Source organism: Diceros bicornis, unplaced genomic scaffold (genome assembly GCF_020826845.1).
Source record: "Diceros bicornis minor isolate mBicDic1 unplaced genomic scaffold, mDicBic1.mat.cur scaffold_256_ctg1, whole genome shotgun sequence".
Taxonomy (NCBI): domain Eukaryota; kingdom Metazoa; phylum Chordata; class Mammalia; order Perissodactyla; family Rhinocerotidae; genus Diceros; species Diceros bicornis.
In genome coordinates, this window is record NW_026691133.1 from 1236 (window position 1) to 145414 (window position 144179).

The window sequence follows — 144179 nt, forward strand, 5'->3', positions numbered from 1 at the left end:
GAATCCTCTTCCACATGATGACTTCATGCCTCATCTTCTTCACTATCTTTAATTCTGTGTTCAAATGTCATCTTGGTGAGGCTGTATTGACCATGTCATTTAAAATATAAACTATCCTCTTGTCCTGACACTCCCTATCCAACTTGTTCCCCTTTCATTTTTCCCCTTAGCACTAATACCCTATAAAATAATATATAACGATAAGAATCAGTGTTCAATCAGGACACGGAAACCAACCAATAGATTGAGCAGGGACAGTTTATATAATGAACAATTAACCATAAACCTTTAAAGGGAACTATAGAGAATAGCCCAGAATTACAGCAGAGTAGTTAAGAAAGAAACAAATTTGGGAGAGGACCCCCTCGCCAAGGCTGCCTTCAGGCCTTGATGGAGAAGGAATGATTGCAGCACAGGGATGGTGGAGAAGATTGTCATGTTTCCCAAGGCCAGTACCGGTCCCTGGTCAGGGCAGAGCTCAGCAGGTAGGGAACAGCAGGCTGAGACTGGCAAACAGGAAAGCCCTGTCTCCTCCCAGGGGCAGGTAGGCTGAGGCTGGGATGCCAACTGGATTCACTGGGATTCCACTTGCAGGGGTGCCACTCATTCTCCTTATTAAGCCATCCAAGGGGATCCACTGAATCCACTGTGGATCACCCAATGTGGTTGAGTCCCTGTAGACACCCCTGAATTGTGACACTGCTGGTTGTACTGCAGGAGAAAGAAAAAGAAAAGAATGGAAGCACCCTGGAATTAGGAAGGAAGGCCCTTTGTCCTAAACCTTCTCTGACAAAGCTTAACCCCTGCCAGGTGCAAAAGAGAAATGTCTACTGTGTGCAGCTCCATTATTGCAGAACAGACAATAGAGGCAAATACTCTGATGTTGTTACACAGGGGCAATCCATTGATAACTGGCACCATAATTCCCTTATTATTTTGTTTATCTATTCCATGCTTTTACTTCCAACTTGCCTCTATTGCTTTATTTGAAGTAAGATTTTGAAGACAGCATATGGTTGTATCAAGGTTTCTAAAAAAAGGTATTTTGACCCCCCAAAATGCCATTATTAGATCAAAACAACACAAGAATTAAAAGTACAAAGTAGCTATACTATCAGTATATGCCTTAAGTAAATAGTTTACTGTCAAATTCCTCTTATATAAGAAAGCACCATGCAGTTTCATTTTAATGATGTTAGCCTCAATAATCTAGTATAATAATAAACTCCTTTGTAATGAGTAACTATATACAATGAAGTTACAATAATTTACAATTTACGTCTGTGACATGACCCAACTACTCTCTACAAGCACCACTGAAATCTTGATTGATGCTTGGCTACCTTGTTCTACTAGAACTAACGGGAATATTTCACTGCCAACAAATTCTGTTTACCTGCTGTGTAGTTTATAAGGGTTGAATTCTTCTCTACTTGAAAATCACCATTTTCATATCTCCATATGGATACCTGTTTATCGGCAGATAGCTTTGCAGCCAGTATAGTTTTTTTCAGGAGAGTCTTATATAAGAAGTCATAAAAAATGAGTATAAATAACTTACACTTAGGCAATTTTTATTTTTCTTTTTTTTTCCCTGCTTGGAAAGATTTGCCCTGAGCTAACATCTGTTGCCAATCTGCCTCTCTTCTTTCTCCCTTCCCAAAGCCCCAGTACATAGTTCTATATTCTACGTGTAAATCCTTCTAGTTCTTCTACATGAGCCACCGCCACAGCATAGTCAATGAGAGACGAGTGGTGTGGTTCATGCCTGGGAACTGAACCTGGGATGCCGAAGCGGAGGGTGCCAATCTTTAACCGCTGGGCCATCAGGGGTTGCTCCAGGAAATTTTTCCAGAAAAAAATTGGAATCAAGATGTATGCTTTATTTCTAAAAATTTCATAACATACTTTAAAACATGAAATGCTCAACATGTTTAAAAGCACTTTACCACTCAGTTTACCTTAACAAAGATATAGCAAACATTTTGAGAAATGTACTTTCAACAGGAAAGTCCAATTGTAGCTTTGTGCTTTTGTAGACCACTCCCAATAACGTGGCTTAAAAAATATAACTGTAAGATTCTCTCAAGAAAATGTATTTCATTTCTATAAAAATCGTTCTTTACAGTGTCTCAATGTTTGTTTCGTAGTGAGCTTCTCAATGTTCTTTAGGCTTAACAATATAGTAGAATCAAGCTCCTATAATCTAGCTTTTAATTCCACAATCCGGAAAGCTCTATCTCAAGGTCATCAATGACCTCTTAAGTCACCGAATAATATTATTCCCATTTCATAAGTGTGAATACTAGGTTTTAAAGAAGTCAAGTTCATGCCCAATATTGTTTAGCTAGTAAGAGGCAGAGCCTAGATATGACTGACTCCTGCTGTCTGATTCTAAAATACATAAGCATAACCTCTAGATATACAGCCAAACATAACACTCTGTATTCTTGCAACAGAATAAATGCATTTGCTTTTTCCTTAATGTCTGTAACACGGTTCTTAACTATTCCAATACATTGGTTTCTCCCTTTCTGTAAATGAGAGTGTTCTTCAAAGTACCTTCCTTCCTCTCTGCTCTTCTCTATACATTCCCTCCACTCCCAGTGCTTGAATTCATTTAACAAGCATTTATTTTATTGAGTCCATACAATTCCAGACCCCATGGAAAAACAATGAAAAAAACCCAGTCCCTGGCCTTGAAGGATTTACAGACTACTAGGGGAGAAAGCCCTATAAGCAAGTCCAATACTATTTTCCAAAAAAAAAAAAACAAGTTTGAATCTGCACAAACACAGAAGGCTATCTATGCCACACAGCACGGGTTTTCAAGCCTTTTCTGAGGAGGACTAAAGTTTTTTAAGAAATAGCGTTTAACATTTCCAAAAGAGCACGCAAGACCTAGAACTTCCCTGATCCACTGTCCCATTCCCACTACAAGCCATGTTTTTTCTAAGACTCTTAAGAACATCGTTTGAAAACCACTATATTCTAACATCTTAATAGTTTTGCCTTTCATGCCTAGGTCTTTAAGCTACTTGGAATGGATTTTTGTGTACGGAGTAAAGTAGGGTTCCAATTTGAATTTTTTCCATACTGATATCTAATAGTCCCAGGACCACTTGAAGAAACGCCCCTCCTTTGCCCTCTGCTCTGTAAGAGCACTTCTATTAAAAGAAATCAAGTTTCTGGATACACGTGGAATTGGATTTGGGTTCTCTACTGTTTTCCACTGGTCTAACACTGTGCTAATACCAAAGTGCTTTAGTTACTATAGCTTTATATATAATACATCAGGATATCTCATAGATCAAGTCTTCTCACCTTGACCTGCTGCTTAAAAAATATCTTGGCTATTCTTAGTCCTTTGTATTTCCATATGTATTTTAGAAAACACACGTAATTTTGAGCTCTGTAATTTCCTGGCAAACTGGTAAAATACCCACAAAACAAATCTAGATCAGTGGTTCTCGACCGGGGCAATTTTAACACCCCCACCTCCCACCGCAGGGACATTCAGCAACGTCTGGAAACATTTTTGGTTGTCACAAAGAGGGGGGTAGGTACTACTGGCCTCTAGTGGGTTGAGGCCTGGGAGATGCTGCTAAGCATCCCACAGTGCACAAGACAGCTGCCACAACAAAGAATTATCCCATTCAAATTTTAATAGTGCCACTTTTGAGAAACCCTGACCCAAATAAATCAAGGGGCAAATTTGCATGGGCCCATTAAAGGCCAGGGAACGTCTACCAAAAACAATAATTTAGTTTTAGAAAAACCAAACTGCCCTGTGCCAAATGAGATTTACCCCAATTCATTAAAAAAAAAATCACATTATTTGCATATACCAAAAGGCTTATCTTCCTGTTCTCTATAGCAGGGACATTTGCAGGAAGCTTATTGGAGGGGTTAAGTCTTTAAAATACAAAGTTATAAAAAAACAAGACATAGCCAGAAGGTATTAAAAAAAAAACTCATAGAAATCAGTAAGAAACAACCCAATAGAAATATGGGCAATCTGAATAGACAATTCACTAAAAGGAATATTCAAATGACCAATAAACATATATAAAGATTCTCAACCTCATTAGTCACCAGAGAAATACCAATTCAAACTCATGAGTACACCATCCATGCACCAGAATGGCTAAAATTGTAGAAGACTGGACATATCAAGTGTTAACAAGAATGCTGAACAACGTAATTCCCATATACTACTGGATGTAGTGAAGGGGTTGCATAAACTGGTTCAACCACTTTGGAAAATGTTGGCAGTCTCTACTATAGCTGAACATATCCATACACTATGCCCAGCAATGCCATTCCTAGGGATATAGCCAACAGAAAATACTTACCTATTTGCAAAAGAATGAACAAGAATGTTCATAAAAGCATTAAAAGCCTAAAGGAGAAACCATCCAAATGTCTAATAACTGCAGAACGGATTAATAAACTGTGATATGTTCATAGAAGGAAATAATATACCACAACAAGAACTACTACTATATGCAACAACACAAATGAATCCCCAAAATACAATGTTAAGCAAAAGTACGCAGACTCAAGAGTACAGATATCACTCCATTTCTATAAAGAGGCAAAACTCATCAATGATGACAGAAAGGAGGAGAGCAAATACCTGTGCAGAGAAAGGACAGTGACTAGAAAAGAGCATGAGAAGGGGCTGTAGGGTGTTGGGAATGTCCTATTTTTATCTAGGTGGTAGATACACGAGTGTGTTTACTTTTTGAAAATTCATCAAGCTATACACTTAGGATTTGTATGCTTTTCTGTATTTAGCTTATATCTTATTAAAGAATTCGCTTAAAAATATAAAGAATACAACCCTGATTTACCGCATCTGATGCTTCAAGAGACTATTCTAAACAGCCCTAACCCAAGATGATGTTAAAATGCAAGTTGTGTATATATTGACAACTGATTTTTTACCAAGGCACAAAGGCAATGCAGTGGATAAAGGATAGCCGTTTCAATAAATGGTGCTGAACAATGAGATATCCATAGGCAAAATAAATGAACTTGGATCCATACCTCACACAATATACCAAAAATAACTCGAAATGGATTTTAGACCTAACGGTAAAACCTAAAACTATATTTGATAGAAAAACACTTGTATTCAAAATATACAAAGAACTCTCAAAACTTAACAATAAGAAAAAAAAACAGGCAAAAGATTCGAACAGACATTTTATCAGAGAAGATATACAGATGGCTAATAAGCACACGAAAAGATGCTCAACATCATAAGTTATCAGGGAATGCTGATTAAAACCACAATGAGATACCACACTACATGCCTATTAGAATGGCTGACAAGACTGACCATACCAAGTGTAAACAAAGGTGTACAGAAATGGGAACTCTTGGACACTGCTGGTGGGAATGTAAAATGGTATAATGTATAAACACTTTGGGAAACAGTTTGGAAGTTTCTTAAAGAGTTAAACATAAGTGATCCACTCACTCCACTCTTAGGTATTTGCCCATAAAAAGGAAAGCACATGTCCATAACAAAGACTTACATACAAATGTTCATAGCAGCTTTATTCATAATAGCCCAAAACTAGAAACAACTCACATATACATCAACACGTGACTGGATAAACAATTTGTAGTATATCCACAGAACAGAACATTACTCCGCAACAGGAACAAACTGTTGATACACACAACATGGGTGAATTTCAAAAGAATTATGTTAAGTGACAGAAGCTAGACAAAATCAGTGTACAAATGTCTGATTCCATTTATATAAACTCTCGAAAATGCAAACTAATCTATAGTGATAGAAAGCAAATCAGTGGTTGTTTGGGGAGAGTAAGTCACAGAGGGGTGGGAAGGAGGGATAACAAAGGTGCATGAGAAAACTTTTGAAGGTAATGGATATGTTCACTATCTTGACACTGACTTAAAGTTTCATGGAGGTACACCTTATGGTGGAGGTCATAACTTATCAAAGCATACCATTTAAATAAATGCAGTTTGTTTTCTGAAGTATATTTCAATAAATCTTTTCTAAAAATAATACAGGTTGTATATAAATATTGTAAACCAGAGTTCTTATAATTAGCTCAAAATCAACTCCATTCATTCACACAACAAATATTTACCTAGCACCTACTATATGCCAAGCACTCTGCTAGGTTCCAGGGTTACAATGGTAAGCAAACTGACATGGTTCCTGACCTCATGGAGAACACAGTCTGCTAGGGGAAGCAGAGATTATTAAAAGATGCACACAGACACATGGATAATAAAAACTTCACAGACAATTGCTGTGAAGGAGACAAACACAGTGAGATGACACAAAATAACAGGGAAACCAAATCTGATCTAACGGAAAGGTGAGTATGGCTCCCTCAAGGAAGCGACATTTAAGCGACACCTAATGGAAGAGGAGGATAACAAGTTGAAGATGTAACTTTCCTCAGAAGAGACACTAACACAAGCAAAGGCTCTGAGGAAGAAGAAAGCATGACCCTTTGAAGGAATGGAAAGAAAGTCAAAAGGGCTAAGGGTCAAAACAGTGTAGACAACACTATTGGTCACCTCTCCAGTAACTATTCCATCTCCTCTTCCTCACTCCTAACAGAATCACACTTGGGTTCCAGCAACCACCCTCCTCCACACATAGTCATGTGCTTTAGAGGAAGATGACTCCATTCTTGATTTTAGGAAGTAGATAATGTTGAGACTTAAGTCAGTCATGGCCACCTCTTTTCTCCCTGTCAGTGATTAGTTAAAGAATGGCATGAGTGAAAGCAGGAAAAGAAGTTATTGCATGCTCTAAACAAGAGATGGTAGTTTGGACCAGGGAGTTGTCAATGGAGATAGAGATTTGCACGGAGAGATAAGGTAGAGCAACATGTACAGGATGTCTCCTAGGTTTCTGGCTTAGGCAAATAACGATCAATCTTTTCCATATAGTCAAAGCCAGAGAAATATTTTTTAAAAATGAATAGTCTTATGTTATTCTTAATATATTTCTCTTAAATAAACCTAATTAGAACTACTCAAGGATCATACCTAAAACATATCTCATCCTCATGCAGGATACTGGCTTCAGAAGTTCATGCAAACTTATCAAGAATGAATGAGGCTAACTAGATTTTGTCTTACAATACAAATCAATGTTTTCTAAAATTCTAACCTATAATTAACAATCCTGCCTACAAATAACAGCAATTTCTGAATATCATTTATTTTGCCTTGCCTGCTTCAAAAAATGATTTAAGCTAGCAAAATGTCCAAATCAATTAAAAGCCAAGCCAAGAATAAAGTAGTCCAAGGATTTCTGACCACTCTTGTGTTATCTAAAAATAATTCTAGAGAAATTAGACGGAGGTATCTAATTAATTATGCTCATCCAATTTATCAAATTAGGTCTCATAACAACAGTAATGAAGGTTCCTATTACAGATACAACAGACCCAGGCAAAAATATAACCTACCTTGACAAGTTGATGAAGTGCCATTTCTTTCAGAAGGTGGTATACTTGGACTGTTGAAATGACGTGAAGTTCCTCGGTCCTCGCCATCGTTTGTAAAATTCTTTGAATGGCACGTACAACGACGTGACAATGGTACTTCAGCTTTTTTGCTTAAGCTTTCATCCGCTGGCTTCCCTAAAAGTGAAAGAACCTCTATTTATAATATTTCTAATTCAAAAAACATTAATCATCCTCTGCAGCTACAGTGAGCAACCACTCGAATTTGCCCTGGATTGGGAGGTTTCCCAGGCTGTAAGATTTTCAGTGCTAAACCTGGGAAAGTACCTGGCAAATCTGGACAAGTTGGTCACCCTATCTGTAGCATGAAATTAGGACAGGAGAGAAACACTTATGATGTCAGAGACATTTACAGAGAAATTATCATCAATTTGCATAATTTACAAAAAGATAATAGTCAAAGATTAATAATGTAATAAAGGCACAACCACTTGAGTATTCGTTTATATTGAGACATTAAAATATCAAGCAGGGAGGATTAAAAGAAAGACCAAAAGTATATTCTTAGTTACTGCTATTTCTTTAAATGAATCATTCTGGATGAAAAGTACTTTATTATATTTTTTTCAAGTCCCAATAATCAAGCTGAATATATCAACCAAATACTCACCACGAAGAAGAGACTGTTGCCACGCTAAAGCAGCACAAAGTAAGACTAAGCTGTTCCCACTTTCTGTAGGGCTCTCCAACAAACAATGCTGCTTACTTTTTAATCCTCGGACAATCTATTGACACAAAAACAATAAAAAAAAAATCAGTAAACAATTTACTTCATTAAGGTCTGTCTCCATCACAAGTACAAACACAACAAGTAAGGTTGTACTTGAGGGAACATAGCAATAGCAGAAGGGAGAATTAGTATTTAGTTCAATCTAGACCTTATTCCTTTATCTTTCTCCCTAAAATTATGTTGGACTTAAAAACATATGGGCATAAAAGAAATGAACAAAGCTATTTGTGCCTTAATGATGCAAGCACCGTCATTTCTGTAAAACTAGAGTACACTAATATCTTGGATGAAAATTTAATGGAGGATTCTGTTAGGGGGAGTGTAAATCACTACAACCACTTTGGACAGAAATTAACAATTTCTAGCAAAGTTGAAGATATCCAACACTAGGAAGTCCAGTCCTATGTATATATCCAAAACCTTTCCCACAGGAACATAAGGAAACATGCATAAGAAAGTTCAGAGCAACATTGTTTAGAATTGCAAAAGAATGTAAACAACTTAAATGTCTGTCGAAAGGAAAATGGATAAAAAATTCTGGTATATTCATACAATGGAATACTACACAACAATTAAAATAGATTAACAATCAATAAGGCTACTTCTTAAAAATAATGTTAAGCAACTAAAAACACTTCTGAACAAATATAGGTACAGTATCATATCATTGCACAAAGTTTAAAAACAGGTAAAGTAATGCTCTATATTGTTTACGGATACATACATATGTAACAAAAGTATAACAACACGTCTAGGAAAGAAAAAGAATAAATTCAGCATAATAGCAATGTTACTTGCAAACAAGGTATAAAGTAAATATGGCAAAATATTAAGATTGAACAACTCTGGAAAGTTTGCTTACTCATTTGTCTATTAATTTTCTATATGATTGAAACATCTCAAAAGATATGGTGAGAAATATAGTATTCTGTGTAAAAGACAGTAAATACTTTGTAGAAGGTAGTAATTCCGTAAAGTAAATAGAAGTGCCAAATGAGCTGAGAATAGTTTTCAGAATATTCTCCTTTGCCTCCTAACCATATACAGTTTATAGTGATCAGGATTATTTTTCGAAAGGTGACATGTTCTTCCATGAACCCAGCAAATATTTTCAATCCATTTACTATCTGAGAAAATGAATGTAGTCACAGATTCAGTATACGTTATTAATTATCAGCATCTTTATCTTAATGAAGACTTAACTGCTGAAAGATACTTGCAGAATTCATTATAGCAAGCTATGATGGACAAGCTTTACAAGGAAAGTTCATCTTCACCCCACCAACTGTACATTCAGACCATATTGAAGAGTCACGCTTTCTTGTTTACTTAGATTCCTAACTGCAGCAGAAACGAAAATCAAGGCTGAAACAATGCCATTCAAAGAAAACCAGATACCCAACTAGACTAGGACAGAAGTCTAGAAATAAAAAGGGGATTCCTAAATGTATCAACAAAACAAATGCAAGTAAAAGAATTTCCTAGTCTTAACCATCACACTGGTTGAGAACATGTCTCGGAATCTGACAAATCCGGATCTGTATCCCTACTCTGCCAAAGCTGTGGACCAGGAGGTAGAAGTACGAGTTCTAGATCAGGTTCCCACAACTCAGATGTGTTTCCTTGATCATGTCTTCACTTCTCTAGACTAAGATCCTTATCTGTAATAATCCCTAATTGAAAAACTGTTGTAAGGGAGAAAATGCCTTGGCACACAGTAGGTGCTTGATAATTCTGATTTAAAGGTCAGAAGGGTATAATGAAAAGAAGATGGGCTTTGGAGTAAAGCAAGCCTAAGTGTGAGTCCCACTGTGTGAATCACTGAACCTCAGTCTGTTTCTTCATCTGTGCAATGGAGATGAGATTATCCACCTGATAGAGTTTTGACGAAAATTAGCCAGGCATTGAGTTAAGAATTAAGTAAGGTAATGGATAGAACGTGCCTAAACTCCAGTACTTGACACAGAGGAGGTGATCTACTTTAATCCCCACCTCTTCTAAACCACCTATGCTTAAACTAGGATCCAGAGACGCAAGTCTGAGACTGTGATCTCTTGCCATTGCGTGCAGAAGTCTTGGTACATGACTGCGTTTCTCTGAAGAGAAAGTCCATGGATTTCTCATTCCCAGAACTATATCCTAATAAAATAACTGAAAACAGAGGGGAGACTGATATGCACCGTTATTAACTGAGGACTTCCTTGCAATAGTGAAAAAAAACCGGCAAATTCGACCTGGGGATGGAGGGATGGTTAAAAGAGCAATTCAACAGCTTATGAAGGCAATTATACCCTGACCCCTAGCCTGTGTGTTCCAAAACAAGCTAAGAACCACTATTCTGAGGTATTTCCCAGTTCTAATATTCTGTGATTCTCTCTGTGCAACTCGAGAAGAGATTTGGTGGCCTCTAACCCCTTCACCGCAGCCAATAACGCAACGCCGGCTAGCTCCTCAGATACAGCCTAGAAATCCATCCTGCCCGCAGTCGCCGCAATCCCCCAGGGGATAAAGGACGAGCCTCGATCCGCCTCCCGCAGTCGCCCCCGCCGCCACGAGTCAGCGGGGACCGAGGGGGCCCGGGCCCTCTCACCGGGGGTCGGGACAGGCTCCCTCCGGCCTCCGCGTGCTCAGACCCCCGAGGCCCGGGACGCGGTCACCCCGACGGCCCGCACGGCGGCCAGGCGAGAGCAGAAGGCTCCCTTCGGGCAGGCTGCGCGCCGCCCCACGAGAGACAGGCTGGCCTGTTCTGAGGAAAACCGAGGCAGCGCTGCCTGGGCTCCGAGTCCCGGGAGAAAAGGAAATGGTATCCGCGAGCACACACGGCGGAGCCTGGCAGAGAGGAGAGGCCCCAAACCTCTCGCCTCCTCACCGGGCTGCCACTCCCGGGCCGAGCGCGGACTCCGGCGCCTCACCCGCTCCCTCCTCCGCTCTCTCCAGGCCGCGCGCCCGTGCGCTCCCGGACGAATTCCCGCCTCCCGCCCCCTCAACTCCCAGCACCCAATCACCCGCCAGAGCAGAAACCAAGCAACCAATCCCGGCGTGAGGTTAGGGGGCGGGAACCCTGGCCCCCGAGGGAAGCCTCCGCAATAAAAACCCGCGCAAAGTATTTCGTGGCCCGGAGGCGAAAGCTGGAAGAGCGAAGGATGCTCGCAGACCGCAGGGTTTAAAGGAAAAGTCTTCTCCGTTTTGAGATTTTGAAACCGGCGACTTAACCCGTGCATCCGTTCCCTTGGAAACTCGCAGTCTCATTCTTCAGGTCTGTAGACCAAGCGAAAGCAAACCCTTTGAAGCCTTGCCGGGTTCTTCCCAGAGCGCCCGTCAGCGCCGCTCAGCTCACGTTTCCGACCTTCACGGCGGCCTGGGTGTGGCACAGACGGAGGCGGGAACTGCCAGACGCCTGAGCCCGGCCAGGCGACAAGGCTGGTTGACGACTGGCCGCAGAACCTCAGGATGTTCCAGGCTTCCCCATGTACCGAGTTCAACCAGAGCAACGCTCTAGAGCGCTCCCGCCCCGGTCACTTCTGCTCCATCAAGGCTCATCCGCCTTCTGTCCCTCCTAAAACCGGGTTGTTCTTCTTTGCCACGAAGAGCACTTCAGCTTCCTCGAAGGTAGGGAGTTAATCGTGATCTCTCCAAATTGTGATTTTGTCAATTTCTGAATAGCCTAAGCTTGGCTCCGATACTAGTGTCTCAAAAAAGTAAAACGTGAGACATTTTCTCAAGTTGGAGCAACTAGTGTGGGGAGAGGTTTGCTGCAGGGGGAGCAGCGGGAGGAGAGTGGATTTGTTTGCTTCCCTTTCAGTTTTACTGCATCTTCCCCAATTGCAAAATGTACAGTGCTAAAAATAAATTCTACCTTTTAATTTAGTAATCTCAGGCTCAAAAATTTACCCTAAAAGAGTAATCCAAAAGAAAGAAAAAGTAAAAATACCTAAATTGAGAACATTGCCTATTGTAATCCTGAAAAAAGTCATCAACCTCCCGGTCTAGTAATAGCACCCTATACGGTTATGATATATCAGTTTGATCATTATGAAGCCAATAAAATAATTATCAAAAGTAAACAACTTGCAAAAAAAATTTCATATAAAGTTAAATGAAAGAAAGCAGACTCCCTACTGGGTATTATGAATTCCACTATGTGAAAATATATGTGCATAAGCAAAGATGGAGGGAAAGTATAAAAAGTGTAACTTACTGTTAAAACAGTGGAATGAAGGATAATTTATCAATACTTAAAAATATCTTCAAATTTTTATTCTGCTTTTACAATTTTTTAAATATCAAATCGTTTATGTAACTGCTCCAGGGAAACTACTACGATTTTCCTCTGCTCAATTCCTAAGGCTCTCAACCGACTCTAGCCTTGTATGGCCATTTGACGTGTGTGGCGTTAACAGAAGTGGATACACGTAGGCTCTGGAGTCAGACAGTCCTGGATTCCAGTCCCTTGTACTGTTCCTTTCAGGTGAACAGTAGTGAAAGAAAACACAAAAAACTACAAGTTCATTTGATAAAGAATATGAATGTTTATAAACCAATATTCAAAATAGCTGCACACTTCTGTTTTCACTTGAATAAAAAGATCACATTATGACAAATGTTGTAACCTTAACTTAAAATACATGATTTCCTTCATTAAGTAGTAGATAATAACAACAATAAACAAACACATAGAGACAGAGATTGGATTGGTCGTTACCAGGGGGGAAGGGGCGAGGGAGGAGGGTGAAAGGGATAATTCGGTACATGTGTGTGGTGATGGGTTGTAATTAGTATTTTGGTGGTGAACATGATGTATTCTATGCGGAAATAGAAGTACAATGATGTACACCTGAAATTTTTACAATGTTCTAAACCAATGTTACTGCAATAAACAAAAAATTAAAAATAAAATAAAAAATACATGAATATTAACATTTACTAATATAGTTACACATTTTGTTTACATCATCAACAAATGTGATGAAAACCAGCATGTTGTTATTTAAACACAGCAGGTTTTGACCAGCCTTTGAAAACTGATCCAAGAATGTGTGCTGCATTGAGTTAGAAACCATTTATTTCAACCTTTTCTGAACTCCTAGAGGTTTCCTACTCACATAAAATATTCCAAAGCCTCAGTTTAAAATAAAACAAAAGAACACAGGACCGCTGTATTTATTCTTAGAAGACTACAAAACTGCCTTTTTTAAAAATATGAAAATTCTTACAGTATTTTTTAAGTGTATGCTTTTATTTTTCACATCGAAATTACTTGATTGAACATTAAGCATCTGATATCTCAGGGAAGGCCAGCCCAGTATCCTGTTTTTCAGAGCTGACCGGGTGTTTCTGATGCAATCTATGGACCAGCAGAGACCCATTTGACTAAAGAAGAAATAATTAATCAAGTGTTCTCTAAACATTGCTGCATAATGGAATCAACTGGGGAATCTTAAAAAAAAATACTAATGCCTGACTCCCAACCGCAGACATTCTGATTTAATTGGCATGGGTTACAATTGGGGATCAAGAGTTTTAACAGCTCTCCAAGTGATTTTAATGTGCAGCAAAATTTGGAGCCACCACAATGATGCAAGACACAACAGTGATCTAAGTCACAATTAGCCACAAATGACAGATGCCTATACAGGAGAACTCACTTTTAAAGTTTCTCAAGTAGGAAATACTTTATAGTTTCTCTCTGTTTCTTAAGATCAAATTTATGCTTTTTCTGAAAGTTATAATGACTCTTTAATTAGTAGTCTTCAGAGGGGATTTATATTGTTAAACACTCAACAATTTTTTTCAACCATTAAGTTTAGGTTATTGTATATAATCACTGCTATACACTTATCTATTACGTGTAACAATACACTGAAATTACCTTCTAGGCATCACGGTATTAAGAACCATGCATAGTTTATTGACTGTTTGAAGCATTCTCCACAGAACCCCTGAATTCAATAGCTGGTTCATATTGGATGTTAATACTTCTGCATATGGTATAAGTTCACTGGCAGAGAGTAGAGTCAAGCGTTCTAGAATCTGTATCGTTTCCATATGTCTTACTGGGACAGCTGAAAATGCTAAAGGGGAAACTTAGCAGTCATAATCTAAATTCTATACAGCTTACCAAATAAGAAGTAACATTGCTCTCTCAGACTACAGGCCAAACAAATCAAGAAAATAATGTTGCTCTAAATGTAAAACTTTCAATCCTAGCCATAGTTTTGGCCATACTTAAAATAAGGACTTTAAGAAAAATTCATTTAGGTGTAGTTATTTCACAAAGAACAAAACCTATCTCATTTAAGAAATCACATTAGTGACCCAAAGACAAGGTTCATTTCCTTGGTGATTCAGAAAGATTTTAAAAATGGATTGAAATATGAAAATATACCCAAATATTGCCTTTGGTAGTCACATTCATTTGAAAGATTGGAATTTGTTGACCCTTTATAGGTTATAAGCACTCAGCAGATCGCTGTTATTCAATAATATCAATCCTGTGCTCTTCAATAGAACAGACACTAACCACATCTGGCTGTTGAGCACTTGAAATGTAGCTAGTCCAAAATGAGATGTGCAGTAAGTATAAAATATACACTGGATTCCTAAGAGTTAGTATGGAACAACAGTAAAATATCTCATTAATCGTTGTTTATATCGAGCACCTGATGAAATAATATATTAGATATATTGGGTTAAATAAAATAATTATTAAAATTAATTTTGCCTTTCTTTTTACTTGAATGTGGCTATAGAAAGTTTCAAATTATATGTTAAAATTATATGTGTGTCTTGCGTCTTATTTCTATTTGACAGTGGTGATCTAGAACACTATCCAGTAACCGCAAGTCCGTTGCTCTATTCCGTGGCACTTATTGCTGACTTCTTTCTATCGACCTTTCACACAACCTGTTCAGTGATATAACGTAGGACCTATGAGGTAACAGATACAAGCATATCAGAAATAAATGGTTAAAACTCCTTAAACTCAAAGAGAAATATTAAAATTATATTCACGAAAACGTTAGTATATCCCCAGGGAAATTCTGCATGATTTTAAGATTTCAATGAGCCTAACATCTCTTTGCACTACTAAAGGGGTAAAAGGAGTACCAATCTACTATACCTTCTTGGAGTTGTTTAGGAGAGTGGTTTTTGGCATTATTAGTCAGGAGCATTTCCCTTAACAGGGCGTGAGTCCCTGTGATGTTTTCTTCACAGATCCAATCTTTCACAATGCATAAATGCGAGTAGTTAGTTACAAGGAGACATAGTAAAGCAGAATGCGACCCTTAAAAATTTACAGAAAGTCAACTGGATTCTTCATTCTTAAACACAAAACTCATCTCTCTCCTCTCTCCCCCTCCCTTCTCCCTTTCACTATCAGCAATCCAAAGGAAGTTGCACTTCTTGTGCATGCATACTAGAGTTTGAGAACTTCTGTTAGGTAGTTCAGCCAGGGAATCTGCTTAGATAAAGATCCCCAAGTGATCTGATACAGGGAAGTTGGAAACTACTACTTTTATCAAAAGTTCTCAAGCTTTCTTCCACTCTATCCCAACATAAAAGTCTTTCATCAGGAAAAGTTGTTTGACATAGCCATAGTTCAAGAGTTGAGAGGGGGAGGAAAGAAAAAGATGAGAAAAGAATGTCCATTTGGGGGAGATCATATATGGTTTTAAAAAGGCCTCACTCAGAAATTCTGATGACTAGTGGTATAGTGATTTGCATGCTCTGCTGCAGTGGCCCCAGGTTTGCAGGTTCGGATCCCGGGCACAGACGCACACACCACTCATCAAGCCATGCTGTGGCAGCATTCCACATACAAAATAGAGGAAGATGGGCACAGAAGTTAGCTCAGGGCCAATTTTCCTCAAGCAAAAAAAAGAGAGGAAGGTTGGCAAAGGATGTTAGCTCATGGCCGGTCTTCCTCACCAAAACAATAAAAGAAATTCTGATAGGCTTCTATAGGAGAACATGTCATCTCCTCCAACCCAGTTGACAATCATTGCTATACATGGGTAAAATTCAAGTTGCTCACTTTAAATACCTAAAAGTTCTCAGGCACTTTATATTTTCTCATTTCACCCTAACATTCCTACAAGGTAAGCAATATTGTCTCCATTCTACTGTACGGAAACAGGCTGAAAGACATTTATTAATATCCCAAAGTCACACAGCTAAGTATGTCAGCCAGTCGAAGCAGTACTGGTGATACCCACAAGAGGATGCAATTGTCTTCCTTCAAGAAGTGTTAAGGAAGCTCCAAAGGAATGGGAAAGCTTCCTTTTTGTAAATCAAATGCTTGTTTCTAACCTTTTGCTTATACCATGGTTTGACTATTCGTGACTATTACTGTGTAATATCAATAATGAGAAAGTAAATGATGATATTGTAAAAATGCCTATTTAGATATATGAGATACCACTATGCTAAGTGCTTGGCACATAAATACTTAATAAATATTTTTACTATATTACTAGTATCATTATCAGAGTTGTAAGTGTAGTAGTAATAACATTAGTAGCAACAATGGTACTTTAGATACAATCATCAACTTCTCATGCAACTTAAATCAAATCATACCAGTGCTTAGTCCCAGTAGGGATGGTATCTGCTTCCTTTCTCATAGAAACTGCTTAAAATTGATGTTTCTGTTTGAAAAGACACTGTAACAATCAAAAGTGGTATGATTTTAAAGTTCAAAAGTCTCAATGCACAAGTATGTGTACAGTGAAGACTATCCGAAGGCCGGTACCGCAGCATAGTGTTTAAGTGCGTGCGCTCTGCTGCTGGCGGCCTGGGTTCGGATCCCGGGTGCACATTGAGGCACCACTTCTCAGGCCGTGCTGTGGCGGCGTCCCACATAAAGTGGAGGAAGATGGGCATGGATGTTAGCTCAGGGCCAGTCTTCCTCAGCAAAAAGAGGAGGATTGGCATGAATGTTAGCTCACGGCTGATCATCCTCACAAAAAAACAAAACAAAACAAAAAAAATCCAAAAACAGTCATACAAGTGACTGCTTACAATAGTACAAATCAGTCTACATTTCATAATCTCTTCAATAAAACAGTTCCCAAATGCTGCCAAATACAACATAATTTCTTTGGAATTAGATTATGCAAAGATACGAGTAAATAAATGAAGACACCTGGCTGAAGATGACCAAAGAAGGTTCATGTTCCTCCTTGAAACCAACCACAACACAGAAAGAAAAAGAAAATTCCGACTTCAAGGAAACAAACAAAAAAACCCACACTCAAATGTTATTAAAAAAAAAGAAAATATTATAAAAAAATTAAATTTCAAAAATATCACTATTTCTATGGCAGTTTTACACTAAAACTATTATAGTAATTCTATGCTGTGGAATATTATAGAGCAATTAGAAACAATAAGGTAGATCCACATGTACTGACAAGAAAAGATTTCCAAGAAATATATTAAATCTCCAGACCAAAAGGAAAACGACAAGCACCCAGAAATCAACCCTGAAAGCACAGAAATGTATAACCTTAATGACAGAGAATTCAAAATAGCTATCACAAAAAAGCTCAATTAAATATAAGAAAACAGACAATTCAATGAAATCAGGATTTTTTTCACAAAAGAGATTGAAACTATAAAGAAAAATCCATCAGAAATCCTAGAGCAGTCAGTTAGTCTTCACGAAGTGCTTTCCGACATTTGATCAGTTTTAGAACAAGTAGCAGGGTTCTTCCTATCGCACACCCCCTCTTTTCCCAGAGTGTGTGTGGCATGAGGGTGGAGGCTGCACGTGCAAGCCGGTCATGGGAAATGTCACTTCAGCACTGGTTTCTGGGCAGAACTGCAAGATTTAGGGTGGAGTTATTTCCTTCTTTCCTCCTTGTCTTCTGGGGTGACTCCCTCCCCCCACAGTCCCCCAGGTGGGCTCAAGCACCCAGGATGGCAGCTATGGTGATGGGTGACCCGAGTTCACTTTTGGTTGGAGAGGCCTACAAAAGGCCAGCAGCAGCCTTTTGTAGCCACATTTCACAGGTGGCGCCTCAGAGAGTCTTTGGAACCGCAGCAGCACAGAACATCTGATTTCGCTTGTTTTAGTCTCAGAGAAACTGATACATGTTGTTTTGCATGTAGGAGCATCAAAGGGAATTTGTCCTGCAGTTCTGAGTGTGCCCTGCCCTGCCTGGCTCTCGACTCTTCATTTTTCTTGCCACATCTGCGTCTGTGGGTGCCATCCACCTGTCTTTCTCAGCACCTGAAGCTCAACGAGAAGCGCACACTGGCCTTGCCTCCTTGGAGTCTTCAAGGGCGCCCTGCTCTATGATCACGTACTTTGGGGCATTAGCTCTAAGCAGCCTGTCCATGGTGGCTATCTGGCTGGTGGCTCACCCTGCCTGGATGCCAACCTGGTTTCCACCCTTCTCCTTGAGCGAGTAGTGGACACCCACCCCAGCCTGCAGCATCTCCTGCCTGGGCTCTGCCAGTGAGCCTGGGGACCACCACTGTGAGTTTTGCAGGAGAAAGAGAGGAAGAAGTCCAAGCTCATACCCAACTATGTCTGGCCGTTAGTCCCTTCCAACCTCTTCAGATACTTAACCTGGTCATTTACTGGGAAAGTAACAGGTTTAAAACATGATTCCAGGCCGATGCCCACACCAGGGAGCAGAAGAACAGAGTCTGTCCCCATTAGTCCTGTTACCAGAGGGGCAGGAGCTGGGCAGGGAGCAGGACAGAAGGAAAGACCAGTGCTGCTGCAGCTGCTGTACTTGTCCCTCATCCACGCGTACCAGGTTTCCAAATGAGCCTGTGGGGCCAGCACAGGCCACAGAGGAAAGGCTAGAGAGAAGCAAAATCCTTCTTGACTCTTCTTTTGGGTGCCCACTGGGCTCAGTGGAGGTCCAAATGCTTACCCCATTTCTAAGGAAGTGCTTTTGTGGGTCTTCAGCCCTCCCCCCAGCTGATGGTCTCTGTCCTCAAGCGCCGGACAGAGGTGATGGTGCTCTGAGCTGACAGCTTGTGACAGCCCTTCAGGCCTGGCCTCTGAGGTCCACTCTCATAGTAGGCAGAGGCCCCCTGAAGACAGCTCAGCCTGGGCCTCCTCCCAGCATTCACGCCTGGTGCTTGGGAAGCATGCACAGCCTCACACAGCTCCCTGTGGCCCTGAGGACCTGGGAGTTGGCCAGTCTCTGCCTTTAGAGCCTTGGGACAGGTGTCGGGTACCAGTCTCTGTGAACTTTGAGCCCCAGGGATGCTCCACATGCCTCAGCTCAACCTCGCCCGGGGAAGACAGAGGCAGAATGCAGAGACACTGACAACTCACTCAAAAGACAATCTCTCTTTTGGACTTCTGAACCCATAGGCAAGGTGGGACCCCACAGCAGAGGAAGCTCTCCTGGAAGGAGGAAACACACTACTATGGTCTGGTAGCTTGACAACACAAGAGTTATCTGGAGGGGAGAAAAACGTGGAAAGATCAGATGAGAGTGACTAAAAGTTGGTGTCTAATGCACAGCTCATACACGTTTACAAAATTAACATGTGAGAACAAAAATAGCCTTGGTTCTCACAGCTCCTCACCTCCTTCTGGGATTTACTTGCTGCTGTGGGATCCAGGTGACCATCCAGAGCCCAAACGCAGCCTTGCAGGCTGTAGACTTCAGACTGGAAAACCCTGCACCCTGGCATGGGAGGGCCACCGGGGGGGGATTTGGAGCCCCTGGAGCCATTTAAAATTTAGGAGAAACCAGCCATGAAGACTTGGACACCATCCTCAAGGGCAGTTCCTTGCCTTGGTCTGTGTGGATGCACGGTGAAGGAGGGTGCTCCTAGGCTCCAGTGGCTGTCAGAGTCCCTGGCCCACACCAGGTGTTGTCCAGCCCGTCCCCAACACCTCCACTCGGCCTGATGGAAGAGGAGACCAGCAACCAGTGGGGTGCTTACCTGCTCCCCAAACCTGCTGGTCCAAGTTGCACTGCAGGGATTCCAAAAGAACAGAGGATGTTTTGGGGGGGAAAATAACATCTTCCATCTGTCATTCATTGCTCCTGACTAGACACATTTCATCTTTACAACTGAGACCAAATGGATGGTGAAGGAGCCCTGAGAGGAGAGGGGATGTTGGAGATGCATGACAGCTATTGCTGGGTTAGCCGGTGTCAGCAACACCAGAGCACACTTCCTGTGACCCCATTCACTCCCATTCAGCTCTGGGCTCTCTGAAGTCCCAGGGAGCAGGGGCCAAGGCTGGGGCCTTAGGAGTCAGACGGGCCCGACCAGCTATGTGACCATGGGCCAAGTGCCTCCTGGATAGGGGGACTCAGGGAGACATAGTATGTGCCGATGCTCACTTATTATTATTCTTCTGATTGCTGTTGTCTTTCCCCACCCCAGACGAGACGCTGGGCTGGATTCAGTGCACCTGCATCTATAGAGTGTCTGCCTGTGGCAGGTGCCAGAGGGGCAATGATGAAAAGGATGCTAAGGAATACTTTAGACCCATCGCAGGCACCACTCAGGAGGCGTGGGAAAGTAGAGGGTGGAGTTCTCAGGAATGGATTGAGTCTTTAGAATATTTGTCCCCAAATGTCCTTAAATAAGACAGACTTTTGGTGCTAACGTGCCGCATTATTAAAACAAAATGACAAAATATCCCTGTAGGAATTGTGTTCACGGGTTTCCATATCTGAGGGTCTCATCTTTGCAGGGCCTTGATCGAGTGCCGGGCCTGAGAAATGCCAGTGGTTGAGGACCCAGATGGCAAGATGTGGGGCTCTGAGCCTGCTGGCTGGACAGGACACACTGCTAGCACGGGCTGTCTATGGGCATCCGATCCTTTCTTGACCTACTTGATGTCAATGCCCATAGTCTCTAGTTTTGGGGTGGGACTTTTTCTAGCAGTGACAACTTGGCCCTCAGCTTCAAAAAGTATGAACCAAAGCATATGCTTGCCTTTTGAAATGCTGGGGCCGAAGGCTCTGTGGCCGCCCCATTTGGCCGCACTCTTCATTCCCACACTGGAACATTCATGCTATGTCTGCAAGCACAAGCTACTCCCTACACATGCAATACAGCAAAGCCTTTTTTCCAGGAACACACATGACATCCAGAGAGCTCATCATGGAGACACTGGGACCCCAAGGGGTTTGACCATGTAGAGTTCATCTTTCCTGCAGGCACAACATTTCTATTTCTCCCTTTCTACTCCTGGCGCCTTTTTTTGGTTTCTTACTCAGTTGGGTCCTTTGGGAAGTGGCTGCTGAGCTGTGTAGGAGAGCGAGAGGGGTGTGGGGGCTGATGCCTGATATGAAGGAGAAGGAAGCCCAAAGAGGCAGGAGACCCTCCCAGGAGCCTCACTGGCCCAGCAGGGAGGTGGGAGCCATGGCTGCCCCTGGAGGAGCCTACAGAGTGGAAAGGCCAGCCCAGCGCCCTCCACCCCAAATCTCCCCATGTGCTCCCTCCTGGAGCACTGCCACTGGTGGCCTTCAGCCAGCTGCTGGTCTTGCAGCTCAGTGGCGAGCTCTCTTCTGAAGAGGCTCTGAGCGGTGCTCTGTGAGGACAACACAGCCCATCTGCCGTGTCATGTGTGCAGGTAAATGCCCCTGCTCACATTTGGGGAGCAGATTCTCCAGGTCCAGGAAATGTCCCTCCTGAGGGGACACTCAGAAGAGGGAGGTCAGTGGTCAAACCACGGCCCCGACCTGCTGCAGCTGGTCCTGGGGCCAGTCTGACTGTCACTGCCTCCACTCAGCTGTCCCTTCTCAATGCTACTCTCCCTGAGACCCCCTCATCTCAGTAGTTCCCCGGGTGGGTGAAGCGAGACTTCCTCCTGCTCACACGCTGGTCAAGAGGGCGGTGCATGTCCACTCATGATCACGATGCCTAGGAGCAACTGGTCTGCACATACGAGCTGCCTGCCCACTGAAGTCTAGTTACGAAAGTGTTGGGAAGAACCATCTGGAGCAGGAGTCACGCTGGTCTCCTCCCGGAGGAACTCAGTTTGAGTCTGCCCAGCACTTCAAAGGCCCTGCCATCCAACTCAGCAGAAGTAAATGACCCACAGCCAAGAAGCTGGCCCTGTGGGGGCTCACTGACCTCAACCCTAACCTTGCTGGGGTCAGCCTTGAGGGGTCCCAGCCATAGGTGGGGGTTGCAAAGGCCACTAGGCCAGCTAAGGTCGCTGATCACTGCACTTTTGCTCCACATCAAGTTCAGAAACTCCACTCAACTCCTCCACTCCCCTTCTGAGAGGCGCAGATCACCAGTTTCAACAGACCAGTGTTGTTTTTCTAATTCATGCAGCTTCCCTCTGGAGGCTCTGGGGAGGATCCATTTTCTCACCTTTTCCAGCCTCTAGAGGTCACTGCATCCCTTAGCTCCTGGGCTCTTCCTTCAATTTCAAGGCTGGCAGTGTCCAGCAGAGTCCTCCTCACATCACTTCACTCTGACTCTGCCTCCGTCCTCACGTCTTCTCTCCTCTGACCCTCCTGCCTCCCTCTTCCACTTGTAAGAAATATGATTACTCTGGGCCCACCTGTGCAGCTCCCTGCACTGGGTCCTGCCCCACCCTGTTCTCCCTCCTTCAGGCATTAAGAACCTCCCCAACTGCATGAACCCCAACAAGTCCAACATGGCCCTAACCCATGTCGCTTCCAGGGTGGAGACCCATCATCAACAGCTGGTTCATCCTGGAGAGGGACCATAGCATCGCTTACTTCCAAGACAAGATGAATAACCAGGACATGCAGATGATGAAGCTCTTCAGTGGGGGTCTCCACAGGGCAGGAGGAGCCTTAGAGGCAGTGGTGTGGCCACACAGAGTGGGCTGCCTACCTGGGCCAGCACATCTAGCAGCTGCACTGAGCCTGTGGGTCAAACTGCACCCTGTGCACTGATGGGGGAGTGTATGTCTGTGTGTTCACCTGTGTGTGCACTTCGAGGTGTGGGTGTAAGGCCGCACTGTCTGTCTCTCCACCACCACTGTGAATCGACCCTTTTGGTCACTCTGCGTCCACCCAGATGATCTTTCTGACATCCTGGACCCTTAGGCCCTGTCCTCCGCCCACCTTCCCTCAACCCCCACCACCCACTGCCCTGGCATCACTCTGCGCATTTAACCATCTCCACCATGACCGACACCCCCATTTATGGCCAGCCCACTCTAGCCAGTACCCACCAGTGTCTCTCCAGCCCACCCACTGGGGGTTCCCTCCCCTGATGAGTCCTCAGCCCACTGGGTCTCCGTCTGCCAACCTTGCTCCACGTTCGCTTTCCTTCCCCTATGTCACGTCCTTCCTTCCTCTGCACACACTGAGCTCCAGGACAGCCCCACGCTCCTGTCCTGCAACACTTTCCTGTTCCTTCCATGGTCCTGGCAAGGTAAAATCCATCCTGGGACCCATTCTGCACCTTCTCTGCACCTGCCCCAGCTGTGAGAGTGGCAGAGGCTGGTGCAGAGCGAGGGCTGGTCCCACCGTCACATCATGACGGCAGACCACAAGGCCCCTCGGTACTGCCCACACCCCTCCCAGTGTCCCCAGGTAACCTCACTCCTCCCTGCTCTAGGTGCATTTCACATGTCCATTCTCTCCTCACCATCCACCCCTGCTTCCCTGTGCAGGACAAACCTTTACCGCAAAGAAGGCTGAGTGCACGGATTGTGCACACTGCAGTGTGCACGGCTCGGTGGAGCAGGTTGTGGGTATGGTGTGCACACATGTTGCCAGCTGGGAGAGGGCTGAAGTGCAGCTTCTGAGACTCAGACTCCCCCAGGGAGAGGTCAGGCCCTGGTGGCTGGGAGGGGCAGACACCCTGGAAGGGACAAGGGCCACACCAAGGGACTGTCCCCTCTCCAGGATGAACATCTCAGGGGGCTTCAGGTTCTAATGGGCCAGGCTGGGAAGATGGGACTCCACTCAGGAGGGGCTGGGGGCTGATTCAGGTGAGGGGGAAGAGTGTGTAAGGTCACTGGCTCCTGGAGGCCGGGCACTGACAGCTTGAGCCCCCTCCTCTTGGTCTGGTCCCCCTGCAAGCCATCAATTGCAGGCATGTCCCTCATGGAGGGGCTTTAGCAGGGTGGACAGAGCACCCCTGAGCACAGGGAGTTCCACACCATCCCATCCACAGAGGGCAATTCTCTGCTCTCCGGGTCCAAGGGTACCCTTTCATGTGGAGTCTTCAGATAAGGGGACCACCCCAGGGGCCACAGCCACTCAGGCGGCTCCTTGGCTCAGGTGGCTCCTGTCCCAAATAGAAAAAAGTACAATGAAGAAAATAGGCAGGACCCATAATCCCACCACTATATCCACCTCCCCTAACTGCCAGGTCTGGTCCTTTGGGTTTGAGTGTGGATCAAACTGGGAAATTCGTTTTTGGCTTTTCATGGCATTTCCATCACGCTGCCGACTCTCCAATGTCCTCGCTGGAAGGACTAACCAGCTAGAGATCACCCGGTTAGTTAAACTCCTGTATTTATAGAGGGGCAGGAACTGAGATGGGGAAGGAAGCAGGAGCCCCAGGCCTTTGACCCTTCCTCCTGCACCTCAGCATCAGCTCTGCTCTGTCCCCACACCCTCACCTGGAGCATGTGTCTTGACTAGATCCCCATCCTGCTCCTCCCTCCACCACAGACCATTGTCCACCAGCTCCCCAGCCCAAAGAGTTAAGCATGGCAAGAACAACTACAAGAGCCATTATTTATGGAGTTCTTGCGCTGTGCCAGCAAGGAGTTAATTATCTCACTGAGTAAGAGAGAGGTTCCAAAAGTAACCCATTTTACAAATGAAGAAACTGAAGCCCCGAGAGTTAATCTCATGGCCCGGGTCTCTGAGGTAGGAAGAGGTTACATCCAGGATATGAATGTAGACCCATAAGTCTGGAGTCTCGCACTAACACGTATGCTTTGGGACTAATCAGTAAAAAAGTTTATAATCGTGAGATTGGATTTGCAAGTTGGAGCATAGCATACATACCAGCAAGTACAGAAATCATATTTGCATTGATCCGTGAATTATCCAAAGGAAACACAACTGCTAACCAGTACCCACAAAAGATAGAACATGACTAGCCCTCCAACGACCCTCTTATGTGCCCCTCCCAGGTCACTGACCTCTCTCCCCCAAGGGGAACCAATACTCTAACTTCTGAATTTGTTTTTCTTGTCTTTGAACTTTATTTAAATGGAATCATACAGAGTGTCTTCTTTGGTGTCTGGCTTCTTTCATTTTGCTTGTAAGATTCATCAATATTCTTGAATGTGGCTGTACTTAATTTTTATTTCTGTATAGTATTCCACGATAAAACATATAACCCATTTTATTTATCCATTCCACTACTGATGCGGGATGAGTTGTCTACAATTTGATGATATGCCAAAAAATGCTGCTCTGGACAACTTGTACATCTTTTGGTAAACATATGAACATATCTGTGTTGGGTATATACCTAAGCGTGGAATTGTTGGGTTATAGAGTATGTGTACGTCCACCTTTAGGAGATACTACCAAAGAGTTTCAAAGTGGATTAAACAGTTTGCACTCCCAGCTGTGTATAAAAGTTCCAGTTGCTCCGCATCTCCACCAACGCTTGGTGCCGTAAGAGGTTTGATTTGAACCGTGTTGGTGTATGTGTAGTGGTAGCTCATTGTGGTCTTAATTTGCATTTTCCTCCTGAGTAATAACGTGGAGCCCTTTTCCATTTCATTGTTCCCATTTGGTTATCGTTTTTTTGAAGTGTCTTGTAAAATCGGCCCTTTTTTTCTGGTGGATTGTCTGTAATATTTTTATAAATTTATGCGAGTTAGTTAAATATCCTAGATAAGAGTCTTGTGTCAGATAAATAAATGGCAAGTGTTTATCCCCTTTGTGCCTGCCCTTTTTCCTCTCTTAAAAGTTTCTTTTCACTGACAGTTCTCATTTTTAATAATTTCCTGTTTATCTTTTTGTTCCTTAGGTTTACTATTCTTTGTGTTCTGCGAAATCTTTGCGTGCCCCAAGATCTTGAGACTGTTTTCCTAAGGTACCTACTAGAGAAGTTATTGTAAAAACCCCCATTTAGATTTAAAATACACCTGGAATTGATTTTTGTTGATACAGCCGGTATGGAAAACAGTGTTTGTCAAAGATTAAAGATCAGACTTTTCTCAGAAGATTACCAATGGAACTCTCATGTGATGCAGCAATCCCACTACTGGGTATAGTTCCGAAGGAAATGAAATCAGTATCTTCAAGTGATATCTGCCCTCCCATGTTCACTGCAGCACTTGTCACAATGTTACCAAACCAAAATGAGTTCCCTATTTGGTGAGTTGAAATCAAAGCCTTTACCAGAAGTAGTTCTCACACAAAGTACAATTCATTTGCCGCAAATAAGGGGACCACAGGGAATCACTTCCAAAGCTGTGGCTCTCTCAGCAAGGGAAAACAAGTGCCTTTTATTTTTGGTAGGGAATAAATATTCAAAAGGAAAGTTTCGTCATCACGTCTAGAGGTGGGTACAAGCTATCCCAGGCGTAGTTTGAAAACATGCTTTCCCGTATATTTCATGTTATGCTAATAAGGCTTAAGCTCCTCCTGGGGTGGAGATCTTAACATTAAAATGAAGCAAAAGTAACTTTGGAGACTTCTTGGCCCATCTGTGCAGGCGTTGCTTTTGCAGTGGGGTTTGGACTGGTTCAGGGTGGTTGGTGATTGCGTCTCTTAACGTAACTGAGAAACGACTTTGAGAAAGAGTTAAGGGGCCGGCCTGGTGGCATAGTGGTTGGGTTTGGGCGCACCGCTTCAACAGCCTGGGGTTCGCAGGTTCAGATCCCTGGCGCCGACCTATGCACCACTCATCAAGGCATGCCGTGGCAGGCGTCCCACATATCAAACGGAGGAAGATGGGCACAGATGTTAGCTCTGGGCCAATCTTCCTCAGCATAAAGAGGAAGATTGGCAACAGATGCTAGGTCAGGGCTAATCTTCCTCACCAAAACAACAAAAAAGAAACAGTTAAGTGCTTTCGATACTGCCTTTGAATTACTCGGGGCAGTTAGTTGGTGACAACAATAGCCAAGATATGGACACAACCTAAGTGTCTGCTGATGGATCAATGGATTAAGAAACATTACATGTATCTACAATTAAATATTATCCAGCTTTAGATATGAGAGAAATACTGTCTTTTCTGGGAACACGGTTGAACTTGGAGGACATTATGCTAAGCGAAATAAGTCAGACACAGAAAGACAATCACTGCATGATCTCATTTACATGTGGAATCTAAAAACGTCAAACTCGTGGAAACAGAGAGTGGAATGTGGCTACCAGGGATGGAGGTTGGTGGGTGCGAGGGCAATGGGAGATGTTGTTCAAAGGATACAGACTTTCATTATAACATGAGGATGTTCTCAAGATCTAATATAGAATGTGGTGACCAGAGTTAATAATAATGCATTGTATACTCAAGAGAATTGATCTTAAGAGTTCTTAGCATTAAAAAAGGGGGATTATTACAAGAGGTGACGGAACTGTTTGTTAGCTTGATTGTGGTATTCATTTCACAATGTGCACATACATCAAATCATGACATTGTACACCTTCAATGTATACAACTTTTCTTTGTTAATCATACCTCAATGCAGCTGGAAAAATATTTGTGCTGACTTCAGAAAATGCTTACGAATTAATGTGAATGAGGAAAACAAGAAGTGAAAGCACAAATGCAGCAGGGCCTGGGAGAAAATTTGCCAAATGTTACCCATGGGTGACACTGGCCTGGAGCAAGTTGACTCGAGGGATGCCGTTTTGTAACTTAGAGTAACGTCTGACTAGCTCACTCAAGCTCTGTGTGTTTTACCTTGCACATAGCCTAGGAGATAAACAGCTCTCGGAAATAATCCTGGCTGACACACCTACCTCCCAAGAGTGATAGATGATAACTTTATTCTTTTGAGTTTCTTAGGAACATGACGTCCTCCTCAGGAAGAACATCTATGCCGGCATCCATCATCGATGACACCTGAAAGACCTGGTGTGATGTCTCCTGTCGCCGATGCCAGATGGTGAATATTCCTGAGCCCCCTCACAGCCCACTAGTCCCTATAGAACTGCCACAGATTATGTGCTTGTTTAAGATGGTCTCTGGGACATGAGTCCATCATCTTCCGATTTTGCTAACTAATCGAGTAAATTCCTTTCCTGACCACCGACTCATCTTGTGATTGGCTTCAAGGTTGCAGCAAGCAGAAGGAGCCTTTGCTCGGTTACACGGGCAGGGATTAGCAGCGATTATGAATTTCTTCTTTACACCTTTCTCAATTTCTCACGTTTTTTAAAAGCACATTCACTTCACCAGGAGAAAACCAGAAGCAATTGTGAGTCACAACAAAAGGTGGAGAGATGAGAGGGTGCACCCCTAGCCCTACTGGCCCCAGGAGGGCTGGAGGGAGAACAGTGGGCAGTGCAGGCAGCCCTGACCTTGCTTGGCCCAGGGTCTCCTTCCCCAGAGCCTTTCATGTGTCCACCAGGCCCCACCAGTGTGGCTGCGGAGCTCCTGCTGGAGGTGGCCCCCATCAGGGTGACGCCCAGCTGAGTGGTGGCCTCTGAGTGACCAGCAGGACCTGGTTTGTGATCTTGGTCACAGGTGGGCAGGACCGAGGAGGGTTGGTAGCTCAGTTGGAGAGGGGTGGTGGGAGGCTGGACTGGGGCTGGGGCAAAGTAGAGCAGGGGCCTGGGAGGGAGTCCCAGCAAAGGAACCAAGGGTTGGCCAAGGGGCACGGCTATGTCTGAGAGATGCTGAGGAGCACAGGGGGGGTCACTGGGGCTCAGGGAATCTGCCCAGGGCTGACCGTGACAAGAGTCTCCCTCAAGGTCACACAAGGCCCCTGACCCTGTGGCCTTCAACCCAGCTCCAAGGCCAAGGGGATCCTTTCTTAGAGAAGGTGAAAGGACCAGATCACTCTGGGGCTCTAAGTGTGTCAAAGTCTTTATTAATATGCTCCAAGTGCAGAGTGCCCATGCCCTCAGGGACCAGCCACCTGTGCTGATTAGGAGCACCTTCTTTATCCCCAGTGACCAAGCGAGGCCAGAGCTAGAATGTCCTTCCCCTGTCTTCCCAGGGGTTCTCACCTCAGAACCCTGGGTGTGGGTTGGGGGTGGCGACAATTCTTCAGTCTGTGGCATGTTCTGCCCCCTGAAATGACTGTGGTCTCCCCCATTCGCTGGCACAGCCCAAAGAGCCTCCACACATTTCCCAAAACCCAGGAGACACCACGCCGCCCAGGTGTCTTGACATGAGTACAGCCATGTTTGGCCGCTCCATTGACCTATAGCCACCAGCACACAAAGAAATACAAAGCTGCTTTCTGTGTGGTGGGAACTGGCCTTTTCCTGGGAACTGGCCTTTCTCCCACGGAGGGAGTTGCAAGTTGTAACAGTTCAAGGCTCTTGGAGCGTCGTAGCACGGGACGGACTGGCCATCTGTGCCGGGCTAAGACGATAACCAAAGAAAACAATGCACATACACAACTACTGGGCTGCGACAATAGCCAGGGGGCTCAGTGCACGTACGCCACTGATAACCATTTGTGCATGGAAACACTGGATGCTTGCTCTGTAAACTCTGTAACTGCTTATATAAACTGCTGGAGACTGAGACCCGGTGAGAGTTCCACCTGTGGAAGGGACACCTTGCCCAGGACGTGTGATCCTTGCCCAGCCGCGTCAATTGACAGGGCTCTCCCGGCAGTGGGGCGTGGATATTATGAGTAACTGATTTGATGTAAGTAATTGATTTACTGTGAAGTAACTGATTTGATGTGTTCTCTTTTCGGTCAACCTGGTGTTTCTCTTTCCGGTTGATTTGTGTCATTTCCCTTCAGTCGATCTGGTGTTTCCCTTTCCAATCGATCAGATGTTTTTCCCTCTTATTATATGACCTATTCGGCTCTACTGCTATCTCAGGCGATGTGGATGTTTTCCCTTTCCAGTCGAGCTGGTGTTTTTTCCCTCTTATTATTTGACCTATTCGGATCTGTTTGCAGACTATCGCCTTTACTACCCTCTATATAATAAAATATACCTTCAGTCCATTTGTTTGGAGTAAAAAGTGTCTTTTACATCTCGGATCAAATCCCCAAACCTCTCATAACACCAGGGCAGGGTGAGAACCTGGCCAAGCTCAGCAGGTAGAAACTCCAGGAACACTTTTCCTGACCCTCAGTTCCACACCAGGTGTACTTGCTAGCTGAAGGAGGGCGTTGGTGACACTTTTTGCACCTCCAATTCCCCATATGACATGGGGACAATGCTGCTCCCAGGGTGGGGATTCTGTGCCGTTGAATGAGATCAGTGCACGTGTAGCAGGCAGTGCAGCGGTAGTTGTCAAGGTGAGTAGAATCAACACAGGGAGGGCAGATATGGAGACACGACTGCACCTGCTCCTCCAACTCTCCTAAGGATAAAATGTGGTAAAATTCATGCCTTCCCACTCATCTAAAATACCAGCGCCCACCTTGAGCCCCTATCCTGTCCTCCCCACAGCCCTGTGAACTCTACTCTGGGCCATTCATGGGACCAGGGAGTTCTGGGACTCAGGGCCAAGGTTTTCCCGGAGATTTCTCATCTGGGTGGTGGTTAGGGAGGTCTCTGCTCCCTTCTGCTCTGTGCTTGGTGCAGGACACCTGGGACAGCCCTGAGCTGGACCATCAGTGATCTGAGGCTGTTCTCCTTCACTCTGCTGGGCTGACAAGGGGACCTGCATCTGGCAAGCTCAGCCATCTGTGCAGGGGTGGAAATCCACGTCAGCAAAATGCCAGGGCTGCCAGTGCCATTCTCTGCTTCATGCCTCAGCTCTCTGGGGCACCGCCATCTTGCATGACCTTTGCCCTCACTCCCCAGTGGAAGAGCCCATGGCCACGGTTCCTACTGGCTGAAGGCAAAGGCACTGAGGGCAGCCAATAGCTCAGGGAGGCCTGAGGAGTGAGTCCTGTTGGTGTTGAGCATCTCTGGGCCCTGGCTGGACAGACAGGTGCACGAGAGGGCAATGGTTTTCCTGGGCCAGGCCGCCCAGAGGCAGAGTGAGTCAGTGACTGGAGCCCCCACCTGGGCTGCCAGGTGTGTCTTTGCCTCTGTGCCTCTCCCTGGTGAGGAAAGCTCATACCCTCTGCACCACCCTCATACCTCGCCCCACCCTGCCCCATCCCTGTACATTCCAGAGTGGTGAGAGCTCAAGGAGGGGAGAGTGAGGGACGGGGGAGCCCTGAGCACCCCTTGTCCCTCACCCCCAATTAGAAACATGTGCTCTGGCTCAACCCTCTGCATGGCCTCCACTGGTTCCCAAGAAACCCCTTTCTCCCTCAGCCCCCAACCCTAATCCATCAGAGCGATGTGCAGTGCCACCTCTGCACCCCCTTCCTCCATGGGGGTCTCCAAAGCCCCCCAGCAGGTGCTGCCCATGCCACTGCCCTCAGCCCAGGGCACACATCTGAGCTGGAGAGGCATGCAGACCTCTCCTCCCCAAGATTCAGGGGGTCCAGAGGCCCCCAAGAATCAGCATTCTCCCCCTCCCATCAACTCCAGGCCACAGACCCCTTGTGGGGAAGGAGGGAGCCAGGTGACCCAGAGCTGCCCACTGTGGCCTCTCCCACCAGGCAGCATGGCCTAGGGGACAAGTGTAGTGTCCAGAAGAATATGAATGGTCTTGTGTGGCTTGTCCCCTCTGAGGGAACAGAGGAGGCCATGGAGGTCAGGAGAGAAGGTTCTGGGGAGATAGGAAAGGCCAGGCTCCCACCCCAAGCCAAGACACCATTTGCCTGATAATCAAAGATGAACCGGCCCACCCGCCTGGCAGCATTTCCCTGGAAGAACTTTAGGAGTCCCACGGCCACCCTGGGCCGCCTTTCTGAGCCTCTGGATCTGGATGTGGGGACAACTAGGGCCCTTGCCGGCCCCAGCTAAGAGAGGGGCCTTGGGGAGCACCCACATGAGAGCTGAGCACTCCAGCCCCGTGACTGAGGAATTTTTGATGACACTCTCTGAGTGGACACTGGGCAAGGGTAGGAAGAAAATACCCCCAATATATCTGTGCCTACTGTATGCCAGGGCAGGGAGCAGCCAGTCATTGCTGTCACATCCATGGAGAAATGAAGTTGGTGTCGCTTCGTGAGCGGAGCCTGGGGGAGGATGACGGAGTCTCACAGCAGCGGAAAGAAATGAGCTTTGGCCTTTCAGGTTCCTGGATACTGTGCTGAGGGAGGGGCAGCAGCCCTCCATTCACAGAGGCCTCCTGGGAGGGGAGAAACCAGTCTGGTGGACGGTGGTCGGCCTAGCAGAGGGCAGGCTTGGGAAGAGTGGCGGGGCTGTCCTGAGGGGAGTAGAGCCCTGCTGAAGGAGAGACCTTTGCCTACCTCTCAGACCTATCCAGCTCTTTTCTTTCTTTCATTTTCAAATTAGAGGCAGCAAAAGGACAAGCTTAACTGTCTCTCATCCCCTTTCCATACCTTCAGCTTTGATGTCCACCCCTCCTGTGACGCCTGCTCTCTCGGGAAGGTAAAGACAGGTACTGGTGGCTGAGGCAGCCTCTGGCCTTGGGGCTGGTGGCACCAGGAGCGACTGGAGTGGAGGTAGGAGCCGGCGGCCCGGCCCCTGGTGTCTGTGGGCAGCCTGGTGGTGAGGGAGTTTGTGGCTCTTGCTTCAAGGTGGTGGGAGGCTGTGAGAGTCAGGAGTGCAGGGTGGCCCCTGCCCTGGGGGCAGGACAGTGTTCAGTGGATGGCCACACGTGTGTTCATATACACACATGTATGTGTGAGCATGTACCATGTCATCCACATTAGTGTGTGTGCGAGCACACGTGTGTAGAGCCCAAATCCTAGCTGAGGGACTGACCCATCCAGTATTTTGAGGCCTCGGTAGCATTCTTACCCGGGGGCTACATGTGGAGTTGATGAGGGTGTGGCAGGTCTTGCATGCACGACTGCGGACTGCCCCAGCCCACTTGAATGTGTAATTCTGCTCTGTGGAGGGGGCAGAGGTGTCCCAAGTAGGGGCTCTGCTGTGCTCTGCGAGGCCTGGCAGTCCATGCAGCCCAAAGTTGCTAGACCTACTGAGCCAGCTCTTCAGAAGCATGCAGTCCTCAGGATACTGTTCATAGGGAGAGGTTTTGGGTGCTGGTGCCCCCTCGCCTACTGGGGCTCGTCCCTGAAGAGGGTCTAGCAAAGTTGGAGAAGGGGTGGGAAGGGGGTTTGAAAAAGAGGCCAAGTCGATGTCCCAAGTCACAGGCCAAGCCCAGTGCGTCTCCCTGTCCCCTGCCTCAGTTTACCTTTTCAGGAAATGGTCCAGGGAAGAACTGAGCAGGGTGGGCTCCATGCTGCAGTCGGGGAGTAAGAAACAAAATCCCACGCCCCCCTCTTGCTCTATGCCAAGATCACTTCCGTTATCCTGAGATGGGGTGAGTGGATGTTGGGGGTAGAGTGGGATTCTGGGGGGCCTTGCCCTACCCAGAAGCTCATCTTCGGGGGTCTGGCCCTCACCTGGCCTGCCCCAGGTCACCAGCTGTAGCAGTGGCACTTACATCTGTCCCCAGGTCTGTAGAGGGGAGAACTGGGCAGCCTTACATCCTGGTGGGGACCCTCACGCTTTCTTTCATTCTTGAAGAAACACGGAACCCTCAAGATTCATGTACTGTGTGATGGAGAGAAACAAATATCAAATGTTCCCCCAAAAAGACAATGTATTTTGTACTTTGTAAAGTGTTAATTAAAACAGAGAAAAATATCATGTTGGCTGAGGGCATCTGATTTTGTGCTGCTCCAGGGCCACATCTCATCTCTTTCCTTCTCCATTCCATGGTCGAGGAACATGGCCAGGGGCTGGGAGGAAGGCAGAACAACCTCCCCGTCCACACCCAGCGGCTGAGAGAGGACACATCCCCAGAGCGAGAGGGGCTGTATCAGTTACCTGATGCAGGGTAACGAGTTGCCCCAAACGCAATGGATTAAAATGATTGTTTATGTGTCACTGTTCCTGTAGGTTAGGAATTCGGGAGCAGTTTGAGCAGGCGCCTCAGGGTCCCTCAGGAGGCTGCGATCATCTCAAGTCCTGGCTGGGACTGGAGGATCTACTTCCCAGGTGGTTTACTCACAGGGCTGGCAAGTTGGGCTCAGCTGTTGGCAGGGAGCCTGTTCCTCTCCACAGTGGTCTCCCCATGGGGCTCCTTGAGTGACCTCACAACATGGTGCCCGGATTCCCCCAGGGCAAGGGATTCAAGGGCCAGTATAGGAGACAAAATGGTTTTTTGGCCCCGAGCCTCAGAATTCACATGCCTCTGCCTCCACCATACTCTGTGAGCATACCGCCCCGCTCTGATTTGACACAGGAGGAGAACACAAAACGGTGTGAAACCAAGAGGGCAAGATCACTGGGGCCATCTTGGAGACTGACTGCTATGCCCATCCATCCTCCCAAACATCTGGCTTAGGTGGGCCTGGGGGTCAAGGGGCCTGCGGAGCAGGACAGCGCCTTGCTGGTGGCAGGCAGAGGATCAGGGGCTGGATTCCGGGCCACAGGGCCTCTGGCCCAAGCCTGGAGCCCTACTGTGGATGTCACACCCCCAGGAATGTCCCTGTTGTTAGAAGCCCAGGAGGTGATGCCTCCCGACAAGATACCCTGGGGGCACGAGGGAGGGCTCCATGCCCAGCGTCCCTCCAACAAGGGCTCTGGCATTTGGTTCCTGCCCTTTTGTCAGGTAGGCACTGGGGATGCCAGGGCAGGACAGACGTCTTGGACATTGGACACCCTTCACTGTCCCTCTCTGACATTTTCCACGGAGGGCCGGTGTGACCAGGGCAGGGCTGAAGACCTGAGCCTGCACTGAACCCCACCAACATCCATCCCCACCCGCCTCACCCCCGCCCGCAGGACAAGCAGACCTGGTGTCTGAATGGAGTGACAATGGGGCTGAAGCTCTCTCACCACCCTGAGCCCAAGAAAGTTCTGGATGCTGTGAATGCTTTCCCTTCTGGGGTCCTCAGACTACGCCCCCCTCATTCATTCAGAGACCCCATTGGAGCTAGGGCATCCACAGGGACTCTTGATGTCCCCCAAACTCTCAAAAGTTACAAAGGCCTCCAGAGCCCGACCTCCCTTTCCCACCACTCACTCACAGTCACTGTCACTCGGGCGGTGCTGGACCTTGTGCCAGATGCTGGGGACCCTGAGGAACCTGCCGTGGCCCCTGCACCTGAGTCTCTCGAGGAGGTGAGAAGACAGGGAAAGGAGCTATTCCAGGGAGTGCAAGGCCAGGCTAGACCACAAGGGTGAGCTGTGCCCAGGGGTAGGGAATGACCACTGTCCAGCCGTAGGGGGCAGACCAAGAAGCCAGGACATTAGGGTTGAGCTTGGTAAGATGGGGACCCAGCAGAGGGAGGAGCAAAGGCGCAGAGGGCCAGAGGTAACCTTGGCTGGAATGGAGGAGTGTGGCGGGGGAGGGAGGAGTGGATGGGGCAGCTAGGGGTTGAGGCTGAAATGCAAGGTGGGTGCTCAGGTCCGCCAGGGGCCTCACCCTCCTACAGGCCATGGGGAGCCACTGAGGACTTCCACGCAGGGGACCAAACTTAGCATCTGTGTGGGGGTCTGCATTATGAAGAGGGCTGATAGGAGGAGGGAAAGGGTACTGCCAGCGTCCTGGCCTCAGTTCTCAGGAGGGGTCTCTGGCTGGTTCAATGTCTTCTGTGTGCTGAGTTGGGGTGGTGGGGGCAGTGGCGCATGCAGGGAACCAGCAGATGTCCAGCCAATCCCAGAACCATGCCTTTGTCCCCCCGCCCCCAACCAGGGCATAACTCCTCCTGGAGCATCTCTGGCTGCTTCTTGGCAGGTTCTCACCGCAGCTCACATTCGGATCCCCAGGGGGGTTACCCATGCCAGGACTCCACCCCCAAGAGTCTGACTCAGTCTCTCTTGGATAAAATAATGGTTTAAAGCTTCCCCCACCCTCTCTCAAAAGGCAGCATAAAGAACTCGGCCATAGGAGGAAAGAGCAGCTTCTGTGGTCACATGCCCCCCCTGGTTTTATCATGTGACATTCCACTGGGGGGGCGGGGGGGCTCATGATGGTGAAAACGAGCTCTCCAAAGGGAATGTGTGCGATGAGATCGTGGGGGAGGTTGCACCGCATAGACAATATGCTAAAACCACTGAATTGTACACTTTAAAATGGTCTTACGTCATGTGACTCACATGTCCATGTTTTAAAAACATCGATGTCGTAGAGAAAGCAACAGGAATGGACGCTGGGCTTGAAGCATGGCCAAGAAAGAATGTGAGTTATTCTGACACTTTTGAGGGTTAAAGGAAGTCCCTATCAACATGGCGGAGGCAGCACAGAGAAGGAGGAGGAGGACGAAGGCAAGAACCCGGAGCTCCCATGTCACAAATGTTGATGGGGGAGCATCTCATTTGAGCTGTTTTTCCAGGAGCTCTGGACCTGAGCTGACCCAGCGGGAAGCTGTGCAGCATCAGCGAGACCCAGGCCCATCTGCCACCCTGATGAGCATGGGTCACTGGGAGGGTCCTGATGTCCAGGGAGAACCTCGGAGAAGCCGGCAGAGCCTCTGAGGAGCCTGTAGGGAACAGCCCGAGTTGTCTTCAGGGAAATCAGTACTCGGTGTCTTGGACTCAGGGTCACCGAGCGTGTCATGAATTACGTGGTAAAAGTGTCCTAACTTAAAAAATTAAATGAAGGCCCCAGTGATCCCACTCCTTAGGTATACACTCGAGAAAACTGAGAACACGTTCACACAGACACTTGTATGCGAATGATCCAAAAAATAAAACGCTGGGCCAATTTAAAACTCATACATGAAGTTCTCGCATTATTCATAATAGCCAAAATGTGGAACCAGCCAAATGTCTACCAAATGTTGAATACGGTACATCAAAACAATCAATCAGTAACCTCCCAGATGATTCTATCATACAGGCAAGGTTGAGAAGCTCAGGGTGAGGGGTTGAATCTGCCCAAAGGAATCCCCTCATGAACACGGCCTCCTTCGGCTGCTCTGGGGGCAGGCGGCCTCTTCTTGATTTCCTAGTTTGAGGCCAGACTCATGAGAGGCAGCCAGCCCCCAGATGCGCCAGCTGGAATGAATGCATGCTTCTCACCACCGCGTCCCCAGCACATGGCAGCTCCTGGCGTACAGTCGGTCAGGAACAGGGACTCAATCAGGCCTTTGCTTCATCTTCAGGGTTCTCTCGCTGTAATGAAGGTGGATGACTGCAGCTGAGGAACAGCTTCGGGTCACAAGCCTGAGCCTGTTCAGTTTCCATCTCTGAGGGTGGACGCACACGTGGCATTTTTCTGATGGGCACAGATTCCTGTGCTCTTCTCTCACAACAGCTGGCACCACCCTACCAGAGCGACAGCAAGACCAAGTCTCTCCGCTCCTCATCGGCAGCTCCCCAACCAGCTACATTCTACCTATTTGCCTCCCTAGCAAGACAACGGACTCCTGGTTCGAGGAGGTGACCACACTCTCTGGATTATTCCTTTTAAACTTGACTGCTCAGCCTGCCCTCAGTGTGGCCCCTGAGAAAAGAACAGCAAGAGGGATTCCAAGCATTGTGTCCAGCTCAAGCTCAATCTGGGCTGTTCCGTGTGAAATATCAAGGTTGGTGTGGAAGAAAGGCTGGGTTTCTTGGTCGCCACAGCATGAGCGTCTGAGGGTAGCTGGGTGATGCACCCTGGGAGAGAGAAAGGCAAGTGTGGGGTCCTTTGGGGAGGGGATACATTCCTGGGGCTCAACCACGGGGCAGGGCATGCCCCAGGACAATGGCTACCTCACAGAGCCACCCCATTTGAGGCCGCCAAGGCCATCTGAAGTGGTCTGTGGGAACCTCAGGCTGCACGGTAGGCCGAGGCACCTGAGCAGCTCCCATGCAGCCCCTGCGGGGAGAACGACCCTCAGAAGGTGTGAGTAACTCTGCTGCTGGTCAGGAGGTGCTGGGACCTGAGCGTAATCTGCGAGAGAGCAGTGTGGATCTTCAGAAAAGCAGCCCGAGTGTCTAACCTGTGCCAGGTGCTCAACGAGACTGTCACCTGCTGTGCCAAGTCAGAGCACTCTTCCTGCAGCGTGGTTCTCAGCGTCTGACTGTCACATGAACACAGTGAGTGCACAGTAGGTGTTTCCTGACCTCCTGAAAATGTGAGCCAACCACACATTCAAGAAACAAGCGTGGTCAGGACATGACTCCCCTGTGTGAGTCAGGGGTGGACCTGACGAGAATGGCAGGCCAAGAGTCTTTTGTTCACTGATGTCAGGGTCTGTGTGCTAGCAAGAGCCACTTCTCCAGAAATCATCATGGAGTGTCAGCCTGCACGTCCGGCGGGGGTTCAGGGGACGGAAGACGGAGACCCAGGCCCCTGGGAACGACTGTCCACTGAGGGAGATGGTGGTGGCCACCGTGTGACAAGAGTCCCTCCACCTTCTCAGGCTGTGCCTGCCATTCGGGCTCTGCACTGGCCTCGCCTCTTCCCCAATATAGGTGGAATGACAGAGTCTGAGTGTAAGAAGACAGGACGGCCAGGCGACACGTCGGAGTGGCCCGTGGTCACTGCATTCAGGGTGTCCTCACACACTTGCTGAAGTGACAGGAGCCCGGAGCCTGCAAACACTGACTTTTCACAGAAAAAAAGGATAAATCACCCAACCAACGTACTGTAGAAGCTTTCTGTCCATGTGTGTCAAATGTTGGGAGTGTCAGAGGCCTTGTTGCGAATTTCTCTGAAGATGAAACGTATTTGTAAAACCATAGGAGTAAAATAATGACGATCTGGCAATGACAAAAGACTTAACATGAGAATGTAATTACAAGGAAATTTGGTTATTTTTATAAGCCACATTTTAAGATAACGACTAGAATTATACCAGGACATATCAGATTTTTAGGAATTTTATATAATTTTTAGAATACTGAAAACATGCTTATCTTCATCAAACCAACAAACTTAAATAAGCTTTCATTTACTAAAGATGATATCATGTTAACTTGAAAAACATTTGGGTTAGTTTCCACTACATTTAGAAACAATTTATATAAATGCTTACTTTAAGCCTACTAATGGAGCTCTTTTAGAAATTACATCATCCAGAGGTAGAAAAATATCACATATATATAACGCTTACACATAGACATACATAGATACACAGACAGACACAAGCAGAGACCTTAAACGGTTTTCGTTAAATGTTTCCTATGAATCAGGTAAAATACAAAACTCACTAATTTAAAAAAGAATAGTTGGCAGCTGGGAGAGAATATTTGCAAAACATACATCTGACAAGGGGTTGATCTCCATAATATATAAAGAACTCACACAACTGAACAACAAAAAAACAAACAACCCGATCAAAAAAAGGGCAGAGGAAATGAACAGACACTTCTCCAAGGAAGATATACAGATGGCCAATAGGCACATGAAAAGATGCTCAACATCACTAATCATCAGGGAAATGCAAATCAAAACAACACTAAGATACCACCTCACGCCCGTTAGAATGGCTATAATCACCAAGACAAAAAACAACAAATGTTGGAGAGGATGTGGAGAAACAGGAACCCTCATACACAGCTGGTGGGAATGCAAATTGGTGCAGCTTCTATGGAAAACGGTATGGAGATTCCTCAAAGCATTAAAAATAGAGATGCCCTATGATCCAGCCATCCCACTACTGGGAAGCTATCCAACGCACCTGAAATCAACAATCCAAAGAGGCTTATGCACCCCTATGTTCATTGCAGCATTATTCACCATAGCCAAGAAGTGGAAGCAACCTAAGTGTCCCTCGAGTGACGACTGGATTAAGAAAATGTGGTATATATACACAATGGAATACTACTCAGCCATAAAAAAAGACAAAATCGTCCCATTTGCAACAACATGGATGGGCCTGGAGCGTATTATGTTAAGTGAAATAAGCCAGAAAGAGAAAGACAAACATTGTATGATCTCACTCATAGGTGGAATATAAACCAACACATGGACAGAGAAAACTGGACTGTGGTTACCAGGGGCAGTGGGGGTGGGGGGTGGGCACAAGGGGTGAAGGGAGACATATATATGGTGATGGACAAACAAAAATGTACAACCCAAAATTTCACAATGTTAGAAACCATTAAAACATCAATAAAAAAAAAAAAAGAATAGTTGGATCCAAACTGTGTTTCTGGCAGTATTAAACAACTCTATTAATTTTTAATTTAAGTTTCCCATTGACTGTTTAAGGAAATAACGTTAAGTTTCCCAGAAAATCTCTCATGATCTCATTAACTCTGAGAGGGGATCATACTGGGCCCCTCTTTGAAGGTCGATTATGGGGGTGTCTGTAAAGCCATAATTTAATAGACTTTTAGGTACATTTTATAACTTAATTTTTTATTAGCTTTTTGCAACCAAACTTTCAGTAGGGCTCTTTTGGAATTTTGAAGGCTTTGCTTTTAAGTGCACATCTTAAGCAATCTTATCTAATTAGATCATTCCTTCTTATGGCCAATGTAACACCCCTGAAGCTGGTGGCATTTTGGTAGGACCCTAGCCACAAATGGAGTTCAACCCATATTTCTGTCCAACCATACCTGACTGCAAACTGGGTGCAACCCGCAATTCTGTCTGACCATATTTTGGGGCGCCCAACCTGATGGTTACTAAGCCAAGCTCTCAGGACACAATACAAGCGTAGCAAGATTTTGCTGTTGTTTTAAATATTTACAACTTCTGGTACCTTTAGTTTTCAAGCAGGTGTGCTGGAAGGTGGCATGCTTAACTCTTTAGAGATTAAAGATTGCATTTAATCTGTCTGTTCCACGGTTCTCAAATCTAGTGCACAAAAAGACAAGTTTTGAAAGCTCAAAGGAGCCCCAAAGTGGCCAGTGTAATTTTAAATTATCCCAGGTTATCCTGATCCAAAGATTCAGCCATTTACAGCTATCCGCATTTGGTTAAGTACTTGCAAGTAAAGGCTCCATACATATTGTACACAGAGCCAGCCAGAATTGAAGTGGGTGGGTGCCCATCTGGCATTGTTGGCTTTGAAAGTGTGGTTTCTCATTTTCTTTTACTTTCATTTTAATATAAAGTCTGAACAATTTCTAAGGACAGTGTAGCGGGTCAAAACTGTGCTGCTTGTGAGTGTCACTTCCTAAAAGGTGATGAACACTCTCTCACGTGTCTTAGCTTCTCCTGTGGGCAGTCTACAACTACCGTAGGGGTGCAGAGCACTGGATGAACAATCCTTGTGTGCGGGTCCCTCGACAAGCCATTAATTATTTAAAGTGAATGATGGTGACTGAGTTCCCTATGGGACTGCCGCATGTCATGGAGATTGTCCTCAGACACTTACACCAGGTTCTCAGTCACCTGAGAACAACTTGTGGCTGGAAAGAGCAAGTGCCCCTTTTCTTCAGAACAAAACAAATTCAGTTTCTCATTTTGCTGTCAGTTTTTTCAGACTTTATCAACATGTCTCTTTTTCAATTGAAAGCCAAATTAAAGAGGTTAGCTAACCCAGTTCACTCCAAACTTCCCCCTTGGTTCCCCTTACCTAGGAAATATCTCCCTCTTGGCTCCCCTTACCTAGGAAATGCCCCCCCCCCAGGTTCCTCTTACCTAGGAAGAGTACCAACACACTCTTAAGATGTTGAAGTCTTCAGACCCAAAACAGCTGGAATAACAAGTCAGGACTGTCAACTTAAATAAGGAGGTCCAGATTTCGGGAGAACTCACCAGAGCACCTGAAGAGTGCAGTGAAGCCGGGGGGGGAGGAGGGGTGGTGGAGTGCAACGGTCCCCTGTGGTACCAGTGTTGGTTGAAAGTAGGCTCCACCTGGTCTCAGGTGGGCGTCTCAGAAGTCCCTTCGTGGTTGCCAGGAAAAGGTGCCGCAAATAATCAATACTCATTCTGTAGCACAAAGTTTTATTTGAGCCCAACTTCATTTGAGGACTCTAGCCCGGAGCACATCTTTGCAAGGGAAGAAAGCGCTGTGAAGAAGAGTGGTTTTCAGCAGAGTTACATCCCATTTCCAAAGACAGAGACACACATCAAGCATGACAGGTGCACATTCTCTCAAGGATTCAAGGAGATATTTTGCTATTGATGAGCACATAGACAGCAAGTCACCATGGCCTCGGTGCTGGGGGAAATGAGGCATTCAGTCTTATCTTGAAAGGGTGCTGACATCAAAGGAAGGGAGGGATGTTTTTTTATCTTCAAAGAGTACATTCTTTACTTTAGGGTAACGATTAAAGCAGACAGACAATGCATGTCTGACAAGCCGTGAGTCAGGTTTCTTTGGTTCAAATAAATTTCAGGCCAAATCACGTTCCAACCAGAATGGTTTCCACATATACTTGAAAACATAAAACATCTTATATCGCACCTGATGACATCCCGAGGGAGTAGACGCTAGACACCCCCACTGCACAGATGGGGACACTGGGGAGGACCTGAGAGGCACGTGGTTGTCCAGGGTAACATCACTGCCAAGAAGCAGGAGCGGGACTGCATTCAACTCTGTGTCCTCAAAGCTGGGGCCCTGGTTGCGTCCAGACCTCCCCAGAGGCTGTGGGGTGGACTGTGTTGGTGTGACTGTGTCTGGATGTGGTGTGGAGATGGAGAGTGAGCAGTCAGCAGCCCGGGGGGCCCTTAGGGAGGTCTTGTGTGAGGAGGAAGCTTAGGTAAGGGGACCCCAGGAAGTACCCTCATGGAGCCCAAGAGTACTTGGAACCCTGGTAACTAGGCACCCACATCCTAGAGACAGCCCCCAAGCCAGCTCACTTGTCTAGCACTTGTCTAGGAGCAGCAACGTGTTTAGTTGCTTCTTCTCGATGGTCAGGGGCCAGAGCCCCAGGAAAGCCCCCAAAGACCACCCGCGATGCAGATGCGGGTTCCTTTCTCATGGCTGACAATTGTGGCCGTTTAACCGGAGGGACAGAAACGTAACACAGGGAGTCCTATTGCAGGCCAATCCAGACCACACTAGCACTGTGGTCCCATCTGGGCAGCCCTACATCCCCTCCCCATGTGTGTGTGTGGAATGGCGGGTTCATGAGGGTGGACCACCATGAGCAGGAGCAGGTCGTTGAGGTGTTAGAAGCCTGGTGGGCTTCAAACACGACCCTGGTGGGTCATGTTCACAGCCCAGGTCAAGGCCGGCTGGGTGGGATGTGGAGTGCTGGAGTGGCACCCTTCTGCCCGAGGTGTATGTCTTTCATTCAGGGTGGAATTCTGTGCAGACACAGGTATGTGCCTGATCTGGGAGAATTAGGACCCGAGGGCAGAAGCAGCACAAGGACAGCTGGGCAGCTGGCAGGGATCGGATGCCTCTGGGTCGGCTGCCGGTCACTGCCGTTGCAGAGCTCCATACAGGAGATCAGCGTGGAGCTGGTAGAAGGGGACATCCAATCCCTCACCCCCAGGGATGAGCAGCTGTGACACAAGACCGCATCAGCAGCTGTGGGGAGAACGTCTGCACTGACTGTTGTACAAGCCTCAGAGCTACCTCAGTACCCATCATACATCCCGGACAACTATCATTACCACCAACTCCTGCAGGAGACCAGGAGGCAATTGAGGCCCCAGCCACCGTGCAGGGAGAGCCATCCCCTGCATGGGCTCCGGTAGGAGACCAGGAGGCAACTGAGGCCCCACCATGCAAGCAGGGAGACACATCCCCTGAAGAGGGTCCTGCAGGAGAAGAAGAGGCACCTGAAGCCAAACCATCTGGCCTGGGAGAGCTGGCTCTGCAATGTCTCTCATCAGCAGCTCCTGTACCACCCATTCAAACTGCTCCCTCACCAGAAATTTCCTTCCCTATCCTCATTAATGTGTTTCTTTCTTAGTTGTTCTTTTTGATTTTTCTTTATTGTTTAGTTCTTAATAATTATTTAAATTAAATGTTTCAATTTTTTTAAATTTATGTTTTCTCATTTTAAATTGTACACTTTATGAGCATTAAGGACATTCACAATGCTGTGCATCCATCACTGCTATCTGGGCTCAGACAATTTCACACTCCAAAAGGAAACCCTGTTCTAAAAGCACTCACTCCCCGTTTATCCCTCAGGCCCTGGCCAGCCCTAATCTGTTTTTTGTCACTGTTTTTTGCTTTTTTTAAAATCTATTCTGGATGTTTCCTATAAGTGGAATCATGCCATAACTGGCCATTTGTGTCTGCCTTCTTATTTTCACAGGGCCTGATAGGTTTTCCTTTTCTGTTTTTATTTGAAATAGAATTTCTCTAATTTGATAGGAAAATCCCAGGTGGATTCTAGATTTGATGTATCAAATAAAGCCCTTTTGGTAAATATGTGCATAATCTTGTGGTACAGACTGCTGTTCTAAGTGGGACACCAGAGCCAGAAGCCAGACGTGAAACGCCTGTGGCCAAAACAAAAACAAGAAAAGAGTAGAAAGCTGGAAAGACAAACCACAAACCGGAAAACATTCCTCATAACCCAAGGCCAGGGAAAGGCTACACATCCCTCTCGTCCAAAAAACGCTCGAAAGTCAGTGTTTTAAAAAGAGATAAAGAGCAAACACACTCAACGCCAACGAGGGGTGATACACAGGGGCAGCATGTGTCAGAGACGCTCGAGCTCCATGAGGGGGACACGCACACATGGAGACACTGTGGATAGGGCACTGGGCCCCATCAGATGGGCAGGGTTCCAGTGTGGTGACAACCAGCCCTGGTGACAATGTGAGGAAGCAGAGGCCCCAGCACACTCCTAGAGACAAGTGTGAAAGGACACTCCTCTCTGGAGACCAGCCTGCAGGACCCATCGCAGTGCCCAGGGGCACGCCTGTGCTGGCGGTGCTGATCCCAGGACTTCAACCCACAGAAAGTCTGTAAAGTGTGTGCACGTGTGTGCACATGTGTGCGTATGTGTGTGTGCACTTGTGGGTGTCAGGAACGGAGCGTTCCAGGGTTTGTGTTCTTCTAGAGCCTGATTTGTCCAGGCATGGCCACCGCCAGTCAATCCTCTTCCACTTGGTATTTTCTCTGTCCCAGCATCAGAATTTATGAAGACCCCCTGCTTGGGCCAGGGGCCATTTCCAGTTTTTCACTCTCTGAATCGTGCTGAGGGGAACACCTGTAACCACAAATCTCTATTTAGGACAGAATCCATGACGTGGAGTTTCTGGGTCAAAATGTATACTGTTTTTAATGAATTGGCCCCAGTTTCCAACACCAGAGGGCTCTTTGTCAGCTTTGAGCCTTCTTTGGGAAAGCAGGGCCACAGAGACCCCGGGGCTGGGACCTCATGGAGTGAGGGAGGACGAGGAGCTGGCAGTGGATGTGATCAAGGTACTTGGGAGTGAGCTGTCTGGCAGGAAATGTCCCACCCCTCAGCCCAACACCTGGCCCCACCCATCATGGTGATGTCATGGGCTAGTTCTCTCGCTGGTGCTAGAGCTGGTGCTGGAGCTGGCTTTAGCTCAAAAGATGGCTCTGACTCTAGAACTGGAGCTGAAGCTGGAGCTGGTTCAATCTCAGCAGCTCATGCGAGAGCCTGTGTTAGAGTTGCGCTATCTCTATAGCCGCCAGTATCTCTAGCTCTGGGGAAGGCACTGGAGCTGGAACTACCTGCAGCGATAATCTAGACCTGCTTCTGCAGTTTGATAAAGCTCTTGAGCTGGCTCCAACTCTTGCACAGGAGCTGTGTAGAGTAATTGTTGTAAGTGGCTCTAACTCTGGTTCTCATTCTAGACCTGGTTCTTGTGGCTCTGGTTCTATAACCAGTCCTAGCTCTAGCTCTGTAGCTGGTGCTAAAACTGGTGGTGGATTGGTTTGTAGCTCTGGCACCGGCTCCACCTCTGGAATTGGTGTTGGGGCAGATTCTGGTACCAGAGCAGCACAGGCTCTGGCTGGGGGGTTGGTGATAGAGCTGCCTCCATCTCTGAAATCGGTGGTAGAGCTGGTAGCACAGCATGATCTAGCTCTGATGTTGGTGCTAGAGCTGTTGTCAGAGCTGGTTCTTTCTCTTGAGCTGGCATTGGCTCTAAGTCTGCTACTGGTACCCAAGCCAGCTCTTGCTCCAGCACTTGTGGTGGATCTAGCTCTGCAGCTGGTACCAGATCTGTTGCTGGAGCAGGCTCTGCCTCTGAACTTGGTGCTGACCCTAGCTCTCGAGCTGGTGCCAGAAATGGCTCTAACTCTGGAGTCAGTGTTAGAGCTGATGCTGGAGCTGGCTCTTCCTTGGAACCTGGCACTGGCTGTAAACTAGCTTCAACCTGGTTCTCACTCTAAAGTGAGCACTAGAACCATCACTAGGATTGGCACAGGAGTTGGTGATAGAGCTGCCTCTATCTCCAGCATTGATGCTACAGCTAGTGTTCAAGCCAGCTTTAGCTCATGAGAGAACACCGGCCCTGACCCTGCAACTAGCACTGGAGCTGAAGGTGGAGCTTGCTCTATCTCAGGAGTTTGTGCAAGTGTGGGAGCGGGGGTTAGCTCTAGCTATGGAGCTGGCCCCAACTCTGGTGCTAGAGCTGTTGGTAGAGCTGGTGTTGGGGCTAGCTCTGGCTATAGACCCATCACTGGCTCTAGTTCTGGAGCTGGTAATAGAACTGGCTCGTGCAGTGGCTTGGGTGCTGAAGCTGGTCCTGAAAATGGCTCTGAGTCTGGAGCCTGGCTAGAGCTGGCTCCAGACAACACTCAAGCTCTTGAGCTGCTGCTGGAGCTGGTGTTGGAGCTGGCCCCAGCTTTTGACCGTTTTCTGGAGTTGGCACTAGCTCTGTGGCTGGTACTACATCTAGCTGTTGGGCATGGGCAAGAAATGGCTCGAACTTCAGATTTGGTACTAGAGCTGGTGTGATGTCTGACACTGAAGGCGGTGCTAGCTGTGGAGCTGGTGGTGGAGCTGGCACTGGAGCTGGCACTAGCTCTTACTTAGCTCTTACTTAGCTGGTACTAGCTCTGGAGCTTGTTTTAGAGCGGGCACTGGTGCTTCAAGAGGACAAATGTTCAGCAACATGACTGCCTTTCCACATGCCTTTCCAAAAACAGAAAACACCCCGCTGCCCTCCAGAGAAGCTCCAGCCCAAGGATGCAAGAAGCCTTCCAGGAAGCCTTCCCAGACTGTAGACAGTGTGCATGTATCAAATAAATTTTTTTCTTCTGTTCCTTATCTTCTTATCACAGAACATCATATGTAACTAGGTGTATCAATAACAGTTAATTTCACATGATAGTATTTAAGTCATAGGATATCATGGAAAGGAGTGAACATCACCCAAGAACTTTGCATCCTTCTTGGGGAGAGTATTTGTGTTTTGAGTTGTCCACAGGAGAGGGGTACCATGTTAGAGGGAAGAATGACTTTCTTCCTGTCCTTATTTGGAGATTAAATGCCGCTAAAGGAGATGTGAGTGGGCACCAAGTCGAGGGAGCGTGGGCTGTGATGGTTAGTCTTGTGAGTCAACCAGACCAGGCCATAGTATGCAGCTGTTTAATCAAACTGGATATTTAATCGCGTCTTGCTGCGAAGGTATTCTGTAGATGTGGTTAACACGTACAATTACTTGACTTCAAGTAAAAGAGATTACTGTCAATAATTTGGGTGGGCCTCATCAGCTGAGGGCCTTCAGAGCAAACACTGAGGTTTCCCAAAGAAGAAAATCTGCCTCGAGGCTCCAGCATCTAGACACCTGCCTGACTTTCTAGTCTGCAAGCCTGGTCTACAGATTTTGGACTTGCCAGCCCTCAGGAGCACATGAGCCGATATATTAAAATCAGTCTCTCTCTCTCTACGCATACATATACACACATCTGTGTGTGTGTGTGTGTGTGTGTGTGTATGTGTGCATGTGCATATGTATCCTGTTGGTTGTTTTCTGGAGAACTCTGACAAACACAATGCTGAAATGCCTTTGTCCTTCCTTTTTCCCCTTTAGAATCACTGTGCTTTAAGGGCTTCGGAAACTCAGTGCCATAGGAAGTTTGCAGACGAAGTGTCTGTCCAATCCAGACCTTGTACCGCATGTCGGGCTCTGCCGGCACCGCCTGGTAATTCTGAGAAAGCGTGGCTGACGCTTTCCTGCTGAAGACATGCAAATGACCCCAAAGGCCTCTTACCTGAAACCGAGCAAAATGTGGAACAGGAAGCTCACCCTCGTGAGGCCGGCCGACAACAGGGTCAGCACCCAGACTCCTGCAAGAGAAAAGTGATACACGAGGCCTCAGAAAATTAACCAGACACCGTATTTTCAGAACGTGGGCTTCCACGCCAGGAAGGTCTGTAGAGAATATGTCACATTTCCTTTAACACATTTCTTGAAGAGGTCAAGTTTTTTGCCTATTTATTGTTACCTTTCAGCACACACACTTGATATATGCTCTTTCCTGCACAATCCTCTCCCTTCATGCTAAATGTTTTCACTCTACAGTCAGTAAAGAGAAGAGAACACGACGGAGAACGCAATCCAGAGGGAGCCACCACCCTCGGAATCACCATGAGTATGTGAATTTCTGTCGTCACCTGTTTGGAGTGGGCCCACCCCCCAGTTACACAGCAGCCAGGGCAGGGATGACGGGATCAAGAGGTCTAGACTAGTCATTCGACTGGCTTTCAGCTAGTATTTAATATGTGGGTTCTGGTTTGCCTCCTGAGAGGTTTTGTGTGTTTGTGTGAGGGAGAAAGATGGAGGAAGAGGGAAGGGAAGATGATTTCATGGTTTAAAAGCTGCTGCAAAAGCTAATATCCACTAAGTGCAGAAAACCCATTTGACAAAATCCAACTCCCTTTCGTGATAGAAACACTCAAGAAACTAGAAACAGAAAGGAATATCTTGAGCCTCGTCCAGGGCATCTGTGAACAGTCCACAGCTCACCGACGTCATAGTCAGTGGGGAAAGACTGGAAAAGCCACCCCTGAGGTCAAGAACAAGACGAGCATTGGCCACTCTTGCCAATTCTATGCTAGATTTTACTGGAGGTTTTAGCCAGGTCAATTAGGCAAGAAAATGAAGTAAAAGGTATCTAGATTGGAGGGGATGAAGTAAAACTATCTCAATTCTCAAATGATGTGACCACATATACAGGAAATCACAGAGAATACATGGAAAAACTATTGGAACTAAGAAATGAGATTAGCAAAGCTGCCGGATACAAGATAAATTTAAAAAATCCATTGTATAGGAATATAAATTGGTGCAGCCACTATGAGAAAGAGTATGCAGATTCCTCAAAAAATTAAAAATAGAACTACCCTATGATCCAGCAATTCCACTTATGAATATTTATCCAAAGGAAATAAAAACACTAACACAAAAAGATATCTGCACCCCACTGTTCATTGCAGCATTTATTTACAATAGTGAAGACACGGTAAGCAACCTAAGTGTCCTTTGATGGATGAACGGGTAAAGAAGATGTGGTGTATGTATATATATATAACGGAATCTTATTCAGCCATAAAAAGGAAAGAAATCCTGCCACATGCAACAACATAGAGGGGCATTATGCTAAGTGAAATAAGTCAGACAGAGAAAGACAAATACCATATGATCTCACTTAAATGGCGAATCTAAAATTAAAAAAAAAAAACTGAGCTAACAGATACAGGGAACAGCTTGGTGGTCGCCAGAGGCAGGGGGTGGGGGTTGGGCAAATGAATGAAGGGGTCAAAAGGTATAAACTTCCACTTAGAAAATAAATGAGTCCTGGAAATGTAACAAAAAACATGGTGACTATAGTTAGCAATAGTGTATTGTACATCTGGGAGATGCTAAGAGAGCAGATTTTAAAAGTTCTGATAACAAGAAAAAATCTGTAATTATGTGAGTTGATGGATGTTAACCAGACTTATCGTGTTGATCTTTGGTAATATATACATATATAGAATCATTATGTTATATGCCTGAAACTAATATAATATCATATGTCAAGTTTTAAATTATCAATTTTATTTCTATATACTAGCAAAGGAAAATCTGACAATAAAAGTAAGAAAACATGTTAATTTACAATAGCATCCAAAACAATGAAATAATTAGAAATAAATTTACCATAAGAAGTACAAAAGTTGTACAATGAAAGATACAAAACATTATTGGAAGCAATTAATGAAGACCAAAATAAATGGAAAGACATTCCATCTTCATGTATCCAAAGACTTGATACTATTAAGGTGGCAATACTCCACAAATAGAACTAGAGATTCAGTGGAATTCCAAGCAAACTCCCAGCTGCCTGTTTTTGCAGAAACTGACAAGCCAAGGCTAAAATTCATATGGAAATGCAAGGGAGCCACAAGAGCCAAAACAATCTTGAGAAAGAAGATCAAAGATGGAGTATTCACACTTCCCAATTTCAAAAATTATTACAAAGCTGCCATAATGAATACAGCGTGGTACTGTCATAAAAAATAGACATACAGACCAATGGAATAGAATTGAGAGTCCAGAAATCAACCTACATATTTACAGTCAATTGATTTTTGATGAGTGAAAAGACAATTCAATGGGGAAAGAACAGTGTTGTCCACAAATGGTATTGAAACAACTGGATTTTCACACGCAAAGAAGTTGGACTCCTTGCTTACAGTACTTACAAAAATGAACTCAAAATAGATCCAACAGCTAAATATGAGGCAAAACTATACAACTCTTACAAGAAAACACATGGGAATAAAACTTTTTTTTTGTTTGTTTGTTTTTTTTGTGAGGAAGACCAGCCCTGAGCTAACATTCAATGCCAATCCTCCTCTTTATTGCTGAGGAAGACTGGCCCTGGGCTAACATCCATGCCCATCTTCCTCTACTTTATATGGGACGCCGCCACAGCATGGCTTAACAAGCGGTGCGTCGGTGCCCGCCCAGAATCCGAACCAGCGAACCCCGGGCCGCCGCAGCAGAGCACGCGCACTTAACCGCTTGCGCCACCGGGCCGGCCCTAGGAATAAAACCTTTGACCTTGAGTTAGGTGATGATTTCTTAGATAGGGCACCAAAAACACACGAATAAAAAGTAAATAAATTGGACTTCATCAAAATTAAAAATTTGTGTGTATCTAAAGGCAGTATCAAGAAAGTGAGAAAACAGCCTGCTGAATGAGACACAATACCAGCTCACCATATATATAACAAGCTACTTGCAAATAGAAGATAGAGTGAATGCTTACAACTCAATAATAAAGAAACTAATAACCCAATTTAAAAATGGGGAAAGGAGCTGAGCAGACATTTCTCCAAAGAAGATATACAAGTGGCCAATAAAGACATGAAAAACGCTCAACACCATTATCTAGGAAGAAAATGCAATCAAAACCACAATCAATAAGTATCATTTCCCATCCACTAGGATGGTTGTAAATTAAAAATATAGATATTAAGACGTGTTGTCAAGGATAGGTAGAAACTGGGATCCTCATACATCGTTGGCAGGAATAAAGATGGAAAATAGTCTAGCAATTCTTCAAAATTTAGAGAGTTTTCATGTGACCCAGCAGTTCCACCCTAGGTGTGTACCCAACAGACATGAAAACATGAAAGCTTGTGCGTGAATGTTCATAGCATCATTATTATAACAGCCAAAAGGCGGAGACAACTCCAATGTCCCTCAACCGATGAATGGATCAATAAAATACAGTATATCTATGCAACGGAAAATCATTTGGCACAAAACAGAAAGAATTACCGATACACTACAAACAAGGATGAACCTCGAAAACATGACATATTAAAGGAGCCATCACAAAAGAACACACATTGTACTATTCTGTGTATATAAGAGGTTCAAAATAGACAGATCGAGAGAGAGAAAAAGTAGAGGCGTGGTTGTCTAGGGCTGTGGCGATGGGGGAAGGGGGAGTGACTGCTAATGGGTCCAGGGTTTCATTCTGAGGTGATGAAAATGTTCCACTGTTGTGGTGATGGTTGCCCAACTCTGTGACTATACTACAAGCCATTGATTTGTACACTTTAAATGGGTGGGTTAAATGGCATGTGAGCAATATCTCAATACAGCTGTTTTAAGAAAATACAGAGAAAGATAATTTGTTTCAACTTGGAGATGTGTCTTTGTCCCAGGAGCAGCCGGACTAGGCACTTGCTATAGCACCAAGCCCCACCCCATCCAAACTATATGGGTCACAGCCCCACAAAACCCACCCTCACAAAGCCCACCCTCAGAGAAATGGGGAAAGACGTCCTCAGAAGGAAAGGATGGGGGGGTGGCCCCTGAAGGAGGGGGTGCAGACTTGCTCCAGCCAGCAGCATGGGCGCGAGCAGCCCTAACCCTAACCTGCACACTGATGAAAATTTACCTTGAATTTACGCCTTGATCTTCCCAAGGTGAAGCACGTGCAGCTTAGAGTGTCTCTCTTGGCAGGAGGGTAGCTGGCAGAGGACAGAGTGGAAATTTTATCTTTTGACTTTCAAAGCAGCTATTCCATGTGGGAAATACATCAAAGGGGAGAAAACATGAGTGTACACGGGGATATCTTCACTACAATTCACTTGGACCAAGACACTGAGGTTTGCTTAGACAACTTGCCCAGAACAGGGCTGGAGACAGGATTTTAAAAAATAGGACTTGGAATTATTGAGTAATATTGGGAGTGATTCACTGGGTACGATATTCAGGAACTCATCAAGTTGAACAGAAATCCTCCCGAAAGACCAATGAAAGTGCCCAAGGTCAACGATGAACTCTGGCGATAGGTAAGGAGCAGGACCTGCCCGGGGAGCATGTAAAGGAGAACTTTCCATGACACACAAGGTGTGAAGGAGTTTCACTGGAATCATCCATCTGCGAGCTGGGCCCCTCTCATTTTTATATTTATTAGCTTATGATTGTTAAGGGGTAACAACACCATTTGTGACCCCTCCTTCATGGCTTCAGGATCATTTGGTAACTTAAGGCATCACTCTCAGACCTGCAAGAACTTCTGGAATCCACTTACGACCTCCACACTAGCCCTATTTTACAGATGAGGAAACTGACGCCCAGGGAGGGTTCAAGGACACACTAGGAGTGTCTCTGACTTCTGGTCCAGGGCTCTAGCTCATTGGGGAGCCACGAAGAACTCTCCTCTCTATGCCAGAAATGGGCTGATCCTTAGGACATTTTCAAAGAAAGCTGCCTTTTTAAAAATTTTTAAAAATTTTTCCGCCAAAGCCCCAGCAGATAGTTGTATGTCATAGCTGCACATCCCTCCAGTTGCTGTATGTGGGACGCGGCCTCAGCATGGCCGGAGAAGCGGTGCGTCGGGCCGCGCCCGGGATCCGAACCGACCCGCCAGTAGCAGAGCGCGCGCACTGAACCGCTATGCCACGGGGCCGGCCCTATAGGATCATTTTAGTTCTTTCCCTGACACAGAAACAAAACAGGCTACTGGACAAGAGAAAACTCTAGGGCAAGTTGCCATTTTCAGTTCATCCCCACAGAGATTGGAACAAAATGACTGGAGTCCTGACCCCTCCGTCCGCATACTCGACCCACAATAAATGTATCAGCTCGTCATGAATGAGCATCAATGAGCCGAAACACGTTTGTCTCCTCGGCCAAGTAGCATCAACCTTCGCGACAGGTGTGCTCCTGCCACCAGGTCCCGTCTCTCCCACCGGTGCCCAGACACCTGGCGGGCACAGTGGGCGGGACGGTGCTGCCTCTGGGGAGGGGGACCAGCTCTCTCACCTGCAGGCTGGCGGGGTCAGGGCCCGTCTCCCTCACCGAGGCGATGGAGGTCTCCGGCTGTCCCTGCACACACGAACAAGCAGGCCTCCGTGACAAAGGCCCGGGACACAGGGCAAAGGGTTCACCGTCCCCCCGCGTGCAGCCCGGAGGCGGCACCGAAGGCGGGTCTCTCTCGGGCTCGGCGGCCAGTCTCTCCGGGCGCCGCAGCCTCTTCTGAAACCTCTCCCCGGGCACCGGCTGCACCGACACGCGGGGCTGGGAGTTCTGGGGAGACAGGAGTCCCCACACGCTGTCCTCCACCCCACGGCGCCCACGACCCGGCCCCACACGGGATCCAGGGCCTCTTCCAACGCCCCACCCGATGTGGGGGTCACAGAGCAGTTGGCGGAGTGGGGACCCTCGGGACCAGCCCTGTGGCAGCTGTTGGTGTTGCGCGTGCGCGCGGCGGAGCGGGGTCACGTGCACGCGCTGTGCGTGGGCCCCGAGCGCGCGCCCGGCTGGGGACGTGAGGCCCGGCTGCCCCGCGCGGGTCCACCCGCGACCGCCCGTTGGAGGGAGGCCCCTGCGCCCCCACGCCGGGGACAGCCCGAGCCGCGTCCACACTGAGCTGGCTGATGCAGTTCCACGAGCAGGCTCTCAGGCGACAGTTGGGAAACTGAGGCCAGGAGAGACAGGGCCTGGCCCGGGCCCATGAGATGGGCAGAGTCCAGAGGAGAAGAAACAACGGCTCCTCCTGTTTGGATCACACCTGCTTCTGTGTTTTCATTCACTCACCCATTCACTCATCTTTCGTTTACTCTCTCATTCCTTCAATCACTCACTCAGTCATTCTCTCATTCATTCCTACACTCATTCATTCGCTCATTACTCATTCATTCACTCATTCGTTCATTCACTGGTTCATTTATTCAATCATTCAGCCAACATCCTCCGGTGCCTGCTGTGTGCCAAGCACTGTAACTTCACCAGGGAGCACAACCTGATGTGGTCCCTGCTCACGTGGAGCTCACGTCCACTGTGTGACATAAAAGAGGGCCGTCCCTGGGGGTACCAGGGGTGATGAGCACCAGAAATCCACACCTGAAAATAGAGGCCAGTCATGCAGAGAAAAGTTCAGAGAAAAGCCTTGCTGGGCACTGCCATCTTGCATGATCCTTGACCCCATGCCCCAGCAGAAGAGCCGGGGGCCATATTTCCCAATGGCTGAAGGCGAAGGTGGGCGCTGAGGGCAGCCAATGGCTCAGGGAGACCTGAGAATGATGCCCCGTGGGGGCTGAGAATCTCTGGGCACTGACTGGGGAGGCAGGTGGCGCAGGAGGGAAATGGGGCTCCTGGGCCAGACTGCCAAAGGCAGGGTGAGCGGGCACTCAGAGCCACCACCTGGGCTCCCGTGTGTGTCTTTGCCTCCGTGCCTCTCCCTGATGAGAAAAGCTCAAACCCTCTACACCACCCTCGCCCCTCCCTGCCCCATCCAGAGTGGTGAGAGCTCCAGGAGAGGAGAGTGAGGGGCAGGGGGAGCCCTGACCACCCCTTTCCCTCCCCCACCAAGTAGAAAAATCTGCTCTGGCTCAACATTTGGCATTGGTTCCCTTGGTTCCCAAGAAACATCTTTCTCCCTCAGACCTCAGTCCTGACCCAGGAGAGAGATGGGCAGTGCCAACTCTGCACCTCCTTCCTCCATGGGGGTCTCCAAAGCACCCAAGAGGTGTTACCCATGCCACTGCCCTCAGCCCAGGGCACTCATCCAAGATGGAGAGGTTTGCATTACTCTACTCCCGAAGATCCAGAGGGTCCAGAGCCCCCCAAGCACCAGCATTCTCCCCCTCCCACGAACCCCAGGCCACAGTCCCCTGGAGGGAAGAGAGGGAGCCAGGTGACCCAGAGCCACCCACTGTGACCTCCCCCCACCAGTCAGCATGGCCTCAGAGACCAGTGTGGTGTCCAGAATATGATGCACGCTCTGGTGGGGCCTGGCCCTTTGTGGTGACAGAGGAGGCTATGGAGGTCAGGAGAGAAGGCTCTGGGGAGATAGGAAGGGCCAGGCCCCCACCCCATGCCAAGGCACCATTTGCCTGATCATCGAATATGAACCTGTTCACTCACCACCAGCCCCTCCTGGCAGTATTTCCCAGGAAGACTTTTAGGAGTCTCACAGCTACCCTGGGCCACCTCTCTGAGCCTCTGGATCTGAAGGTGGGAACAACAAGGGCCCTTGCCGGCCCCGGCTAAGAGAGGGAACCTTGAGGAGCTCCCATATGAGAGCAGAGCACTCCAGCCCTGGGACTGAGGAATTTTTGATGCCACTCTCTGTGTGAACACTGGGCAGGGGTAGGAAGAAAATACCCCCAATATATGTGTGCCCACTGTAAGCCAGGGCAGGGAGCAGCCAGTCACTGCTGCCACATCCACGGAGAAATGGAGTTGGTGATTGGCTTAGTGAGAGGAACCTGGGGGAGGATGATGGAGTCTCCCAGCAGTGGAAAGACATGAACTTTGGCCTTTCAGGTTCCTGGATACTGTGCTGAGGGAGGGGCAGCAGCCCTCCATTCACAGAGGCCTCCTGGTAGGGGAGAAACCAGGGTGGTGGATTGTGGCCAGCCCAGCAGAGGGCAGGCTTGGGAAGAGTGGCGGGGCTGTCCTGAGGGGAGTGGAGCCCTGCTGTAGGAGAGACCTTTCCCTACCTCTCAGAGCTCATCTGGCTCTTTTCTTTCTTTCATTTTCAAATTAGAGGCAGCAAAAGGACAAGCTTACCTGTCTCTCATCCCCTTTCCATACCTTCAGCTTTGATGTCCACCCCTCCTATGACGCCTGCTCTCTTGGGAAGGTAAAGGCAGGAGCTGGTGGCTGAGGCAGCCTCTGGCCTTGAGGCTGGGAGGTAGGAGCCTGCGGCCCGGCCCCTGCCGTCTGTGGGCAGCCTGGTGGTGAGGGAGTTTGTGGCTCTTGCTTCAAGGAGGTGGGAGGCTGTGAGAGTCAGGAGTGCAAGGTGGCCCTTGCCCTGGGGGCAGGACAGTGTTCTGTGCACGGCAAACGTGTGTTCATACACACGCATGTAAGTGTGAGCATGTGCTGTGCCATCCACAATAGTGTGTGTGCCAGCACACGTGTGCAGAGCACAAATCCTAGCTGAGGGACTGGCTCATCCAGTATTTTGAGGCCTCGGTAGCATTCTTATCCGGGGGCCACATGTGGAGCAGATGGGGGTATGGCAGGACTGCCCCAGCCCACTTGACTGTGTAAACCTGCTCTGTGGAGGGGGCAGAGGTGTCTCCAGCAGGGGCTCTGCTGTGCACCGCGAGGCCTGGCAGTCCGTGCAGCCCTAAGGGGCAAGACCTGCTGAGGCGGCTCTTCAGAAGCATCCAGTCCTTGAGGACATTGTTCACAGGGAGAGGTTTTGGGTGCTGGTGCCCCCTTGCCTACTGGGGCTTGTCCCTGAAGAGGGTCCAGCAAGTTGGAGATGGGGCGGGAAGGGGGGATGAAAAATAGGCCAAATTCATGTCCCAAGTCACAGGCCAAGCCCAGTGAACTTCCCTGTTCCCTGCCTCAGTTTACCTATTCAGGAAATGTTCCAGAGTGCTGGGCAGGGTTGGCTCCAAAGCTGGGGTCAGGGGGTAACAAACAAAATCCCAAGCCAACCTCCTGCTCTATGCCACGATCATTTCCGTTACCCTGAGATGGGGTGAGTGGATGTTGGGGGTACAGTGGTATTCTGGGGGGCCTTTCCCTGCCCAGGACCTCATCTTCAGGGGTCTGGCCCTCACCCGGCCTGCCCAAGGTCACCAGCAGTAGCAGTGGCACTTACATCTGTCCCAAGGTCTGGAGAGGGGAGAACTGGGCAGCCTTACACCCTGGTAGGGACCCTCACGATTTCTTTCTTTCTTGAAGAAACACGGGACCCTCAAGATTCATGTACTGAGTGATGGAGAGAAACAAATACCAACTGTTCCCCCCAAAAGACTTTGTACTTTGTAAAGTGTTAATTAAAACGGAGAAAAATATCATGTTGGCTGAGGGCGTCTGATTTTGTGCTGCTCCAGGGCCACATCTCATCTCTTTCCTTCTCCATTCCATGGTCGAGGAACATGACCAGGGGCTGGGAGGAAGGCAGAACAACCTCCCCGTCCACACCCAGCGATGAGAGAGGCCACATCCCCAGAGCGAGAGGGGCTGTATTAGTTACCTGATGCAGCGTAACGAGTTTCCCCAAACGCAATGGATTAAAATGATTGTTTACGTGTCACGGTTTCTGTGGGTTAGGAATTGGGGAGCAGTTTGAGCAGTTGACTCAGGGTCCCTTGGGAGGCTACAATCATCTGAAGTCCTGGCTGGGACTGGAGGATCTACTTCCCAGGTGGTTTATTCACAGGGCTGGCAAGTTGGGCTCAGCTGTTGGCAGGGAGCCTGTTCCTCTCCACAGTGGTCTCCCCATGGGGCTGATTGAGTGTCCTCACAATACGGTGCCCGGATTCCCCCAGGGCAAGGGATTCAAGGGCCAGTGTAGGAACCAAAATGGTTTTTTGGCCCCGAGCCTCAGAATTCACATGCCTCTGCCTCCACCATACTGTGTCACCATACAGCCCCGCTCTGATTTGACACAGGAGGAGAACGCACAAGGGTGTGAAACCAAGAGGGCAAGGTCACTGAGGTCATCTTGGAGACCGGCTACTGTGCCCATCATTCCTCCCAAACCTCTGGCAGAGGCAGGCCTGGGGGTGAGGGGGCCTGCGGAGCAGGACAGGGCCTTGCTGTTGCATGGGGAGGATCTGGGGCTGGATTCCTGGCCACAGGGCCTCTGGCTCAAGCCTGGAGGCCTGCTGTGGATGTCAAACCACCAGGAAGGTCCTTGGTGCTAGAAGCCCAGGAGCTGATGCCTCCCGACAAGATACCCTGGGGGCACAAGGGAGGGCTCCGTACCCAGCGTCCCTCCCACAGGGCTCTTGGCATTTGGTTCCTGCCCTTTTGACAGGTAGGCACGGGGGATGCCCAGGCAGGACAGAGGTCTTGGACCTTGGACACCCTTCACTGCCCATCTGTGACGCTTTCCATGGAGGGCCGGTGTGACCAGGGCAGTGCTGAAGACCTGAGCCTGCACTGAACCCCACCAACCTCCATTCCCACCCGCCTCACCCCTGCTCGCAGGAAAAGCGGACCTGGGGATTGAAGGGAGTGACAATGGGGCTGAAGCTCTCTCACCACCCTGAGCCCAAGAAAGTTCTGGATGCTGTGAATGCTTTCCCTTCTGGGGTCTTCAGACTATGCCCCACACATTCCTTCAGAGACCCCATTGGAGCTGGGACATCCACGGGGACTCTTGATGTCCCCCAAAATCTCAAAAGTTACAAAGACCTCCAGGGCTCGATCTCCCTTTCCCACCACTCACTCACAGTCACTGTCACTCGGGTGGTGCTAGAACTTGTGCCAGGTGCTGGGGATCCCGAGCAACAGGTTGTGGCCCCTGGACCTGCGTCTCTCTAGGAGGTGAGAAGACAGGGAAAGGAGCTATTCCAAGGAGGCAAGGCCAGGCTAGACCACAAGGGTGTGCTGTGCCCAGGGGGAGGGAATGACCACTGTCCAGCCGTAGGGGGCAGACCAAGAGCCAGGACGTTAGGGTTGAGCTTGGTAAGATGGGGACCCAGCAGAGGGAGGAGCAAAGGCGCAGAGGGCCAGAGGGAGCCTTGGCTGAAATGGACGAGTGCGGCGGGTGAGGGAGGAGTGGATGTGGCAGGTAGGGGATGAGGCTGAAATGCAAGATGGGTGCTCAGGTCCGCCAGGGGCCTCACCCTCCTATAGGCCATGGGGAGCCACTGAGGACTTCCACGCAGGGGAGCAAACTTAGCATCTGAGTGGGAGTCTGGGTTCTGAAGAGGGCTGATAGGAGCAGGAAAGGGGGACTGCAAGTGTCCTGGCCTCAGTTCTCAGGAGGAGGCCCCTGGCTGGTCCTAGAGTCGTCCCTGTGCAGAGTTGGGGTGGTGGGGGCAGTGGAGTATCAGGGGACCAGCAGATGTCCAGCCAGCCCTCAGAACCATGACTGTGCCCCTCGCCCAACCAGGGCATATTTCGTGGAGCAGGTCTGGCTGCTCGTGGCAGGTTCTCACCACTGCTCACATTCAGATCCCCAGGGGGGTTACCCATGCCAGGACTCCACCCCCAAGAGTCTGATTCAGTTTCTCTTGGATAAAATATCGGTGTAAAACGTCCCCCACCCTCTCTCAAAAAGTAATGTAAAGAACTGGGCCACAGAAGAGCAGCTTCTGTGGTCACATGGCCCCCCTGGTTTATCATGTGACATTCCTCTGGGGGGCCAGGGGCCTCATGATGGTGAAAACGAGCTCTCCAAAGGGAATGTGCGGGATGAGATCGTGGGGGTGGTTGCACCACATAGACAATACGCTAAAACCACTGAATTGTACACTTTAAAATGGTCTTGCGTTATGTGACTCACATGTCAATGTTTTAAAAATATCGATGTGGTAGAAAAAGCAACAGGAATGGATGCTGGGCGTGAAGGATGGCCAAGAAAGAATGTGAGTTATTCTGACACTCTTGAGGGTTAAAGGAAGTCCCTATCAACATGGTGGAGGCAGCACAGAGAAGGAGGAGGAGGACGGAGGCAAGAACCCGGAGCTCCCACCTCGCATATGTTGGTGGCGGAGCATCTCATTTGAACTGTTTTTCCAGGAGCTCTGGACCTGAGCTGACCCAGCGGGAAGCTGTGCAGCATAAGCAAGTCCCAGGCCCATCTCCCACCCTGATGAGCATGGGGCACCAGGAGGGTCCTGTTGTCCAGGGAGAACCTCGGTGAAGCAGGCAGAGCCTCTGAGGAGCCTGTAGGGAACAGCCCGTGTTGTCTTCAGGGCAATTAATACTCGGTGTCTTGGACTCAAGATCACCGAGCGTGTCATGAAATACGTGGTAAAAGTGTCCAAACTTAAATAATTAAATGAAGACCCCAGTGATCCCACACCTTAGGTATACACTCGAGAAAACTGAAAACATGTTCACACAGACACTTGTATGCGAATGATCCAAAAAAATATAATGCTGGGCCAATGTAAAACTCGTACGTGAAGTTCTGGCATTATTCATAATAGCCAAAAAGCGGAACCACCCAAAATGACCACCAACTGTTGAATACGGTACATCAACACAATCAATCAGTAACCTCCCAGATGATTCTATCACACAGGCAAGGTTGTGAGGCCCAGGGTGAGGTGTAGAACCTGCCCAAAGGAACCCCCTCATGAACATGGCCTCCTTCGGATGCTCTGGGGGCAGGCGGCCTCATCTTGATTCCCTAGTTTGAGGCCAGATCATTAGAGGCAGCCTGTCGCCCGATGCGCCAGCTGGAATGAACGCGTCCTTATCACCACTGCATCCCCTGCACCTGGCAACTCCTGGCGTACAGTCAGACAGGAACAGGGACCCAATCAGGCCTTTGCTTCATCTTCAGGGTTCTCCCGCTGTAATGAGGGTGGATGACTTAGCTGAGGAACAGCTTCCAGTCATGAGCCTGAACCTGTTCAGCTTCAGTCTCTGAGGGTGGACTCACACGGGCCATTTTTCTGTTGGGCCCAGATTCCTGTGCTCTTCTCTGGCAACAGCTGGCACCACCCTACCAGAGCGACAGCAAGACCAAGTCTCTCCGCTCCTCATGGGCAGCCCCCACACCAGCTACATCCCACCTGTTTGCCTCCCTAGCAAGACAATGGACTCCTGGTTCGAGGAGGTGACCACACTCTTGGGATTTTTCCTTTTAAACTTGACTGCACAGCATGGCCTCAGTGTGGCCCCAAGAAAATCACAACGAGAGGGACTCCAAGCACTGTCTCCAGCTCAAGCTCAATCTGGGCTGTTCCGTGTGAAATATCAAGGTTTGTGTAGAAGAAAGGCTGGGTTTCTTGGTCACCGCAGCATGAGCGCATGAGGGTAGCTGGGTGATGCACCCTGGGAGAGAGAAGGCAAGTGTGGTCTCCTGGAGGGAGGTGATACATTCCTGGGGCTCAATCACGTGGCAGGGCAGGCCCCAGGAGAATGGAGGCCTCACAGAGCCACCCCAGTCCTGGGGGCCACCCCCAAGGCCATCTGAAGTGGTCTCTGGGAAGGTCAGGCAGCATGGTTAGGCCGAGGCACCTGAGCAGCTCCCATGCAGCCCCTGCAGGGAGACTGGCCCTCAGAAGGTGTGAGTAAGTCTGCTGCTGGTCAGGAGGTGCTGGGACCTGAGTGTAATGTGAGAGAGAACAGTGTGAATCTTCAGCAATACAGCCCGAGTGTCTACCCTGTGCCAGGTGCTCATCGAGACTGTCACCTGCTGTGCCAAGTCAGAGCACTCTTCCTGCCGTGTGGTGCTCAGCGTCTGACTGTGTCACATGAACACAGTGAGTGCACAGTAGGTGTTTCCTAACCTCATGAAAATGTGAGACAACCACATATTCAAGAAACAAACGTGGTCAGGACAGGACTCTCCTGAGTGAGTCAGGGGCGGACCTGACGAGAATGGCAGGCCAAGTGTTTTGGATTCACTGATGTCAGGGTCTGCATGCCAGCAAGAGACCCCCGTCCCCGCCAGAAATCATCATGGAGTGGCAGCCTGTATGCTCGGCATGTGGTCAGGTAACAGAAGACCGAGACCTAGGCCCCTGGGAATGGCTATCCACTGAGGGAGACTGTGGTGGCCACAGTGTGACGAGAGTCCCTCCACCTTCTCAGGCCACACCTGCCACTCGTGCTCTGCACTGCCCTCCTCTACAGACCCGAATACATGCAGAAGTACAGAGCCTGAGTGTAAGACGTCATGACAGCCAGGGGACACGTCGGAGTGGCCCGTGGTCACTGCATTCAGGGTGTCATCACACACTCACTGAAGTGACAGGAGCCCGGAGCCTGCAGACAGACTTTTCGCAGGGAAAAAAAACGATAAATTATAGCAAACAAAGACAGTTTCTGTGTGTTTGGGCCTGCCGAGGTCACAGGGAACCAGGAGAGCCAGCGGCAGAGGGAAGGCCCGATGGAAACAGCCCCTGAAACAGCAAAGTGCCTCGAAACACTCTGCAGTGGGTTTTTGAAAGATAAATCCTTATTGTATTTAAATTATACATTCCTTTTGCATTTTTACAAGTGTTTTTTAAAAATGCTTTTCACAATTTCAAAAGACATTATTAAAATCCTGCCTGCAAAGGAAATACTTAGGTCTGTGTGTGCCCATGGTCGCGCGCGCGTGCACAGATGCTCTCTCCGCAGTCTTTCTCTGGAGGCAACATGAGAACCAGAACCGGTGGTGCCTCTGGGACAAGAGACGGGAGACTTGGTTTTCATAAGACACTTTGTACCAAGTACATATGTTCTGTGTCCAAAAATATCAATAGCTTTGTTTAGAAGAACTGACTTAGTAAACAGTAAGATAAACTACAATTTAAGAAAGAACCCTTTAACTCTGAAATGAGCCTTTTGGTCTAATTGCATCCTCCCCGGTATGAAAACCATTATATTTCACTTGGGTGGCTGTGGTAAGGCACTCTAAATATTAAATATCCTGCTTTCTTTTAAATGCATGTAAATCATTCCTCCAAACGGGCCTCTGCAAACAGCTCCTGGCACGCCAGCTTTGTCATTTCAAATCTTTCCCCCTTGGGAGCCCCTCTGGGCCTTGTGGAGCCTGGCCTGTAGCTTCTGCCTCTCTGAGGCCCCGGGGGGCCTCTGTTTCTCTGCTCCACGTGCCCGTGGACAGCCTCTGACAGGGCCTCTTCCAGGGCACAGGGGGACTGGAACCCTTGGTCAGGCTGCCCCCTGCTTGCACAGGCTGCTCACTCACAGCCCCAGGAAGGAGCTCAGCGCCAGGGAGCCTGCAGCCTGAGAAGCCGCTGCTGGGCGCTCGCTCTGGCTCTTCACCACAACGCGGTCTCTCCTGATGCCCTGGCAGAGGGTGCGCTGGGGCAGGAGGAGGCCAGCGGGGACCTGGGAGGGGAAGCAGTGCCCAGGGACCTGGTCCTGGCCCAGCCGCACACTGGACGCTGCTGCCACATCAGGTAGTCTGCTCTGTGGGCACGCACTCACGCCCGTCCAGTCCAGCCTTACGCTCCATGGCAAATACCGGTCTTCCAGGCAACCGATTCCCAGGCACCCTCGGATGTTCTTGCCTCACACAAACAGCTCTCCTTTGTCTGCACAGAAAGGAAAAGGGTGGCTTGGCTGGGCTAGGCCAGAGGCAAGTCACCAAGAAGAGGAGGGTCATGAGAACCGGCTTTCTAGAACCAGGTACAAACAGAACCCCATGTTAAACTTCCATTTCTACCAGGCATTAACGCCTCCTCTTGAAGGGAAAGGTATACTATCCCCAAACCAAAGACATGTGCAAGCCCAGAATGACGGTGTGTCCGTCATATGGAGAAGAGCACACGCACGGAGCTGTAGGCCCAGGAGGCTCCTGGACACGGCCCCCTCTGCTCGCCCCTTATGCACGCCCCTCACCCACAGTCATGGCCCACTCTGCTCGCCCCTTATGCACGCCCCTCACCCACAGCCACATCCGACCACACCCTGCCCTCCACACCTCCCGAAGTCTGAGCACACTCCAGTCCTGGTCATGTCCTGATAGAGGGAGACCTCCATCTGTCATTCCTTGTGTGGGTTTCCACATCTCGGGAGCATTTGGTCAAGGGACACAGGGTGACTGGGCACCTCTTTGGGCCGGGTCGATGTCTGTGTGCTGAGAGCTGGGACAGGACAGTGAGTGAACACGTACGCTTCCTGTCCTCATGGGGCAGGAGCTAGTCAAACAGTTAGAAAGAAACAAACGATCAAACCAATATATACATGTTTACAAACTGTAAAAAGTGCCAGGAGGGACAAGAACAGACAAGAGTGCTCTAGAGGACAGTCCAGGAGAACAAATCTAGACTGAGCTCGGGAATGCCCACCTCCAGGATGGGACCCCAGACCTCGTGGGGCAGCCTCCCGCTACCCAGCCTTTAGATACCACTTCCGTCCACATCAGCTCTAGGCATTCCTTGGCACAGAGGCCCCATTTAACCACCTCCACCTGAGAAGCAGAAGAAGTAGACAAGACATGGAGAAGCCAGGACTAAAATAATCTGACTGATTAATAAGGAATCCCTTTGCTCCCATCTGTCAGAGGCCCTCTGGTCTAACCACCACCCTGGGGCCTCCACCCTCAGATTTTACATATTTAACAGAACAATTCAGTCTGGCCCCCAAAAGGTTAGCAGATCTCAGGGGAAACCAACCAAGTCCAACTCCCAGCTGACCACATGCAAATGCTGGGCACAGAAGGGGAGATACCCAGCTCTGATGCTCCCTCTACTGAGGACAGTCACGGCACTTGGAGGGTGGCTGTGGGGTCTTGGGGGAAATCTAGCAGGGGATTTCATTTCGGTGTGACCCAAAACGTCCACATGGCATGACAGCAAACAGAAAACAGTGTACTCTAGTTGAATACTTGGCACATTTCATACGGATTTCCAAGGATGTGACTCTGCACAGTTTAAGCCATAGATCATTGATACCTCCAGACTGAGTCCATAATGACTCTCATTTTTTAAATCAAAATAGCTGTAGAAGAGTCTGGCACCCTCAATACATTAGCATATGGAAGTGCTGACTCCGAGTGACGGTGCTGAGGGACTACCCCGGTCATCACTGTGACCGAGGGTGCTGTGCACACAGTCACCCCCCCACAGTCCACGCCACAGCCCGTGTGTGTTACAGACCTGAGATCTGAACCTCAGAAGACAACTGAAGGGCAGTCAGGACTCTGGGTCGGGGGGCACTTGGATAGTCCTCACAGGAGCGTGGGGCCAGAGAACACAAACGAGGATGACCCAACTCCTTGTCCCGGCCCAGACGCCTAAAGAGAGAACAATAACTCTCCAGAGATGAGTAATTGAGATTTACAAATTAACACTCTTAGGTGCAAGGAAATAGCGAATTTACGTGAGGATCCTCACAGAATGAAATTAATTTTCTTCAGTCTTACCAGTCAGGTCAACTAAAGAGCAGCAGACTGACCCGACAGTTACTGTGCTGGAACGGGAGAGGCAATCAAGGAAAGCGCACAACCGAGGGCGGGAGGCACCTGGGTGTCTGACGTCTTTGTAACTGGGCAAAACTTCAAGAACAGCTCCATTCCAGCCTTGGCTTTGATCATTCTCTCCCAGCACTTTGGAGAAATGGGGCATATTTTCCTCCACAAAACCCCAGGGCATCTGACAAATCAGCGTCCTGCCGTCCCCCATTCCTGGGTCGGGTCAGGGTTTGGGCTTGGCCAGGAGCGGGATGAGTCCCACACTTTCATTTCCCAATGGCTCTCCCGGGGATTCACCAAAACTCTGCTGGGTTCCCCAGCACCCCGACATCTCGAGGGTCCCCCTCCTACCACCGACTGGCGTCCTCTTGAGAAAATTCACTTTCACATGAGCCCAACCACAAACCAAAGAAACCAAAAACAAAACTCCAGGATGAAAAAAGACACACATTATACAACTTCAAGCCAAACAACGTCTGGATGAGCTGCTCTCTGTAATTATCCACGTGGGGCGCCCCTCCACTGGATGGATGGACACTGAAAGCTGCCCACGGCTTGGGGTGAACCTAAGAGAATGCAGTTCGGCCCGTCACTGGGGCCACACGGGCTTGGCCACTTACTGGTAAGAGGAGCAACGCGGCTGAGTCCACAGCAAATGCGGGAAACCTGGACTTCTGGGTTGAACTCCATCAAGCTGAAGAGAGTGGGTGGAATCACTTCCGGAAGAGCAGTTTCCACTAGGTTTGGTCCTTTGCCAAGAATTCCGTAGCCTCAGACAAAAACATGTCCTTCTACATGACAGTAAAAACAGCGGTCAGTAAGTCAAACCAAGTGCAGCCCTCTTCACCAGAAATTCAAACTGCACCGCCGGGATGCTTTAGATCCACAGGGATTGTTTTCTCCTCCTTGCTTGGCAAAAACACATTAATGACACTTGGAAAAGAATCAGTTTCTTTTCTCCTCTTTTAAATTCTTACTCTGGGCGTATGTCAAGCAAACTAACCAAGCTCAGAATACAAACTTCCCACACCTGGAGGGCAAGCTGGAGGGGCCTAGTCAACAAATCACCCAGAAACCCCATGTGAACACAGGAGAGCCTCAGAAGGGCAGTTGTCCCCCTACTAACAGCTCTAAGATTCACACTGACCAGGAGAGCAAGCCAAGTACAAAACAACTTAGGGCCAGATCCCGAAAAGTATCAGAAATGATGTTTTGCTTATAAAAAGTGGAATACCCATCAGTGGTGCCAGATGTTTCATGCCAGGGGCATGGACCTCAGCGTCGAAACCCTAAGGCTCTTCTCCCTCTGTCTCTGTTTCTTGGTGCAGCCTCTCTGGAGAAGGCAGGGCCAGAGTCTCTGGCCCAGGCGACGGGAGGGGGAGAAAGCAGTTCCTTCTCCACTCCAGAGGTTTACTACAGAATTACTAAGCTCTGGGCTGGCTATTTGTCTGCAGAGAAACCAGGGCTACTATCGTTCTGTCAGGAACGTCACCCTCACCCTCTATTAACTGTACTCACTCTAACTAGGTCTTCCCACAGCCACGTTCCCTCCCTCAGGCTGAGGTCTGTGCCTGTGAATCCAACAGACACCGACCCTTCACCATCGACCCCTCTAGAGCTTCCCAATGACCTGCCTGCAAGAGGCTCTCACCATTTCATACAGCACAGCCAGTGCCCCTACACGCCATGTGCTTAACGGTCCCCACAACTGAGAAGGGCAAGTACCGGGGGACGTTCACCCGAGTCACAGGAAGGGTCCATACTGTTAGGAAGACAAACCGGTGAGAACTTGGAAGGATTCTGGTGAACGGAAGGAGCAGATAAGTGCCAGGTCATTCATTCACTCCACAAATATGTCCCAAACAGCAAACATATGCTAAACATCTAACTGGTGATGGGAATATGAGGGGAAGGAAGAGACCCGGTCCCTTTCTCTGAGTTCAGTCTAGTGGAGGAGGCAGAGGTCAGCCAAAATTATCACCCAATTAATCTGTGCTGACTGCAAGGATGGCAGGACAGGGGCCTCCGTGAGGAAACTCAGGGAGCCTGAAGTAGTTCATGGGCAGGAGCGTTTAGGAGGCTTCACTCTATCCACGCAGTCTGAGGGATGAGTAGGAGTGTGGAGGGGAGGGGAGAACACGGTATTCCACGTAGGGGAGACAGCACCTGCACAGGGAGGGAGGGGCCATGGCCCACTGAGGGAGTTTAAACAAGGGCCCAGTGGATGAAGTCAGGGGACGAGGGGGAATATTTGCAAGACGCCAGTGGGGAGCAGGGAGGGCAGATCATGCAGGATGCTGTAGACCACGGAAGGGTCTGGTCTTTATTCTCAGCACAATGCGTAGCCGGTAAGTGTTCTAAGTAAGGAGTGGACATGATTCCTAGAGGGGAACTTGAGTGGACGTGGCAAACAGTGGAGAAGGAGCAGGTGGGGGACGAGCAGGGGTTCACTTTTGGACCCACTGAACTCACAGTGCTTAGAGATGGCCAAGGGCAAACGTCAAGTGGCACTGAGAGATGTCTGCACCTCCCAAGAGCAGGCTGGGCCTCAGCTGCCAGCTGGAGAGTCCTGAGCACACAGACGGTGACTGCAGCCACGGTGAGGGTGAGACCTTCTGAAGGAGAAGGCAGAGGAAAGGAGGAGAGCACAGTCCTGCCATGGGGACCTCCGACATGGGAGGGCCTGGCCCAGGAGCACAGCCAGGAAATGAGCCCAGAAGGAACGAGAAAGGAAGAGAGCCCTCAGAGAGCCCAGTCACAGGGGCGAAAGGAAGACCGCTCTTCACCAAGATGCTCAGCACGTCACAGCCAATGTCAAACGCTGCTGAGAGATCAAGAAAGGGAAAAATTGGACAATGGTCTCCAGGTGCTTTATTCTTGTTTTCAGCAACATGGAGGTCACCGTAACCCTAGCAAGAGCCACTCAGCAAACTGATAAGGGTGGAAGCTGAGTGGAAAGGACAGAGGAATGAGAAGGAGACGAGGAAATGGGGACAGTAAGTCAATGCAGCTCCTGAGAAGTCTGGCCTAGAAGTGGAGACAGGAGGTGAAGCGAAGGGGTGAGACTTGGGGGAACGGGAGGATGTGGAGGGCTCCACACAGGGCCCCTTAACATGGAAGACACCTGAGTCATGTGTAAATGCTGATGGTGAGGGACGAGTAGAGAGGGAGAGGCTGAAGTTGTGGGGAAGAAGGCCCAGCAGATGGAGTGAGGCTTCTGAGGAACGGGGGGGAGATGGGATCCAGGACACAGAGAGAAGCATCAGCTTCAGCAGGATGAGACACGCTTCCCCCACCGCTATAAAGGGAAGGGACCCAGGGCGGGGAAAGGTAGAGACAAGTGTGCAGGAGTCCGAGTGGGAAACTGAGGGCTTTCTCAGCTGACGGCATCTGTTTCCTCTATGAAACAGGAGGCAGGTTCTTCTGCTGAGAGCGAGATGGGAGGGTCAGCGGTCTGGAGGATGAAGTGTGGCCAACTTAGCTTTCTAGCAGGATTTGATCTTGGTGCCTCTGCTGAGGGATAACTTTGGAAAGGCAGATTCTAAGTGCTTTGGAAAGACAGATTCTAAGTGCTTTGGTGAAGACAGCGGAACAACAACAGTCCCTAAGTTGACTCAAAGGAAAAGAGGGGTTTACTGACCCAGAAATTGTACACCTAGGTGAGCGAGGCTGGCAGAGCTGGGGCCTGGCCTCTGCTGCCTGGCTCGCAGAGAGCTTCTTTACCTAACTGTGCTCTGGCAAGGGCCACTGGAACGAAATCACTGTTGTCACTGACAGGGGGAGGCTCAGGCCACAGTCAAGATCATGGTTGTGGCGGGCTACTTCTAAAATGGCCCCTAGTGATCCCCGTCTCCTGCTGTTCACACCCACGTGTACTCCCCACCCTTGTGTGGGGGCTGGACCTAGTGGCTTGCTTCTCACAAGCAGAAGGCCAGCAAAAGTGAAGGGAGGTCACTGCCCAGATTAAAGGAGAGAACACTGGCTTCTGTCTCACTGGCACTCCGTCTTACCCTCTCATTTGGTCACTCTGACGGAGCCAGCTGCCATGTTGGGAGCTGCCACAGGGAGAAGCCTACATGGCAAGGAACGGAGGAAGGCTTGGCCAGCAACCATTTGCTGGACAACTACCAGCAAGGAATTGGGGGTCCCCTGTATCCTGCCAACAACCATCGGTGTGCTCCTGGAAGCAGAGCCTTCCCAGTGGAACCCTACGATGACTGCAGCCTTTGAGAGACTCAGAGCCAAAGACCCAGCTAAGCCCCCCCAGATGCCTCACCCACAAAATTCAAGTGGTACTTCTACCCGCTGCTGCCGGCAGTATCAACTGGTAAAACTTGTGGAAAGCAATTTAACAACACATTCTGACAACAATAAAAATATCCTACTCCTTTGACACTCCTGGGATTTATCCTAGAGCAATAATCCAAACGAAAGAAAAAGTCACGTATTCACACAAGATAAATGTCATGATATCTCCAACGGCCACTGCACTCCGCCTCCAAAGCAGTATGCCACCTGACAACAGGGAAATGCTTACGTAATTATTTAATAAAATGGTTAAATGAATAATTAATTATGATAAATTAAATTGATGCTATATCATACAAATATGAAAAACTGTAACTGTGAAAACATTACGACCATGGAAAAATGCTTTATGTAAGTATAAATGATAAAACAAGCATGTAAAACCACATCTATGGTGTGATTACTGTATACAAATGTGCACACATGGGGCCCATCCCGGTGGCGGAGCAGTTAAGTGTGCACGCTCCTCCGTTGCGGCGACCCGTGACTCCCAGGTACAGATCCCGGGCGTGCACCGAAGCACCACTTGTCAAGCCATGCTGTGGCAGCGTCCCATGTGGAGTAGAGGAAGATGGGCACAGAAGTTAGCCCAGGGGCAATCTTTGTTAGACAAAAGAGGAGGATTGGCATCGGATGGTATCTCAGGGCGAATCTTTCTCATCAAAAAAAAATAAAGAAAAGAAAAAAGGGGCCGGACCCGTGGCTTAGCGCTTAAGTGCCCACACTCCGCTGCTGGCGGCCCGGGTTCAGATCCTGGGCGCGCACCAACGCACCGCTTCTCCGGCCATGCTGAGGCCGTGTCCCACATACAGCAACTAGAAGGATGTGCACCTATGGCATACAACTATCTACTGGGGCTTTGGGGGAAAAGAAAAGTAGTGCACATCTGAACGAGGACTGGAAGAAAACACTAGACAATGAACAAAGACGATTTCATGTGCTGGTAGGATCACTGATGATTTCTAAAAGATTTAGTCTTATATTTAATGGCCCTCCCTTCAGACCAATATCAGAAACAAAAAGGTTAAATATACAAGCTTGAGAATATTTCTCAATCATTCCTCCCTGCATCAATCACATTCTTCTCAAATCAGTGAACATCAAGCTCCTTTTAGGGGACACTTGTTTTCTCTTTGAAAGCCTCACACAGTTTCCTGTCTCTGCTGAGAGAAAGGCTCACAGCTCTTCTGCTGAGGGGTGGCTCTAATCCTCCACCCAATCCTTTATCGTTTCCTTTCCATGGGAGCCAGGGTGAGGGTACTGGGAAGGGACAAACAGAACAGTGGCCCCAGGAAGTGATAAGAGAGGTAAGAGTCAAATGAAGGCAGGTGGTTCTAGCCCATGAGAGCCCCACCGCTCACAGCTCCATACTGCACCATCCCAAGGGGGTGTAAGGTCCACTACCTCTTTGCCCAGCTGCGCCCTATCCACCAGAATAGAACTCTCCTTTATCCGTTAGGAACAGACTATAGTCCTGACCACTGGCGACCTATCAGACAAACAGAGGAAAGGCTGATGAGAAGAAATCCTTGGAAGCCCAGTGTCCTGCTCAAGGGACCCAAAGTACGGGAGCATTCCCTACTGCTCCTGAGCCCCGAGGGGGCTGGATCCAGGCAGGCTGCCCCACACAACCTTCACTTCTTATTCTTTCTCACTCCACTGCAGCCTGGTTTCTGCCTGCCCCTCCACTGATGTGGCTCTTGCTAAGGAAAGGACGAGATGTCCTAAGGAGAAGACCCAAGAGCTCCTCCATCCCAGTCCATCCCTGAGGAACCACTCCCTCCTCCACAAGCCTTTCTCTTCCCCATCCCTCTCTTCTGCCTCTCCAATAGCTTCCAATCTTGTTCCTTAGCTCAGCCTTACTCCTTACCCTTCAGTGTTGGAATCCTTCTCCAAGGTCTGTCTTCTGCCCTCTTCTCTCCTCCTCTTCACGCTCCCCTGGGAGGCTGCATCCATTTCCAAGGCTTTCTCTCTCACCTCTACCCTGTTATCTCCACTCTCAACAACTCTACTGAGTTCCAGACCTGCTTTTCTAACTGCCTAATGAAAAGCACTGTTTACTAAATGCTTATTATGCCAGGCACTGCGCTAAGTCAATAACCAAGAACACTTACGAAGAAACTGAATCTCAGAGAAGGTTGGTAACTTGCCCAAAGTCATCCAGTTAATATGTGGGGAAGCAGGGACTTGAATTCGCATCCATGGGACTTTCAAGTCTGTGCAAGAAGCACCACACTCTACTGCATACTAAAAGCAATTTCACTCTCTACCTCCTCCTCGCGTCTCCCTCCCACTCAACCCAAGCCTGCCCCTCCTCCAGGACTCCCCCATCTGAGTTGAGAACATCAGCAGCCACTCATTTGCCAGTGGAGTCAGGCTCCACTCCTTCTAGCTCACTCCCTGGACCTCTTATCAAGCCCCAAATCTGGTCAATCCTCCTTACATGTCTCTCCACATGTCCCTTCTCCCCACGCCTTCCCAAGTGGCCTTCATCACCTCCTCCCCCAACCCTAGAAAACCCTGCATCGCTCACTCTCCACCTGTCTTCCAGCCTATGCCACAGCACTCCCCTGTAAGCATGCCAAACTCCAGCCACCCAGCATGCTCTCAGCAGTTAAAGTCTCCACCTGCCCCCTCCCCTCTGCCATGAAACCCTCCCACCCTCCATCCCCGGCCTATCTGGTAGATTCCTCTGCCACCTCCTCCACGATGCCTTCTCTCCCTTCCATTCCACCCCACGGACTTAACAATTCCCCTTTTGGTACTCTTATAGCACTTTCTGTATGCATTCATTTATGTATTTAAGTATTGATTATAGATATCTACCATGTGCCAGGAACTGCCCCAGGCGTGGGAATAAATGGTGAACAAGATAAAGGCAGCCTGGAACACACACAGCGCCGGGACACACTCGGGTACAGCTAGTTTTTTCAATGGTCTCTCCCACTAGAGTGTTATCCCCCCCAAACCTTATTCAACTTGCTACCCCATGTTCCAGTACTGTACATCCTGGTCTACAGTAGTCAGGCAATCATTTGCATAAAATAATTTATTAACTCAGAAAATCCCCCTAACAAATTTGCCATCACCCTACCCAAGTTTCTCCCTTTCAAAAGTGCCCCAGGGGGCAGAATGATTGGCTCTCAGCCCACGCCTCTTACCCGGACCACCTGTCCATCGAAGGCCTGCGTTCTGTGGACTTTGTGACTTCCGCTAATGACTGAGGGCAAGCTGGGGAGAAGCAAGAGATATGGTCATGGTAAGCACTGCGGGGTTCTGGCCTCTCCTCTGTCATTCCTCACTGGTGGCCCCCCCACACACACATAGTAACTGTTAGGGAAACTCTCTAGGTCAAAAAGAAGGCAGAGTTAGACACAGGTGCGAAGGTAAAATAATACAAACTAAATCGCTTGGTGATTTTAATATGCTGCCCGAGCTGAGACTGGTGTTTAGACCCACCAGCATAATGCGAGGATCTAGAGAGAAACTTTTTTAAAGACAAACAGGAATAGAACTGAAACAGAGGAATTTTTGAAGTTAATCAATTTGGCTAAAAATAAAGAAGGAATCCAAAGAAGGTCCAGGCACCCCAATCAATGCTCATGCGCCCTCCCTCCCACCAGGCTGATGCACGGAGCTCCCCCTGAGATGGAACAACACCCTCCACAGCTCTCTGGGGAGCGCTCACTGCTCCTCTCAGGCATGAGGAACCTTGCTTGGTACTGCTCTGTGGCTCTATCACACAGTAATCACTCCGGAGTTGTTTAATGCTCAACACAACTTGGGGAGGGGTAGTCCTTGTGCGAACTCACCTGTAAAGTTCATTTTCCAACACCTTCCTTCCACATTGTCCGTAATAGCTGTTTGCCAGGCTGAAGACTAAAGAATACCACCACCAATGAAACCAGTTCTACAGGTGTGTGGAACCCAAGAATGTCAGGACTGGAAGGGGGTCTGGAAAGTGGTCCTAGTCCAACTGCTCACCCAACTGCCACTGGGTTTCCTTCTCCAATATTCCCAGCCAGTGCAAGCACACCTCTAGGCATGCTGGGGTGCAGACCTGCTGCAACAGACTGGGCCACCTGTACTTTCCCTCTGCTTCCCCTCTGGGCCCTCGTTCTGCCTCTCAGGAATTCCATGAGAGGCCAGCACCTCCTGTGAAAGGCCTCAGCACCCCCATGTCTTGACATGAGTACAGCCATGTTTGGCCGCTCCATTGACCTACAGCCAGCAGCACAAAAAGAAATATAAAAGCTGCTTTCTGCATGGTGGCAACTGGCCCTTCTCCCATGGACATAGTTGCAATGTGTAAAAATTTCAAGGCCCTTCGGGCGCCGTAGCCTGGGGTGACTGGCCATCTGTGCCGGGCTGGGACGAAACCACAAAAACAATGCACGTACACAACTACTGGGCTGTGACAATAGCCAGGGGCCTCAGTGCACATACACCACTGATAATCTTTTGTGCATGGAAACACTGAATGCTTGCTCTGTAAACTCTGTAACTGCTTATATAAACAGCTGGAAAGCGAGGCCTGGTGAGAGTTCTACCTGTGGAAGGGACGCCTTGCCCCGGACGTATGATTCCCAACAAGCCGAGTCGATTGACAGGACTCTCCCGGCGTGGGGCGTGGATGCTGTGAGTAATTGATTTATTGTGAAGTAATTGATCTGATGTGTTCTCTTTTCGGTCAACCTGGTGTTTCTCTTTCCAGTTGACTTGTGTCATTTCCCTTCAGTCGATCTGGTGTTTCACTTTCTGATCGAGCTGGTGTTTTTCCCTCTTATTATTTGACCTATTCAGATCTGTTGGAGGACTATCGCCTTTACTATCCTCTATATAATAAAATATACCTTCAGTCCATTTGTTTGGAGTGGAGTTTCTTTTACGTCTCTGATTGAATCCCCCGAACCACTCATAACACCCCATTCCTTGCACCTGTCACCAGGTTGCCCTCAAGGCCAAGGCCTCCTGGAAAGAGTTCCTAATAACCACCTTCGCCTTTTCCTACAAAGCACCCTAAGCCAGAAAATGAAATGTGATGAATTTCGTCAAGTTGGCCTTCCCGGGAATAACCGCTTTTTTGGAGACGGTCGGGGTTACCCAAGAGCCTGGACTCTGAAAGCCCCGCGTCTTGGAGGAAGTGTTAGCAAACAGGCTTCCCTCAGTACAGTAGAAAAGCCGTTTACACACATAGCCCAGCTCAGGGACTTCACAACAAAGGCAGGCGTTGATGAGGCTGCCTGGTGTACGCTGTCATGTTTATAAATACCTGAGATTTCCCAAGAACCACAGAGAGCAGAGAACAGAAAAGAGTCAGCCAAGTCTGCCCAACACAGTCTCTTGAGCCATGCTCCTGATTTGCTCGGGAAATTCCAAAGCTTCACAATCAGATGTGGCTCAATCAAAGGGGCCACTTCAGGCCCTATGGCAAGAAAGTGGTCCCCCCACGCTCCATCAATCTTGAACAGGTCAATTCACGTCCTTCACCGTCTTGTCAGGATGAGAGTGGACGCTGCCGCAGGAGACCTGTAGCACCTGTCTCCCCTGAGGTCTGTCCAGAGGCAGTGGGACGGGTGAGAGCTCCAAAACACACGCGTCTCCCCTCGCTGAAACAAACACAACCAGGGCCAGTGCACTGATGCAGAGTCAGAGCACGTCTAACATGAGAGATGACACTGCCCCACCCCCACATTGTTACACAGTGAGATCGGAACGACTTACTCAAGCCACATAAGTTAGTGGCACAGCAAGGACCAGAACCCTGGTCCCCAAGTCCAACCCACTGCACCACACTGCCTCCATGACACACGGGGTTACTGAAAAGCATCCTTAGTCTTATTAAAGAAAGCTCTTCACATGTCATTTCACACCATTTGAATTTTTCAGGAAAGTAAAAGCAATAGCCACTTTCTGCAACAGCCACTAGGATTTCTCAGTACGGTGAAGAACAGCACATATTATATGACACCACTTCTAATAAAAGGAAGCAAAAAGAATACATTTGTAGATGCATTTGCTTGCACATGCGTTACATCTCTCCAGAAGGATAAACTGGAAACTGTTAACGACAGGGAGAAAAATCATGATGCTGGGAGGACAGAGGTGGAAAGCAGACTCTTCATCATATGTTCTATGGCGCCATTACGATTCTGAATTATGCGAATATGTTATGTATTCAAAACAGAAAATTTTAATTTTTAAATAAGCAAGAAAGAGGGAATGTTGTCTAGAAGTCACTCTAAAGAAGAAACTTAGGGCCGCCCCTTGGCGCAAGCGGTTAAGTGGGCGTGCTGCGCTTCGGATTCGCTGGCTTGGATCCCGGGCACGCGCCGACGCCCCACTTGTCAGGCCATGCTGTGGTGGCGTCCCATATAAAGTAGAGGAAGATGGGCATCAGATGTTAGCTCAGGGCTGATCTTCCTCACAATAAATAAATAAATGATTTAAAGAAGAAACTTAGCATTCTTTATAATCCTACTGGAGAGGCCAGATTGGTCTACGTAGGGAATTCCTCTGACAGGTCTTAAACAATGAAATTTTGACTATTTACAGTGGAGGCTGGAGTTGAGGAGAAGGTCTGTGAACGCACTGGTTCTCAACATACTCCTCACTAATGACCCTCTATCTTCTCCTATGATCCCCATCTTTAAAAACATCTCATCTACCAAATAAATGGCATTATGACTGTTATAATAATCCACTTGCCCATCCATATTCATCAGTGACTGATATAATTTGCAGACAGAGCTTTTGATCTGCATGAAATAACTGGTTTATCACAATGAGATGATGTGATTCTAGGCAAAATCAAAGAAAATGGACAATGATGTTAGCTCATATTAGTAGCTGAAAATATGAAGTACTTTAAAATACTGACAAGTGATTCACATCCCCCATTACTATCTGCATAGACCCCTAAGGGCCTGGGAAATGTTACTATATAACACTGAAAGGTAAACTGGCTCTAGCTCCAACTACCAATTGACAGGCAATACAGAGGACAGAGGATCATGTCAAACAGCACCACAGGGATGCACTCAACAAACTGCAGACTGGAAAATTCTATAGAATAAACAATGTCATTTCTTCGTTAAATACATTTCAAGGAAAAAAGTGTCAAACAGACTTAAAAAACTATAAAAGTCTTCTCAACCACTTGCAATGTCTAGACCTTATCCGGCTTTGGATTCAAATAAATTTTTAAATTAAGATAAAAATCTATTGACACTTATGAGACAACTGTCAGTTTGAACACTGACCAAGTATTTGATATTAAGGGATTACACTGTTAATTATTTTTAGGTGTGATGCTATACTTACCACTCTTTTCAGTCCTTGTTTTTGTAGATATGTACTGAAATATTTATGAATGAAATCAATTTTCTTATGATTTGCTCCAAATTTCCTGAGGGAGCACAAGGGGGAAATGAGTAAAACAAGATCGTCATGAGCTGATGATGGCGGAAGCTGGTGACGGTCCATGGGGTGCATTATCCTATTCCATCCACTCTGCGTATGTCTACAATCATTCGAAACAAAAGGTAAAAAGAAATGTCATTTGGCATCGTACAGCCAATAAAGACTTCAATACTAAGGGTAAAAGGATTCTGATATGAAATTCAGTGAAAAAAGGCAGAAAACAAAATATACACTGTGATCAAAATTCTATAAACAGACATTTGCATACAAATGAGGGAAGAGGGAAAAAAATGAAAAGAAAGATTTGTCCAGTATGTATTTCTGGGTAATTCCCCTTTATTTTAAAAAATGTTTCATATTGTCCTCATAATATTGATTGACTAGTGTCTACTTTTGAAAATATCATAAATCATTTCTAACATTTTATAATCCAATTTCAAATATCTGGAATAAAGCCTCCATCTTAAGGCTTTCATTGAATTTTTTGCCCAGACCACATTCTAGTCACTGTAGAGTGTCTCAGGATATCTCAAGCTAGGAAACAAAGGTCAGCACTCTGGGGCCAAAAAATAACATCCCTACTTATCAGCAAAGGACCTTTACCAAACAGGCTGAAAATAATCTAGTCCAGATAGTTCCAAACAATGTGCCTTTCAAGTCTCCATCTATGTTGTTGTTACGGTTTGCTTTATGTCATCAGATTCTTGAAAATCAGAGGGAGCTTCCTCAGCGAATCACAGCAGAAAAAGCCAAGGGGAGAGCCTCAATTTTCTCTTTTTGACTCCTGTGAAATCCAACTGAGAATATCTGTTGAGTTCCATCCCCCAAACTTTCGTCCCATCCTTACTTTTAGAGGACAGCAGTGTGAATCCATGGCCACAGGTGGCAGGTGAAATCTGAAAAAGAGTTCCCATAAAGCATTCACTGATCTGGGACGTCCAGTTTTTCCAGCAATAAATGGCAGCTTGTTTACCCATTCCAAGAACACACACTATTAACACAGCAACCAACACTTATGGAATGTTTGCTACATGCTAAGTGTTTGAGATGCACTATCTCATTTCATCTTCACACTCACCCAAGGATCTAGTTATCAGATCCTCCCCGTTCACCAAGACACAGTCTCGCAAAGCAGTAAAGTTGAACATAACCTTCGTTTTAATCTTCGCAACACCAGAGGGTCTACAGCTGGTAGACCCTGACCAGTTGTGTGACGTGACACAGACTGCTTGACCTCCCTGTGACTGTTTCCCTCTATGTGAACTGGAGTTCAGAATAATATCTCTCTTATTGGGTTGCTGTCAGGACCAAATGAGTTAATAGAGCTAAAGCCCCTACAGTGAATAGAACCTGACTTCATGTGTAAGAGCGACGGCACGTACTCACTATCATTACTGGTGGTAGTAAGAGGAGTAGTCGATAGAGGAGAAAATCGAGGCTCCTAGAGATTAAGTAACTTGCCTAACACAGTCATGCGGCTAAGAAGTGGAGGCTGTCTGGTTCCAGAATGCACCCTCTTCACCCTGACGCTGCACTGTGACATTCTCAAAGCCCTGCCATGAAGAAGCATTCATCCCACAGCCACAGCGAAAGTGACACATTCACAGCCCAGTGACTCTGTTGGGTGTTTCACCCAAACGCGATGTGATGTTATCAATGCTCAGTTTCACGGGCCGCGTGAGGAAACTGAGGATTAGGTGGGGCTGAAGCCAAGGGCAGCCTGGCTTCAGAATCGGCTCCTTTCCCATAAAACCCAGAGTGAGCACCTTCCCGGGTGGCCTGGGATAGTCCTAGCTTACACCTGATGTCCCAACGTTCACTCTCGAACAAACTGGACGATAAATTCTATGGTCACCCAAATGACGCCCCACTGTCTCTTGGCTGTTTACAGTTCATCACAGGCCTCTGTAGTCAGTCTCAGAGACTATATATAAACCTAATCCTTAGGAAAAGCCAGCTGACCAATAAAGAACAAATGTGAAGAATTTTCTTGGCGAGGATGCCGGCCCTGTGGACTAGTTCCCAGTGGGTGAGTTCGGCGCGCTCTGCTAGGGCGGCCTGGGTTCGGTTCCAGGGTGCAAACGTATACCACTTGTCAGTGGCCAGGCTGGGGCTGCGACCCACATACAAAATAGAGGATGATTGGCACGTGTGTTAGCTCAGGGTGACTCTTCCTCAGCAAAAAAAAAAAAAAAAAAAGATTATTTTTTTAATTGCAGCATGGCCTGAAGAAAGCTAGCTAAATATTTCCTTTAAACTTGACTTGTTGGTGAATTGTTTAATCACGTCATCCCAAAGTGACATATCCCTCCTTTTGCCCTGTGATATTTTCTCTCCTCACATTCACAGGGAACATATACACATGCACCCCTGTGTGAGTCAAAAAGCTCAGTTCCCTGGCCTTTGGGAACGGCTTGGGTCCACAGAAACGACCCACTGGGGAGGCAGGAGCCAGCCCCTGACCACACGGCAGGAAACATAGAAAAGAAGCGAGTCCACAGAGGATGCCCAGCACTCTATGCTTTCTCTCATTGCTTGTGGTAGCTGTTGATTCAACACTCAACAAATACTTGGTGAGCACCTACTGTGTTATTAAATCTGCTGGTATGGGAAAAGGCTTCGAACAACACCTGACACAGAGTCAGCATTCAGTAATGTGTGTTATAATAATGTGCCAGCAGAGCACTTCCAACTATGGTGGAGTGAAGTGGTTAGTGAAGCTCTCACCAAAAAAGAACTACAAAAATGGACAAAATTATTTAAAAAACACCACTTCACGGCCTGGGAAATCAATAAAAGGCAAATAAACTGAGGAATCATTCACAGAAGACTGCGAGAACTACAGGTAAGAACAGCTGCAGTCTCCAGACTTGCTGTCTTGTGCTGTTCGTCCACCCCAGCTCAGTTAGCACAGGAGTTTGAACAGGGCAGGGCTGGCCACGAAAACCTTCAGCTTTGTTGCCAGAAAGGACAGACTTAAATTGGGTGCTGAAACTGGAGGATGCAAACTCAGGCCCAGCAGCAAACTAGTAGGAAACAAACAGGGAAAATGCGCAACTCGAGGAGCCTGACTGCAATCCTGATTGGGGGCAAGAGGAGAGGCAGACCAGCCAGAAATTTCATGGGAAGATGCTAGAAAGGATAGAGCGACAGAAGCCTCTGCTCACGTCCACGGCTGAATGAGAAACTGCACGAATGGACAGATGAGACCCGAGCACCAGTGGAAAGTAAAGATGAGGAGACTGGAGAACAGGCTGAACTTTGTTGTGGTTCCAACCTACACACAATCAAAGGTAGAGGGTAGAAACCTTAGAAGCTCAAGGTGTTTGAGCACAACTTCGGCCCAAATCATTGGCTGACCACAAGGGATGCAGACTGGGGGCAACCCTCAGGAAGTCAGGCTAAAAAAATAAGAGGGAGGGGGACAAAACAGAAACCGAGCAAAGACATCAGTGGCCACGCACAGCCCAGGAGGCTGAGGCTATAGATCAAGTCCATAAAAATATGAAAAATATCAGAATCCAAAGTTGTTATTATATATCATGAAAAACTCCAATTTTTAACAAAAAAAATACAATAATTAAGAAAGTGTGACATATACCAGGGGGAAAAAAGCAGCCAACAGAAACTGACACACAGTTGACCCAGATGTTAGATTTATCAAAGATTTCAATGAACTGTTGTTCAAAGACTATTTTAAGACCATGTTAAAAAACCATATGAATACATGATGACAATGACTTGACAAATACGGATGCTGAATACAGAAATACAAACACAAAAATCCTAAATAGAAATTCTAAAGTTGTAAAGCAAAATAACAAAATAAAGAATTCACTATATAGGCTCAACAACAGATTTGAGATGGCAGAAGAAAGAATCAGTGAACTTGAAGAAATACCAATAGAAAGTATTCATTCTGAAAAATAGAAAAAAAAAGACTGAAAAAGAAAACGAATGGTGCTGCAGAGACCTGTGGCACAACATCAAGTGTATTAACATTCAGGAAATGGGAGTCTCAGAAGGGCAAGAGAGAAAGAAAGTAGAACAAAACACTTATAGAAAGAACGGCAGAAAACCTACCAAATTTTATGAAAAACAGAAATCTACAGATCACAGGTGCTCAACAAAACACAGTTAACCTGTTAACAAACAAACTCTGGAAAGCATCCAAAGAAAATGGACTCATCAGGTACAAGGCAACAGCAATCAGATTCACGGCTCACTTCTCATCAGAAACTATGGAGACCAGAAATGAATAGAATGACATATTCAAAGTCTGAAAGACAAAAACTGTCAACCAAGCATTAATTCTATACCCAGCAAAATTACACTTAAAAAAAAATTGAAGCTGGAATAAAGACATGACCAAAGAAAGACTGTCAGAATTCACTGAGAGCAGACGCGTCTAAACAAGAACTAAAGAAGTCCTTCACGCTGACAGGAAATGACAGCAGATGGTCAGTAACAATCACAAGAAGAAATGAAGAACATCAGTCAAAGTAATTATAAAGGTAAATATAAAACACTGAACAAATATATTTTGTCTATCTTCATCCCTTAAGAGATTTAAAGGACAATCGCACAAAATCATAATTATAAATTGCTTTGCTGGGCTTCAAATGTATAAAGATGTGGTATATATCACAACAACCACACAAACGAGAGAGGAGGAAATGGAGCAATGTTGGAACAAAGTTGCCTTAGTTTCCTCAGGATTAGGTCACTAAAAACCGGAAGTAGATTGTGATGAATTAAGACACATATTTTAATCCCAAGAGCAACTACTAAAAAAAAAAACAAAATATAGTAAAACACCCAACAAAGGAATTTAAAAGGTCCGCTAGAAAAATACCTATTAACCACAAAAGAGGGCCTCAAGGGAAGAGCAGAGAGATAAAAACGACATAAAGAAACAAACAGCAAAACGGCAGATGTGATCCAGAAACTCATTCTGTGAGGCCAGGAATATCTTCATACCAAAACCAGTCAAGACATCACAACAAAGAAATCCTCAATAAGATGTTAGCAAAACCAACCCAGTGGAAAAAGGATTATTGTCCAAGAACAAGAGGAATTTCTCCCAGAAATGCAAGCTGGTTTAGCATCCAACAATCAACTAACGTAATATATCCTAGTCACAGAATAAAGGACAAACATCACATGATCACCTCAACAGATATACAAAAAGCATTTGACAGAATCTAGTCCCTCTTCAGGATTTTAAAAATGAAAAGAAACTCCGCAAAAGGTAGGACAAGAAGGGAACTTCCTCAACTTGAGGAAAGGCATCTGTGAAAACCTTACAGCTGGCATCACCCGCAATGGTCAAAGACTGAAGGTTGTCTCCCTAAGATCAGGAACAGAACACAGACAGCACTTCAATTCAACACTGTACTGAAGGCTCTACCCAGTGCAATTAGGCAAGAGAAAGAAACAAGGGCATCCAAATTGGAAATGAAGACGTGAAACTGTCTTGATTCACAGACAATCAGACAACACCATCCTGTATGTAGATAACCCTAAGGAATACACAACAACATATAGAACTACTATACAAATTCAGCAAAGTCAAAAGACAGAAGGTCAATATACAAAAACCAAAGGTATTTCTATACACTAGCAAGGAACGTTACAAGAATTAAGTTGAGAATACAATTCTATTCAAAATACCATCAAAAAGAATAAAATGCTTAGGAATAACTGAAACAAAAGAAATGCAAGACTTGTATACTGAAAACCACAAAACATACTTGTGAGAAATTAAAGACCTACTTAAATGAGACATTCCACTTTCATGATTTGGAAAACTCAAGAATTTCTAGAGGGCATTTGTGCCCAAATCAATCTACAAATTCAACATAATCCCTACCAAAATCCCAGCAAGTACTTCTGCAAAAACTGACAAGCTAATCTTAACATTTATGTGGAAAATCAAAAGACTCAGAATAGACAAAGCAATTTTTAAACCAAGAACAAGCTGGAGGACTTACATTTCCCAATTTCAAAATTTATTATAAAGCTACAGTAACCAAAAGAGCATAACTTTAGCATATGGTTAGACACATAGATCAACGGAACAGAACTGACAGTTCAGAAATAAGCCCTTACTCTTTACAGGTAACTGATTTTGACAAAGGTGCCAAAACAATTTAATAAGGAAAGGATAGTGTTTCAACTAATGATCCTAGGACAATGGGATATCCACATGCAAAAAGACCCCTACCCCACACCATACACAAATACCAGCTCAAATGGCTGGACCATAGACCTAAACAGAACTAAAACTATGAAGCTCCAAAAAGAACACATAGGAAAATTATTTTTGTGATCTTGGGTTAGGAAAAGACTTTTTAGACATACCAAAAACACAATCCGCAGCAGAAAAAGTGATCAACTGAATTTCATTGAAATCTAAACATTTAAAAAAAAAGACACTTAAGAAAATCAAAAGCAAAGCCGTGGAATGGCAGAAAATATGTGCACATACCATGTATATGAAAAAGGACTCTATCCAGCACACATAAATAACTGTTACAAGTCAATATTAAGGAAAAAACAACGCAACTTGTCGTTCCTCTGCAGCTTCAATGCCCCGTTTCTCTTGATCTCCCCTTTTCAGTTTAACATCACTTGGTACCCTTGACACACAAGTCAGAAGCCAAACTGGTCCAATCTGCTGCTGTTTCACCCCGCATGGAGATTCCCACAAGCATCCCCAACAAGAACCTATCCCAACCACCTCGTTTTGCTCTTCTGACTGTTGGCTCCAAGAGAAGCCGCCCCAGGTCGCCCTCTGCTGCCATCTTTTCAAAGCTGAGTCAAGGCAGACGCCGCCTGTGCAAACGGCCTAGTGTGTGCGGACCTCCGCTCCTCCTCGCTCCTCCCTGTACCTGCCCCAGTTAAGGCTTCCTTTCCCACTGGTCCACCGACTCCAGCCGGCCCGCAAGGTCCCGGAGCTTTTGCAGCCGGCTGTCCTACCATCAGAACTTCCGGGGCCGACCACCCGAGTGCGGGTCCCACTGTCCCTCCCCCTACCAGCTGTGGGGCCTGGGGCCTGTCCCTTGACCTGTCTGAGCCTCCCTCTGCTCCCTGATCTGTGGGACAACCCCGACCCGCCGGGGAGGTGCGGCTACCGCGGGCCGCCACAACCCCGCCGTTTCCGCGCCTCCATCAAGGCGGGCAGCGCCCCTGTCGCCTCCCCCACCTGTGCCTGCGGCCGCTCGAGGGGCGCCCTCCCGGAGTCTCACCGTCCAGCGCGGCAGCTTCTCCAAGAGGCCGAGGGCCCGGGGAGCGCCTCGGCCAGGAGCTGGGCAGCACGAAGGGGGGCCGCCGTGTGCCCCGACAAGCTGCAGACCCCACGAGGATGCGGTCAGCGTGGGCCGCGCGCTCGCCCACCTACCGGCCCAAGGGCGCGCCCCCGGCCTCTGCCGCCTCCTGCCGGCTCCGCGAGCACACGGCCGCCGTCCACAGCCCTCGTCCCTGCCCTGGGCTGCCCAGCCGGCGACCCAGACGGGGCCTCGCCGCCGGCGCCATCGCCCCTTCATGCCTCCAGGCCACCCGGTGAGGCCAGCTTGTGTGACCCTTGACCCCATGCCCCGGCGAATGCGCCTGCCACCAGGTTTCCGATTGGCTGAAGGCAGAGGCGCTGAGGGCCCCCAATGGCGCAGCCAGGGGGAGTGGCTGGGCTGGGCGAAGTCGGGGACCTGGGATCCTCAGGGTGGTGGATGGGGCCCTGGTCCTGGCCCGGCCACCTGGTGCGCGACCTTCCTCTGAGCTCCAGCTCCGCCTGAGCGCCGTCCCCTCCCCGCGCAGCGCACGTTTCCAGAGCATCTGCCCGGCTCCGGCAGCCGCAGGGCGCTTTCCTGTCCTGAGGCCCTTTGCTTCTTTGCATCAGCCTGGGAAACGCTGGAGGGGTGGCGCCCTCCGCGCATCTCCAGGTAAGTCCTTCCCCTGCCCTGTGTACTCCCTTTGCCACTGTCCGTCGTCATCTCTTCCCTGGCCTTGTTGTGGGCGTCCCCCGCCCCCATCAGCTACTAGGCCACTCACTCCCTGCTCCAGCCACAGTGAGCTAGAGGGTAGCTCTTCCTATTGGCATTGGCTGCCAAAACCCCCCGCAGGTATTCCCCGCTGTCTTCCACAGTGCGTCCTCCTCCCCGGCTCACCTCGCTCCTCAGCGCTTCATCCACTTGAGCAGAGGGCTCCACTTGTGCCTTCTGATCCCCGCACTGTTTCAGGCCTCCCTACTTTGCACACACTGCCTCCAATGCCCTTCAGATGTCTGGCAAACCCCTAGTCGTCTTCTAAGTTCCAGCTCAAGCACCTCCTTTGAACTTCTGTGAAGGCAAGAACTTCAGTTCCTTCAGGTTGTCCTCACCAATGTTGTCCTCCTACAGGTTGGCAGGCGGCAAGGAACGAGGGGTGCCCTCCTGAATGAATGACCAGGAGTCTGGGGCCCTGGGTTCTAGTCCTGGTTCTGCTACTGACTAGTTGTCTCCCTTTTCTGGATCTCCCGTCTGAATAGAGGGGACGGGTTAAAACAAAAGTCAATACATGAAATGCATTTTTGTAAATGAATGAGGTGTTTTGACTTTATGACTTGTAGGATGTCTTGCAGCCGGTTATGGTCCCTGATGGTCATTCCCAAATACTAGCCCCAAATGCTGAGGGCCAACGCCCTCTGACTTCCCTCACTTGCTTGCTTCTCTATCTTTCTCTTGATATTGCTTGATCCCTGGAAGTAATCCAGTTTTAATCTACTCCCAACATCAGTTTAGATTACTTTGTTGTTCCGGAGTGTGCCTTGAATCCAGTCTGAAATGTGCTTTTACTGCGACGATTGTCTTTTTGCAAACGACAATGTGTACGGAATACATATATTAACGTCAAGACAGTAGTTACGTCTGGGCAGGAAAGAGAGAGGAAGGAGAATGGTGTCTTCCACTCTGTAATATTTCTTAAAAAATGACATCAATAAGGTGTGCTCTGTTAAATCTCAGCAAAGAGTAAATGGTTTCTGTTATCCTAGTCTCCTTCTAAGTATATTTAAAATAAATATGTAACTGGAACTAAGATGAAATAACACTAATCTAATAGATCCTATTTGCTGGAGTGCTCCCACCATCTCATGGACAGCTCATGATGGGTTGGTGATGTCACGGACCCCATCTAAAGGTTGTTTACCAGCTGTGGAGCTAGTGAAGGCTCGGTCACCAGCAGCAGAGCCAGAGTTACCTCAACTTACAAAGTTAGAGCCACATAGCACCAGATCCTGCTCCAGCTGTGGACTAGTGACAGGTCTGGCGCCAGCTCTAGAGCTCAGTTGCAGCCAGCTCCAAAACTAGAGCTCCCTCCAGCTCCCACACTTGACCAGCTCCAGAGCAGCAGCCATTTCCATCACTAGCTCCCGCACCAACTCTGTCAACAATGCAGAGCTAGAGTCAGTCTCAGGACCGGAGCCAATTCTAGAAGCAGGTCAGGCACCATCGCCTGAGACAGAACGAGCTCCAGCCCCACATCAGGTCCAGCTCCTGGGCCAGTTGCACAGCCAGAGCTGGTGGGATCTCCAGCCACAGCAGTGGCTCCAGCGTAGAGCAGCTGCAGCACCGCCCTCATCGCCAGTAAGTAAGGCCCGGCCGGATCCAGCTCCACCCTAGAGCTGTCCTTCACCTTGCCTGTGAGGGCAGGATGTCTTTTCCCTTTTCTATGTTTTATGATTTTTTATGTTTTATGTGTTCAAATGTAGATTCAATAAAGTTTAATGTTTTCATCACTTAAAGTTGTACAATTCAGGGCCGGCCATTAACTACATCTTCTATGCTGTGTACCGTCACCATTATCTAGTTCCAGATCATTGCTTCACCCCACCAGAACCCCTGTACCCATGAAGCAGCCATGGCCCCATATCCACTCCCACACCCCCTGACAAGCACTGATCTGCTTCCTGTCTCTGTGCATTTCCCTGTGCTTGGTATGGCTGTCCTGAGCACAGCCAACCTTCCCTTGGCCGCTCCCCCCCATGCTGAAGACCCCTGAGGATGCCAATGTGTTCAGTGCCATGATTCCGAAGCCTAGTATGACTTTGACTTGAAGAAGCCCACCGTCACCAAGGGGGTGAGATCAGGCATGGAGCCAGCTCAACCCGGTCTCACGCGAAGAGGAGGGACTCTATATTGCCAAGGGCCCCTTCTCCTCAGTCCCTAGTGCTGTTCAGCCACAGCGCCACCCTCCCCAGGGTCTGGCTAGCTGGGGAGACGAGCACGTACAGACTAGAGTGACAAAAACCAGGTGGCCATCTTTTCTGTCCAACCCGCTGGCCCAGGCTACCCAGGAGCAGTTTCACCCTGAACCTCTCGTGCTGCAGGCCTGATGCCTGCCAGTCAGCAGGCTGTCCTGGCCTGCCGTGGACCCCGGCAGCCTTAGGTGCCTTCTGCCCTCTAGGGTCCAAAGGACTAGCTGACCTTTGCCAAGGAGTGCTGCCCATGGGCATGAAGCCCTGCCTGCCACTGAGGCACTGCCCTCTGTGCACCTCCCTCACACCTTCCCAGGTGCGGGTCACTTGCATCTATGACTTCAGGTGTCCCAGAGTCCCCACTCACCCAGGGGGCGTGACCTCTGCAAATGCAGCCCTTCCATCCAGCCTCCAAGCCTCCAGGCCCCAACATAGGCTTCAGGACCAGGGACAGCTCCCACACCAAGCGCTTGGACACCTCAGATGGGGCCAGGACCTCAGTGGCAGGGACATTGTCCAATGCTCAGCAGCACTTGGCTGGTTCCTTCAGGTCCAAGGTGAGGAGAGTAACATGAGTTTTGACCCAGAGTCCCCTGATTTCAAGGAAAAGAAGGTGACTGACCTACCCATTCTCCCTGACAGCCCATTCCCAGTCCCTTTTTGCCTGGGACCAGTGTTTCACATCCACACCCACAAAAGGGCCAAGAAGCCCAGGAGCTGGATGCCGGCCTGGGGTATCCTGCCGGGTCCAGAAAATCTGCTGATCATGCCATCCCCCACAGTTATGGAAATCAACCGCACCCTGGTCCCCGATGGTCTCTGGTTTCATCTTGGCGTCCAGCAGCACCTCTTCCTCCTCAGCCTCCACTACAGCCGTGGCAGCTTTGGTCACACACAAGCGTTGTGTCTCAGGCTCTTCAACCATAGCTCCTCGCTGGCCCTCTCCATGCACCCGGTGGGCGATGCTGCATCATCCCAGTCCACCTGGAATAAACAACAGCAACGTGGACAGGAGCGTCTTGTTTAGCCCACTGGTGGGACATGCCCTTGGTCCCATCACTCAGAGCTCTCTGAGCACAGACCTGTCCTGAATGGCTACTTTGACAAGAAGCCCTCTCTGGGCCCTCCAGGCAGCATGCCCAGCCCTGGGAGGAGGTAGGCGACCGCCACAGTGCCCACTGTACATGGGAGGAAATGCATGCAGCCTTCTCATCCTGTTGGTTCTCGGGGATCTGGGCTTGAGTGGAGGTGGATAAGGTGCCCACACCAAGCTCCCTCCAAATCTAGGATCTAACCGCCAGAGGCTCTGATGAGACTGCTCGTTCACGTCCAACCAACCTGTAGTGAGGCCCGACTCCTTGCCTGAGTCACAGCCCTGTGTGATCTGGTCCAGACACCGTCCCCAGAGTGCACCCCTCACCGCACCCCACCCTCCCTAGAGCCTTCCTCCCCAAGGACCCTGCCAAGCCCCTGCCCCATTCAGAGCTCCTGGCCTGCAGTGCCCCTCCCCCGAGCCCCCTTCCAGGATGCACTCACCTCTGTGCTGGACTCACAGGCCACCTCCTCAGGCTCGTGTGCTAGCAGAGCCTTTAGGGTCAGATTGACCTGGGGTCAAACCCACAGCTGCGTCACCTCACAGCCCTGTGACAGGCAAGGTCATGTGGTGTCTTCTCAGAGCCTCAGTTTCCTCCATGAAAAATGGGGTCAGTGACTCTGACCTCAGGAGGGTGTGTTGGGATTCAAGCAGGGAGAAGAAGGTGCCCAAAGTGCTTGGACTCAGGAGGTCGCCTGGCTGGGGGAGCCCCAACGCAGGACAAGGCCTCGATGGTCAATGCTGGGCTCAATGCTGGTGAAAATCAAGGATTTCTAGTCCCCCGTTCACGTCTGGACTTGGTCACTTAGAGCAGAGTGACCTTGAATGATGGGACCACTCGTCATCTGTAAAATGGAGTGTAATCACTCAGCACCCAGGGGGCTCCCTAATAACAGTGACACCCTCCACTAGTTGCCCAGCTGGGCTCCCTTCAGCTCCTCCTACACCCGCCAGCGCTGCATGCAGGGACTGGCTGGACCTCATGTGGCAGGGAGGGGGTGTAGAGGAGGAGGGAAAAGGGCGGCCTGGCCTTCTCCCTGCCCAGGGTCTGTGTCCACCACTGTCTTCGTGTCCGCAGGAACAGCCATGCATGGAGCTTGACCCTGGGATGCAGTCTGTGGACCAGGACAGTGAGGTCGGTGTATATTCAGTGACCCTCATGTCCCCAGATGTTCAACCTACCCAACTGCGCACCGTGTGGCCCACCTGGCTTGTGTGGCGTTTCCCGGGACCTAGGGGATGTGAGGGTCACCGAGCAGTTGGCTGGAGGAGGGGAGAGATGAAAGCAGCCATGTCAGGGGACCGTTGTGTTACACGTGTGTGCTGCGGGCTGTGTCACCCGGAAGTGCTGTCTGCAGGGCACCTCTGTGTGCCTGACCGTGGACAGGAGGCCTGGTTACCCCACAGGAGAGAGGCCTGCGAGACCGTGAGGGTATCCCTGCCACACTCATGCGGGCAGAGATCCCGGGCCATGTCCATGCTCATCGGGGCTGATGTTGCTCCGTGTCCAACCCTCACAGGACAGTTGGGAAACTGAGGCAAGGAGAAGCAGGGACAGGCCCTGGGCCCACGAGGTGGGCAGAGTCCAGAGGAGAAGAGAGCATTCCAAGCTCTTAGGCCAGCCTCAACACTTCCAAGGGGTTTGCTTTGGGAATGAGAGCCCCTAAGATCCTGGCGGACCCCTGCCAACATCCCCCATGTAGGGCCCTTTCCTCTACGCATCCCCACGTGGACACACTCACACACACAAGCATACACACACACTCTGACTGCCCAGCCCTGTGTCAGAAGGGAAGTACACACTGTGGAGGTGACAGGAGGAAGGAAGAAAGAGGTTGGAGGCAGGTCTGCCATGGGGCAGGGGCATCCGGTCCCCTAGCAACATGCGCAGGCACATAGCATGAAGGGTAGAGATGCCAGTCTGGTGGGCAGGGGGTCCCCAAGGTGCACAGGGGGATGCAGGGGTTGGGGCCATCCCTGGAACAGCCTGCAGAGCACCAGGTCCGGCATCCTGTGTCCACCACTCTGGGCAACGGGAACTAGGATGTAATCCCCTAGAGGGGAGGAACTACAAGATAAGGCCTGATGTTAGGCCTCTGTAAATTGGGGAGCATAGATGGGGTGACTCTAAGGGTCCCACAGGCTTGTAGAAGAGTCTATTGACCTTCGTTTTCCATCCATGACCCACTGTTCTCTGAGTCCTTGTAAAATGCATTCCATTCCCTCGAGGTCTTTCTGAAGAGAGGGAAGCCTGAGTGCTTGGGGACTGGGGCCCCGGGCAGTGCAGAACATGGCAGTACACTGGTCGACTTGTCTGGGGACCAGGGACAAGGCCATCCGTGTCGGAGCCTCGGGGGCCTCCTTTGGAAGTGAGGTGGAGTCATTGCCCTGGCTGGGGTGAGGAGGCCTTGTGAGTCAACGGGACATGCCAGGGCCAGTGTAAGGAAAGTGGGGAGCAAGAGAGGCTTCTGAGGTCCCTCACGTCCATCCTGGAGCCCACAGGTCCTGCTCCTTTGCGTCCTCGGCCCTGGCAGCACCATTACCTTGAGGACCCGAAACAAAGAAAGGTGTGTGTTTTGCTTTCTGCTTTCCTGCCTGGGGCTGCAAGGCTGGGGCTGACCACCAGGGGTGTCCTGTGTCCACTCGTGCTCAATGAAGCAAGTGGAGCAGGGAAGGGACGCCCAAGGCTCGTTCTGGGTGTTCCCCTGTCCAAAGCAACAGGCACCTTTGATTACTGGCATCCACGTCCACAATGGGAGCTGCTCAGAGGCGGGAGGGGACTCTGAGATCCTCCCATGATTCTGTCAGCTACTGTCGCCCCAGCACTCACCCTGAGCAGGGCCCATGTTAGTCCTGAGGGCAGTGCTGAAAGCACCCACATGGTCCCTGTGCTCCAGGAGCTCACAGCCTAGAGGTGGAAGGGACAAAATCATGAACAAATCCATACGAAAAAGAAGAGCAGGTGCTACAGGGCAATGAAGCAGGGTGCTGGAGGAGGGAGGGCCTGGAGCCCCTAGGTGGGTGTAACGGCCCCCCTGGGGACAATTGTGCCCTGAGCAGAAGGACAAGAGGAACCAGCCCTGCATCTGTCTGCAAACAGCATGCTGGGGGGAAGCTCAAAGGCACAGAGACTTGGAGGCAGAAGAGAATTTGACGAGAGAGGAGGTGAGAAAAGAGCCAGTGTGGCGAGAGTGAGCTGGGGAGGAGAGAAGTGAGGGAGAGAGGATGGCAGGACCAGACCCAGGCCTGGAAGGAGGTACTAGCTGTCGATGCTGGGTGACATCATTAGCCTCACTTAGCACTTACGGGACCTATCATTGAGCATCTGACAGTGTCTCTACCAGGGTCCAGGCTCAGGTCAGCTGGGAGGCTCCCCGTCAAGGTCTAGCGGGAGGCTTGTGCTGTGTTCTCAACTGAAGCTCGATAGAGGCAGGAGCCATCTCGGAGATCATTCACAAGTATCGTGGCAGTGGTAGGATTCAGTTTGGATGGGGGGTTTCAGACCATTTCTGTCTGTGGGCCGGGACCCTCTGCCAGTTCTTTGCATTAGGGGGTGCCATAGGGAAGGAAGCTCATAATATCTGATCTGGCTTCTCCTGAATAGTGGATCAGAGAGACGGAAGAGAGAGAGAAAGAGAGACAGAGACACACAGAGATAGAAAGATGGGTAGGAGAGACAAAGAGAGGAGACACAGACAGAGACAGGGAGACAGAGAGGAGAGACAAAGAGAGAGACAGAGAGACAGGGAGAGACCAAGAGAGATACAGACAGCCAGAGACACAGAGACAGGGAGACAGAGACAGAGAGAGACAGAGACAGAGAGAGAGAATGAACACAGGAGAGAAAGAAGCAGGCAGAAGTCACAGACTTTTCGTTAAGCCGACCGTGGAAGTGACATCCCATCACTTGGCCCTATTCTATTGGTTAGAAGCCAGCCGCAAATTCCATTCTCACTGAGGAGCGGGGATTCCATAGGATGTGTGCCTAGGAAGCGGGAACTCTGGGAGCCATTATGGGGGCTGCCCACCACATAGGCTGAGATGACCGCCACTCGGTCACTTGGACCTGAGTCTAAACATAACAGGAGGCCCTGGAGGGTTGCGAGCCAGAAGGAGATGATGTCTGAACGTCATTTCATTTCAACCCTCCATGGGACACTGGGAAACTGGCAAGAGGGGAAGTGCCTCTCCCAGACGCCCAGGAGACCCAAGCCTCTTTGCGTTGTATTCTCTGCCACAGCCAGCCCTTTCTGTAATCCTGTCACTGCCAAGTCTGTGCAGTAGATACGTGTGGGAGCATCCCACGGGATTCACAGACTCTGAAGGGATCTCTAGGTCTATACACCTGATGACATCCCTAGGAAGTAGATGCTAGAATGACCCCCACTACACAGAGAGGGACAGGAACACAGGAGAGACCCTGAGAGGGGAGGCCCTGAGAGGCGCAACGTTGTCCAGGGTGACATCACTGGCAAGAAGCAGGAGCGGGACTGAATTCAACTCTGTGTCCTCAAAGCTGGGGCCCCGGTTGCATCCAGACCTCCCCAGAGGCTGTGGCGTGGACTGTGTTGGTGTGACTGTGTCTGGACAGGGTATGGAGATGGAGAGTGAGCAGTCAGCAGCCCGGGGGGGGGCCTTAGGAAAGTCTTGTGTGAGGAGGAAGCTTAGGTAAGTAGATCCCAGGAAGTGACCTCATAAAGCCCAACAGAACTTGGAACCCTGGTAACGAGGCACTCACATCCTAAACGCAGCCCCAAGCGAGCTCACTTGTCTAGCACTTGTCTAGAAGGAGCAACATGTTTAGTTGCTGCTTCCCAATGACCAGGGGGCGGAGACCCAGGAAAGCCCCCAAAGACCGATGCAGATGCTGGTGCCCCTCTCACGGCCGACGGCTCTGGCCCTTTACCCGGAGGGACGGAAAGGTAACACCGGGAGGCCCAGGGAAGGCCATTCCAAACCAGGCTACCACTGTGGTCCCATCTGGGCAGTCCTACATCCCCTCCCCATGTGTGCCTGGAAGGGTGGGTTCATGTGGGTGGACCACCATGAGCAGGAGCTGTCGGTGAGGTGTCAAAAGCCTGGGGCGGTCGGTCAGGTTCAAAGCTCAGGTCAAGGCCGGCTGAGTGTGATGTGGATTACGGGGGTGGCGCCCTTCTGCCTGAGGTTTATCCCAAGCCCCTGAGGTGTAGGTCTTTCCTCAGGGGTGGAATACTGTGCAGACACAGGTGTGTGCCTGATCTGGGAGAATTAGGTCCAGAGGGCAGAAGCAGCAGTAAGGACAGCGGGGCAGGGCTCTGATGCCTCTGGGACGGAGCCAGTCACTGTCTTTGCAGAGCTCCAGACAGATCAGCGTGGAGCTGGTGGAAGGGGATATTCCATCCATCTCCCCGATGGAGGTGCCTGTGTCCCACAGGACTGGATCAGCAGCTACCGGGAGAGGGTCTGCAGTGACAGTGATAAAACCCTCAGAGCCACCAGAGGACGCAGCCTCAATCCCGGGAGAACAATCATATCTACCATGTCCTGCAGCAGACCAGGAGGCAGCTGAAGCCCAAGCCTCCATGCAGGGAGTGCCATCCCATGCACAGGCTCCTGTAGGATACCAGGAGGCAGAAGAGGCGCAAACCTCTGTGCAGGGAGAGCCATCCCCTGCACAGCCTCCTGCAGGAGATGAGGAGGCAGCTGAGGGCCCAGCCTCCGCGCAGGGAGAGCCATCCCCTGCACAGGCTCCTGCAGGAGAACAGGAGGCAGCTGAGGGCCCAGCCTCAGTTCAGGGAGAGCCATCCCTTGCACAGGCGCCTGTAGGAGACAGGGAGGCAGCTGAGGCCAATCTCTGCGGCCTGGGAGAGCTGGCTCTAGACCCTCCCTCATTAGCACCTCCAGTCCCATCTATTCCACCTACTACCTTACCACAAATTTCCTTCCCCACCCTCCTAATTGTGTTTCTCTATTTCTTGGTTTCTTACATTGATTTTCTTTTATTGTTTATATCTTGATCATTTAAAATAAATTTCACTTTCGTCTTTTAACTCTTTAATGTTTTTCATTTTAAATTGTACACTTCATGAGCATTAAGTACATTCACAATGCTGTGCAGACATCACCGCTGTATGGGTTTAGAATATTTCATTCTCCAAAAGAACACCCTGTTCTAAAAGCACTCACTCCCACTTTCTCCCTCAGGCCCTGGCAACTCCTAATCTGTTTTCGGTCACTGGTGTTTTGTTTTTTTTTAAATCTGTTCAGGATGTTTCCTATAAGTGAAATCATGCCGTAGGTGGCCATGTGTGTCTTCCCATTTATTTTCACACAGCCTGATAGGTTTTCCTTTTCTGTTTTTATTTGAAATAGAATTTCTCTAATTTGATAGGAAAATCCCAGAGTGAGTCTAGATTTGATGTATCAAAGAAAGCCCTTTTGGTAAATATGTGCATAATCTTGGGGTACAGACTGCTGTTCTAAGTGGGACACCAGAGCCAGAAGCCACACACGAAACGCGTTGCTCTTTCTGAGGCCAAAACAAAAACCAGAATGGGTAGAAAGCTGGAAAGACAAACCACAAACCGGAAAGTATTCCTCATAACACAAGGCCAGGGAAAGGTAACGCATCCTTGGGGTCCAAAAAAATGCTCGAAAGTCAGAGTTTTAAAAAGAGATAAAGAGCAAACACATTGAACGCCAACGAGACGTGATACACAGGGGCAGCATGTGTCAGAGATGCTCGAGCACCCCGAGGAGGAGACGCGCACATGGAGACACTGTGGCGAGGGCACTGGACCCCATCATACGGGCTGGGTTCCAGTGTGGTGACGACTGGTGACAATGTGAGCAAGCAGAGGCCCCAGTAGACCCCTAGTGACAAGTGTTAAAGGACACTGCTCTTTGGAGACCACCCTGCAGGACACATCGCAGTCCCCAGGGGCACGCCTGTGTTGGCGGTGCTGATCCCAGGACTTCATCCCACAGACATGACTGCCCAACTTTTCAAAGATGTATTTTCCAGAGTATTCATCACAGCACTGTTTGCAATAGCAAGCAATTGTAAGGAACGCTACTGTCCATGGTGAGGCGATGGGATCCATCCGTCGCATCTGTAAGACCATGTATATGTGATATCAGCCGGGAGACACGCATCTACGAAAATGAATCTGTGTGTGAGAGAGAGACAGAGATGGACAGACAGAAAGAGAGAGACAGAGCCAGAGAGATACGCACCAAATTGTCCATGGGGTTCACCTCTGGGGAGGGGAACTGCCACTCGCTTCTCTTCACCTTTAGGGGCCTGCGTGATGTTTCAACTTGATAGAATGTGCCTCTATTCCTCTCCTAATACTAACAAGATTAAAATCACATGGTTAATGTTATCCATTTGTCACTCATCTTTGGACTGAAGTACATTATTTCGTTTTTCTTTGTAAAGGTTATTATTACAAAGATAATGAACTTTTATTATAGTAAAAGAATGAATTCTAAGGGAATTAAGAATTAAGTGGAAACTCAGGAGTGCCCTTAACAGGCAGTGTTCACCGTTTCAGTCCTTTGCCCTTGTATGCACGTGTGTGTGCATGTGAGTGCATGTGCCCATTCAGCTGTGTGCATCTGTATGCACATGGGTATGTCTATGTGCAAGTGTGTGTGGGTGTGCACTTGCGGCTATCGTGTGGGAAGGACTGCAGGGAGTGTGCTCTTCTGGAACCTGATTTCCCCAGGGCTGGACCCCGGCCAGTCAATCCTCTTCCTCCTCTGCGTCAGCCTCAGAATTTCCAAAGAGCCTCTGTTGGGCAACACGGATCATTTCTGATTTTTCACCCCTGTCATCGTGCTGAAAGGACCACCTGCATCCATAAATCTCTACTTCTTTAGGGCCGATACCTAGAGGTGGCGATTCTGGCTCATAATGTAAACGTGATGTTAAGGTGTTGGTCACAGTCTCTGACACCCAAGGTCTCCTTCTACGCTGTGATCTTGTTTGGGAACAGGGAGTCCAGAGACCCTGAAGCAGAGACCTGAGGGAGTGAGGGAGAAGGAGGAGCAGCTAGGATGCAGGGGATGAAGGTACCTGGGGTGACCTGCCCAGCTGGAAGGCCCCGCTCCTGTTGCTTCTGTCCCTGCCACTCCCCTCACCCCCGGCCCCGCCCCTACCACACCTGACTGCGCTTTGGCCTTGCCCATGCCCCTCCTGCTCCCTAACTCACCTGAGCTGAGCAGCCCGGCCTGCCATCCAGGACAGATGATGATGAGGGTCTGGACACTGCTGCCTGCTCCCTCTCCCTCCAAGCACAGAGCCCCATCCTCAGTAGGGAAAGCACATCTAGGGCAGTGCAGTGAGTCACAGGGACCTCTTTGAACATGCTCCCTCCAGGGGGAGTTCTCAGTTGCAAGAGCAGGACCCACTTGAGCTTGTGTGAGCAGAAGTGACTTTGACAAGACACAGTGGAGGTGTCATAGAAGGTGCCGAAGGTCAGAGCACGGGGCTGGAGGCTTTGGAGAAGGTCATTGTGCACAAAGCACATCTCAGGGTCTTCCATGAGTGCTGGCTGCCTCAGCACTGTGCCAGCCCCATCCCACATATCCAGCACATTCAGCCTCTGCGATGGAGGGGCCCTGCTCAGTGGAGATGAGGGAGAGAGCCCTGGTGACCTCGGAGAGGCACTGCCATTGGAGCCTCGGTTTCCTCACCTGTGAAGTGGGGTGGCAGCCGACCTTTCATGGTGGTGTCAGACAAGTTCGCTGAGGCTGCACCTGGAGTGCCCTGCACCTTCTCAGATCTCAACAGCTACTAGCTCTAATGAAGAGGAATCACGGGAGGAGAGATGGGGCTGGGTCCTGGATCCCCACCTGGCTGGCTGACTGCCGTGGGACGAGATGGGGTGGAGAAAGGCATTCCAGAGGAACAGCGGAGTCAGAGCGAGTTGGGCATGCCTGGTAGGAGATCAGAGTGGGCAAAGGCGAAGGGCCCCAGGGGGCTCTCAGTGGGGTGACATCAGCAGGAACAGCTCACTGTGATGAGCACTTACCGGGGCCTCTGTTCTCCTCTTGAGCTATCTCCTTGAATCCTCCCCACAACTCCTTGGGGGAGGAGCAATTATTGTTTTCATTTCACTGATGAGGAAACTGAGGCTCAAAGAGACTTGCCCCCTCTGTGCCCTGCAGAGTGGCAGAGCCGGGGTTTGAACCCAGTGCCTCTTAGACCCCATGGGGCCTGCCTGAGAAGGGCTCCCACATGCTCAGGGAGGGACCTCTTTTCCTTAAAGTTCTGAGAACTGTTGGTCCTGATGCCCAGAGAGACCTCACTCTGTGCGGGGATAGGCTGGTCCTTGGTACTGGGAGAGCCCACAGCACCCACGGCTGGCCATTCCCCGGCCACCATACCCAGCCCCAAGCAGATGGAGTGACCCTGTGCCTTTAGTTCAGTGATGGCTGGAGGCCAGAAGGGTGCAGGCCCCAGGGAGGCCAGGACCCCTGAGCCTGAGGAGGCCGCAGCACAGGACAGTGGTTTGGAATGATCCCAAGTCAGAGAAACAGGGGTCCTAGTCCCTACTCAGCCTCTTTCTAGCTGGTGATGCAGGTGAGGCTCTCAGCCTCAGTTTCCCCATCTGTACAATGAGGAAATAACTTGGCCTACTGATGGGCTGTTGGGAGACTTCCCTGAGGAATGGCTTGAGCATCTCTAGCCTGGTGCCTGGAGCGAGTTAAGAGCCCCCTGCCAGACTGTCACAGTGGTCCTCCAGGGCGCAGGGTATGGGAAGTCCCTCCTCAGGTTCCCTTCCTGCTGCCCTGCTCCCGGGAACATTCAGCATTGTTTGAGGAGGAGCTGAAGAAGATCCAGGACCACGCTGTTTTGCAGGTGATGGAGGCTCAGCGCTGGAAGGACAGCTGGACATGCTCCATGCCACCGTCCAGGGCTTGTGCTGTGATGCCCTGTGAGCCCGCCACAGATAAAGTCTCCTCCTTTGTGGATCCAGCTTCTGTGGTTTATTTACTTATTGCTTCATTCACCCAGTCATTCCTTCACTCATTAGCTCACTCACTCACTCCTGCACTCATGTACTCATTCATGCATTCGTTCATTGTTTCACTCACTCATTCAGCCAATATGCGCTGGTCCCTGCCATGGGCCGAGCACTGTAACTTCACCAGTGAGTATGACCCGACGTGGTCACTGCCCACCTGGAGCTCACATCCACTGTGTGACCTGAAAGAGGGCTGTCCCTCGGGTTAGCAGGGGTGATGAGCACCAGGAATCCACTTCTGAAAGTAGAGGCCACCCATGCATAGAGAAGAATGGAGAAAACCCATGCTTGGCACTTCATGGACAAAAAAAAATAATTAAAAGTTAAGAAAAATAAAGATATCCTATATTTAACAAAATGTGGGTTCTAATCACAAGTGTGCACTCATTCCTACAACCAATGAGAAGTAATCCAGAGTGGACTGAGTATTTGTAACACATTTTTCTGGCCAATAATAGCATTTCAGTAAACATTTTCCAGGGCCTCACGATTTTCCTAAGGCCTCTGTGATCCTCCAACACTTAAATATTTCTCCTTGGAAGCCTCTGTCCTGTCACCCTCCTTGTCGAATGGCTCTTCCACTGTTCGGGGGCCTACCCTGCATGGCCACACTCGTCAGTGACTCTCCACGTTGTTTGGACAGGCTGCCCCCATTCCTCCCTCAGCCTCATGAGCTCTTGTTTCTTTGGCAAGGTTGGTGTTTTCACTGGGTGATCACCTGGCATCCTTCTTTGCAGCGGTTTGCATCTTCCCACGCTGTGTCTCCTCTGATGACTCCGGGAGGCAGGCCTTTTGTCTCCATCTTACAGGTGAGGAAGCTCAAGTCCAGAAGGCTAGATGACCTGCTGCAAGTCACAGCCAGCGTGGAGTCTCGGCAGGGCTTGGGCCCCCAAAGCAGACAAGGATGTAGGGCAAGTGGTTTGTTTGCAGGTGATGGATGAGGCCCGAGGGAGGCCATGGGGAAGGGATCCTGGAGGAGGAGAGCCAGTGCGGGGCCTGACGAGGGAGCACTGAGGTGACCATCCATCCTAGTCTTGTTGGGAGACGAGATTCCACCTGGACTGTCTCTGTCCCCGTGGGTGGAGGGTTTACCCCGAGTCATGAAGGCTTCTGTGCTACAGGCTGGCACAGGCTTGCAGGAGAGGAAGCTCCCAGTGCAAGAGAGAGCCCTCAGGCAGAGAGTGGATGCAGGTGCTCCAGGGGGACACTGTGTGCCTGCTGGGGACTGGCTCCCAGGGACTGCAGGGACTCAAGTGGGCTGAGGGAGCTGAGGGGCAGCAGCAGCAATGTGTGCAGCAGGGGTCTGCACACATGTCTCACCCTTATGCCCACAGAAAGGCTGCTCTGCATGGCATTTCTCCTCCCAGATGCGTGGTTGGACCAAACCGCCCCTCCACTCCACACTCCCAATTCCTTTCCTCTCATCTCAGGTTACTAGAAATTCAGAATATTTTTATTTGGTTTTGGAGCCAAGAGACTTTTGTTTGTCCTCCCATGTTCTAACATTGCTGGCTTTTTAAAGGTCTCAGGGCTTTGACTCCAAAACAGCAAGATGCTGAGGATCCCAGAGAGCTTTCTGGAAGCAAGACTTTATGCTTTGCAATACTGCCATCCCACCAGCTCTTCTCAAAATCCCTCCAGGACACAGACTCACAATCTTGGGTCCTCAGATTGCTGAAAGGACGCACCTTCAGAACGTGATTGGGGTGGGGCGGCAGGACACACCAAATGGTGGAGTGAGTAATTCAGCCAATCCTCTTCCCAGAAAGCAATGATCACACTGGACACGCTGTCAGAACACAACCAGGTCAGGCCACTGGGAAGAGACCAAATAAATACAACCAACTGAGGAGCATTTGAAGCTGAGGGAAGGACAGTGAGAGTTGTGGTGTTTTTGCCCAGGGCAGGTCCCGTCCTCCTATCCTCAGTGTGACGGCCCTGTGAGCGGGGCAAGCCTGAAGGGGGATGGCTTCACCGTCAGAGTTTGCCCACTTGATTTCGCCATGGTTGGGCAATGCCCAGCCCCTAAGCATTTCTGGAAACAGTAGCCATCTCAGTGGCAAGCTGACGTGGAAGGTCAACTTTGTAGCCGCCTGAGGTTGGATCTAGAACAGAGCAATGAATCAGCCAGCAAGGTGAGATGGACAACCACACAATGAGATAGACACAGCGACCTTGATGGGCTGCACGTAACCCCAGGGGTATGAAAGTTTGTGTGCTTGTGCAGGCCTGTGCCCAATCAGGAGAGACCAGGCAGATGGGGATTGTGGGGACGCTTAGAGACCTGCCACCAGCCTAGGCCCTGCCCCCAGGGGTTGCTGCCTCCAAGGAAGTCCAAGTTGACTGAGGGGACAATGCCCAGCCCTGTGGAAGGTCCCTGTCCACTCTGGGGCTCCCATGGAGAGAGGCCTTCCCACCTGGAAACTCCTCCCTAGGTCTTCTTCTGAGACTGAACGAGGTGCTCTCAGAGCAGAGAAGATGGTGAGCAGTGAGGAGAGGCTCCTGAGGAGTCGGCCCTCCTGGGGAAGGAAGCAAATGAGCTGGGAGGGGGGAGTGGTCCCTGCTTGCTCTGGCCTCAGCCCCCTCAGTGTACATCTCCCTCCTGGAGGCGACAGGAGCCCAGGGAACCCGGGAGAGCACACCCGGGCCGCGATGAGCAACACTCCCAAGGAGCAGGATCTGAGCTCAACGCAGGATCAGCCCAGGTAGGAAGGGAGCCTTTCACCACCAGGACCCTCGAGTCAAGGTCAGCGTGCTCCTGCAGGGATGATCTCCCTGCCTGTTCTATACGTTCCTGTGGACCACTGACTGCTTAGGGACTGGCTTCTGACCAGAAGACCCAGCACAAGTGACAGGACGACCCTTCCCAGATTCCATCACCGAGGCTGTCATTCTCTCTCACTCGCTCTCTTGTGTTCCCTCTTCCCTCTCCTCTTGTTTCCCTGTCTCAGTCTGTCTTACCCTGGACCTGGGGACACACATGGACGTGCTGAGCTCCCTTATGCAGAGGCCCACACAGGAGACAACCGAGGGAGAGCCCTGGCCAACAGACAGAAAGGAGCCAGGCTCTCAGTCCAGCTGATCCTGACCACGCCCATGGTAGTTAGCTTGACAGCACATCTCACCCTGGTCCAGCCTCAGTGGAGGCCACAGCCCCAACCTGGATGACGCCATGAGCAGAGGCTCCAGCTCAATTGTGCAGGATTCCTGGTCCACAGAGATGGAGAGAGAGTGAATATTTGCGGTTTACAGATGCAGGGTGGGGAGCAGTGTTGTCAGAGAGGAGGAGACACCTCACACCATCTCCCAGCTCCCGGGTCTGGCCTGCCCCCTCCCTCCTCTCCCCTCCAGGCTCTCTGCAGCCACAGTGCCCACCTCTCTAACCTCCTCTGGCCAAACTCATTTCTGCCTGGGTGTCTCCACACCAGCAGTGCCTTCTCCCTGGCACGCTGATCACAGGTGAGTGCAGCGCTGGGTCCTCCTGTCATTCTGGTCACAGCAAATGTCACCTCTGTCAGGCCTTTCAGACCCTCCTACCCAGTGAGACCCCAGCCCTCCCTGCAGGACTCTCTTTATTTTCATTCCAGTCCATGCTCTTCTCTTTCACGTGTCTCTGATTTTGTGTTTTCGTCCATCTCTCTGCAGACTGAGCTCCTGGTGGGCAGGTACTGCTGGGTAGATTTCAGCACTACCCTTGGGCCCACCAGGGCTCCTGGCTCAGGGTGAGGGCTTGGCACATAGCTGCTGAATGAACAAAAAGGGGTATCTTGGATCCCTCCTTCCTGCTTTTGACCTGCTCCGATTGTGGAGATGAACGCTAGTAATAGGAGGTGCAAGTGGGTCCTGAGGTAGGGGAGGGTTGGCATGACTTCTGCATGACTCCTCCTTTCTCCAGTTGCTCCAGCAAAGCTCAGTGGGCACCACAGACACAGGAGGCTGCCACCTGATGGCCAGCACAGGAACTGCAGCCTCAGGCCAGGACACCACAACACCAGACAGGCATCTATTTCCTGTGGAGAAATGCCTATCCAAATGCATTGCCCATTTTTCATTGGGCCATGTGTATTTTTATTGTTGAGAAGTAAGACTATATTATATATTCTCAATAGTAGATCCTTATCAGACATGTAACGATTTGCAAATACATTCTCCCCTTTCGTGATCTGTCTTTTCACATTCTTGATAGCATCTTTCGACGCACTCAAGTACTCCTTTTGGTGAAGTTTAAGTGATCTGTTTTCTCTTTGGTTCCCTACACTTTGGGTGCTACACCTAAGAAACGATTGCCTAATCCAGGGCCATGTTTCCTTCTAAGAGCTTTATAGTTTTAGGTCTTCCATTTACATCTTTGATTGTAAGAAGATGTAACATTTTTGTATGTGGTGTGAGGTAGGGGTTCACCTTTATTATTTCACATGTGGATCTCCAGTTGTCCCAGCACTACTTGTTGAAAGATTATTCCCTCCTCATTGTCTTGGCATCTAAACTAATTCTAGAATCTGTGATTGTTGGGGGTAGTTTAACTTTCAATTGCTTAAAAGTTTTCTTTACACGAAGGCTGTGTTTTTCTGCCCTTGTGGACTTTCACCCACTGCATATGTACACTGGTCATTAGTGAAACAATCATATCATGTATTTTGACCAGCTTTTTCTTTGTTTGTGTTGGAATGTAAGTCCATAGTCTGTTACTCCCTGATGGCTGGGTACACCACATTGTGTCATTGTTCTGGCCTGGATTATTGCAGTAGCCGTCTAACTTTTCTCTGCCTCTATATTGGCCTCCCCCAATCTATCCTCATGGCAGCAATTGGAGTGACCCTTTAAAACCAATAATCACACGCTGACATTGTAAAATCTCTCCAGGGGTTCTCCATTTCTCTCAGGGTCAAAGTTGAAGTCCTTATGATGGACTACAAGCCGAACACAATCGGTCCCACCCTCTCTCTGACATCATCTTTGGCCAGTCGTCTCCTGTATCATTTGCTCCAGTCCCTCTGCCCTCCACTGTGCTCCTGGTACATGCCAGGCACTCTCCCACCTGAAGACTTGCACTGTTTGCTCCTTCCACTTGGAGTCCTCCTCCACATGATGATTTCATGCCTCATTTTCTACACTATCTTTAATTCTGTGTTCAAATGTCATCTTGGTGACGCTGTATCGACCATGTCATTTAAAATACAAACTACCCCCTTGCCCTGATGCTCCCTATCCAACTTGTTCGCCTTTGATTTTTCCCCTTAGCGCTAAAACCCTATAAAATAATGTATAATTATGAGAATCAGTGTTCAATCAGGACAAGGAAACCAATCAATAGATTGAGCAGGGATAGTTTATATAATGAACAATTAACTATAAATGTTCAAAGAGAACTATAGAGAATAGCCCAGAATTACAGCAAAGTAGTTAAGAAAGAAACAAATTTGGGAGGAGACCCCCTCGCCAAGGCTGTGTTCAGGCAGCACAGGGATGGGGCAGAAGACTGTCATGCTTCCCAAGGCCAGTACTGGTCCCTGGTCAGGGCAGAGCTCGGCAGGTAGGGAACAGCAGGCTGAGACTGGCAAATAGGAAAGCCTGTGCCCTCCCAGAGGCAGGTGGGCTGAGGCTGGGATGCTATAGGATTCACTGGGATTCCACTTGTGGAGGTGCTGTTGAATCTCCCTAGGAAGCCATCCAAGGGGATCCACTGAACCCAACATGGATCACCCACTGTGGATGAGTCCCTGTGGACATCCCTGAATTGTGCCACGGCTGCTTGTACTGCAGGAGAAAGAAAAAGGAAAAAATGGAAGCACCCCAGAATTAGGAAGGAAGGCCCTTTGTCCTAAACCTTCTCTAACAAAGCTTAAGCCCTGCCAGGTGCAAAAGAGACATGCCTATTGGGTCCAGCTCCATTATTGCAGAACAGACAATGGAGGGCAACACACTGATGTTGTTACACAGAGGCAATCCATTGATAACTGGCACCATAATTCCCTTATTATTTTGTTTATTTTCTGTATTCTATGCTTTTACTTCTAACTTGCCTCTATCAAAGTAAGATTTTGAAGACAGCATATGGTTGTATCAAGGTTTCTAGTCTACTCTGCCAATCCCTGTTTTCTAATTTTTCTATTTAGTCCATTTCTATTTGATATAATCATTAATATGTTAGGGCTTGTATGAGTTTCCTTGGGCTGCTGTACCTAAGTGCCACAAACCAGCTGACTAAAACACAGACTTTCATTCTCCCAGAGTCCTAGAAGCAGAAGTCTGTGATCAAGTGAGATGGGGAAGGCAGAATATCCAATAAAGAGTATGTTAATGAGAAGGTCACCATCAGGGCAACTCAGACTCAGTCTTCCTGAAGACCCTCCATTAAAGAGGGTGGAACCATCTCAGACTGCCCTATGGAGAACAAAAAACTTAGGACATTTAGCCCATCACTTACCATCTCCAGTGACGTGGTGTGTGAATTCACCTGCACATATGGTTTCACCACGTGTGTAAGGGGAAGCAGAGAAGAACAGAGGGTGCGGGCACTGAGGTGGGAAGCTGGGAACCTGTCACTGTGCAGGAACTGCAGCTGCGGTTGGGCTGAGGGGGTGGGTCATCAGCTCTGTCAACCACAGTCCACCCCTCGCACTGCACTGATGCACTCGTGCTCCAAATCCAAGCCGTTCTGGCAAATTCTGGAACTGAGGCTTCAGAGTGGGAGCTTACCATGATCTCTAAAATAATGAAAATAGACGGTTAGTGGAACAAGCTACAGTCCCCATTTTCCAGTTGGTCTTGCGGCCTTAATCGGTATTCACGTTGACTCCTCTCCTACCCCTTCCACATGGCCCTCAGTCCCAGCCAGCATGCCCTCTAGACTTGGTGTTTGTTTGGTGGGGCCATCAAGACCATCTTGCCCCCAAATGCCAAGGAAAGCCCAGACTTTGTCCCCTTTAGTGAGGCACCTGAGAAGTAGCAGCACTGAGAAGCTGAGACCACTCTGAGATTCAAAGGACAAGTTGCGAGAAGTGTCAGCACAAGTGGTGAGAGCTAGAGCTGTGGAGTAGGGGCAGTCCTCATGGTGTGGCTGGTGTGAGGGTCTCCCATCAGAAAGGGATGCAGCCATCCAAAGAAATGCCTCAGGGCATGGGGTTCGGGGGCATGGATAGCTCACTCCTCCTGCCCTGGTGTCTCCCAGTGGTGTCTACCACCAGTTGAACACATCCAGTATCCAAAGGGAACACCGTTGGAGAACTCTGTAGAGTTCACCTGCTGGGGCACAGGGCAAGATGGTGGATGATGGGCAGCCCCTGGAGAGTTCCAATCGCACCAAGTATAGGGTTCACGGGGTCGCCTGGACTCTCAATGATCTCTGCATGTCTTCCACCATCTTTTTCGAGGAACGAACTACATTTGTCAATGTCACAAGATGCTTCTTTCAGTGACTCCATATAATAAGGGAAATACCAGGTCTCTGTGGTACAGTCAACAAGAACAGGGACAGGAAGAGCTCTCACACTGATACAGAGACTCCAGCACGTTTACTAACCTCTGGTCCTAAAGTACACTGGCCTCGCCCTGTCCCTCTCCCAGGAGGGCAGGCTCTCTGCTCAGCAGCACCATCTGAGCTGGGAGTTAATCACTGGGTCATGCCCGCACCCTCAGTGCAATCCCCCAGGGCTTATTAGGGAGCGCTCATGATGATTATTCAGGGAGTACTTGGGGATGAGCGACATACGGTGGTGTCCAATCCCGGGCCAGAGAGGCACAAAGGTGCCCTTGTGTGGCCCAGCCCCTGTGTACAGGCTCTGGGTCAGCTGTGGCTCTCAGGGAAGATGATTCAAGCCCAGGAACTACAGGGTCAGGGAGGGAGAAGGCCAAGTTCTCGGTCAGGAGGCAGCGGGGCTGAGGCCAGCAGAGCCGGATGCCCAGAGATGCTCAGCCATCAGCCATGAACTCTGAGCACAGCCCTGCACGTGGCCTCTTTGTGCCTCACTCGGCACATTTATCCAAAGGGAATGAGATTTGAGGCCTGTCTTGAGGGACATGGGGGGGGGTCAAGGCTGAGGAGGGAGGTGAAAGTGCTCTGGAGAGCCGGGGTTCTGCAAGAATGGAAATTAAGGCAGTTGCACAAGTGTGGGCTTGGACAGGCTCTGATGGAACCTGGTCCATGGCAGACGGAGGGGAGGAGCCCTCGTTCACGGAGCCTTGTACCTGCCAAGGGAGCGGGCTTCACACGTCGTCCCAGCAGAGCCTCACGGAGATCAAAGCGATAGAAGTTGTGGGTCCCCTGTCGGAGAGGAATGCTCTGAGGCTCCGAGAGACTCAGTAACTGGTTTACTCCTGAGGGAACAGAGGTCTGAGAGCACCTAGCATGTGGGAGGAGCTCCCCATACAGTGGCATCGCCCTTGTGAGACAGGAATCAAGCCTCTACCTTTGGGGAACTTAAATTCTAACAGGGGAGGCGGGCGGTGAACACACGTGTGAAGAAATGAGCAGCCAATTCAGAGAGTAACGAGTGCTTCCTGGGAAACACAGCCCGGCCACGGGGTCCAGAATGAAGGGGTAGGGTAGACGAAGCGCTCCCTCCTGTGGCCTGGGGAGGCCCCTCTGAGGAGGCGATATTTCAACTCATCCCGAGTCCTAAAAGAGTGCCCCCACCCCAGGAAGATCTGGGTGAGCATCCCAGTCCCTGGAGGAGCAAATGCAGGGGCCCCAGGGTGGTGAGAGCCTGGGCTCTGGGGAGCCTGTGGGACTCGGCTGATCACATGCCGTGTCTCTTTGGTTCTAAAGCTCAGTCCCTCTCCCTTCAGCAGCTGGCGGGGGCCCGTGTCCAGAGAACTTGCTGAGGGTCCAGTCCTGGGCTCCTGGGAGGAGCAGGGGTGGGAGGGAGGGAAGCAAGCCCTTGGCCTTCCCTCTGTGACCGTAGTGCAGACACGCACACCTGCCCATTCTGATAACATCCTCCTCCAGATGGCTCACCTGGAGTGAGCGCCCTTGGAGGTGCAAACGGGATGGCAGGATCAGTCTTATTATGTGGTTGGCACTTAACTTGTCAGGTTAAGTCAGGTTCCAACAATCATGACAGTCCACCTTCCCTGATGCAGGACTGTCCAGGATGCTGGGTGGGAGGGGTGTGGTCTGTGCCAAGTGTTCACGGGCAGGAGCCGAGCTGGGTATAAGGGGCAGCCCTGTGAGGGGCCCGCACAGCCTCCTCCAGACGCCCAGTGACCTGCTGGCGGCTGTGAGCGCAAAGCCCTGGAGATGAAGGTTCTGTTCTTGCCCACCACCCTCAGCCTGATCACGGCCCTGCAGACCCAGGACCCCCTGTTCTTCCCCTTGGTGAGACAGGGTGTGAGCCTGGGGAGGGGCGGGGAGGATGGGTGTAGGCGAAAGATGGTGACTGGCTGTGAGTGCGCAGTGACCAGGGGCCCTGTCCTAGGAGGTGTCATTCAGGGTCAAAGTTCTGACCCTGTGCTCCCTGCAGACAGTGGTCAGAGGGGGCAGGAGGGCTCTGTTCTTGTGTTTTCAGATAGGGCAGCTCCTTGGGCCCAGAGGCTGAAGCAGGGGAGCAGGTTCAGCTCAAGGACTGTTGAACTGACCTCCTGGGGACCCCAAAGGCACTGAGGGTCCTGTGAAGTGTGGACTCATAGGGAGCTGTGGCCTGGTCCCAGCAAAGAGATTCGTGGGGTCTCAGACAGCCCTGCCTCTCTTTAGGGCTGGGAGCCCTGAGTGCTGGGCTTGTTCTGACCGAGCCCTGGGGTGCAGATGTGTGGAACCAAGCCGGCCTGTGGAGGACTGCAGCCGGGGTGCTGGGGACGTCTGGGGATGGCTGCAGCCTGTGCACCGGGGAGGCAGGCAGGGGGGTGAGGAGGAGAATCTGGGCCGTGCCCTTGCTGGGCTCACGGCCCCCACCCTGCTCAGATCACAGGGACATGGTATGTGAAGGCCATGGTGGTTGACAAGGACCTACCTAAGGAGAAGAGGCCCAGGAAGGTGTCCCCTTTGATGGTTACTGTCCTGGATGGTGGAGACGTGGAGGCCATTTTCACCTTCATGTGAGTGTCCCTCCTCCTAGGGTCCAGCTCTCTCCTCCCTCTCCCTCTCCCCCTCCCCAGGCTGTGGGGTGGCCCAGAGCAGCCCCTCCTGGTGCCTCTTCCCATCCCAGTTTGGCATGTGGGTAAAATGAATGTCCCCTGACCTTGAAGGGACAGAGTCCCAGGCTGTGGGGGGTGACAGTGGAATTTGTGGGGACACCAGGGCAGAAGCCCACGTGCCAGGTGAGCTCAGGTTGGCTCAAGCATGTTTCTCAAGTGCAGATTCTCCTGCCTCCTGTTTTCCAGGAAGGGGGACCAGTGCCACGAGGGTGGAACTGAGAGGCACCAAATGTTCCCTAATGTGGTCTCAAATATTTTCTCCAGGAATGAAGACACTCAAGACCCATTTTCTCTCCGTCTGTCTACAGATGGGGGCAAGAGGCATATGGACACCCGGGAGCTGTCAGTGAAGGACCACCACATCTTTTACTGCGAGGGCCAGCTTCAAGGGAAACTGATTTGCATGGGAAAACTCATGAGTAACAGGCTGCTGTCCGGGTCCTCTGAGATCTGCCTCTCCTGACCCAGCCCCACAGTCTCCGCTTCCAGAAACCAGTAGAACTGGTTTCAGCCCTGGATCTGGGAAATATGAACTCCCTGTGGCTGTCTTTCTGGGCCTGGCATGGTTTGCTGTCCTGGGACGGCCAGTCCATGCTCCCTCGGTGACCTGACTACTCACAAGGGGGATGGGGCCACAGCTATAAAGTGCGACTTCCTGGGGCCTGGTGGTGGGGCCAGGTCGGCGTGGGGGAGTGTGCTGTTGCTGAGAGAGGCCTTCTCGGGGCAGTGACCCTCCAGGGTTGGGGGAAGTCCAAGATTTCTCTGGCCAGAGGGTAGCACGGTTCCTTCAGGTCACGAGGTTCTTCCAGGTCAGGGGTGTGACCCTGCAGGTTGGCTTTGGGAGTGGGCCCGGGACCCCAGGGGCTTTCAGTGGCTCTGGGTATCCCCATGGCTATCCCCCTTCCTGGCGACCTGTCGGCTGGGTGGTCGCTTGTCTACTCTGTGCCTGTTTTGCACCCACCTTCAGGCTGAGCCCTCCACTCCCGGCCTCTGCTGCTCCAGGACAAAGCCCCCAAAGTGCTGGGAGGGGTCATCTCCTCCAAGAGTCTGATTCCTGACAGCCCGGGCTAACCTGGTCACCTCACCTGCAGGCAGAAATCCCGACTTGAACCTGGAAGCCCTGAAGAAATTCCTGCCACACAGGGATTGCCACAGAACAGCTTCATGCCTGTCCAGTTGGGTAAGAGGACAATTCTGCCCATGTTCCCTGGGTCCACTCTGCATTCCCCTCTGTCCCCAGCGTGCCTCCCTGTGTTTCCTCCAGGTTCCTCACGTCACACTGGGTCTCTCGTGTCCCTCCTTGTCCCCCATGACCCTCCCGCCTCCTCGCCCATCCCCTCCACGGGGGAGACATCAGCACTGTGACATGGCACAGGGATGTCAGGGCCCCACTCTGGGTATTCACTGTCGGTGTCTGAGCTGCGGCAGCGATGAGGTCTGTGTCCTTGTCCAGGGCATCTTCTCACTCCTGAATTCTCCTTGGTTTCTACAGAAAGCTGCATTCCTGAAGGTGACTAGGGTAAGTGACCCTTAAAGCAAACAAGAGTCCTGGATTCAGTGGGATGTCAAGAGCACCGGGGCCCCCCAAGCTGCCGACAGGAGGGATCTCTGTCTGATTTGTCTGTTCTGAGATCCCCTCTGGGACTGGATCCTCACTTGGGATGTCTGTCCCCGAGCATCATTCCCCGGGCATTTAGGGACTCCCTTCTTTTGTCTAAATGTCTGTGTAACTCAGGAACAACGGGCTAGGGCCTGTCCCCTACCATACCGATGCACCTGGTGGTAGTGGGATCCTGCCCCCACGCAGCACCCCTGAGAGCTTTGCACCTGACTCCCTTGGCAACCCGACATCTGCCCCCACCCTGCAGCCCTGAGAGCCCCATGTCTGTCCCTCCCACCTCCCCCTGTCCTGGACTCACCCACCCTCCCTCCTTTCTAGGGCAGGGGGCACCAGAGCTCCACAGCAGCCCCAGGGCGGCACCACCAGAACCCTCTTTCCTGCAGGACATGGACAGAGCTCCTGCCTCTGGGGCCTGGGCTGCTCTCCCCTCCTGCCACCCCCACTGCCCTTCCTCTCCCAGCCCTGGATCGACTTTCCTGGTTCCACATAAAGAGCTTCGGCAATTCCTGGTGACTCTGCCTGTCTGTGGGGTACCACGGGTGGGCTAGGGATGAGGAGGACGTGGGCAAGCCAGTGCAGGCAGGATGGGTGGACCCAACAATGCCCTGATTCTCCTTGGTGGGTGGCGCAGTCCAACAGGCATGAGGGTGTGGGTGGAGGAGAGCGGGCTGCAGCTCCAGCTGAGGGTCCTCTGGGGGGCTTTCTGCAGGTCTCACAGCCAGGAAGCTCAGGTTCTGGGTGGTCGCATGGTTGGGGAGAGATGGTGTGAAGCTAACAGGGTCAGCTCCAGCCCCAAGGTGGGGACACGTGTGCAGGTGAGGATCACCTGGCCCCTGGTTCCCGACTGGCTGGAGGTGGTGGAAGGAGTGAGGGGGAGGCTTTCTTCGAGGGCACAGGCAGGAGGCCATGCTTCCCCAGGTCACCAGGATGGAGACAGAATCCCAATGACATTCTTCACGGAAATAGAACATAGAATCCTAAAATATAAGGAACAACAAAAGACCCCAAATAGCCAAAGCAATCCTGAGAAAAAAAAGAACAAAAGAACAAAGCTGGAGGTATCACAATCCCTCACTTCAAAATATACTGCAAAGTTTCAGTAATCAAAACAGCAGAAAAACAGACACACAAATCAATGGAACAAAATTGAAAGCACAGATAAAAAACCACACATCTATGGACCTCTAACCTTTCACAAAGGAGCCAACAACATATAATAGAGAAAATAAAGTCTCTTCAATAAAAGGTGTTCCGGGCCGGCCCGGTGGCACAGCGGTTAAGTGCGCGTGCTCCACTGCGGTGGCCCGGGGTTCGGATCCCAGGCACGCACCAACGCACTGCTTGTCAAGCCATGCTGTGGTGGCGTCCCATATAAAGTAGAGGAAGATGGGCACAGATGTTAGCCCAGAGGTGATATTCCTCAGCAAAAAGAGGAAGATTGGCATCAGATATTAGCTCAGGGCTGGTCTGACTCACAAAAACAAACAAACAAATAAACAAACAAATAAATAAAAGGTGCTGGGAAAACTGGGCAGCCATGTGCAAAGGAATGAAAGCAGACCATTATCTCGCACTACACACAAAAATTAACTCAAAATGGATTAAAGCCTTGAATGTAAGAGCTGAAACCATAAAACTCTTAGAAGAAAATACACGCAGTACACTCTCTGACATCAGTCTTAGCAGTATCTTTTTGAATACCATGTCTACTCAGGCAAGGGAAACAAAAGAAAAAATAAACAAATGGGACTACATCCAACTAAAAAGCTTCTGCAAGGCAAAGGGAACCATGAACAAAATGAAAAGACAGCCCACCAATGAGGAGAAAATATCTGCAAATCATGTATCAGACAGGGAATCAATTTCTAAAATATATAAAGAACTCATATAACGCAACAACAAAAAACCAAGCCACCCGATTAAAAAATGGGCAGAGGATATGAACAGACATTTTTCCAAAGAAGATATACAGAGGGCCAACAGGCACATGAAAAGATGTTCAACACCACTAATTATTAGGGAAATGCAAATCAAAACTACAATGAGATATCACCTCACACCCGTCAGAATGGCTATAAATAACAAGACAAGAAATAACAAATGTTGGAGAGGATGTGGAGAAGAGGGAACCCTCGTACACTGCTGGTGGGAATGCAAACCGGTGCAGCCACTACAGAAAACAGTATGGAGATTTCTCAAAAAATTAAAAATAGAAATACCATATGATCCAGCTATCCCACTACTGGGTATTTATCCAAAGAACAGGAAATCAACAATTCAAACAGATTTATGCATCCCTATGTTCGTCATAGCATTATTCACAATAACCAAGATGTGGAAGCAACCCAAGTGCCCATCAATGGATGAATGGATAAAGAAGATGTGCTATATATATATAGATAATGCAATACTACTCAGCCATATAAAAGAGAAAATTGTGCCATTTGTGACAACATGGATGGGCCCTGAGGCTATTATGCTAAGCGAAATAAGCCAGACAGAGAAAGACAAACTCTGTATGATTTCACTCATGTGTGGAAGATGAATACATGGAGAAGGAGAACAGACCAGTGGTTGCCAGAGAGGAAGGGGGTGCGGAGAGGGCAAAAGGGGGAAAGGTGCACCAATGTATGGCAACAGATAAAAACTAGACTATTGGTGGTGAACATGATGCAGCGGATATAGAAACTGAGATGTAATAAAATATGCCTGAAATTTATACCATGTTATAACCCAATATGACCTCAATAAAATAATTGAGAGAAGAAAAAAACTGACATAGTAATGAAATTAGCACACTGAAATTGCCAATACTCATTGCTAGTGGGGATATGATTCAAGCTGTACTTCTATCCATTGCTGCTGGCAGTATAAACGGGTAAAACTTCTGGAAAGAAATTTAACAATATATTCCGACAACAATAAAAATATCCTAATCCTTTGACACACTTTTTGGATTTATCCTAGAGCAATAATCCAAATGAAAGAAAAAGTTACGTATGCACACGAGACAAATGTCATAATATCTCCAATGGCCACTGCACCCAGCCCCCCAAAGAAGTATGCCAGCTGACAACAGGGTAACGCTTAAGTAATTATTTAATAAAATAACTAAAAGAGTAATTAATTATGGTAAATTAAATTGATGCTCTGTCATACAAATTTTAAAAACTGTAACTGTGATAGTTGTACCAACATGGAAAAAAGTTTCGTGGAAATGGAAATGATAAAACAAGCATATAAAACGACACTTACGCTGTGATTACAGTATAAATGATGTGCACATCTGAAGGAGGACTGGAAGAAAACACTAGACAATGAACAAAGATGATGTCATGTGCTGGTAGGATTACTGAGGATTTACACAAGATCCAATCTTATTTTGAATGGCCCTCCCTTCAGACAAATATCAGACACAAAAAGGTTAAATATACAAGCTTGAGAAAGTTTCTCAATCATTCCTCCCTGCACTAATCACATTCTTCTCAAATCAGTGAAAATCAAGCTCCTTTTAGGGGACACTTGTTTTATCTTTGAAAGCCTCACACAGTTTCCTGTCTCTGCTGAGAGAAAGGCTCACAGCTCCTCTGCTGAGGAGTGGCTCTAATCCTCCACCCAATCCTTTATCCATTCCTTTCCATGGGAGCCAGGGCTGAGGGAACTGGGAAGGGACAAACAGAACAGTGGCCCCAGGAAGTGATAAGAGAGGTAAGAGTCAAATGAAGGCAGGTGGTTTTAGCCCATGAGAGCCCCACCGCTGACAGCTCCATACTGCACCATCACAAGGGGGTGTAAGGTCCATTACCTGTTTGCCCAGCTGCGCCCCATCCACCAGAGTAGACTTCTCCTTTATCCGTTAGGAACAGACTATGGTCCTGAACACTGGCGACCTATCAGACGAACAGAGGGAAGGCTGAGGAGAAGAAATCCTTGGAAGCCCAGTGTCCCGCTCGAGGGACCCAAAGCACGGGAGCATTCCCTACCACCCCTGAGCCCCGAGGGGGCCGGGCCCAGGCAGGCTCCACACGGCCTCCACTTCTTATTCTTTCTCACTCCACTGCAGCCTGGTTTCTGCCTGCCTCTCCACTGACGCAGCTCTTGCTAAAGGAAAGGGCCAGATGTCCTGAGGAGAAGACCCAAGAGCTCCTCCATCCCAGTCCATCCCTGTGGAACCACTCCCTCCTCCACAAGCCTTTCTCTTCCCCATCCCTCTCTTCTGCCTCTCCAGTAGCTTCCAATCTTGTTCCTTAGCTCAGGCCTACTGCTTACCCTTCAGTGTTGGAATCCTTCTCCAAGGTCTGTCTTCTGCCCTCTTCTCTCCTCCTCTTCACGCTCCCCTGGGAGGCTGCATCCATTTCCAAGGCTTTCCTTGTCACCTCTACACTGCTATCTCCACTCCCAACAACTCTACTGAGTTCCAGATCTGCTTTTCTAACTGCCTAATGAAAAGCACTGTTTACTAAATGCTTATTATGCCAGGCATTGTGCTAAGTCAATAACCAAGAACACCTACGAAGAAACTGAATCTCAGAGAAGGTTGGTAACTTGCCCAAAGTCATCCAGTTAATATGTGGGGAAGCAGGGACTTGAACTCGCATCCATGGGACGTTCAAATCTGTGCAAGAAGCACTACACTCTACAGCAAACTTAAAAGCAAATTCAGTCTCTACCTCCTCCTCGCGTCTCCCTCCCACTCTACCCAAGCCTGCCCCTCCTCTAGGACTCCCGCATCTGGGTTGAGAACATCAGCAGCCACTCATTTGCCAGTGGAGTCAGGCTCCACTCCTTCTAGCTCACTCCCTGGACCTCTTATCAAGCCCCAAATCTGGTCAATCCTCTTTACATGTCTCTCCACATGTCCCTTCTCCCCACGCCTTCCCAAGTGGCCTTCATCACCTCCTCCCCCAACCCTAGAAAACCCTGCATCGCTCACTCTCCACCTGTCTTCCAGCCTATGCCACAGCAGTCCCCTGTAAGTATGCCAAACTCCAGCCACCCCGCATGCTCTCAGCAGTTAAAGTCTCCACCAGTCCCCTCCCCTCTGCCATGAAACCTTTCCCACCCTCCATCCCAGGCCTATCTGGTAGATTCCTCTGCCACCTCCTCCACGATGCCTTCTCTCCCTTCCATTCCACCCCACGGACTTAACAATTCCCCTTTTGGTACTCTTATAGCACTTTCTAGATGCATTCACTTACATATTTAAGTATTGATTATAGCTATCTACCATGTGCCAGGCACTGCCCCTGGGGTGGGAATAAATGGTGAGCAAGATAAAGGCAGCCTGGAACACACACAGTGCCGGGACACACTCGGGTACAGCTAGTTTTTTATCCTGTCTTTCCCACAACAGTGTTATCCCCCCAAAGATTATCAAACTTCATACCCCATGATCTATGATACATCCTGGCCTATAGAAGGCAGGTAATAATTTTTATAAAACATCTTATTAATTCATAAAATCCCTCTAACAAATTTGCCATCACCCCAGCCAAATTTCACGCTTTTAGAAGTGCCCCAGGAGGCAGAATGAGTGGCTCTCAGCCCAAGCCTCTTACCTGGACCACCTGTCCACTGACGTCCTGCCTTCTATGGACTTTCTGACTTTCGCTAATGACTGAGGGCAATCTGGGTAGAAGCAAGACATATGGTCATAGTAAGCACTGTGGGGTTCTGGTCTCTCCTCTGTCACCCCTAACTGGTGGTCCCCCACACACATAATAACTATCAGGGAAACTCTCAAGGTCAAATAGCAGGCAGAGGTAGACCCAGGTGGGAAAGTAACACAAAACAAACAAAATCGTTTGGTGATTTTAATATGCTGCCAGAGTTGAGACTGGTATTTAGACCCACCAGCATAATGCGAAGATCTAGAGAGAAATTTTTTTAAAGACAAACAGACATAGAACTGAAACAGAGGAATTTTTGAAGTTAATCAATTTGGTTAAAAATAAAGAGTGAATCCAAAGAAAGTCCAGGTATCCCAATCAATGCTCATGCACCTGCCCTCGCACCAGGCTGATGCTCCCCCTGCGATGGAACAACACTCTCCACAGCTCTCTGGGAAGCGCTCACTGCTCCTCTCAGGCATGAGGAACCTTGCTTGGTACTGCTCTGTGGCTCTATCACACAGTAATCACTCCGGAGATGTTTAATGCTCAACACAACTTGGGGAGGGGTAGTCCTTGTGGGAACTCACCTGTAAAGTTCATTTTCCACCACCTTCCTTCCACGTTGTCCATAATAGCCGTTTGCCAGGCTGAAGACTAAAGAATACCACCACTAATAAAATCAGTTCTACAGGTGTGTGGAACCCAAGAATGTCAGGACTGGAAGGGGGTCTGGAAAGTGGTCCTAGTCCAACTGCTCACCCAACTGCCACTGGGTTTCCTTCTCCAATATTCCCAGCCAGTGCAGGCACACTTCCAGGCATACTGGGGTGCAGACCTGCTGCAACACACTGGGCCACCTGTACTTTCCCTCTGCTTCCCCTCTGAGCCCTCGTTCTGCCTCTCAGGAATTCCATAAGAGGCGAGTACCTCCTGTGAAAGGCCTCAGCACCCCCATTCCTTGGACCTGTCAAAGGGCTGCCCTCGAGGCCAAGTCCCCTCTGGAAAGAGTTCCTAAACACCACCTTGGCCTTTTCCTACAAAGCACCCCTAGCCAGAAAATGAAATGTGAAAAATTTAGTCGAGGTGGCTTTCCCTGGGATAACCACATTTTGGCGACGATCAGGGTCACCAAGGAGCCTGGACTCTGAAACCCCCTCTCTTGGAGGAAGCCTTAGCAAACAGCCTTCTCTCAGTACAATAGAAAAAGCCATCTACATACGCAGCCTGGCTCAGTGACTTCACGGCAAAGGGAGGCCTTGATGAGGCTGCCTGGTGTGCGCTGTCATGTTTATAAATACCTGAGATTTCCCAAGAACCACAGAGTGCAGAAACAGAAGAGAGTCAGCAAGGTCTGCCCAACACAGCTCTCTTGAGCCATCCTACTGATTTGCCCCGGGAAATTCCAACAGCTTCACAAATCACATGTGGCTCAATCAAATGGTCAACTTCAGGCCCAATGGCAAGAAAGTGGTCCCCCCACCCTCCACCAATCTCCAACAGGTCAATTCACCTCCTTCACCGTCTGTCAGGACCAGAGAGTGGGCTCTGGCACAGGAGACTTGTACACCTGTGTCTCCTGAGGTCTATCCAGAGGCAGTGGGACAGGTGAGAGCTCTAAAACACACTCGTCTCCCCTCGCTCAAATGAACACAACCGGGGTCAGTGCACTGACGCAGAGTCAGAGCATTTCTAACATGAGAGATCACTGCCCCATCCTCACGTTGTTACGCAGCGAGATTGGAAAGACTTACTCAAGGTACATAAGTTAGTGGCAGAGTGAGGAGCAGTCCCCAACTCCAACCCACTGCACCACATTGCCTCCATGACACACTGGGTTAGGGAAAAGCATTCTTAGTTTTTAAAGAAAACTCTTCACGTGTCATTTCACACCATTTGAATTCTTCAGGAAAGTAAAAGCAATAGTCACTTCCTGCAATAGCCACTAGGATTTCTCAGTAAGGTGAAGAACAGGATCTATATTATACGACAGCACTTAGAATAAAAGGAGGTAAAAAGAATACACACATGCATTTGCTTGCACATGCATTAAATCCCTTCGGAAGGATGAACTGGAAACTGTTAACACAGGTTGTCTACAGGCAGAGAAACCATGGTGCTGGGAAGACAGAGGTGGAAAGCAGAGTCTTCATCATATGTTCTACTGCGCCTCTAGGATTCTGAATTATGCAAACATGGCATCTATTCATAATAGAAAATTTTAATTTTTAAATAAGCAAGTAAGGGGGAAAGATGTTTAGAAGTCACTCTAAAGAAACTTATTATTCTTTACAATCCTACCGAGGAAGCCAGATGGTCTATGTAGGGAACGCCTCTTGCAGGTTTTAAATGATGACCTTCTGAATATTTACAATGGAGGCTAGAGTTCAGGAGAAGGTCTGCAAATGCACTGGTTCTCAACATACTCCTTACTAAGGATCCCCTACTTTCTCCTATGATCCCCATCTTTCAAAAGATCTCGTCTACCAAATAAATGGCATTATGACTGTTATAATAATACACTTGCCCATTCGTATTCATCAGTGAATGATATAATTTCCAGACAACTTTTTACCTGCATGAAATATCTGGTTTATCTCAATGAGATGATGTGATTCTAGGCAAAATCAAAGAAAATGGACAATGTTGTTAGCTTATATTAGTAGCTGAAAATATGAAGTACTTTAAAATACTGAAAACTGATTCACATCCCCCATTACTATCTGCATAGACCCCTAAGGGCCTGCGAAGCAGTAAATACATAACATCGAAAGGGAATCTGGCTCTAGGTCCAACTACCAATTGGCAGGAAATACAGAGGACAGAGGATCATGACAAACGGCACCACAGGGATGCATTCAACAAATTGCAGACTGGAAAAGTCTGTAGAATAAACAACGTGACTTCACTAAATAAATATCAAGGAGAAAAGATTAAAACAGACTTAAAAGACTATAAAAGTCTTATCAACCAGTTGCCACGCCTAGACTTTCTCTGGCCCTTGATTCAAATAAATTTTTAAATTTAAAATAAAAATCTATTGACAGTTCGGAGACAAAAGGCAGTTTGAATACTGACTACATATTTGATATTCAGGGATTATATTGTTAATTATTTTTAGATGTGATGATGTATTTACTTTTTTGGGGGTCCTTATTTTTTAGATACGGATTGAAATATTCATAAATGAAATCAATAATCTGACGATTGTTCCCAATTTGCCGAGGGGGAAGGTGAGGGAAATGAGTAAAACAAGACCGTCATGTGCTGATGACGGCAGAAGCTGACGACGGCCCACGGGGTGCATTATCCTATTCCAGTCACTTCTGTGTATGTCTACAATTGTTCCTAACAAAAGGTAAAAAGAAACGTAATGTGGCATCATACAGCCAATCAAGACTTCAATACTAACTGTAAAAGAATTCTGATATAAAATTAACTGAAGGAAGGCAGAACACAAAATATACAGTGATCAAAATTATATAAAAAGATACTTGCATACAAATGAGGGAACACGAAAAAAATGACAAGAAAGATTTGTCCAGTATGTACTTCTGGGTAATTCCACTTTATTTTAAAAAATGCTTCTTATTGTCCTCATACTATTCATTGACTAATGTATATTTGTTAAAATATCATAAATAATTTCTAACATTTTTACAATCCAGTTTCAAATAATTGGAATAAAGCCTCCATCTTAAGGTTTTCATTGAATTTCTTCCCCAGACCACATTCTAGGCACTGTTGAGTGTCTCAGGCTATCTCAAGTGAGGAAACAAAGGTCATCACTCTGGGGCCAAAAAATAACAGCCCTACTTAGCAGCAAATGACCTTTACCAAACGAGCTGAAAAATAATCTAGCCCAGATGGTTTCAAACAACATGGCTTTCAAGACTCCATCCTTGTTGTTATGGTTTGGTTTATGTCATCAGATTCTTGAAAGTCAGAGGGAGCTTCCTCAGCCAATCACAGCAGAGAAAGCCAAGGGGAGAGCTTCACTTTTCTCTTCCTGGCTCCTGTGAAAGCCAAGCTGGGACTCTCTGTTGAGTTCCATCCCCCAAACTTTCATCCCATCCTTGGTTTTAGAGGACAGCAATGTGAATCCATGGCCACAGGCAGCAGGTGAAATCTGAAAAAGAGTTCCCATAAAGCACTCACTGACCTGGGACGTCCAGTTTTTCCAGCAATAAATGGCAGCTTGTTCACCCACTCCAAGAACACACAGTATTAACACAGCAACAAACACTTAAGGAACGTTTCCTATGTGCTACGTGTTTGAGATGTACTGTCTCTTTTCATCTTCACACTCATCCAAGGGTCTAGGTATCAGATCTTCCCCGTTTACGAAGACACAGTCTCACAGAGCAGTTAAATTGAAGATTACCTTAGTTTGAATCTTGGAAAGACCATGGGGTCTACAGCTGGTAGACTCTGACCAGCTGTGCGACCTGAGATGTACTGCTTGACCTCTCTGTGTCTGTTTCCCTCTATGTGAATTGGAGTTGAGAACAATACCTCTCTTATTGGGTTGTTGTGAGGACTAAATGAGTTAATAGAGCTAAAGCCCCTACAGTGAATAGAACCTGACTTAACGTGTAATAGCGACGGCATATACTCACTATCATTACTGGTGGTAGCAGGAGGAGTATGCGGTAGAGGAGAAAATCGAGGCTCCTAGAGATTAAATAAGTTTCCCGACACAGTCACACAGCTAATAAGTGGAGGCTGTCTGGTTCCAGAATGCACTCCCGTGAGCCTCATGCTGCACTGTGACATTCTCAAACCCCTGCCATGAAGAAGCATTCATACCACAGCTACATCCAACGTGACACATTCACAGCCCAGCGGCTTTGTGGGGTGTTTCACCCACATGTGATGTTATCAATCCTCACCTTCACTGGCCGCGTGAGGAAACTGAGGATTAGGTGGTGCTGAAGCCAATCAAAGGCAGCCTGGCTTTAGAATTAACCCCCTTAGCATAAAACCCAGAGTGAGCACCTCCCCGTGTGGCCTGGGATAGGCCTAGTTTACACCTGATGTCCCAGCGTTCACTCTCAAACAAACTGGACGACAAATTCTATGGTCACCCACATGAGCCCCCACTGTCTCTTAGCTGTTTACAGTTCATCACAGGCCTCCAGAGTCAATCTCAGAGACTACACGTAAATGTACTCCTAGGGAAAATGCCAGCTGACCACTAATAGTGAACAAAGATGAAGAATTTTGGGGGGTGGGGGGCGGTCCAGTGGTCTACTTCCCAGTGGTTAAGTTTGGTGTGCTCTGCTTTGGTGGCCTGGGATCAGTTCTCTGGCGCAGACCTACACCACTTGTCAGTGGCCATGCTGGGGCGGCGACCCACATAGGAAATAGAGGAAGACTGGCACACGTGTTAGCTCAGGGTGACACTTCCTGTGCAAAAAACAAAGGAAAATAATTCTTTTTTAATTCCAGCATTTCTGGAAGAAAGCTAGCTAAGTATTTCCTTTAAACTTGACTTGTTGGTGACTTGTTTAATCAAGTCATCTCAAAGTGACATATCCCTCCTTTTGCCCTGTGATATTTTCTCTCCTCACATTCACAGGGAACATATACACATGCACCCCTGTGTGAGTCAAAAAGCTCAGTTCCCTGGCCTTTGGGAACGGCTTGGGTCCACAGAAACGACCCACTGGGGAGGCAGGAGTCAGCCCCTGACCACATGGCAAGAAACATAGAAAAGAAGCGAGTCCACAGAGGATGCCCAGCACTCTATGCTTTCTCTCATTGCTTGTGGTAGCTGTTGATTCAACACTCAACAAATACTTGGTGAGCACCTACTGTGTTATTAAATCTGCTAGTATGGGAAAAGGCTTCGAACAACACCTGACACAGAGTCAGCATTCAGTAATGTGTGTTATAATAATGTGCCAGCAGAGCACTTCCAACTATGGTGGAGTGAAGTGGTTAGTGAAGCTCTCACCAAAAAAGAACTACAAAAATGGACAAAATTATTTAAAAAACACCACTTCACGGCCTGGGAAATCAATAAAAGGCAAATAAACTGAGGAATCATTCACAGAAGACTGCGAGAACTACAGGTAAGAACAGCTGGAGTTTCCAGACTTCCTGTCTTGTGCTGTTCGTCCACCCCAGCTCAGTTAGCACAGGAGTTTGAACAGGGCAGGGCTGGCCACGAAAACCTTCAGCTTTGTTGCCAGAAAGGACAGACTTAAATTGGGTGCTGAAACTGGAGGATGCAAACTCAGGCCCAGCAGCAAACTAGTAGGAAACAAACAGGGAAAATGCGCAACTCGAGGAGCCTGACTGCAATCCTGATTGGGGGCAAGAGGAGAGGCAGACCAGCCAGAAATTTCATGGGAAGATGCTAGAAAGGAGAGAGCCACAGAAGGCTCTGCTCACACCCACGCCACCTGGGCAACAGCACGGATGGACAGAGGAGACCCGAGCACCAGTGGAAAGTAAAGATGAGGAGACTGGAGAACAGGCTGAACTTTGATCTGGTTCCAACCTACACACAGAACCAAAGGTAGAGGGTAGAAACCTTAGAAGCTCAAGGTGTTTGAGCACAACCTCTGCCCAAATCATTGCCTGACCACAAAGGTATGCAGACAGGGGGCAACCCTAAAGCAGCCAGGCTAAAAAAACTAAAGGGACGGAGACAAAAAGGAAATCTGAGCAAAGACATCAGTAGCCACGCATAGCAGAGGAGGCTGAGGCTATAGCTTAAGCCCCCAAAAATTGAAAAGAAAAAAAAAACCCAGGGGGAAAAATACCACAATCCAGAGTTGTTATATCATCAAAAATTCCAGTTTTTAACAAAAAAAAATACAAGACGTGCAAAGAAATAAGAAAGTGAGACCTGTACTGAAAATGGACTCATCAAGTACAAGGCAACAACAATCAGATTAATGGCTCAGTTCCCTTCTGAAACTGTGGAGAACAGAAACCAGTAGAATGACATATTCAAAGTGCTGAAAGACAGAAATTGTCAACCAAGCGTTAATTCTATATCCCACAAAAACATACTTAAAAAAAATTGAAGATGGAATAAAGATATTCCCAACCAAAGACTGAGAGAAGTCACTGCTAGCAGACCTGTCTTAAGAAGTCCTTCAGGCTGAGGGGAAATGACAGCAGATGGTCACTAACAGTGACAAGAAGAAATGAAGAACATCAGTGAGAGTAATTATAAAGGTAAATATAAAACATTGCACAAATATATTTTGATTATCCTCATCCCTTAAGAGATTAAAAAGACAATTGCATAAAATAATAATCCTAAATTGCTTTGTCGGACTTAAAATGTGTAAAGATGTGCTATATATCACAACCACCACACAAACGCGAGAGGAGGAAATGCAGCAATGTTGGAACAAAGTTAGTTTCCTCAGGATTAGGTCACTATTAACCTGAAGCAGATTGTGATAAATTAGGACACACATTTTAATCCCAAGAGCAACTACTAAACAAACAAACAAAATATAGTAAAACACCCAACAAAGGAATTTAAAAGGTCCACTAGAAAAATACCTATTAACCACAAAAGAGGGCCTCAAAGGAAGAGCAGAGAGATAAAAACGACATAAAGAAACAAAGAGCAAAACGGCAGATGTGATCCGACCACATCCGTAACTACATTCAAAGGACAAGGATTGAGCAACGTCAGTGAAAATAGTGGAGCAAGAAAAACACGGGGAAACTGTCAGAATCCACTTTTCAAAACTCTGACAAAGAACCAAAGACTTCAAGCAATCTGGGGGATGTTTACTTCAGGAAAGCAGCTGACTCTCAGTCAGAACAGCAAGCTTGGTGGCATTTTAATCTGACCTATTCCTATCCACCTCTCCTCAGCTCTGCAGGAGCCCTCAACACCAACAGCTCACAATTTCAGTGGAAATCAGCAATCTGGCAGCCACTGGGGGAGGCAGAAAAGGATTGGAACAACTTCAAAGCCCCACTCCCAGAGAACTCGCATTTCATCTGTCTGGTGGTGCCCTGCAAGACCCCATTAACAAGGCTCTATTTTTCTGACCTGATGCAGATATCACCCAGAGCAGCCTTTCCTCCTGGGGTGTCTGTTGAAAACAATGAGAGACTAATAACGAACATTAAAGCTGCCTGGGTGGTGCATAATAGTAGGAGCAAACAATATAGATTAACCCAGAAACTATCAACCAACTTGACCTGACATCTCTAGAACACTGCACCCAAACAACAGCAGAATACACATCCTTTTAGAGCACACAGGGAACATTCTCCAGGATAGATCATATGCTAGGCGAAAAAGGAGTCTCAATACATTTAAAAGGACTGAAATTAAAGTATGTTCTCTAACCACAAGAGAATGAAATTGGAAATCCACAAATAAAGAAATTAGGAAAACCATCAATATTTAGAAAGTAAACACTTCTAAATAACTCCAGGGTCAAAGAAGAAATTCCAAAGAAAACTGAAAACTACTTGAAGGTAAATGAAGACAGAAGAAATACAACATATCTGAATTTATGGGCTGTAGCTAAATAGTGCCTAGAGACAAAATTATAAACTTTAAACTAAAGTTTAAAGCTTGTAATGTAGCTTTCAATACCTACATGACAAAAGAAAAAAGACCTCAACAATAGGCAAACCTTCCACCTTAAGAAACTAGAAAGAGCAAACTAAACCGAAAGCAAGCAAAGAAGGGAAATACTAAAAATACAACTAGAAATCAATCAAACAGAAAACAGAAAATCAACAGTGAAAATCAATTCAACCAAAATTTGGTTCTCTTGAAACATTAATAAAGTTGACAATTCTTCAGCTAGACTGACCAAGCAAAAAAGAGAAAGTACAAATTACCAGATTTGGGAACTAAAGAGAGAAGATCACTACCAACCTACAGAACTGTGGGAGATCAGAAGTGAATACTAGAAACAACTTTATGCCAACAAATTAGATAACTAACAAGAAAAAACACATTCCTGGAAAGAAACACATTACCCAAGCCGACTCAAGAAGAAATTGAAATTTTAATATACCTAAAACAAGCTTAAAAAAATTAAATTAGGAATAAAACAAGCTCTTCTTACCAAGGAAAGTCCAGACCCAGATAACTTACTTCACTGGTAAATTAACCCAACATCTACTTAAGGAATAATACCAATTCTTCACAAACTTTTCCAGAAACTCATTCTATGAGGCCAGGAATATCCTATTACCAAAATCAGTCAAAGACATCACAAGAAAAAAATCCTCAATAAGATGTTAGCAAAACCAACCCAGTGGAAAAAGGATTATTGTCCAAGAACAAGAGGAATTTCTCCCAGGAATGCAAGCTGGTTTAACATCCAACAATCAACTAACGTAATATATCCTATTCACAGAATAAAGGACAAACATCACATGATCACCTCAACAGATATACAAAAAGCATTTGACAGAATCTAGTCCCTCTTCAGGATTTTAAAAAAGAAAAGAAACTCCGCATAAGGTAGGACAAGAAGGGAACTTCCTCAACTTGAGGAAAGGCATCTGTGAAAACCTTACAGCTCGCATCACCCGCAATGGTCAAAGACTGAAGGCTGTCTCCCTAAGATCAGGAACAGAACACGGACAGCACTTCAATTCAACACTGTACTGAAGGCTCTACCCAGTGCAATTAGGCAAGAGAAAGAAACAAAGGCATCCAAATTGGAAATGAAGACGTGAAACTGTCTTGATTCACAGACAACCAGACAACACCATCCTGTAAGTAGAAAATCCTAAGGAATACACAACAACATATAAAACTAATATACAAGTTCAGCAAAGTCAAAAGATAGAAGGTCAATATACAAAAACCAAAGGTATTTCTATATACTAGCAAGGAACGCTCCAAGAATTAAGTTGAGAATAGAATTCTATTCAAAATACCATCAAAAAGGATAAAATGCTTAGGAATAACTGTAACAAAAGAAATGCAAGACTTCTGTACTGAAAACTACAAAACATACTTGAGAGAAATTAAAGACCTACTTAAATGAGAGATTCCACGTTCATGGATTGGAAGACAAAAGAATTTTTAGAGAGTATTTGTGCCCAAATCAATCTACAAATTCAACATAATCCCTACCAAAATCCCAGCAAGTACTTCTGCAAAAACTGACAAGTTAATCCTAACATTTACGTGGAAAATCAAAAGACTCAGAATAGACAAAACAATTTTTAAAAACAAGAACAAGCTGGAGGACTTACATTTCCCAAGTTCAAAATTTATTATAAAGCTACAGTAATCAAAAGAGCATAATTTTAGCATACGGTTAGACATATAGATCAACGGAACAGAACCAACAGTTCAGAAATAAACCCTTACTGTTTACAGGCAACTGACTTGGACAAAGGTGCCAAACAATTCAATAAGGAAAGGATAGTCTTTCAACTAATGATCCTAGGACAATGGGACATCCACACGTAAAAAGGCCCTTACCCCACACCATACACAAATACCAGCTCAAATGGCTGGCTCATAGACCTAAACAGAAGAACTAAAACTATGAAGCGCCTACAAGAAAACATAGGAAAACTATCTTTGTGATCTTGGGTTAGGCAAAGACGTCTTACACATACCAAAAACACAATCCACAGCAGAAAAAGTGATCAACTGAATTTCATTAAAATTTAAACATTTGCCTCTTCAAAGGACACTTAAGAAAATCAAAAGAAAAGCCGTGGACTGGCAGAAAATATCTGCACATATCATGTATATGATCAAGGACCTCTATCCAGCACACAGAAATAACTCTTACAACTCAATATTAAGGAAAAAACAACGCAACTTGTCATTCCTCTGGAGATTCAATGCCCCGTTTCTCTTGATCTCCCCTTTTCAGTTCAAGATCACTTGTTACCCTTGACAGACAAGTCAGAAGCCAAACTGGTCCGATCTGCTGCTTTTTCATCCCGCATGGAGATTCCTACGAGCATCCCCAACAAGAACCTATCCCAAGCACCTCGTTTTGCTCTTCTGACTGTTGGCTCCAAGAGAAGCCGCCCCAGGTCGCCCTCTGCTGCCATCTTTTCAAACCTGAGTCAAGGCAGACGCCTCCTGTGCAAACACCCTAGTGTGTACGGACCTCCGCTCCTCCTCGCTCATCCCTGTACGTGCTCCAGTTAACGCTTCCTTTCCCACTGGTCCACCGACTCCAGCCGGCCCACAAGGTCCCGGAGCTTTGGCAGCCGGCTGTCCTACCATCAGAACTTCCCGGGCCGACCGCCCGAGTGCGGGTCCCACTGTCCCTCCCCCTATCAGCTGTGGGGCCTGGGGCCTGTCCCTTGACCTGTCTGAGCCTCCCTCTGCTCCCTGATCTGTGGGACAACCCCGACCCCCCGGGGAGGTGCGGCTACCGCGGGCCGCCACAACCCCGCCGTTTCCGCGCCTCCATCCAGGCGGGCAGCGCCCCTGTCGCCTCCCCCTCCCGTGCCTGCTGCCGCTCGAGGGGCGCCCTCCTGGAGTCTCACCCTCCAGCGTGGCAGCTTCTCCAAGAGGCCGAGGGCACGGGGAGGGGTGGCGGCGGCGGCGGCGGCGGCGGCGGCGGCGGCGGCGGCGGCGGCGGCGGCGGCGGCGGGCGGAACGCGCGGAGGGAGGGGCCGCCCGCTCCTTCCGCTCCAGCTCCAGGCGGGATGGCAGAGGCTCCACCCCCAGCGCGGCCGCGAGCCGGTGCGGGGCTCGGCCCGGAGCTGGGCAGCACGAAGCGGGGGCGCCCTGCGCCCCGAAAAGCTGCAGCCCCCCACGAGGACGCGGTAGGCGCGGCCGGGCGCTCGCCAACCTACCGGCACACGGGCGCGCCCCCGGCCTCCGCCGTCTCCTGCCGGCTCCGCGAGCACACAGCTGCTGTTCAGAGCCCTCGCCCTGGCCCCGGGCAGCCCATCGGCGCCCCAGCCGGGCCCTCGCCGCTGGCGCCATCGCCGCTTCACACCTTCAGGCCACCTGGCGAGGCCAACTTGTGTGACCCTTGACCCCACGCCCCGGCGAATGCGCCTGCCACCAGGTTTCGTATTGGCTGAAGGCAGAGGCGCTGAGGGCCCCCAGTGGCGCATCCAACGGGGGTGGCTGGTTTGGGCGGAGCCGGGGACCTGTGATCCTAAGGGTGGTGGATGGGGCCCCCGATCCTGGCCCTGCCACCTGGTGCGCGACCTTCCTCCGAGCTCCAGCTCTGCCTGAGCGCAGTCCTCTCCCCGCGCAGTACACGTTTCCGGAGCATCTGCCAGGCTCTGGCGGGCGCAGGGCACTTTCCTGTCCTGAGGCCCTTTGCTTCTTGGCATCAGCCTGGGAAACGCTGGAGGGGTGGCGCCCTCCGCGCATCTCCAGGTAAGTCCTTCCCCTGCCCTGTGTACTCCCTTTGCCACTGTCCATTGTCATCTCTTCCCTGGCCTTGTCGTGGGCGTTCCCCTCCCCCATCAGCTACTAGGCCACTCAGTCCCTGCTCCAGCCACAGTGAGCTAGAAGGTAGCTCTTCCTATTGAAATTCGCTGCCAAAACCCCTGCAGGCATTCCCCGCTGTCTTCTACAGTGCATCCTCCTCCCCAGCTCACCTCTCTCCTCAGCGCTTCATCCACTTGAGCAGAGGGCTCCACTTGTGCCATCTGATCCCACCGCTGTTTCAGGCTTCCCTACTTTGCACACACTGCCTCCAATGCCCTTCAGATGTCTGGCAAACTCTTAGTCATCTTCTAAGATCCAACTCGAGCACCTCCTTTGAATTTCTGTGAAGGCAAGGACTTCAGTTCCTTCAGGTTGTCCTCACCAATGTTGTCCTCCTACAGGTTGGCAGGCGGCCAGGAACAAGGGGTGCCCTCCTGAATGAATGACCAGGAGTCTGGGGCCCTGGGTTCTAGTCCTGGTTCTGCTACTGAGTAGTTGTCTCCCTTTTCTGGATCTCCTGTCTGAAATGAGGGGACGGGTTAAAACAAAAGTCAATACATGAAACGCATTTTTGTAAATGAATGAGGTGTTTTGACTTTATGGCTTGTAGGATGTCTTGTAGCTGGTTATGATCCCTGATGGGCATGGCCAAATACTAGCCCCAAATGCTGAGGGCCAACGCCCTCTGTCTTCCCTCCCTTGCTTCCTTCTTTCTGTTTCTCTTGATATTGCTTGATCCCTGGAAGTAATCCAGTTTTAATCTACTCCCAACACCAGTTCAGATTACTTTGTTGTCCTGGAATGTGCCTTGTATCCAGTCTGAAAGATTGAATAGAAGAAATTATCTAGAATATAGAGGTAATAAGAGAAGGAAACCATAAAAAGGAGAAAAAATCCAGGGAGTATTAACCTAAGAAAGTCCAACATATTTCTAATTGGTGTTCTAGAAGGAGAGGAAAGAGAAAAGTGGAAAATAAACAATATTGGAATAAATAATGCTTGGGGTATTTCTGGTCATAAAGACACCAATCCACAGATTCTAGGAGCAACAATTAGATGGACAGCTTACCTCTCAGTATCAACAAAAGAAACAATGCAAGACAAAGAATAGTGATATTTTCAATGTGCTGAAAGAAAATGTGTCAACCTAGAATTCTATATTTAGTGAAAGCAAATGTCTAGAATTAGAGTAAAAAGGTATACGTCCTAAAAGAGACAAAATCAGCAAAAATGTTCCCACCAGTAGATCCTCCTTAAAGGAAAATCTAAAAGATGTGGAAAGGCAGAAGTGATAACAAGGAAAATATTGGAGGTTGTGAGAAGGAATGAATAATCAAATAAGTGGTAAATGTGTAGTAAATCTAAGTGATCTTTAATCTTTTAAAAACAATATTGTTTTGTGAGGTTAAAAGGGACAAGATAGAATTAAAACAAACAAAATAATAACATATAAGTGAGGAAGAGTAGTAATTGACGTCCTTGTAAGATGAGAGAAGAGAATAAGTGTATTGATTAATTTTCAACATTGGTAAGTTATATATGTGTTATTATAACCTTAAGAGAATAGAATAGACAGCATACAGTCCAATGTAGTAAAGTTAAAAAGAGTAGAATGTGAGAAAAAATACCTACTCAAACATACACAAAATAACCACCAAAAGACAATAATGGAGAGAAGAAAAAACATAGAATGAAAGAAATAAATTAGTAGAATGAAATAAGATGGTAGTTATAGACCCAGATATATCTGTAATTAAATTGAATGTTAATGGAATAAATATTTGGTATGAAAGTTAAAAAATCAGGCTGCATAAAAACATGAATTCCAATTTTATACTATTCAAAAGATCATATCTAAAATATCAGAAATCAGAGAACTGAAAGTAAAAAGGTGAAAAACAATATGATACTATCTGGCATGACTATGTTAATAAGACACAAAATAGATTTAAAGCTAAAATCATCACTAGATGTAAAGAAGGTCATGCTATACAGATAAAATATTCAAAAATTAGAAATATACAAAAATTCTTACTTTATGAACCTTAGCCTCAAAAAGTCCTTAATTGACAGAACCAATACTTGGTAAAATACTTTGAATTAGAGTCATGACATCTAAATGAAAATGCGTTGTTTATATGTAATATTTATACCTTGAAATCCAATTATCTTCAGGGGTCATGATGTAAGATCATTAATCTTATTGCTAGAAAATAGGATGAAAATGCCTACTATTTAATTTTTGTTTTGCTGAGGAAGATTAGCCCAGAGCTAACATCTGTGCCAATCTTTCTCTGTTTTGTATGTGGGTCACCACCACCACATGGCCACCGATGAGTGGTTTAGGTCTGCACCTGGGAACTGAACCCAGGCTGCCAAAGCAGAGCGCACCGAACTTAACCACTAGGCCATGGGGCCGGCCCCATATTTAATTTTCATATCTCTGTTACTTATGCATATCAACCACAAAATTAACTGATAAAGATTAATTAGAATTATGATAATAAAGTTTGTCAGAGTGTTTTAGTTTGTAGTTTGCTTTACATTGCTGTGATGACTGGCTGAGTCTCACTCTGCTACTCTTAGGCTGAGCTAACTTTTTCTATACTGAGTTCCCTTATAATTTGCTGTGAGTATTTGTTTTCCCTTATTCGCTGGTGGTCGTCTTAATTATCGTGTGCATAGAAAAGCATTTATTTATCTAATAATTGGAGTCAATGGATTAAGTGTTGTGATAATAGATTGAAATTCAGATTTGGGATTAAAAAAAAGTAGTTTTGGAAATCTTTGTGATTTGGGGTGAGACCTCTCAGGATTGTTAAAACTTGATCTGGAAAAGGAAAGAACTAGAAGAAAAGATTGCTTAAATCAAGTCCAGGTTAAATAACCATAGTAATCATGATGCTAATGCTAATAATAATAATCATTACTATTTCTACTCTGATGTCTATGCCTATTCCCAATTTTACTATATATTCAGTTCATACCTATTTTTTAAAATTATTATTGATTTGTAAACATTTTGAATGTATTCTGGATACCATATCTTTGCTAGTTATATACATTGAAAAGCTCTGATTCCTTTGGGTAGACTGTCTTTTATGGAGTTACATGTTAAATGAATCATTAATTTCAATATAATCAGTTTTATTATTATTATGTTTTAGAGTTTTGTTGTGCCTTGTTAAAAGAAACTAGATGAACTTTCTTTTTTCATTTATTGTTTATTTTATGAAATTTCTATTTTTCAATATTTATATTCTTTAATACACTTTTACATTTTTCTATAAAATGTACATTCGATACTAGATATATTCCAAAGTTCTTATAATTTTAGCTTCTTAGTAAATGAATCTTTTAAATTATGTGTTCTTTACTTTTTTCTCCGTAATTTATTGGAACTCCCATTATTTTAAAATATTGATTTTGTTGTCTGGCAATCTTGTTGAATTCTTACATTAATTCTAATTATCATCTACACATTATCCCATGTTTGTTATATAGATGATCATACCATCTACACACAATCATGCTCTTCTTTACAATTCTTTCCAAACTTTACATGTCTTATTAATATTAAAAAAAATTTTATTACTGCTCTGGATAAGACCTCATTACAGTGTTCAAAACAAATGGTCCTAATCAATATCCTTGTCTTTTCTAATTTTACAGAAACGTTTCTAACAAATCACTGTAAAGTATGAGGTTTTCTGAGAGTTTTCGGTAAGTCCTAGACTTTTCTGTTATATCATACTGCCTTGAAAGATTGTATCTTTACATTTCTTTAAAGAAAAGAGACAATCATTTATGGGAGGGAAATCATGATGCTCTTTGGAAATATGGTGAAATATATGGATTTCTCCACAGGAATAAAATGGACTTTTGAACATTAACACAAGCACCTGGTGTACACTTTTAGGGGATCATGAGTCTATTAAATATCCTCTATTGACTCAAAGTTAAGACTCTGATCTAAAAAGAATTTTATTCATCAAAACATTCAACAAACATTTATTGAATATCCATTATATGGCAATGACTGTGAAATATATTGTGTGTACAGAAAAAAGTAAATTGAAACTCATGAACCCTAGATACTCATAGTATAAAACATAAGCTCATGCAGGTGTTAAAATAAAATATGATACAAGACACCTCTGAGGAAAGTATATGAATTCTTATCTCAGTGATTTCTTTCTTTGCTAATGAAAGTGCATGGTGTAATTTCAAATAACATTTTGTCATTAGGTAGAAGTTTCTGATATCTTGAGTAAACACTAGGCTGGGCAAATGAGAATAAATTCATGTAATAATAAATTGTTATATTCTATCTAGCCTCTTTGCTCCCTTTAGTTTTTTTCTTTTCTAAATTTCCCATTTCATCACACTACACTGGTGTGTACACTGGCATGTACTGGTACATGCTTTATTTTGGTTCAGCCAACATGTTGGTACTCAGAGTTCTTTTATCAGTAGTTTTGCAAAAATGTCTGCAGGCCATTTTGCTCAAAAGGAATACAGATCCCTTAGGCTTTCTAGAGGAAGCTTTGTCTGCCGTTGCTTCCAAAAACATCGTAGACAACTTGAAAATAAATAAATGGATAAAATACTTTGGTTGAACTGGTTGTAGTGACGGACAAGGCGCCTTCTCCGGGGAAGTATGGCCACAGGCCTGCTGCACGGAGAATGGATTGGAAGTCTGGGACTTGATCTCCCCTGCGGTGTTTGCTGCCTTTCGGCATGAAGAGCAGATGATTATTTTCGCTGGACCTCTCAGCGGTGTCTGAGGCCCCCTGCACATTTCACTGGTTTATAGACACTTAGAGGAGGCATTCTGCCTGTGGCAGGATTAACCTCACTTATTCCTGGATCTTTAAAAGGAGGATGTCAAACCTGTCAAAGCTTCCTTGGGTGTATTTCTATTCCATCAATCTTTTGAAACGAAATTGCTTACACGTGTTTCTAGGGAGGTCTCAGGAGGGAGTTTTCATTTCAAATGATTAATACATGCAATGTGTGCCTCACTAACAACTAATGCTAAAAATAATACATAGGAACACCCCTTCAAACTAAGTTTGCAGCAAGTTTTGGGGCAAAGTATAGTAATTAAATTCGCACATGTATCCTTGCCTATCAGCTCATATTTAATTTTCGTATGTGTGAGAAGTTAAAAGATTTGGGGAAAGAACAGCAACTGTTACCACAATATAATAAAAATTACTCAGTGCATCTTTTACTGCTGAAACTTAGGGCAACCATCAATTGAGTAATCTTCAGTATATGGTCTTGGATATAATTGTGTTATATGTCAATCAATTTCTTACCCAGAATTGGTAAAATTAACTATCAGAGAATTAAATTAAAATGGAATCCCTTCCAAAATGTAATTCTGAGTTATTTCTCTACTAAATGTTTAATATTCATATAAACTATTGGATCATTAGTTCATGCCCAGTCTTGAACTTGGTCTAAGACTTAAAGCCTTGATCTTTTGTTTCATGAATATTTAATTGGACTGAACTCTTTTCCTGTTACTGTGGAGAGAGAGTGAAACATATTCTTTATTGCTCAAGTTATCCGTCATGCTTGGCATTTTAATTTACTTTCTTAAACTTTTTAACCAAGGACCATTTCAATTCCAATGAGCATACTGTATCACACTTTTTCAGATGACTACATTTTCTCTTTGAAGTTTTTTTTTAATTCTTCTGAAGCTTGAGAATATTTCCCATCTAGTTCTAGCTTACTAAACATTGAGGTCAGACAGAAATCATTCTTCTATGATTTGGAGATTTTGGTTGGTAGGTGACTATACTTCAAGGAACATATTGTACTTCTAAATATATCTGGAAATTATCAAACGTGAGTCATCTTCATTTCTCTAACTGATTAATGGTATATGTGAATTATCATTCAGAATTAAGTGTATTACTATAAATTACTATATCTAGGAGAGTATTTAATACAAATTACCTGTCATAACCACACCACTACCGCCACCAAATATTGTCTATCTTCATTAAGTGGTGAGGTGGAGTGATAAGCATCATGTTGCGGCTGCTGCTTATATAAGAGGGTAGGAGGAGATGAATTTTTGCTGTATACTTCTCTACATTCTATATGTACTACATATATACATTGACATGAATTACAAAGAACCACATTGAAGTTATTGATTTCAAATGAACCGTATGACTAATAAATTTAATTATAATGCTATATGCTAAATATAATGCTTATGACTTCCCAAGCATTTTCTTTTTCTCATTTTATTCCCATAAAATAGATGATGAGTTAATGATGTTCATATATATTTACTAAATAATATAATCAAATGAAAGAACAGGTTTTCTGAAACCCAATCTGGCCATCTTTCAGCTACACTGCTGTTAGATAAATTTCAGTGTTTCACACCTATGTTAAAATTATTGCCTATGTTTGGAACCTCAGTTATTTAAATCAGATATTTCTATACCATCTTGAACACAGACTTTTTTCCAAGTAGTACAGAGGTTCCAAAATTGTGGTCAGCATCCTGAACCCAGCCTAGAGTTGTCTTTTCTTTGTCTCATGCACTGTTTAATATTTAAAAATAAGAAATTAGCATAAAAGTCTGTATTGAAAAGTGAGAATATTGGGCAACAAAGATTCTATGTCTTCTTGTGGAAATGATCGAATAGTGCTAAAGAGCTGAGGCCTCCTTGCTATAAGATATTCTATTTTCAGTAATCCAATCCTTTGTGTCTTCCTAACACTGAGACAGAGTGTCAGCTGCAGAACTAAGAACAAAATGTGATGACATTACCAGAATCCTTACGTGAGGCTCACTTTCCCCCTTTGTGTTATAAGACTGACTACTATAGGTAATTGATTTTTGACTACTGGTTGCATCACTTAATCCTACTTTTGGGTTGTTTATATTGAGTTCTTACTTAAACTTCTCATCACCTGTACATCCCTTAAATGATGGTGCTCCTATCTGAAAAACAGATAGGACTACACTATGAAAGGCCTTCTTCTCATCCTATGGAATCTTTCTAGGAGGCTTCTAATCTCAACTTTACAGTGAAAAGTCATACATTTATATTTCTAGACCGTATTTCTCTTTGTTTTCTTTGATGTTTAGACTTCTAGATCTCATTTATTATTGCACATCTCCATTTGGGTATAGTGTAGATATCTCTTATTAAACTGAATTTTTCATATTGTTACCCAGATTTGGTCTTCCTTCTATATTCCTTAACTCAGAACATGGTAATATCATACTCTCATTACCAAAAAATAGAAACATTGAAGTTTTCTGTCTCTCTTACTCTTTTTCTCAATTCCTAAGACCTAAAAAGCAGCCAGGCTATGTTCATTCAACCTCTCAAATCCACCATTTTGACTGAAAAAACACTTGCCACCTATGTATATACTAGAAACATACAATAAATACGATTAAAATAAGAAAATTCTCCCAACTTCCAAAAGTTCATAATTAGACCTATGAATAGAAAATTATAATTCAATGTGATGTGAAAAATGGTGGGATTATACAGAGGGTGTCACAAGACTCCGAAGAATGCCATTTAAGCCATACTGAGAGAGACTGATGTGGGAAGTGGTGGTGTTGCTTCTACTGAGTGATGTTTCGATTGCATTAGCCAATGATGAATTTAGGGAATGGGAATTTCATGTAAAGAGAATAAACTGAAGATATAAAAGGGAAAGGTCGATATGGGAAAATTTATAAGCAGCATAGCTTGCTTGAGGATAAAGTATAAGGTAGGAAGCGTGGTAGGTAAGTTGGAGAAACAGATAGAAATTGCATTATGAAAGGTCTTAAATGACATATAAAGAGCTTAGACCTTATCTTCTCAGGAAAGAATTTGAAAAAATTTAGGCAAAGGTGTAATAAAATCAGAGACGCAATTTAGTAAGAATATAATTGAGTATTTTTATTTGGTATAAATGTCTGCATGGAAGGAGCCTGGTTAGGGAGATAATGCAATGGTTACGAGAAGAAATTTTGAGGGAGTGAAATAAAGTGGTTATAATAAGGACATAGAAGATTTGATATAATAAATATTTAGAAATTAAAATCTGGTGATCAAACCAAACATAGAGGGAGAGGGAAAGAGACAAATAAGAATAATTTTTTCAATTTTCTTGCTTTGGTGATTGAGTAGCTGGTAGTATGATTAACAATAGCAACAAGTATGTATTGAACTAAGAAGATGTTCATGTTAACTGAAACAGGCAGGTTGTTGTGTAATGTCTAGAGAATGATTCTACTTTTTATCCAACATAAAAATAAAATTCCCGTAAGTATTTATAATTATTAATATTTTCTTAAAAAATTTGTAAGTGGAAAATCATAAGTAGAAATGTTGATTGGGGTTATTCATATAGGACCAGTTGAATATGATTTGTTTGAGAGCTCTATAGGGGACTGTAGAGCTGTATAGATGTTCCATTCTGCCATAAATACATGAGTTACTTTTCCATTGAACTATATAAACATTTCTTCATTCCTACTAATAAAATCAGCTATAATAATACTTATGATAAAACAGCCAATATGCGTACCATGTGCAGCTACTGTGTTAGACTTTTTTGTATTTTTTGTGAAATTCACAGCAACCATAGAACATTTCACAGGTAGCGAAACTAAGGCTTGGAGAGGCTAAGTGTAAAATGTAAATTTACACTTAGCGATATGCCTACATTTAAAGCCAGTTCAGTCTGAACTCTTAAATACTACTTTATATATGGCGCATATGTGTAACGCGGTTGACTGCGATTAGGAATGCAGTCTTTCTCAAGGAGGCAGATACCTGAGCAATTTCACTTTCCTTCTACCTTATTTGTAGTTGCTCAGGAAAAAACCCACCGATACAATATAAAAATACTACGATTTTTATGGGGAGGGGGTTAGGTGGCTGTTTTAATAAGCAAGGCAACTTACAAGGCTAATCTTGGCCGCAAGACAAGTAGATCTCCACATCCGCCTGCCAAGTTCTTAATTTAAGAGTTTATTTAGAGTCCTTAATGAGATTCAGTCATGAATACCATCCACATGGTCTCAACAACACATTACTCGCCCAAGGCTGTGTCCTTGAAGTGGCTCCTAGTGTGAATGGTGGGCCAAATATGCATTCCAAGGACAGGGGAGTGGATGAGGAGCCTCCAATTGCTCCGGTCTGGTTAGAGTTTCAGCTGGAGATCACGTACTCTTGATGACCTTCTCCAACTCTCCACCCCTGGTGACCATCTCTGACAAATCTTGCAGGCCCCTCCTCTTCTACAATGGCCCTCAGTGGTCAGCAAAGGGTTTCATTAGCATGGAGGTGCCTGGTTTGGTGGCTCTCTGGTGCACTGGAGGCAGATACCACAGCAACAATATAGGCATACAAGAGAAGGGCATAGAAGATATACTCAAGGATTAGGGTAAGACTTTTCCAATCATGAAATTAAAGTGTTTTTATTTTTGTACTTCATTCTTTACTCTTGTCTTCTGATGCCTCCCTGAAATCCCAGAGTTTCACCCTGATTTTCATGGTTGTAACATCAGAAAATATCACTTCTGGGGGAAAAAAGTGCCTGATACATTAGGTAAGCATAATGTCTCACAACTATGAATTGAGATACCTAGTAGATGTTTATGAGTTGAATTTATATTAAGAACTGATGTAATATCAGAGACTAGGAAAGAAAATGCTTAAAATGTGATTTTATCATCAAAGATGATTTTCTATCTATAAGTCACAGTACAGAATCTATCTAAAGAGCATGCTAACTTCTTGCTGAAGTGATAAAGTTGTCCTTTTAAAATTTGACATAAAAATTTTAAAATTATGAATATTATTAAAATATGAATATTATTAAAACTATGTTATATAATCTTATTACTCTTCTCAAGAAAACTCTATCCTGAGCCTTCTATGTGCTATTATGTAGACTATATGACAAAGACTCTCTGTGGACTAGATCTAATGAATGATCACTTATAATCATTAACACATATGTACAAAAGCATGGCATACGGGTGACGCCAGCCTGGACTCCATTCTACACAAAGGCAACAAAAATACATTTAAATCATTCACATGAAGATTCAAATTGCTAACATATCACTTCAAATTTGAAGTTAATAAAGAATGTCGGGGGCTGGCGCAGTGGTGCAAGCAGTTAAGTGGGCACGCTCCGCTTAGGCGGCCCGAGGTTCACGGCCCGGATCCTGGGCACACACCGACGCACTGCTTGTCACACCATGCTGTGGCAGCATCCCATATAAAGTAGAGGAAGATGGGCATGGATCTCATGTCAGGGCCAATCTTCCTCTGCAAAAAAAAAAAAAAAAAAAAAAGAGGAGGATGGGCATCGGATGTTAGCTCGGGGCTGATCTTCCTCACAAAAAAAAAAGAATGTCATAGAAGAAGATAATGACAAGTACAATGTTATAGCCATGCCTATTTGGTCTTTTGCCTTGCATAAAATAAGCTCAAAGTGGTAAATGTATTTTCAATTGTATGATGTAATTTTAGCACGAACAGAATATTCTGTATAATATGAAAGCTGCAAAGTCTAGTGTTTAAGCCTTAGGAAAATCGAGAGTTCAAAAATGTCTTCAATGAAAATGGAATGATCAGCTATGACTATTAAATACATCACTGATTTTACTGATTGACTATTTTTGCTGGCATAGGGAAATCTGACTGAGAATGGTAAGAATCTTAATTTTACTGCCTTATTAATGTTGAATATTTTGTCAGACGAATTTGAAGTTAGTGATTAAGTTCACATGACATTGCCAAAGAAGAGGTTTTGTTTGTGGACAGATTAATGCAAACAGGGCCAGTGGTCCACTCACCCTTCACTCAACAATGGAGATTGAGTGGGACGTTTAACCTGTTCCAACTGAGTTCACTCCTTCGTGTTGTCCAAAACTGTATGGTTTCCCCTTATGGCTGAGGCTGTTATATAAAAAAAGAAACTATTTATTGTTATTATTATTTTGTTTCAGCTCAACCTCTAAGAGATGACTTTCCTAGACTCCAGCGGAATGAGAATGAACCTCAAGAATCTGAGTACTTTAACTGCAAATTACAAATCACGTAATAATTATGACAACAAAAGAGAAATAACACATTCCAAGAGTCATGCTTTTTAGATAATAATCAATTTTAATATTAAAAAAATCCTTTGAGGGGGGCTGGCCTGGTGGCATAGTGGTTAAGTTCACGCACTCTGCTCCAGTGGCCCAGGGTTAGCAGATTTGGATCCTGGGTGTGGACCTACACACCACTCATCAAGCCACGATGTGGCAGCATCCCAAATACAAAATAGAGGAAGATTGGCACGGCTGTTAGCTCAGGGCCGATCTTCCTCAACAACAACAACAAAAAACTCTTTTTATTGTAATGATTGATTACTTTGAGTTGTTTTTTGACTTTGTGTTCAATTTTTTAATTGTTACCTCTTTTAATAAATAACTTGTGTTTGTTTCGGTATTTATCTCATTTACTTATGCTGTGCAAATACTTACACAGTTTTGTTTTCCAAAGGGGTTAGTAAGACCTCAGTGTTTGATATCCTTCTTGGATTTATTGCATATATTTTAACTCTATGTTATGTTCCAGAACTCATCTTCTGACTGCTCAAATACCACCATTAACTGCTCATTGAAAGTTGGCTCTAAGATCACTTGTTCTAATATTACTTATGACTAAACAGAAAAAAATGCTGAAAGAGACTTCAAACAATTCTTGTCTGTCCTCCACTTTTGATGATTAACTGTGCCCAAAACAACACACAGAGGTCATTAGCAAACTGGGCCTGAAAAATGGTAATAGATATATATTTTTCTACTTGTCCATATTAATTAATGTAGACATTTCCTCCAAGTAATATTCCTTTAAAGAATCTTTTTGTGACTCAAAAGTAGCTTTACATAATATTATTAAATTGCTGATTATCTATTTGGTAACAGGCAATCTACGTTCACAATTTCTTAACAACAGTACTTCTCTGAATTTAAAATTCTCCATATAGTTGTAAATGACTAGCTTGTATCAAACCAACTTTCACCAAGAATAACTATAAAAATCACATTTAAGAAAAGAAAAAGAAAACACCTTACTTATTGGAGGCATTGGAGAGTATCTAGGGCATCCAGCAATTGTTAGGACAATATCCTAATAAAAGGAATACACAGTATGAGCCCAACTTTCCACAAAATTTCCCCTTGAGGTATTTTCCATCGCTAAGTGGCTGAAGGCAGAGAGACTAAGCAGAAAGCAAAAACTCAGGACTCTTGACAGTCTTACAGGGCTAAAGAGACAAGATAATATGAAGCACAGGTATAACCAACCAGTCAGAATTGGAGGGACCAAGATCCTCAAGAAATAGGAAACACAGAGAAGTGTGTCTGATTTTCTAAGTTGATATTCACTGTAAGGCGTTTGTCCGTTTCTAAGCTGTTGTGGACTGCGAGACCAAGACGACAAGAAGACAGCTGACGCTCAGAAGGTAAAAACTGAAGCAGATGTTTTGTCAGGTTCAATGTGCTGGGAAAAAAAAATTGGGAATTTAGGGTCTGTCAAGAAGAAAGGGGCCCGGTAATTGCTCTAGTATTTCATTTGAGACCTTTGAAAAGTTATGCTCTATGAAAAAAAAGAACAAGTCAGAACTAGACCATACCTCAAAGAGACTAAAACTCACCTTCCTATCATCTTAAAACCCTGATTGGATCAAAATGATTTGTTTATGCTCTGACTGTCATTTAGGGGAAAAAAAAGTAAAATCTCTCTGAAAGAAGATAAAATTATCAGAGAAGAGTTTTTGTAATTTTTTATTCAAAATGACTGGAATCCAATAAAAAAATTTCAAGGCATATTAGGGTCAAGGAAGAAACGACCACAAACCAAAGAATAAAGAAATAATAGATACAGACCCACAGCCAAGTATTTCACCAGCCTACTCAGTCTAAAATATCTCTGATTATTATGTTCATGAAAACATTTGATATGATAGAAAATTTTGTCAGAGAAGTGAAATCTTTAAAAATAATTGAATGGAAAATACAGTAATTGACATTAAGAACTCAATATATAAGTTTAAATATAGATTAGACACAACGAAAGAAAGGATAAGTGAACTTGAAGAAAAGAAAGTAGAAAATATCTTTACTGAGACATGGAGAGAAATAAAAGGAAGGAAAATACAGAAATGATTGTAAGAGGTCATGGTGAAAAGCATTAATATACACTTAATTTGAATCCCAGAAGAAGAGAGGCAGAGTAGACAAAAGCAATATTTAAAATGGTTCTAGTTGACAGTCTTCCGAAACTGACGAGAGATATAGAATCTACAGGATCAAGAAGATCTAGGAACCAAAAATAGCTAGGTATATCCTAATGAAACTGCTAAATAACAAAGATAAATTATACTAAAGACAGTCAAAGACAAAAAAGATTCATTATCATCAAATGGTTAACATTGGAACTGAGAACCAACCTTCGAGAATAGTAAGTTTGCAAGTCAGAAAACAATAGTATGACAACTTTATTGTGCTCACAGGAGACAACTGCCAACATAGAATTCTGTAACCAGTAGAATATTCTTTAAAAACGAAGGGGAAATAAAAATATTTCAGGCAAACAAAAATAAGATTTCATAGCCAGCAGATGTGCACTATGTGAAATACTAAAGGAGTTTTACAGAGTTTTTCAGAGATAAGGAAAGTAATCCCAGATAAAAATATAAGAATTGAAGAAGAAATGAAGAACAATGAAAAAGATAAACAGATGGGTAAATGTAAATGAATATTGATGGTAAAAACCATAATAATATCATCTGTCAATTTAAAATATATGTAGAATTAAAAACACAATAATAATGACAATAATAATGTGAAAGACAGGAGGGGGGTAAAATAAAATGCTGAAGACCCTTGTGTATTCTATTTCATTTATTTATGCTCTGATTGTTATCTTCTTCCTTTTCCGTATGTGAGTTCAATTAGCTTTTTTTTTCCTAATGTGTTGAGGTGAGCTCTGTGGTCATTGATTTGAGACCTTTCTTCTTTCTAATAAAAGCATTTGGTGCTATAAATTTCCCTTTAAATTTGTTTTGGGTGTATCCCAGAGATTTGTATATATTGTGTTTTCATTTTCATGTAGTGCAAAATACATTCTAATTTCTGCTTTGATTTCTTTTTTTACCCATTAGTTATTTAAAAGTCTCCTATTTTGTTTCTAAATTTTTTTGGAAACTGTGGGATTTATCAAAGTTAAGCATTTGGACATCCTAGTTTCTGAATAAGAATGCTGTAGACTTGTTTGGCTTAGATGTATGCATTCAACGCATGATACATGATAGATAGATAGATAGATAGATAGATAGATAGATAGATAGATAGGGAGTTGATTCTCATTATTTGCAATAGTTATGGTCTATAAAGTTGCCTCAAACAATGAATTAGTGAATACTGAATCATTGCTCCAAGGGGAAATACAGGGTTAAGATTTTGTGAGCCTTTGGTCACAACCTTTTTGTCAAACAATCAATGCAAACATGGTTTTATGTGTGTTTCTGTTTAAAGTCACCTTACTTAATATATATTTTTGATTCATTAACATTAAACTCACAGCCAACAATACTATAAGTCCCTTACAAAGCTTATCTAACATTCACATCTTTTCCATAAGACACATCACAGCTTTCTTGGGCTTAGAAACACTAGACAGAACTACCATACTATGTTTGGGAGCATTTTAAATAGTGAAATAACCAACAAAAAGCACAAAAATGTGAAAAACATACTAAACAGACTTTGAAAAGGACACTTGTTTACAGCCTGAGAGCTGAAATAAGAAGGGAGGTCATAGTCTTATTGCACCTTAGCATGTCCACGGTGACTGGGAAAGTGCTGCAGGTATTAATTGGGGATTATGAATAAATTTTAGCGAGTAGGCAAATTTGCAAATACTGAATCTGAATAATAAGGATCAGCTGTATATACCTTGGCAGTGTCATTAAATTGAGCCTTGAGAAACACGTATGGTTCAAACTTGGAGGCGGAGAATATAGGTCCCCTGTGAATTCTGAACAGTCTATTCCATCATCAGATACATTGACTGGGCTCTTCCAGGATAGCAGGCACTTTTTCTTGGATGATTTTCTTTGGTTTAGGTTCCAGAATTCTGTATATCTTTGGGGAACTCACCCAGCTAGCTCCTTTCTAGATGTTCTGGCCAACCTCTAACAATTTTTTACTCCTAAAAACAAAAAATGCGTTCCTCTCTTATTCTTTCATAATATGCTTTCATGTCCATTACTCATAAATCATAGCAAAATAGAAATGATTTTTCTTTTCCAGGAGGAAAAGGACGACTTAATCCTCCAACTCTCAGAGGAACTGAGTGACAATACTTCTATTTTCAATGCAA

The 144179-nt window shown here is 47.2% G+C and overlaps 2 long non-coding RNA genes across 3 annotated transcripts; one reads left to right on the top strand and one right to left on the bottom strand.

Annotated features, from left to right (window-relative positions):
* Positions 1–7500: 7500 nt before the first annotated feature.
* On the bottom strand, positions 7501–73455 carry LOC131402760 (uncharacterized). 2 transcript variants are annotated; one of them, XR_009218944.1, is made up of 3 exons: positions 73408–73455; positions 8143–8257; positions 7501–7649 (listed from the first exon to the last, which is right to left on the bottom strand). It is a non-coding gene; the product is annotated as an uncharacterized LOC131402760 (long non-coding RNA). The 2 variants fall into 2 exon arrangements; XR_009218943.1 differs by lacking the exon at positions 73408–73455 and adding an exon at positions 11132–11197.
* Positions 73456–132414: 58959 nt separating this feature from the next.
* Positions 132415–139879, top strand: LOC131402762 (uncharacterized). The gene is made up of 3 exons (XR_009218945.1): positions 132415–132468; positions 138268–138342; positions 139754–139879. It is a non-coding gene; the product is annotated as an uncharacterized LOC131402762 (long non-coding RNA).
* The last annotated feature ends 4300 nt before the right edge of the window (positions 139880–144179 follow it).